This window comes from Dendropsophus ebraccatus, chromosome 1 (assembly GCF_027789765.1).
Source record: "Dendropsophus ebraccatus isolate aDenEbr1 chromosome 1, aDenEbr1.pat, whole genome shotgun sequence".
In the NCBI taxonomy this organism is placed as follows: domain Eukaryota; kingdom Metazoa; phylum Chordata; class Amphibia; order Anura; family Hylidae; genus Dendropsophus; species Dendropsophus ebraccatus.
Genome location: NC_091454.1, coordinates 155,561,239 through 155,688,176, shown reverse-complemented (window position 1 = coordinate 155,688,176; position 126,938 = coordinate 155,561,239). Strand labels below are relative to the sequence as shown.

General features: G+C 41.2%; 2 protein-coding genes across 4 annotated transcripts; both read left to right on the top strand.

Moving 5' to 3' along the window:
- The first annotated feature begins 6,673 nt into the window (after positions 1–6,673).
- Positions 6,674–70,586, top strand: MYZAP (myocardial zonula adherens protein). Of its 3 annotated transcripts, none has more exons than XM_069982310.1 (16): positions 6,674–6,799; positions 22,698–22,787; positions 44,086–44,169; positions 49,977–50,138; positions 50,456–50,548; positions 51,044–51,157; positions 52,389–52,541; positions 54,534–54,659; positions 58,860–58,988; positions 59,672–59,766; positions 59,946–60,051; positions 60,522–60,605; positions 65,172–65,272; positions 66,729–66,810; positions 67,723–67,761; positions 69,881–69,971. In XM_069982310.1, exons 1-15 carry the CDS (start codon positions 6,737–6,739, stop codon positions 67,747–67,749), a joined length of 1,509 nt encoding a protein of 502 aa, XP_069838411.1. In that variant the 5' UTR covers positions 6,674–6,736; the 3' UTR covers positions 67,750–67,761; positions 69,881–69,971. The 3 variants fall into 3 exon arrangements, with proteins under 3 accessions (XP_069838411.1, XP_069838402.1, XP_069838394.1); XM_069982293.1 differs by having other exon boundaries at positions 6,676–6,799; positions 66,729–66,818; positions 69,881–70,586; XM_069982301.1 differs by lacking the exon at positions 66,729–66,810 and having other exon boundaries at positions 6,675–6,799; positions 69,881–70,586.
- Positions 70,587–90,158: 19,572 nt separating this feature from the next.
- POLR2M (RNA polymerase II subunit M) lies at positions 90,159–96,471 on the top strand. Its single transcript, XM_069982322.1, has 4 exons — positions 90,159–90,349; positions 92,535–93,071; positions 94,766–94,976; positions 96,160–96,471. The coding sequence occupies exons 1-4, from the start codon at positions 90,237–90,239 to the stop codon at positions 96,295–96,297; spliced, it is 999 nt and encodes a 332-aa protein (XP_069838423.1). The 5' UTR covers positions 90,159–90,236; the 3' UTR covers positions 96,298–96,471.
- Positions 96,472–126,938: the final 30,467 nt, after the last annotated feature.

Below are 126,938 nucleotides of genomic sequence, written 5' to 3'. Positions count from 1 at the left end.
GATACTTAACTGGTACACAAGCTGTCCAGACCACCATTAGGTCTTCTGTACATGGATATACTGGTTTTGTGGTCAGAGCAGAGAAGGACGTGGAGACCTAAAGACTGCAAATCCAGACTGTGTAATATATTTTCCGCAGATGCACAAACCATGGAATCCTCGGTCATGTACCTTTGCTCATAGGACAGTTAGGACATATATCAGTCATGTGCAAGGGGTCACTGTGCATTGTAAGTTTTGTAGCCCTTCTAAAACCATCCTGACATTGGGATAACTGTGTAGCGAAGAGGTAGATCCATCCTCTACTGCAGCACATAGAATTACACAGGCAGACCCATGTCCAAATGGTGCAGCCAAAAGGCCCCCTGCCATATTACAATTCCTCTTGTCCAAAGTGGCAGCCAGTGCCTGCAACCACCGTCCAGCCTCTTTCTTCCCTTATCTAACAAGATGTAGAGTCTGAGAGGTGGAGAAACCAGTGCACAGTGCTGAAACCAGCTGTATTTTCTAATGACTTTTTCGCATATGCCTATGCATTTTTCTCTAAGTCCCTAAGCAATTTACAATGTGACTCAACTGCAATGTGTGAACACAGCTACACCAACCTAGTAGGGTCTACAGGGTCAAAGAGGTGTTGCCAGGGGACCAAAGTGCCCTGGTGTGCAACGCCTTTCCTCTGCTGCCTTTTCCACCCCTACACAGTTACTAACAAGGAATAATGGAGGAATCCTGAACTCTAGCACTCTCACCGACAGCACATGCTGGAGCTGGCAAGCTTACCGGGCAGACATTACCAGTGAGAGTGCTAGAGCTCGGGCTTCCTCCACTTTTCACTGTACACTTTTGGCATGTAAGACTGTTGTGAACCATACTGGAGTCACTATTGTTAGAACTGGTGGATGGGAAAGATACCAATAATTAATCTGGGTGTAAAAAGTTCTTTAAAGTTTGTAAAATATTAACAGGAAGAGATCGGGGATGTTACCATTCCCCGGTTGAGTGGACCTTTACAAACAGTAGTTGAGTACTCTTGCTCTAGATAAATAGCTTCATTGCTCCATAACACAACCTGCCACCTAAACATTTAGGGGAGTATATATCATGGGAGTGTTTTTCTGTGTCATTGGTATGTGACGTGTTACTTGGCAGGTACGCTGGCCTTCTGTGTCTAAATATTTTGGGAGTTCAGAGGTAGTGTAGCCTTTGTGAATCAGAAAAAAAAGGAGAAGTGCTGCGTGTGGCGTTACTCCATAGAGGAAACAGAAAAACAAGGCCCCCCCCCCCCCCAGGTGGATCATGATACTGTCATGACTCCAATTAGCATGTGTATGAGATGATGGAGCAGCTTATCACATTGTTTTGACCTAGCATCTCAATTCTTTGAGCGGAGAGCAGCTGCAGCGGAGGCACACAAGCTCTCCCATAGACAGGCATGCAAGATTCCACCCGATTTACTCAGTGGGAAAAAGATTAAAGTGACTTTGTACCCACAATCTGACCCCCACAAACCACTTGTACCTTCAGATAGCTGCTTTTAATTCAAGATCTGTCCTGGGGTCTGTTTGGCAGGTGATGCAGTTATTGTCCTAAAAACAACTTTTAAACTTAGATTGTGTATGCATTAGGCTGGCACAACCTCTCTGTCCCTCCTTCCCACCCTCTTCATCATTAGGAATGCTCCAGGCAGATTGTCTCCTATTCCCCATCTGTGTCACATTGGCTGAATCGTTAATCACCTGTGCAATGTTAAGACAGGAGAAAATGTTGTAGGGACATTCCTAATGATGAAGAGGGTGGGGAGAAGGGACGGAGGGGTGGTGCAAAGTTAGGGCACAGATATTGTAGGCCACAGCCGTTCGACACAGGGCTGCCAGTTTAAAAGTTGTTTTTTAGGACAATAACTGCATCACCTGCCAAATGGACCCCAGGACAGATCTTGGATTAAAAGCAGCTATCTGACGGTACAAGTGGTTTTGGGGGGTCAGTTTGTGGGTACAGAGTCGCTTTAATTTTGTGATGGTGACTCAAAAATTTAGTCTCTAAACTAGATATAAACAAAGCCTTAGAAAAGAGGATATAGGTCATAATATCACTCAAAGGTGGAGAAGTAATGTCAACAGCAAGCCAGCCTTGTGCAGGTACTCTGGCCTGTGGACATAGATCTTTTATTTCAAGAGTTTTAAGTTCCAGAAATCAGCTTAACTAGAATTCATTTCTAAAGCTTTAAAATGTTGAACATTTTAGCTTCCTCCAGTTATTCAATACATTTTGCTTTCTTCCGTAAAAGAACCATACGTCCACAGCTCTGATACTATAGCCCAGTGCCATTTCATTAGAGCTGAACTGCAATACCAGAAACAACCCATGGACAGATATGGTGCTGTATCTATCTATGTTTTACAAGGCTTTACAACCCCTTTAACACATTGTTTTAACAACATTAGCATAAAGTGTACAGGGACCTTAAGACAATGATAAGATGAACATTTCTCTCCTTTTTGAGTCAGTAACACTCATTATCATTTTAAAAATACCAGCTTTGTTAAAGGAGACCAGGTTACATTTATATTCATCTTAACTAGTGCTAATTTCAAAAACATATTTAGCCCAGTGTGTTATCCATTGATCTGTTATACAGTATAAAAATAATTACGTTTTTTTTCTTTTGATACCTTTTGGCAGCAGTTTTAACAACGCTATATAAATCAGTAGTATGTGTGAGAACTTGTCACCATTGTGATAAATTCTATTAGAGTAGATTATCAGACTGTACTTCCCCTTTCCCTGCCTACAGGTTGTTCAAAAATGTTCAGAAATTTCCAGTCTATAAAAAGTATGTCATAATTTACACAGGAACAGAAAACAGAGGAGAGGAAGAGGAATTAGAGGAAAGGATGATGATGATTATGATGATGCAGCCGTCACTGTGTCTGAGCCGGAGTAGGAGAAAACATACACAGTGGCCTAGACTTATCATTCTGAAAGCTGAACCTGGTTTCTAATGTCTCAGATTTCTGTCTCAGATTGGTAAATCTGGGCCCATGTCTACAGATATTGTCATCTTTAAACATATACTTCTATCTAAGCAATCTTTCTAGAGTTGTAGTTGTATATATCAAAAGTGGGAATGAATTTAAACAAGTGGAAAAAAAGAGCTCATAATATCTCTTCTCCTAAGAAAACCTTTCATAATACATCGGCACCACAACTTGACTCACACCAGTGATTTTTAATTCAAACTGAATGGCTTTGAGAACTTTTAGGATTTGGCCATGTTTGAGGAAGCTTTAAATATAGAATAGGTTCTTACACTTCATGGGCCAGGTGTTCTGTACCAGGCCCAGGGAGTGTGGGGATGAATCCAAATTGACATTGGTTCAGAAATAAATCTGATGGGCTAATAGAAGCAAAACCTTGTGAAACAAACCTAGGGAGGTTTGCTTATCATTGGTTCTGTATGTCAAAGTATATCACATGCTTTGGACTAGCCTTATCGAAGTGTGTAAAATACTGGGCTGAAAACTGGCTGCGATTGCTTGCTGAGAGCCGATTACACCAATTTCTAGTTTATACAGTTTAATAAATCTAGGCCTTTGATTTTATGTAGCACTGTTTAAAATACTTATTGAAAAGTTTCTGCTTTGTACGGGGCCTCAGAAGGGATCCAGATGAGGAGCACTGGTATTAGGAAAAAAAAATGTTACATCATTATTCAAAACAATATTGTGTAAAGGTTATTAGGTCAGAGAGAAAATTCTTAGCTCTCATGACTTTGCCATAACTAATAACTTTATTACAAGCCATGTCTCTCAACAGTAATCATAACTGAAAAGATGCAAATGACCAATAAACCAGTGATATTGGGTTAATTTCCTCAATTACACACAAAGCTTTGAAATTTAACTTTTAACATTTTTCAATTGGCTAAACGTTACTCTAACATGGAAAACAGATAAGGGAAGACTTGTGATTGGGGATCAAATGATTGTAAGTCAGCTGCTTGGATCATCTGCTGTGTACTTTGTGTAGACCCAATGTCTTGGGAGGACAGAGGCTCAGTCAATATCCTAATAAGTATTCCAATTGTCTACAACTTTCCTTCTATCTGAAGTAATGTGATGTCTGTCACAAGTTACAATAATCAGCATGTTTTTCATGTATCTCTAAATGTAAAATTTAGGCCAGTATGCTATGATTAGGACAAAAAATTTAGATGTAGTACTCATTCCAAACAAGCAAAAGCATGTCTGCCCGTCTATTATTTCCTTTATTGATATTATCTTAAGACGCCACTCTATGCCACTACATTTAATGGATCCCAACCTCCCACAGCCACAATTGTGTTCTTTAAAGTGTCACTGTCGTTATAACTTTCAAAATCTAAATCAACAGTAGATGTGATATAGAGCAAGTTTGTAATTTACATTCAATATTTTTTTTAGCTGTTATAATGCTGTAAAACAAAGCTGAACTTACCAGAAATCCAGGTCCAGTCTCCTGAAGGAAGATTTTCAGACTTTTGCTGGTTGAAAAACACAGACTAAACACAGGAAGTCTGACCAGTCCAGAGAGTCACAGCTCAATGTGCCAATCAATTACATGACTGCCTTCTCTCTGTGAGCACTCAGATGGCCTGAAAAGCACAGGACTTCCTGTTTTCTGACTGTTTCCCGTCAGAAAACAGGAAGTGCCGTATTTTCCCAGGATAACAAAAAAAAAATAAATAGAAAAATAATAATGAATATAAATTGAAAACTTGCTTTATATCACATCTACTGTTGATTTAGATTTTGAAAGTTATAACGCAACCTGGTTCCTAACACTTAGGAGGTAATTCAAGAAGTAATTCAAGAAGTTGTCCCAGTGCCGTACCAGTCCACTCACTCTGGAGGTCCTTACAGGAAAATAGATCTTACAGCCATTCCCCAAGACAGAAGTGCTCACTGTCTGCTGCTTCATAGTTCAGGAGTGTGTCTTGCCTTACAATGTATGTTGCAGTGGCTGGATGAGGCCTGCTGCTACTTAAGCACTCTCAAAAGACTCTCTGTGCAGTCACAGCCACACTGTGCATCCTTCTAGTTACCCCCTATATTTATTATCTTCTCACTTTTCGGTGGAGTGCAATGGGCTTTTCCCTGAGATTACACAGACACCAAGCCCTTCTTCCTCCCAGATGGAAGCCAGGAAACACTGTTTCTGGCAACCAGTTGCATTATATGTGTTTGGCATATGTCCAACCGAAAACAGAACATGGGGGGGGGGAGAAACACAAGAGTAAACACTGCACAAAAACTGTAGTTTTATTTAGTTTTTTTTTTTTATATGTGTTACACTAAACATTACAGTACATTAAGACCCAACAGGTCATGTAACTTTCCTGCCGTAGCCGCACTTTGCCTTGTCTGCACTGTCAACTTTGTGCGGCCACTATTCAATGTATAGTGGCCGCACAAAACTGACATGTCTGTTTTGAGTGCGGCCACATGGAAACCCGGCCAGAGTGTATACTGTGTGTATACACTCCGGCCGAGATTCCATAAAATTCAATGTCATTAGACATTTTCAATAAATAGCGGCAACAACTGACATTATTTATTGAAAAAATATGTTGTGTGAACGTGGCCTTATATAGTATATAGAAGAGAGGGTTTTAAACCTTGCATACCTTCATAGAACAAGGACCAAGTGACCAAATTCCAGATTGGCAACATTCTTGCTGTTGCTGTGACTCTTGTGTTTTCTGTTTGTTTATGTACAGGAAATCCTTGTGCCCACTTCCCTTATATACCGTCAGGATTAAAGCGTTTGTTGTTCAGTAAGATGAAGAGAAGCTGTCTAACTATGATAAATTGGTTTATTCTTAGTAGAATATTTATCAGTAAGCTGTAAGCTACATCTGTATTATGTTGCTTAAAGAAGCACTATGGCAAATTCATTTTGGACATATAATGCTAACTCACTAGTAATATTCCTGTGGTGTAATTGTTCCAGCTCAGTTGAATCCATATGTTTTAAGTGTTTTCATTATGTCCGCTGTGTCATGTGACATTTTTACCACCAGTCCAAAGCATGCTCTCCTCTGCAGACCCCATTGTTTTTGTAGTCTATCTACTGTATGGGACTTCCTGTGAACCATAGGATTATATCAGCATCTATAGAATCTCTCCTGATTTCAACCCCCCCCCCCCCCCCCCAAGCTCTGTCCTGCTTGATATTCTGTATGTCTCCTCTGTGTATAGAGGGGTAAATATGCAGCTACATATCTATTTAGCATTATTCAGGACAGGAAAGCAGTGATATAGTAGATTACTGTAGTGATTAATTGTAGTGTTAGAAAACCTCTGACTTACACTGTCCCTTTCTGGGATCTGCTGACAGTTCTGTGTATTCTATCTCGGTGTATGAGATGCAACTTCGGTCTGCCTCCTGTTAGCTCTTATAAGCCATAGAGGGTAGAGTAGACTTCCATCTCCTAGAAAAGTACTGGACGTTCAGCACACAGCATACAGCTGAGAGTTGGGGGAATCAGAAGAGTCACGAGAGTCATGAGAATTTCATAACTAAAGGACCCTGCTCTGTCACTTTGTTATCATTTTATGACCTTTAGATAGAATTTATTGAAGAGCAAGGGCAGTGTGATGAGACCCACCCCCTATGCCTCTGAAAAGCCTGAGGCATAATGGGAAATACTGTATAGACAGCAGGGCTGAACTTGAGATCACATTATGGGAACCATATGAAAAGAAAAGAAGGATCCAAGCTGGTGGACAGTCCATATATGGCACAGCAACAAAAACAGGTATGCACAAAGTGTATACAAAAGCCTAATAATAGCCTATGTCACAGTCGTAGCAAAAAAAAAAAAAGGCTTCCTCAACATCATGACCTAGCTGAGGCAGGTTCATGCTACGACCAGTTATTGGCTGACTGGGTACTGTCAGATGAGGAAGGGGATCGGGCCAGGTAACAGGAATTTTGTGGAGCCTGATGACCTCTTTACAAATTTAGTAGATGGTTTTAAGTTAACAGAGTGCTTAAACTGTTAAAAATGTAATTTACATTCTGTGAAAACCTGAGCTGGGTTTTTGTGGTATGTGGTCTATTGTACTTTATATGTTCACATACACTCATAAATCTGCAGGTCCATAGAAATTAAAATAAAAATGAAAATATAGGAAACCCAGCCATCAAATTCAAAGATATACACTTCAATCTTTCATCAATTTTCATGTTCTCATTTTGCCAATATGTTTTTATTCAACACAACAGTTTACCTTTTCCAATCCTGTAACTACGTAGCTAACTAACTATGAGAGTCTGTTTTCTAAAGGTAAAATTCTAGTGAGTATAGAACTACAGTATGTGTCGTTCCTTAGAGATTTGCAAGTCAAAGTGCTAGGTTATAACATAACAAATATAAATACAGAAACAGCATTCTGCCAAACAAGGCTTAATGTGACAGTGAAAAGTATATGTAAGGGTGCGTTCACACGTACAGGATCCGCAGCAGATCTGCAGCAGATTTGATGCTGTGTTCAGTTATTTAGATGAAATCTGCTGCAGATCAGCAGAAAATCCGCTGTGGACTGGTAACCTTTTACATTAAGAAGTCTTGTTTTCTTTTTAGTATCAGATGTTGATAGAAGTTACTAATATGCAACTCTAAAATGGCTGCCTTGGAATAAACTGTCCTGGTTATATTATAAAATAATTGCAAACTTTAGCAATAATGCTATAGATTTTTAAAATAATCTTTATTATTTTTATAGTTTCCGTATTTAAGGGTAGCTTCACACATACCGTATTGCAGTGAATTTGATGGTGCAGATCCGCAGCAGATTTCATCTAAATAACTGAACACAGCATCAAATCTGCACCTTCAAATCTGCTGCGGATTCTATACGTGTGAATGCACCCTAACATACTATATACTCTGGAATTCTTTGCATTGTATCCTCTGTATAGCTTCTGTATTCTGTATTCTCCCCATCATGGAGGAACCCCATGGCAACAGGCTAGAGATATCTGGCTATCCCGTGTTTTGAGACTCGCAACCAAGGCTCCAGGGACTCTTGTTTTGCATATTTAAATTTTTGGGGGCATCAGTGGAGACTCTTGAGTGAGCACTTCATTGGAATTTTTTCACTGATCTCCTTCAGTGATTACTGAGTTCAGTGATTACTGTGTTTTGTTGGTCGATTTGTCATTGTCCCAACTAGCCAGAATCCTGCTCCACACTGACGAGGGGCAAATACCCCGAAACAGCTGTCTGTGGATGGATGCCTGCCTTGGCAAGCCCACGTCATGATCGCAATACTCACACCTTGAGTTAGACATTGACAAAAAGGGGCTACCCTGTTGTTTCCCTATTTATGTTCCAACACTTGCAACCGAGTGGAACTTAAGGGGCTATCTTTCAGGGTGGTGTGGTGCACTCCCCATCATGGAGGCACCCGTGGCAACAGGCTAGAGATATCTGGCTATCCCATGTTTTGGGACTCGCAACTGAGGCTCCACGGACTCGTCTTGCATGTTTACATTTTTGGGGGCATCAGTGGAGACTCTTGAGTGAGAACTTCATCGGAATTTTTTCACTGATCTCCTTGAGTTCAGTGATTACTGTGTTTTGTTGGTCGATGGTTTGAGTCTGGCAACCGAGGCTCCACGGACTTTTGTTTTGCATATTTAGCTTCTGTATTGGGCACAGGTAGACTGTGTTGGTCAATTGGCACAGATGTGGCTCTAAAGGTTCATGGAAACATAGAAGATTGTAGGCAGAAAGAGACCACCTGATTTATCTAGTCTGCCCTTTTAGTATTTCCTTTATTATCTTAGAATAGATGTATGGTTATCCCAGGCAGGTTTAAATCATGTTTTTGTAGATTTACCTGCCACATGTACTGAAAGTTTGTTCCGAGCATGTAATTCTCTTTCTGTAAAGTAATATTTTCTTATGTTATTTCTTATCTTTCTCCCAACTAACCTCAGATTGTGTCCCCTTGTTCTTGTTTTCAGTTTTTTTTTATTAAAAACACTTCTCTCTTGAACCTTATTTAGTCCTTTAAAATATTTAAAGGTTTTGATCATGCCTCCCCTTTCCCTTCTTTCCTCCAGACTATACAGATTAAGTCTATGCTGTTGCCATGTTCCATGCTTCTGACCGTCCACCATCTTTTTAGTCTATCTTTGGACCCGCTCTATGTTATCAATATCTTTTTGTAGGTGAGGTCTCCAGAACTGGGCACAGTATTCCACATGTGGTCTTCCTCTTCCTGCTGGTTATACCTCTACCTATACAGCCCAGCATACGATTAGCTTTCCCTACCACCTAGTTGTACTGGTGACTCCGTTTAAGGTTGTCAGAAATCACTACCCCTAAATCCTTCTCTTCTGAAGTCTTTGCTAAAACAGAACTGCCAATAAGATACATGAGTAAGCAAATGCTGATCTGCTAGATCAGCGCTTGCTTACTGAACCTATACACGTCTTGATACAGCTTGTGCTTTTTACGTGAAAAATAATAATGTTTACCTATTAGCGCTGTTGAATCTGGTGCTATATAAATAAGTACATTATTATTATTATTATTATTATTATTATTATTATTATTATTATTATTAGTTACCTATTCTCCCCCATTGTCCTACAGCCTTTCGCCCGTGCTGGACGACCGCTTTATCTCCATCAATAAACCTTTTCTTCCCATTACATATCTTATTAATGCTGCAGTTTTTCTTCTTTTTCCTCTCACTTATATATCTAAAGAAGGTTTTATTCCCCTCCTTAACAGATTTTGACATTTCTTCCTCTTTTGAGTCTTTAGTCTTTTGTAATCTGCTTTGTCTCCTTCTGTATAATTTTATACGTATCTCTGTCAGCTACATTTTCAGTCTCTTCATACTTCCTATAGGCTGTCAATTTTTTCATTTTAATATAGCCATTACATCTCTAGTAAACCATTATGATTTCTCCTTCCTTTTACCTTTGCTAATTTCTCATTCATGTACTCTATTTGCTGTTAATATGGCATTTTTACTACTTTATTAGTACTGCCCACTGAGCGCTGGCTCCAAAAGTTTTATCCCACCCTTTTAATTCAATACCTAAATACTCCCCAATTTCCTTAAAATGTGATTTTCTAAAATCCAATACTCTTCTTGTAGAATAGGATTGCACGGAGTTTGTATGTCAAATCCTAAACACTGATGATCACTAGAACCTAAATTTTCTTGCACTCTAACTTCAGACATCTGATCCCTATTAGTAAATACTAAATCTACAATGTTCTTTCAGTTTAAGAAATTTTCCCTGTAAGAGTATATGCACACTTAGTAAAATGTCGCGGATAACTCAGCGCGGAATCAGCCGCTTGTCCGCCCATCCCATAGACTCCATTCTATGGTCAGGTGGATTCCGCTGTCCGCCCAAAAAATTGAAACTAGATTTGCATTTCCAGGAAAATACATAGTGCTTGAAAAGAGCGCCCCTTTACCAGTGACTTCCAGAGCGCCCCTTTACCAGTGACTTCCAGAGCACCCCTTTAGCAGTGACTTCCAGAGCGCCCCTTTACCAGTGACTTCCAGAGCGCCCCTTTACCAATGACTTCCAGAGCGCCCCTTTACCAGTGACTTTCTTTTAAGATAAACTTTAATCCTGGGTGCCGTCCCTTTAAGAGCAACTTGGCTCCCGTCCCTTTAAGAGCGACAGGAATCCCTTTAAGAGCGACCTTAAAGAGACCCATTTCGCTCTTAAAGGAACCCATTTCACTCTTAAAGGGACATATTTAATTCTTGAAGGGACCCATTTCGCTCTTAAAGGGACCCATTTCGCTCTTAAAGGGACCCAGGTCGCTCTTAAAGGGACCCAGGTCGCTCTTAAAGAGACCAAGGTCGCTCTTAAAGGAACCCAGGTGGCTCTTAAAGGAACCCAGGTTGCTCTTAAAGGGACCCATTTCGCTCATATTTTCGCTCTTAAAGGGACCCAGATCACTTTTAAAGGGACCCAGGTCGCTCTTAAAGGGACCCATTTCGCTCTTAAAGGGACCCATTTCACTCTTAAAGGGACCCAGGTCGCTCTTAAAGGCACCGATTTCACTCTTAAAGGGACAAATTTCATGCTTAAAGGGTCCCATTTCGCTCTTAAAGGGACCCAGGTCGCTCTTAAAAGGACCTATTTTGCTCTTAAACGGACATATTTCTCTTAAAGGGACCCATTTCTCTCTTAAAGGGACCCAGAACGCTCTTAAAAGGACCCATTTTGCTCTTAAAGGGATCAATTTCACGCTAAATGGGACCCAGGTCGCTCTTAAAGGGACCAATTTCACTCTTAAAGGGACCCATTTCTCTCTTAAAGGGACCCAGGTCGCTCTTAAAGGGACCCATTTTGCTCTTAAAGGGACATATTTTGCTCTTAAAGGGACCCAGGTCGCTCTTAAAGGGACCCAGGTCACTCTTAAAAGGACCCATTTCACTCTTAAAGGGACCCAGGTTGATCTTAAAGGGACCCAGATCGCACTTAAAGGGACCCAGTTCGCTCTTAAAGGGATGCAGGTTGCTCTAAAAGGGACCCATTACGCTCTTAAAGGGACCCATTTCACTCTTAAAGGCACCCAGGTTGATCTTAAAGGGACCCAGATCGCACTTAAAGGGACCCAGTTCGCTCTTTAAGGGACCCAGTTCGCTCTTATAGGGACCCAGGTTGCTCTTAACCCTTAGGGGACACAGCCAGTTTTCATTTTTACGTTTTCGTTTTTCCCTCCTTGTGTATATAAGGCCATAGCGCCTGCATTTTTCCACCTAGAGACCCAAATGAGCCCTTATTTTTTGCGCAACTAATTGTACTTTGCTATGGCAGATGTAATTTTTGCCTAAAATGTGCCGGGAAACCAGAAAAAAATTATATGTGTGGTGAAATTGAAAAAAAAATGTTTTTTTTTTATTTGGGGGGGGGGGGGGGGGGGTTGTTTTTACTCCGTTCGCCCTGGGTTAAAACTGACTCGTTATATATGTTCCTTAAGTTGTTACGATTACAACGATATGTAACATGTATAACTTTTATTTGATTTGATGGCTTGTAAAAAACTAAAACCTTTTAAAGAAAATATATGTTCCTTAAAATCGCTCCATTCCCAGGCTTATAGCGCTTTTATCCTTTGGTCTATGGGTCTGTGTGAGGTGTCATTTTTTGCGCCATGATGACTTTTTGATCGCTTTTTATTACAATTATTCTGGATTTGATGCGACCAAAAATGCGCAATTTTGCACTTTGGGATTTTTTTGCGCTGACGCCGTTTACCGTGTGAGATCAGGAATGTGATTAATTAATAGTTCGGGCGATTACGCATTCAGCGATAGCAAACATGTTTATTTATGTGTTTATTTATTTTTATTTATAAAATGGGGAAAGGGGGGTGATTCAGACTTTTATTAGGGGAGGGGATTTTGTGTTATTAAAAATATATTTTTCTTTTACTTTACACATATACTAGAAGCCCCCCTGGGGGACTTCTAGTATATGCACTCTGATCTCTCATAGAGATCCATGCAGTATAGTTATACTGCATGAATCCATGAGATCGGTGTTCTATTGCTTTTGGCTGCTGCAGCCAAAAGCAATAGAATGCCGAGCCGGGATCAGCGCCATTACAGCGCAGACCCCGGCCCGGGATGGATGCGGGGATCGCCTTCCCGCAATCGCGCCGCAGGGGGGCGATCCCCCCACTAGACCACCAGGGATGGATATGAGCAAGTATTTAGAAGCAGCTGTCAACTTTGACAGCTGCTTCTAAGTACTTAATTAGTACTTAATAGCCGCGATCCCGGGCTACATGCGGCACCCGGGATCGCGGCAGTTCAGAGGGGGGTCGCCGCGTGACCCCCCTCTGAACTCCCATTGCGGTACGAGGACGTTCAGTAACGTCCTGGTGCAGCTATGGGTTAAAGGGACCCAGTTCGCTCTTAAAGGGACCCAGTTCGCTCTTATAGGGACCCAGGTTGCTCTAAAAGGGACCAATTTCACTCTTAAAGGGACCTATTTCTCTCTTAAAGGGACCAAGGTCGCTCTTAAAAGGACCCATTTTGCTCTTAAACGGACATATTTCGCTCTTAAAGGGACCCAGGTCGCTCTTAAAGGGACCTAGGTCGCTCTTAAAGGGACCTATTTCACTCTTAAAGAAACCCAGGTCGCTCTTAAAGGGACATATTTCGCTCTTAAAAGGACCCAGGTCGCTCTTAAAGGGACCTAGGTCGCTCATAAAGGGCATGGGTCCCATACCTTTTGGAGTTACTTGGTTCCCTTTAAGAGCAACATGCGTCCCGTCCGTTTAAGAGAAACTAGCGTCCCGTCCCTTTAAGAGCGACTTGGATCCCTTTAAAAGCTACATGGGACCCTTTTTGAGTGACTTGGGTCCCGTCCCTTTAAGAGCGACTTGGGTCCCTTTAAGAACGACTTGGGTCCCTTTAAGAGCGACATGGCTCCCGTCCCTTTAAGAGCGACTTGGGTCCCTTTTAAGAGCAACTTGCGTTCCTTTATGGGTGACCTGGGTCCCTTTAAGAGCGATCTGGGTACTTATAATGGTAAAGATCATTGCTCGGTTACCATGACAATCTTACTCATGTCAGTGAGACAAAATCGTTAAGGACCTTCCATTAATTACATCTTCTATTGGCCAATAGTGGACATGTGACTGTGGATGTTGTGATACATGCCTGACAAGACCTTAGAGTTCCTGTTGGCTGCTATATCTCAGCTATTTGCATATGTGCTGTGATTGGCTGTTAGCGGTTAGAGTGTGGCCATTATTTGCAATGGGCCATTATTTTCTATGGGAAATTTGGGGTCTTTAAACGTAAATTTCTTAAAAACGACAAATCTGATTGAAACGAAAAATAGATAGCACACCACACACCGCCGAGGGCTTCGAAACGCACTTTGAACGGAGTCTTTGCGTAAAGCGGTTTGGGCTGTATTACGCGCAGAAAAATGGCTGGAAGAAGAAGAACAAGAAGAAGAATACGGATTACAATATAGTGCTTTTCAAGCACTATAATGACAATTCTATGGGGGGATGGGGGAATCTGCCTGCACATAGAATGGAGTCTATGGGACCGTCAGAAGCGGGAGCGTAGGCAGGCAGAATCCACGGCAAGTTATCTACGTGATTTCCGTAGTGTGCATATACCCTAAGGAAGGGCCTTTATTACATTCTTGCTTTTGCATGTAAGTGCACAAGGGATATTCCATTCAAAATTCAGCTTGTTGTTTAGAACAGTATGGGATTTTCGGCTAATTTGTAGGGTCTTAAAATTCCTGGGGCAAGGACTGCCCTTAATTAAGTTGTGAACCGTTTCGGTTGTGCAGGTCACTCTCTAAAAAATGGGTTGTCAATAGCAGATGTCAGAGAAGAATGGCCAATTTAGTTCAAGCTAACAGCAGTCCGACAGCAACACAAATAATCAAACAACTGTTATACTCAGATGGACATTATTGTTTAAATAGAATATTAGATGTCATACTTTGATCACCCAGGACACCAACTATACAAATGAATGGTAAGGGTGGCATAGGATAACACCAACTTTACTTATGTTACCTAGGGGAGATTTGGGAAAAACAACCTTTTATATGACATAGTTCATGGTTGAATAATAATGCGAAGAACCTATTTTCAGATCACTTGAGGCTTCTAAATACTAACTGAGGATATTGTCACATTGTTGTTCACATGTGCATTCCTTTATGGACTCTGTCTTCCCATCTGCTGACAGCTGCTATCAGTGGGATAACACAGTGGCCCAGAATTATCAGGCTGCCTGAAACCCACACTGTCTGGTTTTATCTACAGCAACTAATCACTGCGCAGGTTTTAAATCATAAAGGGGCACACCTACTTTCTTGCAAAATCAACACTGAACCTGTCTCTTGGTTGTGTGTTTTTACAATTCAGCTCCATTCACTTCAAATAAATTGAGCTGCAAAACCCCAATCAAACTGGAGACAAAAGTGATGCTGTTTCTAGAAGAAAGCAGACGTGTATTTCTAAAGGCCCTATTACACCAAAAGATGTCTGACAGATATTTTACAGATTTTTTCAGCCAAAACCAGGAATGGATTTGAAAAGAGGAGAGGTCTCAGTCTCATCTTTACGACCTGTTCTCTGCTTATAGTGCGTTCCTGACTTTGGCTGAAAAAATCTGTCAAATAAACTGTCAGACATCTTTTGGTGTGATAGGGCCCTAAGTCTGTATAACCACTTTAATACACTCTGGTAAAATTAAACCTGAGCTATGTTTGATGAATCTGGGCCAGTAGACTATATTAAAGGGGTTGGTTACTTTACCACCAAACAACCCTTCAGCTGTCAGTTATTTCTTCTGTCCGGTCCCTGTCTTTCCTAACATAGGAATGTTCAGGATGGCATTCCTGTGTTCTCTATTGGAAAGAGAGTCTTAAGATCTCTGGCTGTGACTTAACTCTACTAGAAAAAAGGTTTCAGGCTGTGATTTTCCATCACATCTGACCCCTTGCTTTATCAAAATCATCCATTGGCGGTTGATTGGGAGAGCCCCATATACCCTATACCGATGTCTGACCCCACTGCGACTGTGGGTACGTCTGACAAAACATTAGGGTGTGGGGGGACCTAGTGTAATCACAGCACTTACTGACAGGAGCTCCCTCTGTACCCCATAAAGCTAAAATCAGATGCCCATCCTCTAGGCTGTGTGCTGAACAGTGATCCTGTCCATAAGATGGCTAAACATGGAGGAGCATGTGACCGTGCCCCTCCCTCTGTGTTCTCCATAGGCATATACAGACTCAGTGGAGGACACTGAGGGAGAGTCATGGTCATATGCTTATCTATCTTATGGACAATCACGATTCGGCATACAGACCAGGACAGAACAGCCTGGAGGAGAGGTACCTTATATCAGCACTGCGAGGCACACAGGGAGCTACAGTCAGTAAGTCTACTGCATAGATTTACTAATACTGTACATTGAACAATTTTACTATAAAAAGTGGCCCACCCCTTAAAGCGACTCTCTACCGACAATCTGACCCCCCCCCCCCCCCCAAATCACTTGTACCATCAGATAGCTGCTTTTAATCCAAGATCTCTCCTGGGGTCCGTTCGGCAGGTGATGCTGTTATTGTCTTAAAAAAACAACTTTTAAACTTACAGCCCTGTGCCCTACGGCTGTGGCTTAAAAGATCTGTGCCCTAACTTTGCACCACCTCCTCCGTCCCTCCTCCCCATCCTCTTCATCATTAGGAATGCCACTGGAACATTTTCTCCATGCTGAACATTTGCACAGGTGCCATGCTAACACAGGTGATGAATAGGAGACAATCTGCCTGGATCATTCCTAATGATGAGGAGGGTGGGGAGGAGGGACAGAGAGGTTTTGCCAGCCTAATGCATACACAATCTAGGCCACTCCCGTAGGGCACTGGGCTGCCAGTTTAAAAGTTGTTTTTTTAGGACAATAACTGCACCACCTGCCAAACCGTCCGCAGGACAGATCTTGGATTAAAAGCAGCTATCTGAAGGTACAAGCGATTTAATGGGGGCAGATTGTGGGTACAGAATCACTTTAAATGTATATATTGTCAAAGAACTTATGGGGTGAAGAGCGCATATCTACTACAGCCAGACAAAACTAGAAAACAGGGTATATTGACCATTTTTTTTGTTTTTTGTTCAGTGTTTTAATTTTTCTTATGGGTTCTCTAAAGACTATATTACAAATATTTTTTACCTATATTTGTTTAATATTTTCTTAAAACAACATTAGTATCTCCTGTTGTATCAATGTCATCATTTGATTAGAAAACATTCCTACTGTATACATACTGTATATAGTTTCTGGCTTAAACCATTTTTCTATTATCATCTATTAGAGGACAGTAAATTATGTATTGTTTTGTGCCTGCAGGAATATACAGTTGTTTCCTGTAACATCATGGGTTGCAATATCAAAGGCTTCATAGTTTTGTTGAACCTATGCCGTAATAGTAAACTAAGGCAATACTTCACCTTGCTGTGATGGTCATACAGCATGTCTATTTGTTCCTGAGCACTGGAAATCTGCGGAATACAGTTAAAGGAATGAAAAACTAAGCAGCTTTTTTCCTGTATGAATATGCCCTGTGTGTGATCAGGCCAAGCTTGTGGTCTAGTAATGTCACCTTTCTGCTTGAAGACAAAGTACACTGTTATATTAAAACCCTGATGTGAGATCTGAATAAGAGGAGTAGCCCGCCATGACTCAACTCACTAGTAAAGTACAACATCTCCAGTCAACCAAATACAACCCACTTCTTTTTATATTGAATTTATTTCAGAGTTGGGCTTATTTAAAGAGGCCAGTGTTTCACTGTAGAATAAGTGAATTAGTAGAAACAGCTTCCACTGTACGGACATCATGGTGACTATTGGAGCATATTCCTGCAAGCATGAGAAGAGGCTTTCTGTGTTAAAATTTTCAACCAGCAGGGTTGCCTTATATTAGTTCAGTTGTTAACTAGGGTGAGGAATAACCTGTCAACTAATTGTTGTGTTTTTGGTAGAATTATCATAGTACTACCGGATACTGTAGGCCTAACTGAAGCACTCATTAAAATGTACATAACGCGCACCTAGCTAGGACACACCTAGCTTATTAAACTCTTGCCAAAGTTATAAATGTACTAAAGGTCATTGGAGCATACCTACCTGTATGCAATACTTACTTTTGTACAGGGTACCACGTCCATGTGAATGCAATTTATAAACAGCAGCCTTTTATGCTGCTGTAGCTGCAAGTGCAATGAGCAACTGTGCACATTCAGGTTTTAACAGAATAGACTGTAAATGCTTTACTGAAATAGACATTCCTATACATATACATTTTGTGAAGTAGGTGGTATGGAGTTCATATGAAGGTACAGGGTAGCATGTTGGAAGAAGAACTTTAGCAAGTTGGGTCACAAATTAAAGCAATGTTCACACACAGTATTTTGGAAACTTTTATGAGTCGTAAACGTAAACAACAAAATTAACCAAATTCTAGAACAGTTGTACAAACAGCCATTTTACGGTTTGCTCAGTCTTTTTTTTTCTAGACAGGAGTGTTTGAAATAGTGTTATGAGTATCTGCTCCATATTTCACTTTTACTAGTTTTGATTAATTTTACCCATGCATGGCTATAATATGGTCATTCATCTAGTATGGATTTCTAATATGTCCATATTAAATGGGGTACTCTAGGTGGAAGGGCTTTTCTTTTATTATGGCTGGGGAGAGGGTGTATGATAAAAACGCTCATTTTCCTCCCCTGTTCATGTGCTGGGCCTGCACTGCGCTATTCTGGTCTCCAGTCCCCGGCTGCTTCCTGGTCTATGACGCAGCTTGAGATGCGGCATTCCAAGGCCACTCAGCCATGCTGCGGCAGAGACTGGACCCTGCTACAGCTGCTGAATGGCTGAGCGGGCTTGAAAAGTCATGTCTCAAGCCGTGTCATAGGCCAGGAAGCGGCCGGGGACTGGCGAAGGGAGCAGCATGATGGGGGATCCAGCACTGGAACCAGGGAGGTAAGTGGACGTTGTTGCTTTCATCCACCCCTTCCCTGGCCATAGTGAAAAAAGCCATCCCGTCCGGAGTACCCTTTAAACTTCTGATATAAAATGACATGTCAGCAATGAATGTGCCACTGTCATTTGAAAAAAACTTTTAACATGTCATAGAGGCATGTCAAAACTTTTGATCGGTCAGGATCTGGCTGCTGAGACCCCACTGATCGCTAGAAGGAACAGGGAGGAGTGCTTAGCGAAGTGCTTTCTCTCTCAACCATCTCCTTGTTGCAGGAGATGTGCTCATAGACTTTATATAAAGCCCATATCCTTCACTGAGGATATGGGAAGAAAAGAAGTCTCATCAACAGAGTTTAGCTGCCTTGACAAACTGTTCGGATTCGGCAATGTTCTCCCAACCCAACGCTTGGCATTTGACTACTGGCATCTGGAGAAGTTAGATGTCCAGCCGCCCTAGGGTGGCTCCAACTTCTCCAGAAACCTGGAGTCAAATGCCGTGCGTACAGTTTCGGAGAACATTGCTTAACCTGAACAGTTTGGCCATTTCGCTCAACACTATTCATCATCAAGACAAAAATTTTGACATTTCTATGACATGTCAAAAGTTTTTTTGTTTTTTTTTTTAATGATAATAACAGTTTAAATCAAGAAGCTCTGCTCTAGGTTACAAGATGAGAATGTTAGTAAATTATGGTAGCAGGTTTACAACAGTAATGAACGGTGCGAGACTGCAGCTCTGTAGTTAGCAGAATCGTAAATGTAGCTCTGAACTTTAACACAAACTGAGATTCAGAATGGCTACAAAATAGGTAAACCAAAGAAACCTCACTTACAGTGAAGACCAAATAGATGGTAACATGGCTACAATAGGTTGTTTAATATGATATAAAAAGAACAAACCCATGAGGAATTCTATCATTTATTTCTAATATTAATGAATTTAAACAGTAAATATACCAGCCTGTTGTAGGACTGATAATATCACATTCCACTATGCATATTTTCTATTAAACATACCTTGCCCAACCTGTTGTATGCTATATTAATCATCTTTGGCATGTGGCTCTTGGACCTCGGCGCACACCCTGGAATGTCCCTGTTATATAATTGTACTTGTGGCAGACTTTACCTTCCTCCTTTTAATAAATCTCAGCCTTATAACAGCTTTGGTTTTTTATAACTATATGCCATTGACACAGGGTTCAGTGTAGGTCACCCACAGTAAGCCGGACAAGAGGATTATATTCTTTGAAACGATGTTTGTTTTAGGAGTTGTAATACGCTGTGCCTTGTCTCAAGCTCCAGTGATTTGTTAGTAAACAGCTATAATCACTGTACACTGTGTAAATGATTTTTCCCCCTACATATACAGTAGGTAAGACTCTATTATTCTGCTATCTCTATATACAAACATAAAACATGCCAATGAAAACCTCATCAAAGTATAATCTCTCCATGCCACAGATGATCAGTTGCTGAGTTATATCCACTCATTCACTGTTGTATGTCATTTCCGCTATGCTGGTCATTGTTGAATTTGGTTACTGTAATAATATGACTCAAAGTAATGCAGGAATTGCATTACAGATTCTAGCAGTCAAAATAAAATAATAATAATAATTATTATTTATTTTTAAAGCATCCTTAATTCCAAAGCATTATACAAACAGGAGGTGACAAACAGAACACTACAAAATCAAAACACATTACAGGAATAAGGTAAATGGCAGACTGGTACATGGGGATAGGGGGCCCTCCCTGCAAAGGCTTACAGTCTACAAGGTAAGGGAAGGGAGACAGTTGGCAAGGGGGCAGCTAGTCAAAGTGTTGTGCTGAATTATTGCAGGTTGTAGCCTAATTTATAGAGATGGGTTTTCAGGTTGCTTTTGAAGGACTTTATGGTGGATGAGAGCCGGATGTGTTGGGGAAGTGAGTTCCAGAGTATAAGGGAAGCCTTGGCAAAATTTTGGCGGTGATTGTGTGAGGTACAAACAAGAGCGGAGCTCAAAAGGAGGTTACTGGAGGATCGGAGGTTATGTAAGGGATGGTAGCAGGATATTATTGGATGGGTTGTGGATGGCTTTGTATGTTATGGTCAACAATTAAAAATAAACTCGTTGGGCAATGCGGAGCTAGTAAAGGAATTGGCAGAGGGGAGAGGCAGAGTGAGGGGAGAGATGGATTCAGAGTTAAGGATAGACTGGAGGGGAGCAAGAGCAATGAATTCATGTACTGGCAGTTTTGTTGAGTCAGAATTGAGAAAAGAGCGGATTTGGGTAATGTCTTTGAGGTGAAAGTGACAAGAGGTGGTCAGGGTCTGAATATGTGGTTTAGGTTAGGATCAAAGGTGATCTTAGCGGACTTAGGGTGTGGGGGACAAAGTGTGGCTGTTGACTGGGATTGACAGATTAGATGAAGAAGTGGAGTGAGATGGGGGAAAGAGGATTAGTTCTGTTTTATCCATGTTGAGTTTTGGAAAGAGGGAGGAAAAGAAGGATTGTATAGCTGATATACACTCTGGGATCCTGGATCCCAGAGGTAACATCACCATTAACTGCCAACAGTCCTAAATATTCTGCCAATGTCCCTAATTTTCATGTGTAATTTGACAAAAAAAAATTGTCCCAGGCAATACTTGATAAAGCCTGCCCCTGTTTATGATGGACTGTCACCTGACCTTTCTCCTCTTCAAATGACAAACCATGTCTCTCTCACCATAGATATTCATATCTGGCAGACGGGAGATAGCTCCACCAAAAGCCACTCATGTTGTGGAAGTTCTGTTCAGTGCATCTGACACATATGACTGGCTTACTGGAGGAACAGAGAAAGCTTTAGGATGCTTTCACATACTGTAGTTTTGAATACTGACAGTGCAGTTTTTGAGCCAGAGCTAGTATCTGTTAATGGATTCCTGCCTTGGTAAACCCTAGTCATATCGCAATACTCACAACAGAGTTAGACTTTGACACAAAGGGGCCACCCTGGTGTTTCCCTATTTATGTTCCAATACTCCAACCGAGTGGGACTTATGTGGTAGTGGGGCTACGTATCAGGGTGGTGTGGTGCTCTCCCCATCATGGAGGCTCCCTGTGGCAACAGGCTAGGGATATCTGGCTATTCTTGAGACACGCAACTGGGGCTCCACAGACCCTTATTTTAGCATATTTAAATTTATAGGGGGCAATGTATCAATGGAGACTCTTGAGTGAGTACTTCATTGATTTTATTCGCTGATCCCCCTGAGCTCAGTGATTGCTGTGTTTTGTTGTGTGAACATAGCCAAACCTGCCTCAATGTCTTTGCAGAACCAAAGGTTCAGTAGACAAGCTATTAAATGGCGGCAACTATGCTTGTTATAAGGCAGAACTCTATACATAGACACGACAGTATAGAGAATACAGTACGTGAAAACACTTGTCAGTAGCAAGTCTATAGGAATTCCTACTTGATTTTACAGTATGTGGAGATTCCATCTGGCTATAGAAATGCAGAAAGTGCTGACCTATTTTCCACCATCATAAACATCCTAGATAATTGAGATGGTGAGAACAGTAAGACATGTGTCACAACCTTATGGGAGAGCATAGCCTACTAGCACACTTATTTGGACTTGACCAGAAGCACAAGCAAACTCCATGCTGATGTTGCCGTCTTGATGCAATGACAGGGAGGAATATATGGGTAATGTAGCATCTAATGCAGTATGTCTTGAATTTATTTCTTGCAAACACCATGAGAAGAAAACTTCTAAATGACTCCTATATGAAATTGAAGGCACACAGGGGTACAGTACGGGGCTATAAGCAGTTACAAAAAACTGAGAATATTCTTAAACAATATCCTATTAACAAATACAACAAATATAAATATATAAATGTATAGTTTTGATTCTAGGATTAAAGGACTACAGAGAATAGACAACCAGTAAGTAACCAATGTATTAGGCATTTAGTGGTCTTCGTGTGTTACTGCACTGTTTTATAGCTTTATATGCCAATATTTTTCATTATATACATATAAAAGGGAAATATACATATAAAAGAGAAATACGTTGACAAATATTATTTTAAGAGCAGTATGTGCTGCAATGTAATGTATGTTATCATTCTGTGCTCTATAGGGGAACATCTGTCGGCTACGTCTCAAATTACCCGTCGATGGCGCATCAAAAACAGAACAGAAAGATTTGAACAAAGAAAATCAATCCCATGTAAGTAAATAGGTAGTAACTTGTTAATTATTAACTGCTATTATCACTGACAGAGACGTGCGGCAGACCATAGCTTATGAGTAAATTAATTTCAAACTTTACATATACATATCTGTTTCTAGAATTCATAACAATTTAAAGGGAACCTTTCAGTAAAACAACCACCACAGACCCATGTCAGCATCTCGGGAAGTGTCTTGGGGAGACGGGGAGAGTGGTGATTGTTTTACTGGCTCTCGGCATTTATGGGTATAGGGGGGTAGTTTAGTTAGTCTTACGTTCTCCATTTGGGGAGGCCTGTAAACCCTCCGGTATAGAGTGCTATATCACTAAACTATTCATCAGCAGTGTAGTGGGCTATTGTAGCCTAAGTTATATACCTCACCATGTCAGTAATATCTAGAAAGTCATAAAACATAATGCTATTTATTATTTAATATTGTATATGTACAGGAAAGGCTTTGAAAAATTGAGTGACATCACTCACTGTAAAACCCTTAGTTACCTGAACATCTTTTCACTCTGTATCAATCTGTTTAATGCTGGGTTTACAAGTAGCGATAATTCGCCCGATCGTACAATGAATGATTTCGAAGTAACAATTTTTTTTAATAACGATCAGCGTTTAGACAGAACGATATATCGTACGGAAAAATCGTTTTGCGATCTCTTAAGCCTATCTCGTACATAGGTTAAATCGGTGAACGACTGTTTACACGCAACGATCTGCAAATTTTTTGCGAACGACGATTTAAGAACTTGTAAGATCAAAATGAACGATTTCTCGCTCGTCGTTTGATCGTTCGCTGCGTTTACACGTACGATTATCGTTCAAATTTGATCGTTATCGTGCAAATTCGAACGATAATCGTTCCGTGTACACGCAGCATAACTCCTCCTGCTTTATACATTTGATGCCGAAGAGATTTAAAAGCAACCTAGTGATAGGTTACCTAGATTGCAGCTTTCAATTTCCAAAAAATCTTTGTTAGAAGAGAGCTGAGTTCTGATCCATTGTAGTGTTTATTAATCAGTTTCAGGCTACATTTACACAATTAACTTTTCTATTAATCACAGCCGTTGTTGCCGATTTACAACAACGACCATGATTAATAGAAAGATATGATGCACCGCAGTCAGAGGGAATCCCGGCCAGAGTTTATACACATAGGGGGCAGTTTGCACCAGTCTAAATTTTACACCCTTTGATAAATCTCCCCCATAGTGTATATGTCAGTTTTCTGCAGCCGCTATTCATTTTATAGCGGCCGCAAACCACAGACTGTTCACACAATGGAGAGTGTGGCTCTGGCTGCACTCTCCATTGTCAGCTATGGTTAATTTGGATGCGGGCCCACACAGATGCGCCGCATCCCGGTTTAGCAGAAATTAAGTTATTAAAGCCAGTACTGAAGTCACAGAACGGCCAGTGTGAACCCGGCATCATAGTTTATTATATTTGAGAATTAAAAAGACATAGAAAAAACTTCAGAAAAACATAAATGTATGATAAAATGAGAATATAGCTCCCATTTTTACTGAATTGTTAATACTCAACTGTTTAGTACTCAACTGTTTAGTTCAGTGCCTGAGGGTGGTTCTTTGGATGTAGTGTACACAATGAAGACAGAATATGGAGGCCTCATCCAAAGAAAACCATCTTTTGTTTTTCAAGTTTCTAGATAAGATTCTGAACAGAGGCTTAATGTCAAGGAATTTTATTTTTATAAATGTTCAGATAAGACTAAAAACATCAGGGGCATCACAAAGTATGCACTATGAACCAAAATGGCACAATGGAATTTCCCCCACGCCAGCATTGTTAATTGATAGGTAAAAACATTTAAAACAAAGAATTGGTTTGAAGCACTGACACATCATGCTGACTAGGTCAGCGTCAGTTATGTATGTCAGCTAAGCAAATAAAATGTTTACAAGATTTAGAACACATTCCTCGGCTGTGTTACCTACTCTTCAAGTGTGATGGCCACTCAGAGTTGTTTGATGAATCATACATAATAATTGTTAAAACAGGTAAACCACGACACTCATACGTAGAATGTTCATCTTTCTTGCTGCTCATACTTGCAAATAGTGGCAATAAGAAATAAAATAAAATAAATACATACAATAAAAAAAAATTACTACAATTCAAAAGTTTAATAAGGTTTCAATATAAATGAAAAGATTTAAAGGGGTCATCCAGGATTAGAAAAGCAAAACTACTTTATTGCAAAAGCATCACCCCTGTCCTCAGGTTGTGTGTGGTATTGCAATTCAGCTCCATTCACTTTAATGGAACTGAGCTGCAAACTGAGGACGGGAGGATAACTTTGTAAACCTAATAAATATTTAGGAAACAGGAAATAATTATCTTTGCAAAAACTTACCATCCTGTCATAATAAGCACCACTTGTTTGTAGTAACCAGAATACATACAGTGGCCACATTCAAAAGTGCAGCTGTACACCTGCTATTTAAAGCCTGTTTGATTGCTTGTATTCTGTGGGAAAACCTGGTAGTAAGTGTTCAATTTTCCTGCAGCAACACCACAGGGAAAATTCAGCTTGTAAATGTTCTCCAGTACAGCGGCTATCCACTTAATGAAATGACTGAATCAGTCAATCACATTGGTGCATAAGATATGCGTACATCATTTGTTCATGTTCAAACAACACCGAAAGAGAAAGAAATGTGATCTGTGTGACCAGGCCCAAGGAATGATTGTTTTGCAAGACAGGTGGCTTTGAATATTTGAAAGCTGCTGATCTCCTTAGATTTTCATGCCTGATAGTCTGTAGTGTTTACGCTGATGCATGTAACTCATAAAACATGAATCCTGGCTGGGCTATATGATGCCAATGGCATGTTGGCAATGTAATGGTGTGCAAAATGTTTGACTGGAACTTTTCAGGGCCTTCATGGGGTTGTCTTATGAGCAGTATTCATTCACATAACACAGCAATGTCTATATGGTATCAGTAAACGACATAGTAAGGCCCATTAAATTTGTGCAAGGCCTTGTTCAGATGTAAACCATATGGCCGCTTCACTATAAGGCACTTTAAATGCAGCCATCTGACACAATGACATAATTGCCCTGTCCATCAGCTGTGATGCTGCCTGCGTTCTCTCTCACATAGCTGCAGGAATGTAATGTGACAAGGGCCATTTCAGGGTCATTTTTCTGAAAACAATAAATATCTATAGTACAAGCGATTTTAAGACACTTTGTAATAGGTTTTATTTACCAAAAGAGTTTACTTCTGGACTGAAAAAGCTGTTTTCCTAGCTCCCCCCTCACTTCAGAAGAAGCAGGATTTCTGTCTCCATTATGTGGCTATGGAGAGGGGAGGGGCTGAGAGGAGTGAGTGAGCACGGAGTAGTCCTGCACAGCACAACACCCTGCAATCTTCTCTCAGGAAGTTCATAGATAAGCACTGACCTTTCTGACCCCTGAATCCAGCGTTTCAGGTGACCAGACAGTCTACAAACAGCTGAACTTCATGCCCACTCATCTCCCTCGGCTCCTCCCCTCCCTCCATAGGGATATAATCGAGGCAGCAGAACCCGTCTTCACTGGCTTCTCTGTAATGAAGACGGATTTGCCTGATAATGAACAAATAAAAAGTGTGGGGGGGTATGCTTTAAAATTTGAAAAGTGTTATATTACTTGACTAATACACTAATAAGGCTATGCTCACAATGACGGCCATTTTTAGTGGATGGCTGTCATTTAACAGCAAATAACGGCTGTTTCAAAAACAACGGCTGTTATCTGATGATAAATGATGGCCATCCACCAAAACCGGACATCATTATGACAATGTGTGAACATGTATATAGTTAATGTTGATTAGCAGGTCACTTAGCACTGACTAATGGGCAATGCTAACAGTGTTTCATTCATTCGTATTACTTCTTTTCACTGTATTACAGCATGTGTATAAATTTTAGAAAACAATAATATGTGGTATGTGGTATCAGAATTGTGTAACCTAGACCTTTGTTATGGAAAATAAGATACATACAAGTAACTCTTTGTTTAACTATTGGCAACTTGCTACTATTTGCTTTTCCGCACAGTTTTCTTCCTGTATAATATTTAAGTGTCCTTGCCATTCTGTTTGTTATTTTTGGCATTTATTATATGCAACACATTACTACAAAGACAATAGGATAAACAAATTGTGCTAAATAAGAAGAATTTATACAGTACAACTGTAACTCCTGTTATGTATTGTACTGTAACTTGGCATTGAACCTATGTTCTAAATAGCTGTGTAATATTTAGGAAGTATATGTTACCTCTCAAGATTCCTAACACAGTTATGTACTATGTTAAAAATGTTTTCTCCAAAAACCCTGAGGAGGATCACAATACAGTATTCTAGAGATGTTAGACATTAGTTATATCTTATGAATACAGTTGCTGCATGTCATCTTCAAAGGATTAGTGATTTACTCACAAAAATACTTAAAATAATTTAGTCTTCAATCACAGATATACATTCATACATACTAAAAATGACACAGAAATCAGAAATCTTATATGACAGCCGACATAATAGTTAGCAAGAGTAAAAGAGAACAAAGACATTGCTTCATGTGCAGGACCGGATGCAATGGGATGTATAGAATTTCAGTACCGGAGTGAAACCGTTTCCCCTCTCACCTGGCTAAGTTGTGCAACATCGAGGGACAACTCTCCATGCGTATCCTCAAGAGGGGAACCAGTGTGCAGCCTTCCTGCAAACCCACACCAGGGCCATAACAAGATGCAGACCTCCTCTCCAAGTTCCAGCAGGTATAACAGGCGCAGCTACTCCCAACAGATGAAGTATAAAACTACTTTATTAAAATAATAAAAACATGTATAAAAGGCTCAGCATTACGCGTTTCTAGACCGGACTGGTCTCTTCATCAGATGCTTGGGTAATACAATGAGAAGTAGCCAATTTAAATCCAACAAGAGGAAGTGACATCACAAGTAGGAGGATACAAAGTATATATAAAACATAATAAATCACCAGACAACAAGATATTAACCCATAAGTATGCACATATATACAGACGTACACACACGTGTGTGTGTATATATATAAACAGACAAGAAAACCCGTTGTTGGAAGATAAAATAAAACATGAAATAGCAATATATGGTAAATACCATCAAAAAGGAGACCTGATCTAAATGAAGGGAAGGATCTTGGGATAAATAATAAACAATAGAATCCAAACCCAAATTAATATCTATATTAGAATAGAGAGCACTAACATCTAAAGTGACAAAAGAAAAAGGACGAGAAAAAGATAGGGATTGTAGATCAGAAATTAATTGGGTGGAGTCTTTCAGGAAAGATGGGAGTGACCAAACGTATTTTTGGAGAAATAAATCAATGTAATGTGATAAATGGGATGTAAGGGACCCAATACCAGAAATAATAGGACGACCAGGGGGGTTGGTCTCACATTTATGTATCTTTGGCAAAAAAAAAAAATAGCCAAATTCGTATTAGACACAAGTAGAAAATCCTTTTCTTTTTTATTTAACAATTGCTTGTGAATAGCATTATCAATCAATGCTTTATGGTCCTTTTACACAAGACGATTGAGCATTCGTTTTTGCACGATAATGGTCAAATTCGAACGATAATCGTACGTGTAAACGCAGCAAACGATCAAACGACGAGCAAAAAATCGTTCATTTTGATCTTTCAACATGTTCTCAAATCATCGTTGATCGTTCGCAAAAAATTTGCAGATCGTTCAGTGTAAACATTCTTTCAGCGATTTCATCTATGTGTGAGATAGGCTAAAACGATCGCATAGCGAATTTTCCGTACGATGTATCGTTCCGTCTAAACGCTGATCGTTATAAAAAAAAAAATCGTTCATTCAAAATCGTTAATCGTGTGATCGGGCGAATTATCGCACCGTGTAAAAGTACCATTATATGCTGCCCTGTACTCCTCATCTGATGAGTTGTTTACGAGACCACCGTCTAATTTGGTTGGTGTTATAATCCTCTTTGTCTCTCCTAAATTTGGAGGCTTTGGTATTTCTAATTTCTAATTCTAATTTGTTAAGTCTGTCTAGTGTTGTTTTATCAAGTTTCCTGTATTCAGAAAAGTGGTTGAATTTGGCTAGTTCACCACTAATCACCTGTGCCTCCAGGCGTGCTGTGTTAGCTACCAGGGAGCATTTTTTGATTAAACATTCCATCATCCTTACAGAACAACTTTCCATCAGACTTTCCCATTTAGTTGTAAACATTTTATCATTAATAAATGGTGATTCAAATGGCATTCTTATACTTCTCATTGACAAAAAAAAAATACACCCAGATAGAAAAGTCGGATTGCTGCAAAACTGGGCATGAACTTATGGCTCAGGCAGATATATGTAAATGATTACAGGTCTGGTCTAATTAGATGTAAAGTGATGCCCACACTCCCCTATAAAAAGGCTCTCGTAGGCTACGTTTGGGTTGTGTTCCTCTTGGTGAGAGATCATTGACTGCTTGACAAGTTTCTGAGCTGAGCTTAAAGGGGTTATCCAGCGCTACAAAAACATGGCAACTTTTCCCCCTACTGTTGTCTCCAGTTCAGGTGCGGTGGGCAATTAAGCTCCATTTACTTCAATGGAACTGAGTTTCAAAACCCCACCCAAACTGGAGACAATAGAAGGGGGAAAGTGGCCATGTTTTTGTAGCGCTGGATAACCCCTTTAAGGAGATTTTTCCAAGTTGACTGTGACTGTGACGCGGCGTTTTACTGGACTGCTAGATGCAGGATAGTCATTTAAACAATTCGCTCTAGGGTGTTCTGAGCAAGCCCCAATGGTTACATGAGGGCACAAACACATGGCAACAGGATCCAGATGGCCCTGACAGACCATCAGTAGAGAAGATTGTTTAATCCGCCAACAAAATTGAGCAGTTCTCACAGCTTCCTTGTCTACCATTCAGACACACATGGCACCTTCATTACACACCCTTGTATCTGCTTTGACCATTCTAATGTAGTAGAAGCACTCTGTAGGTCCGGTGGTGCTCATGGTAAGACTCGTTCCAGAACAGTAGAAAGATAAATTTCGGCACACACCTAGTAGAGTAATGCTTACGTTATTGGCGCAACATAAACAGGAGGACGCATTTCGGCTAGGTGGCCTTCATCAGCTGATGAAGGCCACCTGCCCAAAAAGCGTCCTCCTGTTTATGTTGCACCAGTAACGTAAGCATTACTCTACTTGGTGTGTGCTGGGATTTATCTTTCTATGGCATCATGACCTGTCCTGTTATTGAAAGCCAGTCATTTATTGGACATTCTGCAGCTACAATATTTCAGCAGGAATATCTCCACCAGATTTATTGCCAATCAAGCATTTAAGGCACCAGCTGGGATGCCAGTTTTGCCTACTTACGAGTGTAGTTGTGTTGCAGGATGGCAAATGGAATCTATATGCCCCCATGAAATACAACCTGAAATGACAGTTACACCTACACTTTTAGGCTAAGTGCCACTATGTATAATTTCATTAACCAATGGCCGCAGTTTCAGTTTTGCAACCAGGGTCATTATTTAATGATATTACCGATCACAAGCGGCTGCACAAAAAACTGACATGTCAGTTTTGTATGGCTGCTATTCATTGAAGACTGACAGAGCACACAATGTAAAGTCCGGCTCCAGCTGCACATTGTGCGGGCACACCAGAACGGGCCCGCATTCCAAATCTAAAGAAATGAGGTTCATCCGGCCAGTACTGCAGTACCAGCTGGGATGAACTTCACTGACACCGCCATTCTGTTACACCCCTGTGTCACAGAATGATCGATGTCTTATGTACTGTGAACCCGGCCCACTGCTGTGTACATACACATTAGACCAATGTTGGTAGACATTATTGGTAATCATTTATTTAGACTGATGTATGAGTATGCCAGTCTTAAATAAAGCCCCATCCCCAGTTTCCCAATCAGATTTGCTAAGAGGGGCACGTCTCTTAGTAAATCCGTCCAGTCCTGCACCTGGCGCAGGCATTGCGCAACAATACACATGGTTTACGCCACAAAAAAGGGCAAATCTGCCCCTTTTCTGTGGCATACTTCAGGGGCGCATGTTGATAAATGTCCCCCAATATGTATAGGGGCCTGCTAATGTTGGGTGAAACCAGAGTCAGCCATGTTAAAGGGCAATCAGTCCATCTGAATTAGAATAATGTACAAACTGCTGTCATTGCACATTGACGGGTGGCCAAACAGCAAAATGATGGACGTAATTTTTAACTCAAAATGATGGCTGTCATTTAAAAAAATTATAAACAGACAAGAAAACCCGTTGTTGGAAGATAAAATAAAACATGAAATAGGAAAGTATGGTAAATACCAGGATGCAGAAATTCCAGCGAGGATCTGTTTCCAATAAGAATGAGTGCCAGTATTTATACAAGTAACCATTTTATAGTGCTTTGTCTTTGACATAGTACCTTAATACTAATACTGGTAACTAGCATTTTGTTGATTATTTTGTCTTTATCCATAAATCAGAGTTCATGTTCCCAGGGAAGTGCTCAAAACGCGTCACCAGTAAGGTCTTATCAGCATAGCTGCCTGTTACTGCTAAATGAAGGCTAAGTACTCCATATGGATAATTTATCAAGTGTTTATCACAAAGTTACAGTTAAATCTTTCCAGTGTGGGAATGTAATTCAGGCCTTGAGTTGGTGTGAACGGAAAATATATACACTGCTAACCGTATTACTTTTGCAGATGCAACTTCCTTAGCCTATAGTTAACATTACATCTGTATACACAAGTAGTACTATTCCTGGAAATGTTTCAGATTATTTTTGTATACAATGTGTATGTGCAATGCATCGCTACAATATGTAAGATACTCTGTGAACAGATCAGAACTGTGCATATTGCTGGGCATACTGTACATATATGTATGTTTGTACTGCATCTATAATTATGTTATCTATTAAATACTGGCAGTTTCATACACGCATGTTCTTGGCAGATCACTGTATAGTGTGTGTGTATATATATATATATATATATATATATATATATATATATATTATAATATAATGTTATTGCTAATTGGAAAGGTATAACATTTTCTGCACCTTTAGAAAATTTTACTTAAAAAAGGAAAAATCAAGCAGTTCCTGTGGAAAGACAAGTACTATGAAGGTTCTCATCACCAACTGAGAAAAGACTATAGAGCCAACCAGATCTGACTTACTTCCTTGGAGCCCCATGAAATATACATATATTACCTCTATGGAGCACATGTTTATTGCTTTATCTGTGCAATATACTTCTTTCTCTGCATTTCATCTAATGAATTAATCCAGAGGTTTAATACGTCATTTATTCAGGCACATTTCTGCCAATTCTGCCATCATGAGCCCACTCTAATGCTAAGTTTACCTGAGGCGATTATTGGCCCGATCGTACAATTAACGATTTCGAAGTAACGATTTTTTTTTTATAACGATCAGTGTTTAGACGGTACGATATATCGTACAGAAAATTCGTTTTACGATCGTTTTGCGATCGGTTAAGCCTATCTCACACATAGGTAAAATCAGTGAACGACTGTTTACACGGAACGATCAGCGATTTTTTTGCGATCGACGAACGACGATTTATGAACATGTTAAAAGATCAAAATGAACGATTTTTCGATCGTTCGTTGCGTTTACACGTACGATTATTGTTCGAATTCGATCGTTATCGCGAAAATTCGCCCAATAATTGTTCCGTGTAAATGTAGCATAAGGGTCCATTTACACAGACAGAGTATCTGACAAAGATTATCCGCCAAAGATTTGAAGCCGAAGCCAGAAGCAGGCTACAAACAGAGATCAGGTCATAAAGGAAAGCCTGAGATTTCTCCTCTTTTCAAATCCATTCCTGGTTTTGGCTTCAAATCTTTGGCAGATAATCTGTCAGATAATCTTTCTGTGTAAATGGACCCTAATGCAATCTAATAAGTGTCTGACATTTATCTCTGTGTTCATGCTTATACAGGGAAAGCTGTCAATCTCAAGTATGGCCATCAACTGCACTCCTAAGCATACAAAGAGAAAGTAGTTTGATCAATAGGTTATAGTAAATCTTTTACCATAAAACTCTATATTACTCTGCTTATCGTCTCCTGCTTTATAACAAGATGCTGGTAGAGTAAATGCATTTTTATGTGTTCATTATAAAATTTCCCAGTGTGGCAGTATAACATATAAACCCTTTACTCTCTGCTGCCGATCCCCTGCTGATGCTGTTCGATTGGTGCAGTCCCCACTGTCACCACATCCTCTTCTCCATCCTGACAAGAAGAAAAATCACCCTTACTGGTGACGTGACTTGGTGACTGACTAAGCATTTCCTGCATCTCAGGACAGATAAGAAGGAGGCCCCTAGGACTGCACTGCTGGCACAGCCTTGGCAGGTGATGGGCAGCAGGTGTGGGGGTGAGGCTTCATGCATTAAACTTTTCCTGGTCATAATCAGAGTTCATGCTTTTTACACCAATTTTTGGTGTAATGATTTTGGCGCAGGATTGACTGAATCCAACAGCATGAAAGCTTTGCAATTTTGAATAACAAAGATAAAAAGCGGCGCACCTGTGCCACTTTTACTGAGCTGTGTGCCCTAAACAATAAAGATAGAAAGTGGTGGACCTGAGCTCCTTTTACTGAGCTGTGTGGCAAAATAAAAAGAGGTAATAACCGCTTTCCATGAATTTACTTACAGCGAATGGCTATGTTCCCAAAGTAAGGAAAGGCGGCCATCTTGTTATATTTACAGCCATGAATAATGATCATAATGAGACGCAGCCTTTCCTCGCTATGTTCCTGAAGTGAGAACATATCCCAATACATGGGTTTTACATGCAGAGATTTTCACTGAATATATGTAATCTATGAGCAGGTAAACTCATTTCACATTTGACCTTTTTTGTTTGTTCACCCCATTGTCTGCAGTGGTTATTTCTATTGGAGGCTATTTAACTGTCTACAGGAAACAAAAACTCTTAGGGAGTTTTGGATGCTGTGAAACTTTACGGAAAAAGTTTTCATTTTGGAACGAATAGGATATTACATAGCATTGATGCTATAAAGAGAAGTATACCCATAATGCATATTGTTATAAGAGCAGAAAAGAGCAGTTTTAGTAGTGTGAAGTAGTGGCTCAACTACTAGCCCTATTTTGTATCAGAACACTAACGGCATGTGTAGATTCTCATAGGACTGAATAGCAAAAAGAGCCGCTTTAACTAATTACATAGTAACAACATATTTTCCTTGCAGTAGGATGACAATGTTTAACTGGCTTCTAGTTAAGTAGGTTACAAGTTAAACATGAGTGGAATGTTAAGTGATGCTGAGGTCCAGGAGAGGAAACTTTTGTAGAAGTGGCTATCATATGGTCTTATGCGAGATTTATTCTAAGAACTGAATCACAGCTGGCTCTATAGTGATGAGAGAAGGACAGTTAAATCTGCAGTAAGCATATATCACTTAAAGGGATTTTCCCACAGTATGGCTATGTTTATACAACGTCAAAAATAAAGAAAAGCCGCCCGATTTTTGATGTTTAATAATAAACGTCTGTTTTTGCCACGATTTAACTGACTGCAATGGCAATGCATTGAAGTCAATGGGAAGACGGATGTCCAATGCACACAATAAATGGAATTATAGACGTTTTTACTGCGGACGTCAAAATAATGATCATGATCATTATTTTCGGTTGTCTTTTTGCAAACAGCGGACTTTTTTTATTAGTTAAGCACACAGTTTTTCTTTTCTTTTCGTTCTATTGTCGTTTTTACTATTAAATTCAATGGACTTTTTAATTAAGTCACACCCAAAGTCCAATTAGTAACCAAACTAGGATAATGTACCAACACCAGTCATTGCACTAAGGGAAGGCTAGACAGCCAAATGTCGTACGTTATTTTAGACTCAAAATGACGGACATCATTTTAAACGGAGCTGAAGAACGTTGTGTGAACATAGCCTATAGGTGATAAGTATCTGAGTGGTGCACCCCTGTCTATGATCCCATATGTCCTAATAGAAAATATAAACAGGCATTATCATAATGTCACCAATGGGATCTCAGCATCCAGATCTCCGCCAATCAAAAGTAGCTAAATACAAGACAAAACGCATAATATAACTCATATTAAAGTACAAGCCTGGTAAGATATTGCCACAATACATGTGTAAGCACAGCATATTTGTGTTTTCTTCATGGTTTAGAGAAAAACAGTAGAACTACAACTACTATGTCTAGCCCTCAGGCCATTACATACATTTATTTATGGAGGTGACTCCTAGTCTAGGAAGTGCCATCATAACTATACAAGACAAAATACGACCTGTCTGAAAATAGCTTTAAGGGTTTTTGTAATATTTTCTAAAGAAGAAAAAAAACATTTTAACACAAAGAAAATCTTTAATCTTAACAATTGGCTGCTGGACATACAGTAGGTACAATAGAAAATCAATTACACCAGTTTGTATTACACACAGTGAAGCTCAGACTGAATGGCAGTGTATCGACCCATGACATACTGTACATAAATTTCTTCCGTACAGTGTTATTTAAAGGGCATTGTTTAAAAGTCACACACTATATATCTTATTTACTAATCTAAAGGTGGCCCATTTTTGGCAAGGCCAGATGACTTTGTAAAGTGTATGGTAGAGTTCTAACCATAGAAGAATCAGGCTTTCTGGCAATGACCAAGTGTGCATGTATTAAGGGAAAGCAGTGTAGTATATGGGCAACTGGCTTCCTGCTCAGGTGTTTACCAGTACTAGTACATTTGTCCCCCACACTATATTTGCTAAGAGTAACAGATTTTGTTGGAAACTAAACTTCTTGTTTGACCATATCCTTTAGGACATAGTAAAAGTGGGCAGGCCATCTCCTTTACACACAATAAAATGGGCTGGTGTTGGGCCGTGGAAACCAAGATGCCTGAGACATTCTGCTTATATCAGCTTCATATGGGTGTTATGTGCCTGCTATATGCAGTAGATACTTTTAAGATGTACCAGCCATAAACCATAATTGAGTCATTGCTGCCTTTCACCAATGTAATATTCTGTTTACCGATGGCTGGTATGCCATTACATATCTTATCAAAGTGCAAACAAAAATTCCCTGTTATATGATACTGCAGCAAGGGAAGAGAGACTGCCTACATATTGGTTATGTTTCAGGTTAGTGTCGTTTTACAGTTCAATTAAAGGACAACTCCGGCCAAAACTATTTTTTAATATGTTATTACTTACGGAAAGTTAGACAAATTTCTAATGTACATTTATTATGGGAAATGCACATATAGGGCTATTTCCCTTAATTTAGTAGATCAGGGAGACCTCAGATTCTCTAAAAAGAGATGACGTCACGAATCGGGGGTGTAATTACAATGAAGTGTCCAGCAGGGGCGCACTATATATAGAAGTCAATGAGTATCATTGACTTCTATATATAGTGCGCCCCTGCTGGACACTCCATTGTAATTACAATGGATGTGTATGTAAATGTAATACAGTATAGAGTGTTTTTGATTGAATACATTTATGGAATACTTTGGGGAGCAAGTGTCCCTGCTCCCCAAAGTATTCCATAAATGTAATCAATCAGTACATAACAGTATCCCGCCATCGCTACTGAAAGCCCGCCGCTGCCGAACGCCCGCCGCTCTGGACTAATGGTGATGGGAGAGTAGTAGTTGGGTTATATCGCCGCCGCCGCTGATGCTGCTGCTGATGGGCGCAGGGGGAGCCGCTCATCACTGTGCAGCTATCATCCCCCTCCGCTCCCCCCTCCTCCTCCGGCCAAACTTTACACTATGTGGTGGCTGACTCCCTGCCTGGCGCCACTCTCCGATCACATATGCCGGCTCCCGGTGCTTCCTGGTGTCCTTGGCCGGCATGTGTGATCGGAGAGCGGCGCTGGGCGGCAATATAACCCAGCTACTACTCTCCTATCACCATGAGAGTAGTAGTTGAGTCTAGTCCAGAGCGGCGGGCGTTCGGCAGCGGCGGGCGTTCGGTGGTGGCGGTTTACTGTTATGTACTGATTAATTACATTTATGGAATACTTTGGGGAGCAAGGACACTTGCTCCCCAAAGTATTCCATAAATGTATTCAATCAAAAACACTGTATACTGTATTACATTTACATACACATCCATTGTAATTACAATGGAGTGTCCAGCAGGGGCGCACTATATATAGAAGTCAATGGTACTCATTGACTTCTATATATAGTGCGCCCCTGCTGGCGATCCATTGTAATTACACCCCTGATTTGTGACGTCATCTTTTTTTAGAGAATCTGAAGTCTCTCTGATCTACTAAAATAAGGGAAATAGCCCTATATGTGCATTTCCCATAATTAATGTACATTAGAAATTTGCCTAACTTTCCGTAAGTAATAACATATTAAAAAATTGTTTTGGCCGGACTTCTTTAACTACTAAGGGAATTTAAAAATTGTAAAAAAAAAAAAATATATATATATATATATATATATATTTTGCAGAAACCTTCATCAGCTGCATCTGTACACAGAAATACGGGAGCCTGGAATCATGACAGATATACTGTAAAGGTCCATTCACACTGGGCAATTGTCTGGAGTGATTGATTGTTCATATCCTACAATTGTCCAGCTATTTATTTTCATTATTGTCATCAGTAGATACTCTGTTCACATAGAGAGATATGTTTTCTACAACATATAAAATGTCATCAGCCAACACACAAGTTTTTGCCAATTTGTTGGCTGATTGCAGGGCCTTTTACATGAGATAAGGAATGAATGCGCTTATGAACATTTGTTTGGCTTCTACATGACTTTCTTCTAAGACCTCATTTACATGTTCAGTAATTTTTCTAGACCGCAAAACCTCCCATTATTTTTATTACGTAGTCCGTATAAATTAATTCATATTTGCATCCGTTTCCATATCAGTTTCTGTAAAATGTGAATAGTACTAGTGTGCATAGATTTGATCCGTGTTTTTTGCAGATGTCACGAATGTTGCATCCGGGACGCACATAAAAAATACGGATCCTATAGACTTCTATTGGCAATCCCTACTGCAATCACAATCCGCACTAGAACATGTCCTTTTTTTTTTACGGAACGGATTACGGATCAACATTAACACAGACTGTGTGAATAGCCCAATATAAATCAATGTGCTTTAAGTTGAACCATGATTACGGATCGGCAATTACGGCCAACTTTACTGAATGTGTGAATAAGGCCTAACTGTTGGCACTTTATCACTGCATGAAAGATGAATGGAGACATGTACCAAAGAAAAAAGTTGTAAAGAAGATGTAGGCCACTGGCCATGCTTAGATTGGTTGCATTATGATTTCATCTAGACAAGCCCAGGTCAGAGAGCAAGGGAGAGATTGACTGAGTTGTCTGCAATCGGCTTATCGGTTTAACCTGTGGAAACCTATGGCAGACCACACTGTTTATAAAGCAGCAGTCTAATATCTCTTGCAAATGTCCAGTGCACTTGCAGTCCAGTCGAGTACTGTTCCTCCAAATGAGATACAATGTTGGGTGTGTCATAATCCTGACCGCTGTCTGAAACTCTGAATAATGAGGGATACAACTGTACAACAAAGGTGGAGGGATTATATAAGGATAACACTCTGATCTAGTATTTTTCTTCCCTTCCTAAGTATAGCAATGTAAATGAGGGCACACGTTCAGCTTGTTTTAGGTTTCATTGCATTGAGTGGGATAGCTGGAATTCTGCTTATAAATAGAGCATGGATGACTGTCATTTTATATTACATAATATTTTACATTAGAGTAGGGTAATTTTGTGTGGGATGGACAATGCCTACTACATAGAGTTGGTGGTATTTATATATGATGAGTCAAGAGCATAATGATGTATGTTGCAGAGAGCAAGTGTGATACTGCAATTATCATTGTCATTTGTACTGTACAATGACTATTATTATACGATGCCTGCGTTTAGTACACCTTGAGGAATTCCTTTTGTATTACACATTGTACCTGACTGTCAGTTCAGATCCCTTCAGAACATTATCCCCATTATCATATTTAGGAGAGAATCTGCTCAGTGTACTGTAATGAATGCAGGGTAGTGTGGAATTACAACAAAGTGTGCTTTGTTAGATAGTAAAGAACTGCTAGGGTTCACTGGGAAATGTAAAGAGCATGCCTAGAAGGCAATAGATCTACAAGCAGGAGCATATCAAAAGAACACCTCACAAAATCAGTCTGCAATGTGCCACACTTCCCGACATCAGGGTAGGTATGAGACATTGTCTGCTTATCAATGGCTGAGGTGGGACAATGCTGTGACCCCTGATTGACTTAGCATGCGATAGAGCAGACATTAAAGAAACAGCAGCAATACAGCAAGTAAAGAGCAGCGAGCTTCTACTGTTGTTGCTGTTGATAAAGAAGGCAAGCAAAAAGGAGGGTGGTTCCATTCCAGCACTATGGAGGTACAGCAGTAGGTATATAGGTATATGCACAAGCGACAGCTGCACTGAGCTTTATAGGAGTTAGATATAAGTGGAAGCCTTAATTTACCTTTGAGGAACACTGTTGTTCTGAAGGTTCTTTACTCAAAGTAAAAGTATGTTTATAAGCCTATGTATCTGTGCTTGTATACATATATTTCTTCCAGCAGATGAGGTTGGTAAATCTAGAATAAGTGAATGTAAACCTGCCTGGGTAAACATGTAAGAGGCGGACTAGAAGGACCAGGTAGTCTTTTTCTGCTGACAATCTTTTATGGTTCTGCATCACAGTTGGTGTCTACCTTATTTGGCATTATTTATATCACTATGCAGATCAAATGTTGCTGGTCCACAATACTAGACAAGCTACAGTGTTTTACCTTTTGTATCATGGCCACCATTCCTCTAAAGATGGCTGCATTTACAATTAGTGTTGGCGTAGGAACACCAGTTATTGCTATGATGGTATCCCATTAAATTGGCTAGAATTGGAATGTCACATCAGATACTGTATGTCTGAGTTTCCAATCAGCGTTTGATGCCTGCTCCCCTAATATTCAGGGGCCAGGGGCAAACTGGAGCACTGAGAGAAGTAGCCCTGCTCCCAAACCACCCTATTAGCATAGTGATTTAATTTCAAACTCCACGGAAACAGCGCTGAGGATGAAAGTAGGGAGATATCAGCAGGTAGGTTTGTCTAACTTGCTGATAGTTTCCCTTTAAATTAAGGATGAGATCTCTAAATGATCCAGGCCATGAGTACCAGAGAGTTTGGACTGCAGGACAGCAATCTCTATCTCTAAGTATTGTGTTGGATCCTGGGTATGGGCTACTGATTTCTGCCTGTTGAGCTAAGAAGATGGAAGAAGTGTGGGACTAAAGTAGTTATTTCTAGAGATGATCTAACAGCGCCAATGTTCAGGTTTGTACAAACTCGAACCATCGGTATTTGACTCCCACAGTCTTCCTGTTCCGTGGGAAGGGTGGAGACAGCCCGAGTCCCGCCTGGAAAACAGGAATACAGCCTATGGCCCAGGCTGTGGGAGTCAAATACCGATGGTTCGAGTTCATACGAACCTGAACATCAGTGCTGTTTGATCACCTCAAGTTATTTCCATTAGTCGAGGTCTAAGTTCTGTATGGCTTTAAAGGTCAGCAAGCAAATGGCAGTCTCCATTTTATGGGCAGCTAGTGCAGTCAGTAAGGAGAGACCCAGTTCTATGCTGTCTGATCAGGTTGCTGAGACAATGGTGCAATATCCAAGTTCTGTGCGCAAGTCCATTTCTATTTAATAAGACTTGTGTCCAGAACTCATTGGGGATCATACGGCTTCCTTAGCTACTTGACTGACAAGTACAGATAATATCTCCACACCTGACCCGAAGAAGGCCCAGAAGATCAGCTTCAAAGATAGACTTTAAAGCAAGACTTAAAGCGACTCTGTACCCACAATCTGCCCCCCCCCCCAAACCGCTTGTACCGTCAGATAGTTGCTTTTAATCCAAGATCTGTCTCCTGGGGTCTGTTTGGCAGGTGATGCAGTTATTGTCTTAAAAACAACTTTTAAACTTGCAGCCCCGTGTCAAACTGGTGTGGCCTAGATGAGTGTCCGTGCACAAGGCTGGCACAACTTCTCTGTCCCTCCTCCCCCCTCCCCCTCATCATTAGGAATGCCCCAGGCAGATTGTCTCCTATTCATCAGCTGTGTGAATACTGAGCATGGGCTGGATTGTTAAGCACCTGTGCAATGTTCACTGCAGAGAAATAGGAAAAATGCTGCCAGTGGCATTCCTAATGATAAAGAGGGTGGGGAAGAGGGACGGAGGGGTGGTGCAAGGTTTGGACACAGATACTCTAGGCCACGGCCGTTGGGCACAGGGCTGCAAGTTTAAAAGTTGTTTTTTAGGACAATAACTGCATCACCTGCCGAAAGGACCCCAGGACAAATCTTGGATTAAAAGCAGCTTTCTGAAGGTACAAGCGGTTTGGGGTAAGCATATTGTGGGTACAGAGTCACTGTAAAGGTAATGTAGCAACTAGATTTTTTGCTTGATTTTGTTAATATTTAACATCTGTCATGTGTTTTGATAGATTCTGATAAAGATTAATTTAAAGGTGAATTGTGCACAGTGTTTTCCCATACAACAAGGCTTCTGTAATAATAAAAAAAGCCACTGCATTATGTCTTTGTCTATTATACAATTCACTGTTTAGCAAATGGTAAAGATAAATAGGTGGCACTCCCTTACTTTCATTTCAATGTTTTGTACGTTTTACGTGGCATCAGGCCTATCCTTTATATTACTATAGCTCTTTGTTCTCTGTTCAGCTTTATTTTATGTCAACTCAGTAAAGAATGGATTGGGCAAGGGGATTGTTAGATTCTCTAGCTGAATGATGATTATACAAACTATGCATATGTCAGCATGTATGTCATTATATATAGTCACAAAAAGTTAGGGATAATTGGCTTGTGGGTAAAATGGAAAACGTAAAAAGTTTACACATGACATATCATATTATTATAACTCATCTCAAACGATTTATTGAAACAAGAGCCAACAACCGTGATAGGTATACACCAATAGAGATGAGCAAACCTTCCACCACCAAAGGGAGCATCCATTTGTCCCTTGTCCAGTGCAGACTCTCCCTTTGATGGGGGTGGTGTTATAGTGAGGGCAGGTGTGACTAGTTAATACAGAACTGCCCTACACTTTGTGAAGGGTACAGTGACAAGCCTATACTATTGTGCCTTTGCTTGAACCACACACAGATGACAATGCTCCAGCTCATCGAGGTTGCATCCTCAGGAAACAGCTGTCGCAGCAACACAGTAAAGTGCATTACATGGGTTTCCCAATATAAAAAAATGAATAAAATGATTGTGTTCTGAATTTTACTGTCCCATCATTATGATATTTATCAAAATGAAAGCAAATGAGTTGTAAAGGAGTTGCCCATAGCTGCTTTTTCACTTTACAAGCACCTTAAGAAAATATTAGAGCTGGAATCTGATTGTTGCCTTTGAACTGCCTTACATTTATGCACATCTCTTTGTTTGTTTCAAGGAGTTATTCAGGATAATCAAAATGCAGCTACTTTTTTGCACAAACAGCACCACCCCCTGTATTCAGGTTGTGTGTGGTATTACAATTAGCCAATTTTAATAGCCAATGTTTCCTGAGGATGTCGCATCATGCAACAAAACATGGCACTAAATGAAGCATTTTAAGCAGTGTTTATATTTGTGACTGTTTAGACCAGGAGCTGCAGCCTTAGTAAATATACTAATAGTTTAGGATATTTGGAAATCGGACATTAATTCTCTCCTGCAAGCAGTGTAATAGACTATTAGAAGCCTCCTGGTAATGGAAAAAGACATTTAAGCTGATCCTAAATTTAGATTAAACTTCGACAATCCTATAATTCAGATTACTTATGCGTCACATATAACTGTTTTTAATCTTTTTCTACGCTGCCTTTTAAGTTATTAAATAAAAGTTATATTTTAGGGTGATATTTACAATAAAGGGGGTCCTTACACCCCAGGCTTTTGTGCCTGTGAGTTTGTTTGAATATATTGTGAAGTGGGTAACCCTGGCCCACCTTTTTGAGAGTAGTGTGAAGAGGTATTACAGTTTAGCAACTGCAAAACCACACCCAAACTGAGAACAGGAGTGGTGCTGTAACAAAGCAGCCATGTTTTTCTAAGCCTGGATAACCCCTTTAAAGAAGTTTTACATGACTAAAGATAGGCCATATCAGATCCATGGGGGTTTGATCTGTGGCCCCTTCAATCAGCTAATTGGTAGGGGTGCTGGGAATTGGATCCTACTGATCGGATACTGATGTCCTATACTGAAAGAAAATCATTAAAGTGTTACTGCCGTTATAACTTTCAGTAGATGTGATATAAAGTAAGTTTGCAATATACATTTATTTTTTTAGTTATCATGGAAAACATAGCACTTCCTGTTTTCTGACTCTTTTTTTTCTCAAAAAATGGGAAACAGTCAGAAAACAGGAAGTCCCATGTTTCCCAGGCCATCAGAGCGCTCACAGAGAGAAGACAGTCATTTGATTGACAGATATATTGAGCAGTGGCTCTCTGTACTGGCCGAAATTCCTGTGTTTAGTCTGTTTTTTTTAATTAGACAAGCTGCCTTCCGGAGACTGGACCTGGATTTCTGGTAAGTTCAGCTTTGTTTTACAGCATGATAAAGACAAAAAAATAATGAATGTATATTGCAAACTTGCTTTATATAACATCTACTGTTGATTTAGATGTTGAAAGTAATAACGACAGTGACACTTTAAGGCAGTGCTTCTCAAACTGTGAGGTGGGCCTCACCAGTGAGGCGCCTCCTAGTTGTTGGTGAGGCGCAGCTTAGGAGGCAGTTCTCACAAAAGGGACCATAAGCTGTACAATCCTTTCCCTGATTCCCAACAATTTCGTCTTTAGGAACATTATTGACTAATTTTGTACTTACTTTATGTTATACAGAGATTAAGAGACAAATAGAGGGTAGACTGCGCTACAGTTTTTATGTTTGCATGGACTTCTAACATAGATGGTGAGGCCCCAGCATCCTCTTGGTCCGTCTGGTGAGGCCCAGGCATCATTTTGTCTGTTAGGTGAGGCTCCAGAAGAAAAAGTTTGAGAAGCAATGCTTTAAGGTAATCACTAGCCGTGATGTTAACAAGAACTCTCTTTTTTTTTTCTCTGTTAAGGTCGACTCCAGACAAACACAGGTAAAAGGAAGAAGACGAAATGGCTTCATTTCAGAGAAGAACGCATCAGAGCCTCCAACTCTAGTGAGACATTCTAATTTCTATATTGTCTAACACTGCAACATATGTAAAGTTCTGGCGTCAATTGTTTTAAAGAATAACATCCAAAGATTTAGTATATAGGCTTCTTTAATGTTGTTGAACATGTGAAAACAATGTAAATCACCCTTTTACGTGGTTATCAGTGGTTGATAAATAATTACAAAAGAAGCATAAACATCATTATGATATCACCATGATGACAGTGAAGTGCCTGAGGACAAGGGATGGAAAACATGTCAAGTGCAGACACAGGAGGCCTGTAACCACAAGAATAAAATAGAAATTACATTCTATCGCGTATGGCAGTGTTCTCATCACATTATGTAAACACAATTGGCAGTGTCACACATCAAAAGGATACCATGAGAAAACTACAGATGAATTTATATATATACACAGTATATATATATATATATATATATACACACACATATATATTCTATCAGATATATATATTACATATATCTCTCTTAGTGTATATTATGTTATGTAGATTAAAGTGCTGTTATTGCAGTGATTCAAATCTGACGTCTTCTCTGATTATAGTTGCTCACTTTTCCTTTTCTTCTCCATCCGTCCAGACCATCTTAATGATTTCTTCCAGCCACAACTCATCCCTGCAGAGTCTGCTGGACAAATATCGTGGGCTCTCCTTTCCCCCCATCTATAAAGACCCAAACAGTAATAATTCCACTGTTTGGTGTCACGCTTAGTAAAGTAGTTAGGTAAGTGGGTTGGTCAGGAGTAGATAGGATCATTGGATAGATAGGATGACACAGTAATTTGTTTTTCCCATTAGGTAGTTGCTTGCCCCTCTTTATGCAGCTTTGCTTAGTAAGCTGGCACCTCCAGTAGGTAGTCCCCCCCCCAATATACTGCTGGCACATTTAGAATAATTAGTTAGTTGCCACTTGTAGTACCTCCCCGTAGGTACTTTTACCACAAGAGATGTGGCTCACCTGGTGATTTCTCATGTATTGTATTGTGTCATAGCATCCACTGATTGGGGTCCACTGATGTAAGTCATTCAGTAACCTGTATAAATGCACTCCACTTTATACAATCACAAAGCTTTTTGATGATGTCTAATATTCTTATAGTTTATACTGGTGGTACATTATCATATTGGGGGTGGGGGGGAATTTATCAATACCAAAGTACTCATACGCCTGTCTTAACCCCTTCAGAACCAGGCTAATTTTCGTTTTCTTCCTTCTTGTGCTTAAAAGGCCATAGCAGTTGCATTTTTACACCTACAGACTCAAATGAGCCCTTATTTTTTGCGTCACTAATTGTACTTTGCAATGACAGGCTGAATTTTTGCATAAAATATGCTGCGAAACCAGAAAAAAATTATATGCGCGGTGAAATTGAAAAAAAAAACACAATTCTTTTTCTTTGCGGAGGCTTCGTTTTTGCGCCGTGTGTCCTATGGAAAAACTGACATTTTACATATGTTCCTCAAGTCATTACGATTACAACGATATATAACATGTATAACTATTATTGTATCTGATGGCTTGTAAAAAATTCAAACCATTGTTAACAAATACATGTTCCTTAAAATCGCTCCATTCCCAGGCTAAGGCTATGTTCACACTACGTATATGTCCGGCCGCATATTTTTCGCGGCCGGACATATACGTGTAAAACTCCGGCCGGAATTTAGGCAAGTTGCGGCCGGCTACGTACGGTCCGCGAACTTATGCCCGCAAGCTACGTACGCTTCCCGAGCGGCGTACATAGCAATCTGACATCGGTATTTTACTGGGATATCTACGGCTAGCCCCGGACACCCCACAGAACCTTTTGGATCGGCAAAACAAAGTGGAAAAAAGAAGAAATCACAACTCTGTACGGGACCGCATGTTTCGCTACGGGCGGAAGTTACAGCATTTCCGTCCCGAAACAATGGTCTGGTTCATTTTTTACGGCGTCGCATACGATCCGGGCGTAAGTTCTTACGTAGTGTGAACTGTGCAGCCAGAGATCGTATACTTTCCATTGTACGCAAACTACGTAAATCTCCGGAGCGCGCTACGGCCGGAGACTTACGTAGTGTGAACATAGCCTTATAGTGCGTTTATCCTTTGGTCTATGGGGCTGTGTGAGGTGTAATTTTTTGCGCCATGATGTGTTCTTTCTATCGGTACCTTGATTGCGCATATACGACTTTTTGATCGCTTTTTATTACAATCTTTCTGGATTTGATGCGACCAAAAATGCGCAATTTTGCACTTTTGGATTTTTTTGCGCTTACACCGTTTACAGTGTTCTCTTGCTTCTCAATGCTCAACACAGTGTCTAAATCTATACTACTTAGCAGCGCTTCAGTGTCTCCTGTCAGCTAACTGTGGTCACATGACCAGATGGTCTGCAGTTTACTGTGCAGTGCAGTGTAAAGACCTGTACAATAACCTATAGCTATTCTCCCCAACTGTGCGGTCTCATGATTCTGGAGTTGGGGGGCCTGTCATTCACCTGACACAACCAATGATGGCAACACAGAGCACTTAGTTTGGCAGATAAAGGCTAAAGAACTTCCGTTGGTCCATTCAACCAGGGCTGTATTTACCACTAGGCACCCGTGGTCCGGTGCCTAGAGTTATCCAGTCACAGTATGGCGGTATTGTTCAGGTCTGGTATAGAGGTGTTAAATGTTACGCCTGGAGCTAAAACCATAAAAAACGTGATTCAAACAATGTAGAGAAATGCTTGTTGCCGAAACCACGCTCCCCAAGATGAGGCGTCTTCAGGTTAAGTGCCTAGGGCAGCAGCAGCTGTTAATATGGTCCTGCATACAGCTGTGTTTAAAATATATTCTCCCCTTTAAGACCTATTTAAATGTATTTTAAATGTATTTAACTAGCAGTAAGGTAACACAGTGAGGTAACACAGAGATATTGGATGCATAGAGTTACAGGAGAAGGCTGTCACACACTATAGTCAGGGCTGTATTAACAGCTGCTGCTGCCCTAGGCACTAACCTGAAGACGCCCAATCTTGGGGAGCGTGGTTTTGGTCACATGCATTTCTCTACATGGAGAAACATTGTCTGAATAGCGTTTTTTATGGTTTTTAAAACATAAATTTCTACATTGAATCAATGATTAGAGCAGTCTGCATATTGTCTGAAGGAATTCTCACCACATGATTGGTAGATTGGTAGGTAATAGCTCCAGGCGTCACAGCCATACCAAAGCGGAACAACACCGCCACACCAGACCTGACCATACCTCCCCCCCCTACCCCCCTCAAAACGACACCAGATTTACTGGCAAGTCTGAACAGGAGGTGGGAGACTAAGAAAATAAAAACAACAAAAAAAGTTGTTTTCTTCCCCCTGCTCCCTGGTGCTGGCTCCCTGAAAGCTGCTGCCCTAGGCACCGGACCATGGGTGCCTAGTGGTAAATACGGCCCTGACTATAGTATGACAAATCATTATAATAACTAAGAATTATAGTTTAATTAACTTAAACAGTCAAGGTTTTACTTAACATTACAATGTACACCAGAAGGTATCAGAAGTCTAGGATACCAGCTGCCAAGAGAAAGCGGATCTATGAGAAATCTTATATGTTATTGATTTACTTAGTGGATTGGTGTGTTTGTGTATGTGGATTAGTGTGTGACAGCTTTGCCGCTTATGTTTGCTTGGTCAGGATCTTCAGTTCTTTGAATAGCTTAATACCTGCTGAGGCTGATATACTATATACATGCTATGAGTAAAGTTGCACAGGTGCATTGTAATTCTGAGGCCCACTGTCACATGGAAAGCAGACTTGTAAGTATAATTAATACTAAGTTCATGAAGAGAAGATTAGATGGTAAAGTCCCTATATACAGGTTTTTGCACAGTTGCACTCTACTCTATGTGGCCTTTTTTTGTGTAATCAAAGTAAAAAATGGAAAAGGTGAAAATAATAAAAATTTTTCCGAAATTTCAAAGATTAGGTTTTAAATTCTAAAACATACCAGCCCACATGCTGCCTTCTCTTTGGCAGGGGTTCTGCTGGTTTAACATCAAGACTTGCTCCATGGACCATATTGTACCAAAGGCCCCCTAGACAGATTTTAGACTTAAAACGTTTGTCTGGGAAAAATTATATTTTACTATACTGCTGGAACTGCAGAGGGAAAATGTCAGGGACATAGACTTACCTGTCCCTCTCCGACGCCATTGTCGGGTCCCAAGCCGCCCACTCTCCGCTGTCGATTTCAAACATCCGGTGACACGCTGTTCCCACCAGAAATGGAAGCTCAGTATAGAGCCTACACTGAGCTTTCATTTCCAGCAGGATTGTTCCACCCAATGTTTTGAAATCACTGGCGACAGCAGAGAGTGGGCGGCTTGGGACCCGACAATGGCGTCGAATAGGGACAGGTAAGTATATGTCCCTGACTTCTCCCCCCCTGCAGCATAGTAAAATATAATAATCCTTCTTTGCATTTAAACGCTGGTCATTATTTTATACAAGAACAGTGAGGAAGATCTGAAGGCATCAAGCAGTCATAGAACCTCTCGATTTTAAACTTACTTTCGGAGAAGAATGCAAGATCATCTCTCAGGGAAACAGCCAGGATTGTACAATTCTATATAAAAACCTCATACCCTAATAAACAGAAACTTGTCTAGAAAAACTGGTTTTATAATAAATAATTAAGTAATGAATACACTTATATAGTTCAGCACTCCTCTGTTGGGGCTTTTCCACCCATTATATGATGAGACATTCTCCAGCTCTATATTGCTCATAAGAAATATATTTACTCATCAGTTCAAGAGGGCTACATGTTGTAATAGCAATACTTTTAGGCTGGGTTCACACACTGTATATTTGAGGCTGTATTTGGTCCTCATGTCAGGTCCTCATAGCATCCAAAACCAGGAGTGGATTGAAAACACAGAAAGGCTCTGTCCACACAATGTTGAAATTGAGTGGATGGCCGCCATATAACGGTAAATAACTTCCATTATTTAAATACAACGGCCGTTGTTTTAAAATAACAGCACATATTTGCCATTAAATGGCGGCCATCCACTCAATTACAACATTATGTGAACAGATCCTTTCTGTGTTTTAAATCCACTCCTTGTTTTGGTTGCTATACAGCCTCAAACATACAGCCTCAAATATACGTAGTGTGAACATAGCCACAATGCGTGACCCAAAATGTTGTCAATTGAGTTGAAGATATGCTTGTGCTGTGTGTATTGCTTAGTTATTTTTATATTGCATTACAGATTAAGGCCATATTCCCACTTGGTAAGACACCGGCCGCTCTGTCACCCAGCCAGGTCACAGAACGGCCGGTGTCAGAGAAGATCATCATCCGGATGATCTTCATTCCTAATGAATTCAGATGCGGGCGCGTCCGTGTGCAACCGCATCCCAATTCACCGCTGCACACAATGGAGCAAGCGGCTGGAGCTGTACGCTCCATTGTGTGCACTGACAAGTTTTCTATGCCCACTATTCAGTTGATAGCGGCCGCAGAAAACTGACATGTGAGTTTTTTACAGCGCTGCTAGGGATCCCGGCTGGATTGTATACTATGTGTATACACTCCAACCGGGATTCCATAGACAGTAGCACTACGTAAATTCAGTGGTAATCACGGCCGCTGTTGCAAATCAGCAACAACGGCCGTGATTATAACAAAACTTATGTAGTGTGAACATAGCCTAACTATAGAGAGATTTTACTGAATTTAAGGTCAATATAACAAATCATGTATAATGCTCATACTTGGTTGGATGTTCTAATTTTCTATAATTGCTTTCACAGCACCTCTATTCTGTACCAAAAGGCAATCCACCATCTGGAACGGCCTCTCATGGGGTAGTTTATGGTGTTGTACAAAGGACTGAAAACAACCATCAAAATGAGGTTGTCGTCTATGAATGGTCCTCCCATCAACTGAAAGAAGAAATGAATTACATCAAAGATGTAAGTATACTATATGTGTCCATGTCCATATGATGTGTTCTGTTAATGTCAACATACAGTATTTTGGAAATGACACAGCAGCCATAAAATTGTCCGGCAGCTGTTAATGCATGCTGTGAGTTGTAGTTTCACAACATCTGAAGAGCTACAGTTAAGAAAAAAAGTGGTTTAGTGCAAAAAATCCTAATCTGGGAATTATGGGATGAGTTTGTGATACCAAGCAGTCTTTGTGAATTAGTTTAACTAAGTCTTGGAAAGGCATAAAACTGATCTGCTTTTCTCGCCCTCATACAAAAAAAATTCTTATTGTACTGCAGGTAAGAGTGACCTTGGAAAAGATAAGGGAGAGAATGTTTGGAGAATATGATGACATGAAAGAGAAAATTAATCGTCTTACTCAGGAAATGAAGGTAAAGGCTAAAATTCACATTTAACTATTAAAGTTTTTAATGTTCTTTAATTTATTCTGTCACTAAATGACTTGATGACTCTTCTATCTTTACTGACTTTGCATTGTGATTTCTGGGCTTATTCATCCAAGTAAAAAATAATATATTTACATTTACCTTCTAGACCCAAAATAAATGTACGTTATTATTCTAAAGGAGCTATATAATCCTTATTCTTAGGAACCTAATTTACATATACACATTTTTACACCATCGACAATTTATAAATATTTTCGTTTTTTTAAAACTGTTTAACGTATCTGATGGAGTTTTTGTATGAATGTCTTAGACAAATAAAATATATTGCAACTGTGTGTTAAGTCGCTTGTACTATTGATATTTATTGATTTCTAAAAAATGACATTTAAATGACATTTACACTTTAAGGACCATCACAATTGAAATTTAGAAAGGTCTAGATAAAATCTCTATTTTTATTGCATTTGTCTGCTTTAGGTTTCATCAATACAACAAGAACTTTTGGAGAACCACACCCAGGCACAAGCGTCTGCCATTGATGACCTTGGAGAAATCAACAGTTCTCTAAACTCTTCGTCAATAGAAATACAGGTATTTTAACTTACAACTTGAAATAAATATATTAAATGTCATGTTTGATGAAGGACATTGTGAATTCATTTTGCCAAATTAAATGTCTCCCACATGTATACAGTATGTTCAGTGTATATTAAAACTATTAAATGGAAAATTGAGCTTATAGGGAGTAGCATAAAGTAACCAAGAATTTCTTCATATCCTAAAATATGCATGACCATACAGTCACAATCATGATGAGTAGATACAGCATATACAGTAAGAGGCTATATTCACACAACGTCAAAAATGGAGAGAAAACATCCGATTTTGCTATTCAAAAAAAACGTCAGTTTTTGCTGACTTCAATGCAATTGCATTGAAGTCAATGGGAAGACGGACATCCTATGCACACAATGCATTGAAAAACGGACGTTTTTGCCGCGGACGTCAAAATAATGAACATGAACATTATTTTCGGACGTTTTTTGCAAATAGCGGACGTTTTGTATTAGTTGTTCACACACAGTTCTTCTATTCTCACCGTTCTTTCTCCGTTTTTACTCTTAAATTCAATGGATTTTTAAATTAAGCCACAACCAAAGGGCAATTAGTAACCCCAAACTAAGATAATGTGCAAACACCCGTCATTGCACTAAGAGGATGCCAGGCTTCGAAAAACGTCCGTTATTTTAGACTCAAAATAACGGACGACATTTTACACGAAGCTGAAAAAACCGTTGTGTGAACATAGCCAGAGACATATTTGGGAAAAAAAACATATTTTGTATAAAAACTGCAGATAATGTTCAATGCTGATGAGCTGCATGCGATACAATTTGGAGGATAAATTCATTTTATTTATACTCTAAAAGGATTGCTATTGTGTGAGTCTACAAAGGAGGAAGATTTGGGTGTCATTATTGCAGATTAATTTGTTTATATTTAGCCAAAACCAGGAGTGGGTCCAAAACCCAGAAAAGTATGCAAATCATTACAGTATAGTTTTCCTCTGTATCTGTTGGATTTGGCTAAACTCCTGTATTTGGCTAAAATACTGAATAAACACTGATCCATATACTATGCATGAACCCAGCCTAATAGGTTTATTCAAGGCTTGTCTAATTATTATAATACTTTTAATGTTAATGTGTCAGGAAATCATCACTGGGTGTATCATATAATTCAAGAGGCTGAGAGTGCATTGGTGATTGTTCCTTTAAATGACGCTTCTAGGTGCACTATTGCATATTCCTCTTTGTTTCAGAAAACACTGGTGGATATGACTCTGGAAAACTGCACCATTAAGGATGAAGTGAAGAATCTGAAACATTCCTACAATGATTCCTTAGATAAATTGAAAGAAAAACAGCGTTTGCTGGAAGCGGCACAGGCTGAAAACCAGTTGTTAAAAGTGAAGGTAAATACATTGCATAACCACTGTCACACTGGGCATAGCTGCTGAGTTTGATTGAGGGTTTTGGAGTGCTAAACATAACATGGTCTGAAACCCCTGGCATATTGTCCAATATATTTATTGATTGATATGCAGTTTTAATCTAGATATAGATGACATGATACATTCTAGTGATTTACTGGCCTAGGGGTAGACAGTCCAGTCCTCCTGTGCCCTAATCTAATGAAAGAGACAGTTACATGAAACAGCAGATCGGCGCTCATTTACATGATTGATCAGGCCACCATCGGCCCGTCTAATAGAACCCTTTCGCTTTAAACTTGGCTGAACTTCATGACTTTGGCAGGATCAGCCATCAATCTAATGTGTATGCGCATCTCCTGACTGTTCTCCAGTGTAAGGGGGAAAAAAAGTATTAAGTTTGTTAGATTTCAATATTCCTGAAACCTTTTTCTTATTGGAACACTCCTTATTAAACAAAACAAACAATCAAAAAATAAACCATGAATTCTATGCCAAGCTTAGCGTGCATAGTTATAGTGATGGTAAGAAACTGCTGTTTAACTGGCTGCTATGAGTAAAATGCAAACTTATACATAAGGTATTGTTGTGGAAATGACATGAACAACAGTAAAAGCAGCAGAGAAACCTAATCTTTTGTAAGAAAAAACGTGCCTCTGTATTAGGCCCCCTTCACACGTCCGGAAAAACCACCCGGATTTCCTATCAGGAAATCCGGACGGATTTCCGGACGCATAGACTTTCATTGGACACCATTCCGGAATTTTCCAGAAGGGTGTCCGTTCCGGAAAATAGGACCGGATTTTTTAGAACCGGTCCTATTTTCGTCCGGAAATCCGGTCCGGACGCCCCCATAGAAGTCTATGGGAGCGTCCGGAGTTCCACTCACCCGGACCACCTTCCGCCGCTGCCCCCGGTCTGCCCCGGCCTCCTGCTGCCTCTTCGTCCGCCGCCTCTTCTGCAGGCCACTCGCGGCACCCCCCGCGACAGGCCATGATGGGAGTTGTACTTTTGCAGCCTGTGGCCATCCAGGTTGCAGAAGTACAACTCCCACCATGCCCTGCTGACAAGTCATGACGGGAGTTGTACTTCTGCAGCCTGTGGCCATCCAGGTTGCAGAAGTACAACTCCCACCATGCCCTGCTGACAGGCCATGATGGGAGTTGTACTTCTGCAGCCATCCAGGTTGTAGAAGTACAACTCCCACCATGCCCATGCTGACAGGTCATGATGGGAGTTGTACTTCTGCAGCCTGTGGCCATCCAGGTTGCAGAAGTACAACTCCCACCATGTCCTGCAACCTGGGTGACCACAGACTGCAGAAGTACAACTTCCATCATGACCTGTCAGCCGGGCATGATGGGAGTTGTACTTCTGCAAGCTGTGACCATCCAGTTTGCAGAAATACATCTCTGATCATGTCCTATTTTTCTTCTCATCAGGAAATCCTGAAGGTTTTTCCTTATGGTTTCCTGAAGGTAAAAACTGATTACTGTCAGGAAATCCTGATACTTTCCTGATGACATTTAAGGCCTCCTGATCAGGATTTCCTGACAGTAAAAACTGACACGGACGTGTGAATGGGGCCTTACTGTAATACAGATTACGGTAATAAAATCATTTATGTCTGGCATGAGCTTCCACCCTCATATTTTGCACTGGTTTTGCAAAGTAGTAACCGTACACTCCTCTGCCTGTTCGGTGTGAACCTAGCCTTAGTGTCATCTGTGTCTTGGATTCCTTCCACTACTTTTGTTTCACACTCCTAGTAACTTCTTTAAGATTACTTTTAGATTGTACAATATAAAGAAAAAATACTAGAATTCAAACTGGCCATTCACATGTAGATGTTTAGTTAAATAAGCATGCTGGAATTTCACACATATCACCTCAATGGTGCTATACCTTATTGTGAATATTTACTCGGGTGATTCACGTATGGTGTTTTAACCACTTTCTTTCTTTTTAAAACAGATAGAATCCTCTCAGGAAGCTAATGCTAATGTTATCAGAGAGATGACACGAAAGCTGTACAGTCAGTATGAGCAAAAACTACAGGAGGATGAGACAAAATACGCCACTGAAAAAGAAGCCATGATTGTATGTGTTTAAATAATGATATTCATGTAGCTATTCCTTTCTAAATATTTTCTATGTAATATTAATATGGAATGTGTTTGCAGGTTATATTGAGACTTGATATTCTAGTTTTATCCAGTTGATATCCCAGTTTATCATTTTTACAGGATTAGAAAATTTGAAAAATGGCTGCTTTCTTTTAAAATGTGGCTGTCCATGACCCATGACTGGGGCTTAACTGCAATACTACACTCCACTTGTGGACATGTGGTGATATTTAGCCTGTACACAGGTCTGAGCTAAATTTCTGACCCCATGCCGGATTTACTGAGGGGTGCAGTAAATCCAGTAGATCTGATGCTGCTTGGAGGCAGTCTCAGAAATCTACACCAGATCTGACCCCCCACCCCTTGCTGTGCCTAACTGCCCGCCCATGAGGTGTGCTGGGCATACGCCTAAAAAAAGGCACTGATTGGTTCTCAAACCATGTTGTTTGTGCAAAAATCTGCTCCTTTTTGTGGCTGTATGCTGGGCGCACTTTTGATCCTCTCCCTCTATTTGTTATTAGCAGTCCTTTATCTCTTATGCTGGGATCAATTGTAGGTTTAGAGAACTTACACCTAAAAGAAGACAGCGAGTGGACAATTAAGAGTCACTGTGCCTGCCCACCTACCAAAGATTGATAGATTTCTCTCTTTTATTGATTAGGGAGAAACTTGTCAGTAATCGGCAGGTGTGATAGCGCAGCTGCATTGGTGTCTCTTTCCTGGTTGTGTACTGCCTGCTTTCTGAGCTGAGCTGAAAAACTGACAGCTTTAACCAATGCTTGTGCAGTTATAGACATAAATGGTATTGTTCTTTTATGGTGCGTTCACACCTACAGGATCTGCAGCTGATTTTCTGCAGCAGATTTCATTTAAATAACTGAACACAGCATCAAATCTGCTGCAGATCTGCTGCAGATCCTGTAGGTGTGAACGCACCCTTAATGATTTTTATATACTGCACAGATACATATAGTGGACTTCCTTCAATAAAGTAATCAGGCTACTGTGTGGCATTCAAGGGCTCTTCCAAGATGACAACTCATCGGCTTTCCAAAGGATATGTGATAAATGTCTGGTCAGTGGGGGCCCAACCACTAGGACCACTGATCAAGGGAACAGTCACTAAGACTTCAGTGCACATACTCAAGCATTGTTTCATTGAAACAAGTGCACTCTCTGTTCTCATGTTACTGTGGATAATTGATGCGTTTTCATCTTTGGAAAACCCCTTTAAACAGCTGGAAACCATAAGAAAAAGATTTCGCATAAATAGTCCCCAAGGAGCATATCCTCACTGTAGCCTTCCTTGCTTTGTTGTGTATTAATCCAAGCCAGGGAGGAAGGCTACATACTGTAGGTAAACTATTTGAGACATCCATTGAAGGGTGGGGCAGGAAAGACCAAAAGAAGGCAGAGGGGTGTGTTAGTGCAAACGTCTATGAATCTTCTGTAAACATGGATAAAACAGCTCTATGTCATCCAAAATAACTAGCTATTGATGGTAGGAATAGCAGGTCTGGGCCTAAAATTACTAATCTACACATCCACAAAAAATGTACATTTTAGGATTTGGCTCAGTATAAAAACAGTACATACGCACTATTTTTATGGGACTGCACATCAACAAGGGCATTTATTTACCACTTTATAGTAAAATTGTTTTGTGTGTAGTATAAGTAAGAGTACTCACTGCACTTACTGACAGTACCTTTATAGAGCTAAAATCAGACTCCCCTCCTTCAGGCTGTGCTGCCCTGCTCTGTGGTAGGTCTTTCCGTAAGATGACCATTGTGGAGGAGCATGTGACTATTCCCCGCCTAGCACAGCCTAGAGGAGGGGAGTCTGATATTAGCTCTATGAGGTACACAGGGAGCTGAAGTCACTATATATACACGAGTACACTTACTAATATTGTACATTGAGCGGTTTTACTATAAAGTGGCCAACCCCTTTAAATACATTGATACAGGATGTAGAGTTCTGTACACAAGCATGTACTATATCCACAGAACCATGGTCTGTAGTATAGTTTTCCCAATGCAGTAAGTAAACAATGAATGTGTCACTAGTTCTTTATCTGTAAAACATGTCAGTAATACTGATAAATTGTATACTGAATGATCACTGCATTAGGAACACCATCTCAACAACAGGCTGGTCCCCCTTTTGGTTGATAACAGCTTGCAGATGTTAGGATACAGACTTTACGAGGCGGCAAACATCTTCCATTCTCAACTTGACCCATGTCAGTTGGTACATATTTTTCAGAGAAGTGGGAGCAGATCGCGCAGTTCTTTTCAACATATGCCAAACTTTTTTAATTGGGTTACAGATGGGTGGGTTGGGGGTCAAAGCAGTGAGTAAAATTCATTTGTCATGTTCCTTCAACCACTCCCTAGTGATATGAGCATTATGACATGGAGCATTTGCCTGCTGAAAGATGGCACTGTGGTCAAGGAAGACCACCTGAAGATGTGTGTGCAGATCCCGCCATTTAAGGATTGTAGTATGATGACCAACAGTCCTATAAGTTGGCAGGAAAAGGCTTCCCAGACCATAACACTGCCATTACAAGACTGCTGAATCCCAAACAGTGCACCCACAGGCTTCATGCTGTTTATGCCAGATACCGATTTTGCTATTTTATGGTTCAGAAGGTAGAGTGGCTCATCACTCCAGAGGACTTTTTCCCATGTCTCAAAAGTCCATTGATGTTTTTACTTGACCCATGCAGGCCTTTGTAATGTTTCAGGGTTGTCGGGGGCATCCTTGTTAGTCTTAAGCTAAATTTGTCCTACTTGTCTGCTACTATACTGCTGGGTCAGTTGGGCCACTGTGGTACCTCATTGCTGAGATACCAAACGAGTAACCTGGCACTTGTCTGCCATCAATGACATGTGGCCTGTTTGTCGTTGTTGTCTGTCCATATTCATTCAGTCTTTTTATGCTCTTGATACCATAGTTCAGGAATATCCAGCAAGTGTGGCTGTTCCAACAATACTAGCACCACACCACCAATCTTCCCATAGTCAAAAACAAGCAAGTCAACGCCTGGCATATGTTGTCTTCTGCTGCGCAGAGGAGGCGATCATGACACGTCTAGCATATGGTATCGTGTTATTGGTCACAAGATGTCACAGCTGTTACTAATGCAGTGATAATTCAGAGTATAAGACATCAACTTTGAAGTGCAGATACAAAGCACACAACATATGGATAATATATAGATGCATCCATATTTTGAATACTCTCCATAGACACTGATTGTTTTTCTTCTGCAAAATGGATGAAAGTATTACCTGCAGCTATTGTAAAATCTGTGCATATTCTTCATACCCATGTGTAAAGATTACCTTTGTAAATGTAATAAAAAAAATATGGTTGTGTGAAAGGGACCTTATATGTTAACAAACACTATATAGTAACTTAAAAATAAAGAACAGGAATAATTATAGAACAATTGAGAATTAAGGCATAACCTATATTATGTCAACTTTTTTTAGTATTTGGACAGTGCAAAGACTAAGGGCCCTATTCCACTGGACGATTATCGTTCAGATTATCGTTAAATGGTTCGAATCTAAACGATAATCGTTCGGTTGAAATGCAGTAACGATTAACGACCGAATGAGAAATCGTTGATCGCTTTATAAGACCTGGACCTATTTTTATCGTTGCTCGTTCGCAAAACGTTCGCAAATCGTTCGCATTGAATAAGACATCGTTCGGTCGTTCGCAATAGATACGAACGCAATAGCGAATAAATACGGAAGAAGAAACGATCGCAATTACGATCATAAGTAACGATTATCGTTCCATGGAAATGGGTGAACGTTTTCAGGTCTTTCGCAATAGCGGTCGTTTGAGATCGTTAATCGTTAACGATTATGCTAACGATAATCGTCCGGTGGAATAGGGCCCTTAGTGTAGGTTAGCATTTGCTTTATTCTTTCCATTGTTGATCTGATGGACCTGCCCCTAATGGACCCTTATGACTTTACTGGGGTCTGTTGGGTTTTTGTGCCCAACAATTTACCGGACAAAAAAGTATTGCAGATATTTAGCAGAATTTATTACAGAGGCTCCAAAAGTAACCTCTGAGGCAGACGTGAACCTAGTCCTGCTGAGCTAGTTTGTCTACTAAAATAGTGTTCATATAGTATTTGTTTTTCAGCACCAAGCTAAACAGTACCTCAAAGCCATTGAAGATGCCAGCGAGAAAGTTAGGATTGCAGAAGCAAAAATAGAAGAACGAGATGCAAAGATTGTGGAACTCGATAAACTAGTTCATAGAATGCATCAGGTACTTGCATTGATACTCTTAATCCTATTGTCTCAAATATGTATTGTTTGCTGTTGTGACATGTTGTTGTTCTTTACAATATCATGCCACTAGAGTTGAGCAAACTTTGAGCATGCTAGAGTTCTTCTGGACCTGATCGTGCTGTATTTGATTAGTGGTGGCTGTTAAAGTTAGATAAAGCCCTAAGGCTGCCTGGAAAACATGGATACAGCCTATGGCTATGTTCACATAACGTACATTTTCGTAAAATCACGGCCATTGTACAGCGTGATTATTATGAAAATATACGTTACCTTTCCTTCTATGGGATCCCGGCTGGAGCGTATACACATAGTATACACCCCGTCCGGGATCTCTCGCGGCGCCGCAAACAACTAACGTGTCAGTTTTCTGCGGCTGCTATTCATTGAAAAGCGGCCGTAGAAAACCTTGTTAGTGCACACCGTGGAGTGAGCCGCTCCAGCCGAGTCACGGAACTGCCGGTCTCTTACAGTGTGTGACCATAGCCTATGGATATATCCATGTTTTCTAGGACTTCCTCAGGCTGCATCCAACTTCAACAGCCAACGCTAATAAAATGATGCACGCTCTCATCAGGACGAACTCGACCATGCTAAGTTTGCTAACTCTACATGCCAATGATACCTGTCTGTAGGTATATAAACAAAATTTATTTCTTGTAGGAACGAGAACAACTTCAGATACAACTAACAGGGCACGAGGAACGAATTCAGAGACTTGATGAAAAGATGGAGATAACAGTGTCAGAACGTGCAAGGTAAAAACTTGTCATAGTAGCTTAGTTTGCTTTGGTATTAAACTGTAACCATATCTAATTACAGAAAATGGCTCATTACAAACTGTACTGTATAAACAGGTGAATGTGGAAATATTCAGATCAGACAAATATGCTTTTTTTTTATAATTCTACCATTTCTTTAACAATTGTGTCTTCAGGACCCAAAGTTTAGAAGAAGCTGCAACCAGTTTACGGGAGCGCATTAAGCACCTAGATGACATGGTTCACTGCCAGCAGAAGAAAGTAAAGCATATGATTGAAGAGGTGAGGGACACTGGGCTATCAATAATATACAGTTTCCATGTTATGGCTGGGTTCACACTATGTATATTTGAGGCTGTATTTGTGAGGCTGTATAGCAACCAAAACCAGGAGTGGATTGAAAACACAGAAAGGCTCTGTTCACATAATGTTGTAATTGAGTGGATGGCCATCATTTAATGGCAAATATTTGCTGTTATTTTAAAACAACGGCTGTGGTATTGAAATAATGGCCGTTATTTACTGTTATATGGTGGCCATCCACTCAATTTCAACATTGTGTGAACAGATCCTTTCTGTGTTTTCAATCCACTCCTGGTTTTGGTTGCTATGAGGACCTGACATGAGGACCAAATACAGCCTCAAATATACATAGTGTGAACCCAGCCCCCAGGTTAAAACAATGATTTTTCGACCCAATCATTTTTTATCAATAATATTGATGTTCATAAAATCTATTTTTTTTTTTTTAGATTGAGCTTTTACGAAAAAAGGTCCACTATAAGGATTTACTTATTCAGCAGCTTCTAGAAAGAATAGCCATTTTGGAGGGAGAGGTAAGAAAGGGCCTGTTATTTCTACATTATATGAATCCAAATTAACAGGCTGTCAAACCATAAAGATGTTTCAGAATAGACCACAGATTCAAAAATACATGTTATGCTTCCTCATGCTTTTTCCTGTATTCGCTGCCTCCACCTGCTCAGTAATTCACATAGTATGACCTGCCAAGTGTGGTGAGGTGAAAGGAAATAACTATAGCCATGAGCACATGCCTGGCTCAGACAGGAGATTATCATATTTTTCAAGCTTATTCAGCTATTAGCATTAGAAACTAAATACGTATGTTCACTCTCCTGGTGCTGACTACTGTAATGTATCCTGTTTATACAGATATGGATAATGTCACGTTCATAAGGGAACAGTAAGCCCTGTACTGAAACCAGCCCACTGTCCCTGCCTACTTGGAAAATCTGCTCTAACGGGAGCCTCTGATTGGTTGACAGTCCCTTCTCTTACTAGTTGCATGGGCAGTCAGGGAGGGAAAGCAAGGTCAATGGTCAAATCGGGAAGGAATGTCAAGGGCCAAATCAGAAAACCATAGCGAAACCAAAAACAAGCCAAGGGTCATACCTTCTTAAGCCAGAACAGAGCCATAGAAATACGGGGTCAGACTTGGTTATACCAATAGGCATAACGATAGAATCACATGTTGGACCATCCTCTTAGGATCCTTTTAGACAAAGTGATTTTTCAACTTCTCAGATTAACAATAAATGTTTGCAAACAAATGCTTTTGTGAAGGACCTAAAATCATTCATCATAATGCATGGAACAATAGTTGTCATAATAGAGAACAAACAATGTGTAAATACACAGAAAGATTTGCAAAAGATTAGCAAATGATTAACAATGATGTTATGGTCATCTCAAAAGATGTGATCAACGACTTATGAACGCATTTTTTATGACAATTGCCCGAATACACACAGAAAGATTTTCACTTAAGTTTGAACAATATAATGGTTTTTCGCACTATAATGTATCAGTGTAACACCACTGTTAGTTAGAACTATGTTGCTGGATAAAGTCCAACCAGCTGGATTTCCGTACATCGCTCTGTTGACTAAGTGGAGCAGTTCCTGAATGTGTTTTCCAATATGACGTAATATAAACAGCATGGCCTTGTGCTAGCATAAGGTGCGGTGTGGTCTATTTACTAATAAGGGGAACTTCATAGGGTTTTCTGATTCCGACCCCCTCAAGGTCATTGCTTAGTGGGTATTCGCATGTAAAAATATTCTAAATTATAACATGGGTGAAAAATAAAATAATGAACAAATTATCTGCATTAGCGACCTACAAATATGCTCTGGGAATTGTAGTTATTCAAGGCTGGCAGGTACAAGTAACTTTATTATCAAGAAAATGGATTGTATTGTGGTTACAAGGCACTAATCCTCTAATAGTTTTTGATATTTTAAATCTTTTTGTTTCTGATGCATAAGACTAGATTTGCAAATTCCTTACATAAGAGAACCTGCTGATATGCTGCAGTAGCTGTGTATCTCAGTAGTAGATAGCCATTAGTTTAACCCCTCTCCTCTTCAGCATTGTTTGTAAAATCGCTAAATGCTCTTATGCAAATTACTAGCATAGGAACATTTAGGGCGTTGCTCGGGGCCAGAGAGCATCGCCGCGCCGCGCCCAGCCTGCCCCCTGCCATCCTGCCCACTATGCATATTCATAACTGCATAGTGGGCTCTATACATGGCGGCTGCGCAGGGAAGCAGTCGTAAGGGAAGCAGCAGACGTAAGTATAAAGTTCATCTTATACTTACATCCTGAGGGACCTCCGGGAAGATCAGTGGCGGCCTGGGGGGTTCACGCGTGCAGCCGCCATGTATAGAGTCCACTATGCAGTTATGAATATGCATAGTGGGCAGGAGGTGAGGGGCTGGACGGGACACAGCGATGCTCTATGGCGCCGAGCAACGCTCTAAATGCTCTTATTTAAGTAATTTGCATAAGAGAATTTAGCGATTTTACAAACAATGCAGGGCGTAGAGGGGTTAAACTAATGGCTATGTATTACCATGGTCCTCTGCTACTGCGGCATATCAGCAGGTTCTCTGCGCTTAAAATACTTGGCTGTTCCTCTTTTATTAGTTCAGATAACAGAGGGTTACACCCATGCAAAGATCTAGAAGGCCATTAAGTTATAAGTAATAATAAATATATATATATTTTTATATATATTAAAAAAAGTCCTCCGTGAATATGTTTCCGAAATTGTGGCAAAAACATTTAGTTAAGTGATTACTGAAATTACTACAAATTTGTGAATGAATTGCATGAAAAATTCAGCCCCTCAGTGGACATTTAGGTTGGGTGGAGATTTTAAATCTTTGTTCTGGGAGATATAAGCCGCAGCCAGAGCTCACCCCTTCTTTCCCCATAGAGAACACAGGATTTCTCAACTGTACCAAACTCCCCTGTCTATAGGGAGGGCGGGGGTCGGACGGGAGAGAAAATTTATGCCTGAATGATTGGTAAGCCATCAGATATTGAAGGTGTATGGGGATCTTAAGGGAGTTAAGAAAATCTGTTCCAATAAAGCCCATTATAGACAAATCTTGGGCGTAAGGGATAATCGAAAAATAGAATTTTTTTTTTAAATGTATGCATCTCAAAGTGTACTAAAAATAGCCTATAATATTATTCTTTGGGTCAGTGCAATTACAGCAATAACACATTTACAGTGGTACCTCAGTTTTCAATCTACTCGTCTCTCAAACTGCCTTCCGGAACCAATTAATTTCGAGAACCAAGATACTACTGTATATTGTTTTTACAATACAAACACGTTTCATTAACAAATACTGTGTCACCACATTCCAAAACCCTTCCGTAATTACTTTTTATTTTAGGTATTATTTTTGACAGCTGTGTGGGGGCTCAGGCTTATCTATGGGAAAAGTATATGACTTTTTGATCGCTTTCTTTTTCATTTTTTGGGAGATTGGCAGATTTCTAAAATACTGCAGTTCTCACATTTGTTTTTATTTATCGTGTTACGGTCACTGTTGGGAGAAATGAGGATATAAAGGCTGCAGAGTAGCCCCCCAAAAAGAGAAGGTTGGTTACTAAGGGGTTATTTTACAAGCACAATTTTTTTTAACAAATGTTGCACAGATCCACGCTTCTATTCAACTGTGTTCTGTCTGCTAACTGTTTAGCCGATTTACCTACTTAATGTAGATGTTCCTGTGTTGTAAACAAGCATATGCTGCAAGAATTCAATTTTTAGTGAAACTTTTTGAGAATGCATTTACCTTGATTAGCGCAGCAGGATATTCAATGACTGAAGAGTTATGTATTATTCAATACCTTGTTTCAGTCCTGTTCTCCAGTTAGAATTAGATGCTTGGAAAGATTTCATTGGGGTTTCTGCATGTTTTCATAGGGCATTATTACAGTTTTAAGTAATGTTCTTAAATTATAGAAAAATCATCTCATAGATTCTGAAATGAAGTGTACGCTGCAGGCATTTGGTTGCCTAAAATGTTGCTGCAACAAAAGGAGAATTCTAAGGCCTGAGCTCTATCGCAACAAAACGGGTGTGATGATGGCACTAATGCAAACACATACATTATCAGCATGATAAATTTGAATATTACATATGATTTCATGCCACTGTTATTTTTTATGCTATAATAACTATAAATTGCATGCAATTCTCTCCCCGTATTGTTTTATAAACTCACATGCAACATTTTACACCATATTGATATTCAGATACGTTTTTTTTTTTATCTTTCAGAAGTTTCAACCCCTAAGCCACAGAAAATGTGCTTGTAAATTACATGTGAACCTGTTTCGGATGTAATTTTGTAGTACAGACTCGCAATTAAAAGTATTGCATGAGATAAAGAGAGCCCCAGCTTAAGTTGCTCTTGACATAACTGTTGGTTAGGGATAGTGCTAAATATATTACCTTTTCAATGATTGCATGTTGTATAGAACTAGAATATAGGCTACAATGCCAAACAATTACATTTGGCAGGTTAGGCAAATCAGTCATTCTAACACTGTCAGAAAGCTATGTCTGTAATTATATTGTGGGAAGGAAATAGCAGCGAGGCATAGCAGGGGAGGGGGATGGCCAGGTCAGCTCAATCCTGGGAAGGCCGTTTCATGCAAGCTACCCTTCTTCTGGCCAGGAAGAAGGGCAGCTTGCCCGAAACAGCTGTCCTTTTGTTGTATTTCATGTCAGCTGCCTTGCCTTCTTACTGAGCACTGCCACTACGGATCACAGCCTGTTGACCTCTGGCACATTTGATCTTCCATTGCAGTTCAGTGGCAGCACACTCTTTCTCACTGACTTCTATACAGAGGGAATACTTTTTAAATGACTATGGCTCATCATGAGTTGCCATCTTGCGATAGAACAAAAGAGGGTTATAAACATAATTGTTTAAAAAAAAACATCCGTAGATCTGTTTATGGATCATGTTTTTCTTATGCTACTTTTGTGTTTTGAACCCCTATGGTTTTAATAAAAATGATTGACAAGAAGTAATATTAGAGTATCATCCTAAATAATTTGCATTCTATTTTAGAATAATGAATTGCAAGACAAGATGGAATACCTGATGGCACACCAACCAAAGGAAGCACCTGAAACCAAAGATGCTTCAACTTCCTGTGAACCTCCACAGATGTAAGTAACATACACCTGGAAATAGGAAACCTGTCAAAACATAAGACAATGCTTAACCCTGAGCTGTGTTCATCAGGAGTTTTCACACTGATCTGCAAGAACTAGCTATTCAAACCCATCCAGATCATGCCTGAGTGCTTGTGCAGAACAGTTCCTGATTTGGCTCTATCGACCCACTGTTCCTCTAATTCTGCCTTAATCCACCTAGTTCCTTGTTTCTAGGCTCCAGGACTCTTCCTGGCCTTGCTTCTGGTTCCTTTTTATGCCTTGTTGGGATACTCTGGCTGGTACATTTAGTACTACTCTTAGTCCTGGCTCCTTGTAATTTGTGGCTACACTCCTGTTTTGTCCTTGGGATACCACACATGGCACACATTTTAGTACTACTCCTAGTCCTTACTAATGGCTCTGACCCTATTCACACTTTTGAGCTTAGTGCATCCGATTTAATCTCCTTGTGCTCATGTTCCTGGTATTGTTACTGTCCAGTCATCAGTAATTGTCATCAGTTGACGATTCTAGGGACTGCAACCTGACAATGCCATACCTCCTTCTGAATCCCTTTTACTATACAAAGTCAATACAAAGTCTCACAATCTGAAAGACATAATCGATGTGGCATTTTACTAACAAGTTAGAATCAGAGCTATAAGGCACTTTAAAACATTGCTAGTTTTTCCATAAATAAGGCGCATGAATTGTTCTCACTGTAGAACAGTAGGGCCTGATTATTTCTAATTGTCTTTCCAAAACAATAAGGAACTTCTGGGAAGTGACATTTATTTGTAGCAAAAGTCATTAACAGTTGGCTTTCCAGCAATTGTGAGACTACGGCATCCAGCATTCCCTAAGAGCTGAACAGCTATTGATTGACAATACTCATAGGTCTCTAGAACTCGACAAATCCCAAAACCTTTAGGGATGCTGTTTTAGTTTTTTTTGTTTTTATGTAGATTACACTCTTGCTCATAACATGATATGCAACATAAACAGAAGAATGAAAACGGCAAAAACATCATAAACCGGACATACTGCATTTCATAGAGCTGTAAAATATTCTTTTTATTGCATTCCTTTCCTTAAACTTGTGCCCTGCTTATTACAAGCAATATTATGCTAGTAAACATCTAAATGCCACTCCTTGTTTCAGAATATATTTATTTTATCGCAGCTTGTTGAACAGAACCAAATTAGAAAAGTATGCATAACAATGTTCTTGGTTTAAGGGCTACATTTGCACAAACAAAATGCCTGACTTAAACTAACCCGTATCATAGACAATGACTGAAACAGTACTGCTTGGTAATAAATAACACTTCTAACATTCTTTCTAACGAATCTAAATATATATATATATTTCTCTGGTATTCCTCTTTTACCTATCCCTGCAGCTGTATATTATAGATGTTGTAACCTAAATGCTATTGATCTGACCCTCTTTCACCTTGTTACTCAGGGAAACAGTGCAGCCCCAACAACCCCGGATAGTACTGGCAATTACTCAGTCCAGTAAGAAACTGTATAACTACGATCCAGAGGTAGGCAGGTAAGGACTGCTAACCTAAGATTGTGGGTACAGAGTTGCTTTAAATTATCATCAGATTTATATATCATTACAGGTATGTATATATTGTAATGTATTAAAGGGAACCTGTCACCCCCCGTGCCGGGGTGACAGGCTCCCGACCCCCCGTTAGAGCCCCCTATACTTACCTAATCCCGCCGGGTCCCGCTTCTGGAGGTGGTCGGGTGATGAAGATCTCAGCCGCTGCAGCCCGGTGCGCACGCTGAGAGATGAGTCCAACGCTCATAGAGAATGACGGAGCGCTGGACTCTCCTGTCATTCTCTATGGGTGTTGGACTCATCTCTCAGCGCGCGCCGGGCTGCAGCGGCTGAGATCTTCATCACCCGACCACCTCCAGAAACGGGACCCGGCGGGATTAGGTGAGTATAGGGGGCTCTAACGGGGGTCGGGAGCCTGTCACCCCGACACAGGGGGTGACAGGTTCCCTTTAACTACAGACCTGTTCAGTATTAGCACAGACATAAAGTCTCAAAGGGCAATAGTGATGTGTAACCATTTGTGTTCTTTATTACCGTGCACCCAGGTTTTCCTGTAATAAGCAGTACTGTATTAGTTATAGTCAGATGCCATAATATACTTCTAAGTTCCCATAAAACTGGTATTTTCTGGGATTATGTTTAAACCATATATTTGGTAACCTTTTGTTCTATGGACCCCTGGGTACTGTGTAGTAACAACAACATCCTGTTCTCTTCCCTGTAGTAAGCAACATTATCAAAGCTTAATGTGGTCCCACCCAAAACTGCTTTACATGTGTTTCTTTGCTCAGATTGTCTGCGCCCGTTGTTCTCATATGTGGTAATGGAAAAACAGGTAACATGTGGAAACATATTCATTTTATGATTGTGTGTTCTCTCTTCATAGTTATCAAACGGATTCACCTGCAAGTAACAACACTACTGAGTAAGTTTTAATGTATAAAGAATAATAAACCTTATGTACTAAAAGACTAGGGACTGAAATACAATATTGTGAACACTATTTTGCATTAAGATTACTCCAGGGGGTTCATTCTACTATTGAGGCTTCTAATTCTAATGTGTGCAGAATCTGTGTATCTTCCCTTGTCTATGACTGGTGTGGTTACGATGTACCCATCTAAGTATTATTTTTCTAGCACTATAGTTTCCACACTGTTGGGGAAATGCTGTAGCTAGCACTTTTATGTAATTACAAATATGTTTTGCTATGACTGAGACTTCTAAATTGTGGCTAGCCATTATTGTGCCTCCAAAACTCCAATAGATAACCAGCCACCAAGGTTGACACCAATAACAAGAATTAAAATAATTTTCTTGCTAAGACAACTGATTTTACAGTTAAAGACTTGATCAGCTGATTGGGGCTAATGTGGTGTCAATCCATATAATGCATGAAAATGCACACCCACCAGATTGAAAGCCATTCCTTGTTAATCTTTCGCCACTCTGGCTTGAACAACAGGCTTGTCTTGAGCTTTTTTCTCCATGGTGTCTATATGCCCTAATAGGGCATATGAAAATGGAACAGCTTTGACTTCCATGGCTGAAAGGGGTCATCCAGCGTTAGAAAAACATGGCCACTTTTTTCCAGAGACAGCACCACTCTTATCTCCAGTTTGGGTGTAGGTTTTCCAACTCAGTTCTATTGAAGTGAATGGAGCTTAATTGCAAATTTCACCTGAACTGGAGACAAGAGTAGTGTTGTCTTTAGAAGAAAGTGGCCATGTTTTTTTTTACATTGGATAACCCATTTAATTTCTCCCGAGTTAAAACTCTGATTAGTACAATGATTATGAAGAATAGTATTTGAAATGAGTATGAGGCAAATGATTCCTGTCAGGATTGTGCAGTAACCTGGTGTGAACTGGGCCTGTTGTTGCTTTTGTGTGACACGCCCGCTTGCTTCTCAGCTTCCTGGCAATGCAGGAGTTAATCAGAGCTCTGCAAGGACCTGATTACTGCAGCTGAGCGGACCTTTTTGACTGACTTGTTCCTCTGCCTGTCTGGAGCCTGGGAGATTAGAGTGCCAGTTCAATGAGGATCCGGACCGAGCTCTTGGTCAGCATAAAAGAAAGCTGAAGCCAGTCTTCCGCTGCTGGCTATTTAGGTTAAAGGGGTAGTGCGGCGGTAAAAAATTATTCACAGAATAACACACATTACAAAGTTATACAACTTTGTAATGTATGTTATGTCAGTGAATGCCCCCCTTCCCCGTGTCCCACCACCCCCACCCGTGTACCCGGAAGTGTAATGCATTATACATTACCTGATCCGTGCCACGTCATCAGCCGCTGAGCCGCGATTGGCCGAGCACAGTTATGCTCAGCCAATCGCGGCTGAGCAGCTGATGACGCGGCAGAGGGCGCCCGGCACTCGGGAAGATCGGAGGTGTTCGGGCCGAAGATGACGTTTGGCACAAGATGGCGGACGTGTGTCGACACGGATCAGGTATGTATAATGCACTACACTTCCGGGTACACGGGTGGGGGTGGTGGGACACGGGGAAGGGGGCCATTCACAGACATAACATACATTACAAAGTTGTAGAACTTTGTAATGTGTGTTATTCTGTGAATAATTTTTTACCGCCGCACTACCCCTTTAATACCCTGGTCCCAGCTTCCCCTGTCTGTTCCTGCGATCCCCGTGCTAACTCCCGCTGCTTGCTCGATTGTGTTGCCTGACCTTGACAATCGACTATCCGACTGTTACTTGTTTTTGTACTGCGCTGTCCGTTCGGTTTTGACCCTGCCTGTTTGACTATGCCATATTGTGTTTGTTTGTCTGTCTTGTTCTGTGTGCACATATCCAGCGCAGGGAGCGTCATTGTGGTTGTCCATGGTCGCCTAGGGTCGATTGAAGCAAGTAGGTAGGGACAGTTGATGGGTTCAGCGTCAGGGCTCACTGTCTGGTCCCTACTTGCCCGGTCCTGACAATTCCTCTTTAATACAGATCATAATGTGACAATAGGAGCAGAGTAAAAAACTAAAGTGTAGTTATTATGCGTTTAAAATATTGAAACCCTTTTTCCGTTTTTACAGAACTGATAACGGTCAAGCACATGGCACCCAACCTGATACCAAAGGACGCCCTCAAAGATCCTATACCCCTTACATGAGAGTCCTAGAGTTAGGTACAAAAAATTAAGTGTCATAAATTGAAGATCACTTCAGAGAAGAAACATTCCACAGAAAATCCTTTTACTTCTACATACAAACTCAAGTGTTGCTTTAAAAGAAATAATGCAGCGGTATGGCATATGAAGATATTGACAGCAAGCCAGATTTACATTATCGAAGGCTTCAGGTGCTGAAATAAGCTGAAACACAACAAAATAGGATATGAAAGCTGTCTGGCATTTCAGGTCCTTACTTATGAGTTGCCAATCCCGGTATGGATCAGTAACAAGAAACCGCTTTTTGTGCACTCCACTTTGAGTTTAAAAGATACCCTGGTGTCTATACTGATATTATATGTAAATAAACTGCGTTTCACTACGAGATGACATTTACTATCTATTGCTGCACTGTATACACTTATACTGGACTTATATATGTTACTCAAGCTTTATAATGTATGATTAAGAGTGGCTGACCACAGCTGAATCCTTTAAGCAACACTGAGCTCTCAGTCTTGCTTTCCATGTAAAGTCAGGAGTAGAGATGCATCAGGAGGCATGGCTGGAGCTCAATGATTTAAGAAGGTACAAATGTGATTAAAGGGGTTGTCCGGCGATAAAAAATTATTCACAGAATAACACACATTACAAAGTTATACAACTTTGTAATGTATGTTATGTCTGTGAATGGCCCCCTTCCCCGTGTCCCACCACCCCCACCCGTGTACCCGGAAGTGTGGTGCGCTATACATTACCTGTCACGTGCCGACCACGGTCTCCGATCCTCAGCAGTGACGTCTTCTTCGGGAGGCCGGCGGATCTTCCCGAGTGCCGGCCGCCCTCTGCAGCGTCATCCGAAGCTCAGCCGCGATTGGCTGAGCATAACTGTAATATATAAGCATATAATGTGCATATATGTAATAATGTGCATATATTAAGCATATATGTAAGCATATAATGCACCACACTTCCGGGTCTAGCGTGGGTGGGGGGAAACACGGGGAAGGGGGCCATTCACAGACATGACATACATTACAAAGTTGTATAACTTTGTAATGTGTGTTATTCTGTGAATAATTTTTTATCGCCGGACAACCCCTTTAAAGGTGTTGTGTGAATGTGACCACTGTAAAAAGAGGAGCTGGACGAGAAAACGCTTACTGCTGTGGGTCCACTACGTATCACTGGGGGCAAGTACGACCATTAAATCTAGCATTACATGGCCTCATTAAAATTCCAGGTCTCGCAACTTGGGGTGACAATCCCCATATACACCTATATTCCCTATCAGTAAAACTTAACTTTTAATATTTAACAATTCACTCATAAAAATAGATAACACACAAATAGAAAGAAAACTCAGTATGACTAGTGATTAAAAGGCTGCACGCTGTTGGCAGAAAGTGCTTGATTATTGCACTGTGCCCAGACAACATCCATACAATAGAAGAGATGACTAGTCAGGTTAGTGCCAACGTCGGAGCTACCGTTAAATCAATTTACTGACAGTCAGGAATAAAGCGACGAAATGTCAGGCGTAGGGCAATTTTAATACTGCACGCTGTTTATATATAGGGATCTACCTATGGGCATACAGGGGACTAGATAGTGAGCGTACGCGAAAACCGCTCCGGGGTCTGAGATAGGCCAATAACCCCTAGTATCTTTGTCAACATCCATTATATAGAGAGTATGAAGACAGCCGGGATGTCTTGAGCTTTATTCCCGACTGTCAGTAAATTGATTTAACGGTAGCTCCGACGTTGGCACTAACCTGACTAGTCATCTCTTCTATTGTATGGATGTTGTCTGGGCACAGTGCAATAATCAAGCACTTTCTGCCAACAGCGTGCAGCCTTTTAATCACTAGTCATACTGAGTTTTCTTTCTATTTGTGTGTTATCTATTTTTATGAGTGAATTATTAAATATTAAAAGTTAAGTTTTACTGATAGGGAATATAGGTGTATATAGGGATTGTCACCCCAAATTGCGACTCCATTTAGGGGCACCTCCTATTGGACTTGGGATCCAGTGGTCCATAAAATTCCAGGTCCAGCACTGATTCTTAGTGGCTGTCTGTCCTTGCTTGTGGAACTGTACAACCCCTATAAGCCAAGAAAAATCTGACTATTATCTGAACATATGTGAACACTGTATTTTCAGGGAACGGATGTGCCTTATCAGCTCTGTATTTTAGTTGTATAACATGACAATGTGTAAGAATATACAACTAGACTAGAGTGATTCTTTAAACTTCCATTCAACAGCTTCACCTATACAAGTCATATAAATTCTTTATGAACTACTGCCTGAAATCAAATAAACCAGCAAAACAAAGCTATATAGCGTCAAGAGGTTCAGTACAGATATGCCTTAAACAAAAAAATAATAGACTCTATTACCTCATATCACATAACATCATTCTCCATTACCAATATTTTAATGTCAGGATAAGGCTATGCTCACACAACGTTTTTTCAGCTCCGTTTAAAATAAGGTCTGTTATTTTGAGTGTAAAATAAGGGATGTTATTTAGCAGCCTGGCCTTTCCTTAGTGCAATGACTGGTGTTTGCACATTATTTTAGTTTGGGGTTACTAATTTCCCTTTGGCTGTGGCTTAATTAAAAAGTTCATTGATTTTAATAGTAAAAACGAAGAAAGAACAGTGACAAAAGGAAAACTGTGTGTGAACTACTAATAAAAAACATCCGCTGTTTGCAAAAGACGACCGAAAATAATGATCATGTTCATTATTTTGAAGTCTGTGGAAAAAACGTGTGCATTGGCATCAGTCTTCCCGTTGACTTCAATTCATTGCCATTGCAGTCAGATAGATCGCGGCAAAAACTGAATTTTTATAAATATAAAAATCCTCCGCTTTTTCAATATTTTTGATGTTGTGTGAACATAGCCTAATGCAGAATGGCGGTGTTCTATTATGTTCTATATCTACTATGTATGAGGGTTTGGATGTTGTTTGTATGTCCTTATTATGTTTGTGTGTTAGATTGTGAGCTTGTCTATGGGCAAGGACAGATGGCAGTGTATTCTCTGAGTAAGTAGAATTGTATGTTGTACACTGTTACCCCATATACTGTATATTGTTTTTTTTCTATTGATTATCTACTCTACAATAAGTGAATCTCAGCCAAATAAAGCTGCCATCTCTTATTCTCTGTGTTTTCTACATGTCTCTGTCAAAAAGACTGCCATATACATATGGATTATGTTATTATCCTAACTGATATCCAAGCTTACCAGCCACTAAATTAGACTTCTGGCATGTCCTAATGACATGTTAAAAGTTTTTATCAGTTGGATTAGTAGAATGAGCACTCCTACCCTCGCTGTGTCTATGAGACCTGGATGGACTTCAAGTATTGTATTAGGCGTCCACTTTAGACTCCTTAGTAAATGTCCCCCAATGTGCTAAGTATGGACTTCTCCTCCTAACTCGTTTGCAGGAATCATCAGGGTCTGAACACAAACCCAAACCGATAATATTTTTTTAAAGGTATGCTTGATTAAGTATTCTGAATTTTTTCAGGATTAGTTACTGTATTTGCAACCCCAAACAGATATAGAGAACAAAGCTACAACCTAGAGATTGCTGGGAAGTATAGCAAATAGAAAACATATAGTTAAATGTTCATTGCACTCCAGATAGTTGACAATGATCCTTAATAATATTAGATCACAGGTATCCTTAAATACAATGTAAAATAGAGATGTAAAAGAGTGAGCTGGGAGCAGGCTCAATACACTAACTCTATCGGTGGCACTGGAAAAGTTAACAGGAGAAGTACAAGCTATTAAAACCAATTGAAGTGAAGCTATTATACCTATATTTTTAGGCCTAGCATCTGACATACAATGGGAGATGAACTTGTACCAGCTGCATTCAGCATTGTTGTAATAGCTGAAGCTAATTTATAAATAATGTCGCCCATAAGCAAATATTTATTTTGTGACCTGCATTGGACCAATGAACATGTTTAATTTGCTCAAGGCATATGACAAATAAACATGATCACTAAGGTAGATAGGGTTTGCCCATATGCTGCCTAAAATTATGTGAGATTGTATAACAGCTTTCATTAACGTTAGACAATATGCTAATAGTTCATATGAAAGGAGGTAAAGAAGAACATTAAGGCCTCATTCAGATGTGGCGGATTTTCTGTACACTGAAAATTCCAATTTAACAATGTGGTTTGAAATTAGCTTTAAGGCCTATTTACACTAAATTTGTGTAAATTTACCATGAAGTGAATGTCCACTGTACATAAGCAAACTGAGTACTATGGAGCCAGATGCACTTTGTATGGTGTCACATGGTCCTTTGTATTATGCTGTATTTCAGTTTTTCTACCCTATTAGTGTAGTGTAAATACAAGGGAGGACTCTTATGGCTCTTTCTTCATGATGTGCATGGACCCATAATATGGCCGTGCGCTTGAGGCTTTATGTGATTTTTGTTATTCTAATTGACTGTGAAAAATTCCTGACCTGTCTGTTTCAGTAGATATTTATATTGTTTTAGAAATTCTGCATTCTGCAGCATCTTTTCTTAGAACTCTTCATTGTGCTGTCCTGCTGTTTTTCCTAGAAATCTGTGAAAATACTTACAACTGGGCCTCATTGGTGTGGGTGTGTGGACATTATGATGTTGGTGTGGACACCTCCCTTTGACATGGTGAAAAGTAACTTTCAGTTGTCAACTTATTTATAATTATTCAGAACGAATTGCACAACACAATGCTCTAAGAAAAGATGCCCCGGAATTGTTGCTTTATGGAGAAAAGTATTTACAAAAACAGCTAAGTCAGTGCTGACAGTTCCTCTTAAAGTGTACCTGTCACAAAGTCCACTGACCCAATAGGTGATGAATTCCTCTCTGCGGACAGAATTTTGGCTATTCATGGATACGAACATGCTGAAATCCTAATATGCACAACCCCTATGGGATCAGAATGGGGGTCACGTGCATTACGGCATCGGCGTGCTCGTATCCATGCATAAGCAAGCTTCAGGCCACAGAGAAGAATTCACCGCAGATTGGGTCAGCGGACTCTGTGACAGGTACACTTTCAGGAAAGCCTATTGTGCAGATGATAAACATAATGTTGAATATATTGGATTTTGTCAAGGTACACTTTGTATAAGTATATAGAGTTCTACATATGTATATATTACTATATATCTTCAACAGGCATTAACAGATCTTTTATTTTCTTCAACTTACATACAGGGTATTTGGATGTAATGGATCTATACTTGTTAATCCTGCCTCCAGTGTATAACATTTATTTATAACCATTATTAAAAAGAGTATATCTGTTTTACCTGTTAAAAGGATGACATAAATGTAAATACTGCCTTATGTGCCTTAACTGCAACTTTCTTGATATTTTCTTGTATTTATGGAAGTGTTGATATTTTGTGTTATATTACATTATACAGATTCTCTGCCATATATCTATGCTCAGTTGGAACAATTATGTTGGAAAATGCATGCTTATTTTAATTTGAAATACAAGAAATGTTCTAAAAACTTGTATAGTTAAATGGGGATTTTGTAATAAACGATTGTACATCCAATATAATACATGTATAATGGTGGAGTGTATACTTTATGGGAATAAAAGGGCTAGATGCAGGAGAAATCCAATGTAAATGTTTCAAAATTTAAAGGGGGCAATATATATAAAAAGAGAGTATTTAAAGTGATAGTCCAGTATTGTAAAAGGCCGTATTACATGATCCAATTTGCCGAATAAGTGAGGGCACTCACTTACAGAGCCTATGACACGGCTTGATTATTGTGCGGCAAGGGCTGCATGGACATCAATAACAATGTCTGTGCAACCCTTGCTTTATACAAATAGTAATGATATATATATACTTATACTTACCTGCCCACGCCACGGCCAGTGATTGGCTAAGTGGCCTGTCACTTCAGAGACCGGTGTAGAAACTTTAGAGGCAGCTCAGGTCAGCTGGAAAGAGGCAAGAGGACACCGGGGAGCACGGGCAGGTAAGTATATATGTTTATAATTTACTATATACTTTCAAGGAGTGCCGACTGCGCACCTCCACGGAGTGATGCGCAGTCGGTGGACAATGATTTTTCAACATGTTGAAAGACAATGATCAGTCGATGTTCAGCTCCTTGGCTGATTGTTGTCTTTATTACACGGGCGATATCTGCCTAAATAGGCCTGAATGTGCAGATAATTGCCCCATATAATAGGGCCTTAAAATGCTATATAATGTAATACTGATGCTCCTGTAATTGGGTAGCTTTATTTCCACAATATGATGCTGGTCCAGACTCCCAGATGACCAGAAATCAAATTTGCTATTCATCTCTATCAAGTGCCCATAGAAATATGGAATGTGACCTCTGGTCCACACAGCAGTAGCTGTGAGATAAAATAACAAAGGTGGGCATGTGGGACCAAAGCAACATCTTACTGTGGGAATAAGGCTGCCAAATAAGAGGCACACTATCTCACTATAGTCTATGGGACTGCCACAGCTTGGCTCTCGACAGTCCCACAGAGTTTAGACTAAATGGGAGAACTGATACGGAAAAGAATAGGAACTGTATTTGATGGTAAACGTAGCTGTAACAACCAGTATTAGGGAAAGAAAATATGGTCATGGTGTGCATCAGATGAGGCATAACTGCACATAAAGAGGACATTGTGCTACCTCTTCACAAATGACTAGTCCAAAAGCATACATAATACTGTGTACAGCTCTAGGCACCAGTGTGCAAGAAAAGGCATAGTACCGCTTGAGAAGTAATAAATGGACTGGTTGGACTCCAAACAGAGATTACCGTAGAAAAGCAGAACAATTATCAAAATGAGGATAAGTCTTCATTTAATTTCACATCCATTAAAAGTCTGAACGTGAAAACCCTTACAGTTACTTTAGAAAAGAGAAGCAAATGGGTTATATCAAAGGTCAATACAGAGAGCTCTCCCAAGATCTGTGTGTACCCAGGACTGTAACTATAACAATGATGTATCCTGTATGTCCAGAGGAAAAAGGGTTTCTACACAAACAAAGGAGGGACTTGCTTACGGTAAGTGCAGGGAGACTATGGAAAGCCCTGCCAGAGGAAGTTGTCATGGTGAGGTCACTAAAAGAGTTCACAAGGGGTCTGCATGCTATCTTAAAGTCAATCTGTCAGCTGCAATTCATGATTTCTCAAGCTCATGATCTGCTGCCAGCTGTAACACCTCCTTGCTTGCTGTCCAACCCTGACTTTGCTTAGAGCTTTGCTTGCAGCTGACTGTAAATAAAGCAGGGTCAAGGATGGGAGGGGGAGCAAGGAGGCCAACCAGCTTTCAGCAGATCAGGAGCTTGGGAAAGCCTATTGTTGACACTCTTCATGGAAGTTTAAGTGTGCCTTTAAACACACTGGTTCCGCAGCAGATCCAGTGCTATTCATCCCTAGGAGAGCACATACTCGCAGTGGGATTGACATCCCGCTGTATGTGAGTTAACCCCCCGCCGAGAGCATACATTACCTGCTCGGTGCCATGGCTGCATGTGAGGCTCCCATCAGTCCTGCTCAGCCAATCAGTGCTGCCATACACTGATTGGCTGAGCGGGATCGGAGTCGGGAGCCTCACATGCAGCTGCAGCGCCGAGCAGGTAATGTATGCTCTCGGCTCACATCGGCGGGATGTCAATCCCACTGCAAGTATGTGCTCTCCTAGGGATGAATGGCACTGGATCTGCAGCAGATTTCGCAGCGTAAAATCCGCTGCAGATCCGGTACATGTGAAGGCACCCAAAAAAGTGTTTTCTACATTCTGGATATGAACATATAAAAGGTACCATGGGCAAGGCCATATTAACAGCTGATGCTGCCCTAGGCACTAAACTTGAAGACGCCCCGCCACAGGATTGGTAGATTGGTAGGTAAGGCGTCATATTTAACACTGCCACACCATACCTGAGCAATACCGCCATACTGTGATTGGATAACAGCGCCACACCATACCTGACCAATACCGACATACTGTGACTGGATAACACCACCATACTGTGACTGGATAACAACGCCATACCAGACCTGACCAATACTGCCATACTGTGACTGGATAACAACCAGGGCTATGAAGTCGGTAAGCCACAGCTCCAGCTTCAACTCCTGAATTTTATCAAGACTGACTCCAACTCCGACTCCTGAATTTTATCAGGACCGACTCCGACTCCTGCTCCTTCATAAATGGCCAGTCATATACCAGGGGAGTTATTTATCACACTGGATCAGCAGCTTCCCCCTAATGTCCTACATGATCCTGGGGCAACGTCTGAGTGAATAAAGGAATACTTTATATAAAGCAGCTTCTCCTGTGTGCAGTGGATACAGCCAGTCTCCAGCCTCCATGTCCTGAACTGCTCACAACTAGACTAAAAGGAGCAGGTGGTCTTTTCCTGCTGACAATCTTCTATGTTTCTAACTAAATATTCACCATACTTAAAGAAACACTGCTAACAATGCCAGATTCCTGTCATATAGAGGTCAGCCATAGTGATATACAGGGGGTCACACATAGTGATATAGAGGTCACACAGTGATATAGAAGGTCACTGTGGGGGCACGCAATACCACGTGCACACACACAGCCTGCTGCAGCCATAGCATACACACACACCCACACAGCCTGCTGCAGCTATAGCACACACACAGCCTGCTGCAGCCATAGCATACACACACAGCCTGCTGCAGCTATAGCACACACACACACACAAACTCTGCTTGCTGCGGCCATAGCACACATACCCGCAGCCTGCTGCAGCCATAGCACAAACACACACAGCCTGCTGCAGCCATAGCACACACACACACACACACAGCCTGCTGCAGCCATAGCACACACACACAGCCTACTGCAGCCATAACACACACACACAGCCTACTGCAGCCATAGCACGCACACACACACCTGCAGCCATAGAACACTGAAGAAAAACACACAATCTTCTCCCAGAGAGAAAACCCCACACTGAGGACAGAGGTTACTGATACACTACTTATGTCTTCTCCTCCTCCTCTATATTACACAGGATATCTTCATATTACACTGCTGCTCATATACAGTCATCCAGCATCCAGGAAGATTCAGGAATCCCCCCCCCCCCCCCCCCCCCCAAGACACCAGATTTACTGGCAAGTCAGAAAGGAGGGAGGCTACAAAAAAAAAAAAAAAAGTTGTTTTCTTTCCCCCTGCTTCCTGGTGCTGCCCCCTGCAAGGTGCCGCCCGAGGCACGGGACCACAGATGCCTAGTGGTAAACACGGCCCTAACCATGTGTCTCTTTGACCTAATAGCTATCTAACAGTAGTTTGGAATGTAATTTGCAGCTGACAGATTTAAGTATAATCATATTACAAATTATGGCTTCTAGATTTCTAGAAATGGATACTAGGGTTAAGTCTCCATATTTAGAGAAACCTTCCCTAAAATGTTAAAAAAAAAAGCTTTTCCCTTCAGGAAATAGGCTACACTTTATAGACTTGTGTTTTTTGAAGCCTTCAGCATTTTTTCCTATGCATTTTTGCCCAAAAAACAGATGGAAAAAATGGATGGAAAAACATATGCGTTTGTGTGCATTCCTTTTGATCCGTTTTTCCATTGACTTCCAATATAAAAAAAAATGGATCAAAACCGATTCTTTTTTTTTTTACTGAGGTCGGCTACATGTTTGTGTACGTTCAAAAAACGGATCCTTTTTTTTTTATAATGGAAGTCAATGGAAAAACGGATCAAAATGGATGCACAGAAATGCATATGTTTTTCCATCCATTTATTTTCATCAGTTTTTTTTTCCAAAAACGGTTGAAAAAACGGATAAGGAACAACGTAGTGTGAATTCAGACTTACAAACTCTTGCTATGAGAACTTATTAGAAGTGAGGAATATTTGGGCAAAATGTAATATAAATGTATATGGTTTGTTATGTACTTTTGTATTAAGGTCCTTTTGTGTATTAGTACCTTTCGGATCTTCTTTCTGATCCACCATGTAAAGCTATATGATGTGTACAGCAATCTGGCCTGGGAATGAATAGTTTGTCTCCTAACTTGACTTGCAAGCCTAGCCATGAGAAAAATGCTGAAAGATGTGGTGTCCTGTATGTCACTGGTGTATGCTGGCTAGATGAATTTAAACCAGAAGAGAGAATAGTCCTTGGAAACAAATACTTTCAGTAAGCCAAATCGAGTTTTGTTTGCTTTCCATATATAATGTTTGTAAGGTAAAAACATAAAATAATTGAAAAAAAAAAAATGACAGAAATTCTGCTTTCAAAAGAACAGAAAAAGAGAGTTAGAATGTGGGTAACATCCATACGCTATGAAGGTACAAATCTAGATATTAAAAGCAGTACATCTCTGTGCAACAATCTGTCCCTAAGGCTTAGTTACTGACAAAGTGTGTTGTGCCACTAGGGAGACAGACATCTTAAAGGGCCCATTGACTATTCTATGAAGCTTGTCTACCATGCAAGAGGCCCTCAGGGGCTTTCTTACTGGTGGTGTTCACAGCATTCCCCAAGACGGAGAATTAAGTTTTATTGTGTCTATCAAAATAGGAAACTGCTTCACAGCACTTGAAACTGAGGCCAGATTAAGTGACTCCCCAAGTGCCAATGCTTTGTATACTACAGTGACCTAGCATTAGCTGCCATTCACTTGAATGAGTACTAACAATGTATAACTAGCTTATACTTCTGTCAGCAACTAAAGAATGAGCTGTATAGCATTAGCTTCATGTTTGCATAGAATATTGTTCATGTAAGTGTGCACTAAGCATGTTCTTAGGGAGAATAAAGGTTACAAAACTTGCAAGTGCACCTTAAAGGGGTTGTCCGGCGATAAAAAATTATTCACAGAATAACACACATTACAAAGTTATACAACTTTGTAATGTATGTTATGTCTGTGAATGGCCCCCTTCCCCGTGTCCCACCACCCCCACCCGTGTACCCGGAAGTGTGGTGCGCTATACATTACCTGTCACGTGCCGACCACGGTCTCCGATCCTCAGCAATGACGTCTTCTTCGGGAGCCCGGCGGATCTTCCCGAGTGCCAGCCGCCCTCTGCAGCGTCATCCGAAGCTCAGCCGCGATTGGCTGAGCATAACTGTGCTCAGCCAATCGCGGCTGAGCTGCTGATGACGTGGCCGCGTCATCAGCAGCTCAGCCGCGATTGGCTGAGCACAGTTATGCTCAGCCAATCGCGGCTGAGCTTCGGATGACGCTGCAGAGGGCGGCTGGCACTCGGGAAGATCCGCCGGCCTCCCAAAGAAGACGTCACTGCTGACGATCGGAGACCGTGGACGACACGAGATGCGGTGAGTATAATGCACCACACTTCCGGGTCTAGCGTGGGTGGGGGGAAACACGGGGAAGGGGGCCATTCACAGACATAACATACATTACAAAATTGTATAACTTTGTAATGTGTGTTATTCTGTGAATAATTTTTTATCGCCGGACAACCCCTTTAATATGACAACAGCACAACAATGCTTGCAGGCTTTGTATGTGTGCATATTGTATATTATATATGACACTAGCCTAGTGTGTATAAGCCACCGTATAGGGGTTACAGAGCAGAAATACTGCATAAGGGTATGTTCACGCGTGACTAGTTTGCAGCTGATTTCACGCTGCACGTATTGCAGGAAATCTGTTGCGATACTCGTTATTAGTGATGAGCAAATAGTATTCGATCAAATACTACGCTAAGCGAATGTGTTCGAATATTTGAATGGTAACGTAGTAAAAACTCCCACCCCCTGCCACTTTTTTCCCCAGCCAATAAACATGCAGGGGGGAGGGACAGGCACTAGGAATAGGCAGGACTTTGAAAAAAAAACCTCTAACTGTGATTGGCTGGCTAAACTATGTCACCTCCTGAATATAAGAATAGTGATTTCAAGTCACTTTGTGTCACTTGCTGGTTGGAGCTGGAGAGGGTCAGGCTGTTCACCAGGGAGAGAAAGCTTTTAGGTGAAGTTAGGTAGGGCGGGACCCCCAAAAGCCCTTGTTGGGTCTTAAAGTATAAAAAAACGTATATTTAGAAGCTGTTGTGAGACAGGCAGTGTCTTCAGACATCTGTGTATATGGCTGTATACTGTGAGTGTGGGATAATACCTGTTATTTTGCTACTACTGATTTGCGCAGTCTGCGTCCTGTAAAGGAGTTACCAGGCCTTTAATTTTATTGTTGTAAAACCAATTATATATCCGGTATACGACTGTGTACTCTGAGTGTGGGATAGTACCTGCTATCTTGCTACTACTGATTTGCGCAGTCTGCGTCCTGTAAAGGAGTTGAACGGCTTTCATTTTATTGTTATTGTTAAAAACAATTATATATCCGGTATACGGCTGTATACTGTGAGTTTGGAATAATACCTATTATCTTGCTGCTACTGATTTGTAGTTATCGTTAATTTTTGTTATTACGTATTTTACAATGCACCTGACCTGATACTTACACAAGTGCGTACTGCTAGACCGAAACGTACGCTTCTACTTCTACTCTTCTACGCTTCTACTCTTCACTCATCGCTCCTCACTAGTGTTAGATGCACCCAGGCATGCTTCCCTTGGTGTCCTATATGCATTCCAGAGGTGTTGGCATAATTTCCTGAGGTGTCATTGTGCACTTGGTGACCTCCTAGAGGTCGAATATTGATTTCCAGGTATCAAGTATTTTTCTCCCAAAGACTATAATGGGATTTGATATTCGTTCGAATATACCAATATCAGGAGCTATTCGAATCGAATTTCGAATGATCGAATATTTCACTATTCGCTCATTTCTACTCGTTACGGTTAGAGTCTATAGCCCTGCATTCTTGTATCTAATTTTAATTCTGTTGCGAGAATGTAGTGGCAGCTTTCTCTAACTACTTCTATGCTTCCCTGTTCAGTCAGTCCGCTCAGCCAATCACTGGCTGCGGCAGGAAAGCACAGTGATTGGTTAAGCGGCTGTGCTAGTTGGGACCAAAGAAGCAGACAGGAATGGGAGGGGGTAAATATGGTGTCTTTATTTTTTTTACCAGTACAACATGGAAGTAGTTAGAGAAAGCTGCCACTACATTCTTGCAGTGGAATTAAATTTCACTTGGAGAATGCAGGGTTATAGACTCAATACATGTGAATATACCCTTAGGTTACAAACCCACTTGGCGGGTCTGAAGCGAGTCTCCATGCTGCGTTTTTGCAGCGAGACTCGCTGCAGATCCCGGCCCTATGCTTTTAATGGCAGACAAACACGCAGCAGGGATGTACATCCCTGCTGCGAGTTTGTCTGCAGCCCTCCCCATTAACCCCCCGGCCGCCGGAGCTGATACTTCACCTGATCCCGGCTCCGGCGGTTCCCGATGTCTTCAGCAAGCCGGAGCGGGGACCAGGTGAAGTATATGCTTCAGCTAGCCGCCCGCAGCCCCGGCCGCCCGATCCCCCCCCCGCAGCCCCGGCCGCCCCCCCCCCGCAGCACCGATCGCACGCCCCCCCAGCCGCCCGATCGCCCCCCCGCAGCCCCGGCCGCCCGATCGCCCCCCCCGCAGCCCCGGCCGCCCGATCGCCCCCCCGCAGCACCGATCGCACGCCCCCCTGCAGCCCCGGCCGCTCGATTGGGTGGGTGTGCGATCGGTGCTGGGGGGGGGGGGGCGATCGGGCGGCCGGGGCTGCGGGGGGGCGATCGGGCGGCCGGGGCTGCGGGGGGGCGATCGGGCGGCCGGGGCTGCGGGGGGGCGTGCGATCGGTGCTGCGGGGGGGGGGGCGATCGGGCGGCCGGGGCCCTATGCTTTTAATGGCAGACAAACACGCAGCAGGGATGTACATCCCTGCTGCGAGTTTTTCTGCAGCCCTCCCCATTAACCCCCCGGCCGCCGGAGCTGATACTTCACCTGATCCCGGCTCCGGCGGTTCCGGATGTCTTCAGCAAGCCGGAGCGGGGACCAGGTGAAGTATATGCTTCAGCCAGCCGCCCGCAGCCCCGGCCGCGCGATCGCCCCCCCGCAGCCCCGGCCGCCCGATCGCCCCCCCGCAGCACCGATCGCACGCCCCCCCGCAGCACCGATCGCTTACACGCCCCCCTGCAGCCCCGGCCGCTCGATCGGGCGGCCGGGGCTGCGGGGGGGCGGCCGGGGCTGCGGGGGGCGATCGGGCGGCCGGGGCTGCGGGGGGGCGGCCGGGGCTGCGGGGGGGCGATCGGGCGGCCGGGGCTGCGGGGGGGCGTGCGATCGGTGCTGCGGGGGGGGGGGGCGATCGGGCGGCCGGGGGGGCAGCCGGGGCTGCGGGGGGGCGATCGGGCGGCCGGGGCTGCGGGCGGCTGGCTGAAGCATATACTTCACCTGGTCCCCGCTCCGGCTTGCTGAAGACATCGGCGGCCGGGGGGTTAATGGGGAGGGCTGCAGACAAACTCGCAGCAGGGATGTACATCCCTGCTGCGTGTTTGTCTGCCATTAAAAGCATAGGGCCGGGATCTGCAGCGAGTCTCGCTGCAAAAACGCAGCATGGAGACTCGCTGCAGACCCGCCAAGTGGGTTTGTAACCTTAGGGTGCGTTCACACCTACAGGATCTGCAGCACATTTGATGCCGTGTTCAGTTATTTAAATGAAATCTGCTGCAGAAAATCAGCTGCAGATCCTGTAGGTGTGAACGCACCATTAGGCTGGGTTCACACTATGTATATTTGAGGCTGTATTTGTGAGGCTGTATAGCAACCAAAACCAGGAGTGGATTGAAAACACAGAAAGGCTATGTTCACATAATGTTGTAATTGAGTGGATGGCCGTCATTTAATGGCAAATTTTTGCTGTTATTTTAAAACAACGGCTGTTATATTGAAATAATGGCAGTTATTTACCGTTATATGACGGCCATCCACTCAATTTCAACATTGTGTGAACAGATCCTTTCTGTGTTTTCAATCCACTCCTGGTTTTGGTTGCTATGAGGACCTGACTTGCGGACCAAATACTGCCTGAAATATACTGTGTGTGAACCCAGCCTTAAAGTGAACACTATGGGGGAGATTTATGAAACTGGTGTAAAGTGGAAATATCTTAGTTGCCCCCAGCAACTAATCAGATTCCCCCTTTCATTTTCAAAAGTGTCTGTGAGGAATGAAAGGTGGAATCTGATAGGTTGCTAGGGGCAACTAAGCCAGTTTTACTTAATTCTAAGTCTAAGTCATTCTACAAAGATCTCAGATGAATCAATTAGACAGGTAAATGCTAACATTACTAAACCATATAAAGCATTCACCAAATTCAATCTTGTCATAAAACTCCATCTTTCAAGCCTTTCAGTACTTATCAGCTGCTGTATACCTTGCAGGAAGTGAAGTAATATTTGCAGTCTGACACAGTGCTCCCTGTTGCCACCTCTGCTGGACAGTGCAGTAGAAAATCCCCATATCAAACCTCTGCTGCTCCTGATGCTGGTTTCACACATGGCAATATTAGAGAAAATCGGCACTGGAGTACCCCTTTAGGGTGCCTTCACACCTATCGGATCCATAGCGGATCTCACTTCTGCGGATTCGAAGCGAGAACCGCTGCGGATCCGGTACCATTGACACCCTATGATAGCACATACTCGCAGCGGGATTGACATCCAGCTGTCAGTATGTGCTTTAACCCCCCGCTGCCCGCAGCCCTGCCGCCCGAATCTACCATCCCCGGCCGCATCAGTCTATCCCCGGCGCATCCCCCCATCCCTGGCCACATCCTTCAGCCTGCCGCCGCCCGCATCTCCGATCCCCGGCGCATCCCCCCATCCCCGGCCACATCCTTCAGCCCGCCGCCGCCCGCATCTCCGATCCCCAGCGCATCCCCCCACACCCGGCCAATTCCCGCCGCCGAGAGCATACAGTACCTACTCGGCGGTGCAGCTGCAGTGAGGCTGCCAGCTCCAGTCCCGCTCAGATCAGATTTTTGGTGGAAAACGTCCGTATATTTTTACTGCTTTGTCTGTTGCTTGATTTCAGAGTTTTTGACCAACAAATCGACTCCTTCCACAGAAAATAAACTTACATATAATACAAGAGGACAGTCTTCAGATAAAAAAGAGTTTTTCATTATCACAATATCAATTGGTTATTCTTAGATTAGGTCATTATTATCGGATCATGGAGGGTGGGGGGTGATTATTTACATTGCTCCCTATGGTCCCCATACACCTTGAACTTTAGTCAGATGAACCGACCGTTTGTGGTGGATTCGGCCGTTAATGTAAGGTGTATGGGCATGTCAATAAGTTGTTTGCACAGGAGAAGAAACTTTCTCCAAAAGCATCTTGCAGTAAAATGCTTCTGCAGGAGGAGATAAGAAATGCCAGTAAGTTCCACACGTCTTTGCATCATTGTAAAGTCCTGACATCAGAATGTGAGGTCTATAGAAATATTATGTATTGTTCTGTCCATTAAAAAGTTTAATTGACATGTATGATATAGTAATTATATAAATGCACACATACCAAGAATACATACTTGGACAGTACAGACAGTTTGTACTTATTCGTGAAATAACAGCACCCCCTAGTGATGTTTCTAGTTAAGACATAGGGCCACATGTATCATCCTGCGAACGGATGATTTTTGGCGGAAAGTGGCGATTTGCGTATTTTTTTATACGCAAATGGCCGATCTGCGAATAAAATATTCGCAAATCGGCACTTTCCGCCGAGTACGCCAGGGGGGCGTAAAGGGGGCGTGTAGTGGGCGGAACGGAGGGCGCGGACTCAGAGTCCGCGCGATTTACCATCCGTTCCGCCCAAACATACGCCGAAAACCTACTTCAGTCCTCAGCTGGCGTAGGTTTTTGGCGGTGCGCACCGGATTTATGTAGAGGAAGTCCGCCTCTACATAAATCTCCGTAGCTGCGGGGGCATTTTTAAGTCCGGCGTAAAAAACGCCGGACTTAATAAATGCCCCCCATACTGTCTATTCAAGTCTATACTGTTCTACAGCAGCTTATTAACTTTTCCCATTTAAAACAAATATGTTTATGTCAGCCTAGCCAAGTGAGCATGTATATGGGGCAGCGTGGGGAAATTGCTGTTAGCTGAACCAGGTGCAGAACAGCTATCTAGTGTATGTAGCAGGCCTTAAGCATACATAACTCACAGAGAACTGTGTGGCTATTTAATCACAACAGCACAGTTCTCTGAGGACTCCAATCTGACATCTAGGGGACAATATACAAATGTCCACGTCTAGCAACAACCAGAGCCTGACGCCCTATAAGCAGAATTTTTTATTGCTTTGAAATGCTGCTATATGGAGGCTATAATGCTCTGCCAGGACAGTATGATCGTTGGCAGTGTAAAGGCGGAGAAAGAAAACATGGACACAGTTCTCTGTATCTATGTCATGGGTCTCCAAACTGCAGCCCTCCAGCTGTTGTGAAACTACAACTCCCATCATGCCTGGACAGTTAAAGCTTTGGATTTGGCTGTCCAGGCATGATGGGAAATGTAGTTTTGCAACAGCTGGAGGGCCGCAGTTTGGAGACCCATGATGTTATCAGCGCTGAGATAATAAAAGACAATACATTAATACAGTTCCTTGTATCTTCTATGTAATCACTGCTTAGATAAAGAGAAAAGCATCAATCCCATCTCCCTCTGCCCTGAGACACAATGAAGAACACATGGAAGCTGTTGTATTATTAGGTAATTTCAAATCCCAGAAGGGCCAGGGAATGTAAACCTATGGCAATCTTATACACTCTGAAACCCGGAAGGAATTATCTGAAGGTTTTATGGCACACTATAACCTAAGAGACATGGCGCAGAGATAATAGGGGCATCTGTGAACTTGTGAAGGATTTACACACTTCAGATACTTTTTATATGATGCTTGAGGAAGAGACCTGCCTTGTCTCATAAGGTCACTATTTAACATCATTTGTTAGCCATAAAAAAGTATTATATCTGCAAAATTGCTGTTCTTTCTTTCTTCGAGAGCAACAATCTACTAACAATAGAGCTGAGAGCGGGAGAAGCTAAACGAGGACACAGATCTGACATCTAGTGGAGAAGATATAAACTGCAATAAATAAGAAATTGCTCTTAAAGGGGTTAACCAATGCTACAAAAACATGGCCACTTTTCCCCCTCTCTTGTCTCCAGTTCAGGTGTGGTTTGCAATTAAGCTCCATTTACTTCAATGGAACTGAGTTCTAAACCCCACCCAATCTGGGGACAAGAGAGGGGAAAAAGTGGCCATGTTTTTGTAGCACTGGATAACCCCTTTAAATGCGTTTTGTGAAACCTCCTAAGACCACCACCCATCTAGACCACTTTCTGCTGTGAACGTTTTTCTCCCTCTCTAGAAGCAGACCACCCCCTTAACTGACCAAAACACTTTTTAGGGTGCGTTCACACCTACAGGATCTGCAGCAGATTTGATGCTGTGTTCAGTTATTTAAATGAAATCTGCTGCAGAAAATCAGCTGCAGATCCTGTAGGTGTGAACGCACCATTAAGCAGATTTTTTTTTAGCTGGAACCCCTCTGAAAGGGCCAAACATTGGAGTTATATGCACTATGTATGAATTACATAGCAGCAGGTCTGCACTGTGCTGCATCACTAAGCTAGCGCAAGAAGGGGAAGACCTGCAAGGGCCATCAGGATCAGGAAGGGGATTAATGCAGGTGGCTCAAAAAGATATCAAGAGCCATGTCACGGTCTAGGAAAGAGATAAGAAATATGCTTAGGAACAGTACTAAGCTGTAGTGCTATCAGTAGCGGATTATAATAGGTCCGTTTTGGATGGTAGCCTGGGGCCCCGAGCTCCTGGGGGGCCCATGGCCACCCAAACAGACTTTTACTTTCAGTGGTGTATTGTCTCCTGGCTATATTTCTGCCAAATCGCTGCTTTTTTACCGTAATTTTGCACCAATCAAAGCATCATGACATTATCTATCCTGTACTAGGAACACCACGCTAGTGCTGCTATAGTTACAGTGGGGTAGGGGCGCCTATGGTAAAGTTAATCCAAGTGCTATGCTAAGAATAGGGCTAAGAATAGGAATGAGAATAGGAAGCTACGCTAGGGACCAGGACTGAGATGGGGAGCCAATCTGGGGACACAGAATAAGATGGGAAGCCGTGCTTAGAACAAGGAGTAAAATAGGGAGCCTTGCTGGTAGCCAAAAGAGGAGCCCGTGGAGCCTCATTGAAGAGTCTCAAAACACAGGACTAGCCAGATATCCCTCCGGGGGCAATGCACCTAGGACTTCACTGCATTGAGCGCTTTCACTACCAGCTGGCAGTGTTGTCGTTTGGCTGGTCTCCCGGCGTTCAGCAATCTGTTTCTCTTGCTGGTAGCCAGGCTGGGGATAAGGAATATGATTGGTAGCCTTGCTAGAGACTATGGGGGAGATTTATCAAAGGGTGTGATTGGTTGCTGTGGCCAGTTTGCACCAGTCTAAATTTTACACCCTTTGATAAATCTCCCCCATTGTGCCTAATGTGAGTGAAGGTGCCAACAAGGAATCAGAGGACACTTTGGGGGACATTTATTAAGTCCGGCGTTTTCTGCGCAGCTCTGCCGGTACGGAGATTGCTGTAGCGGCGGACTGCCTCTACATAAATCCAGCTGAGGGCTGGAGTAGGTTTCCTGCATATTTTTTTAGCGAAACTAATGCTGAATAGAACGGACTCTGAGTCCGTGCCCCCCATTCCGCCCCTTCCCCGCCCTCCCGGCGTACCCCTCGGAAAGATTTCAATTTGCGAATATTTTATTCGCAAAATGCCCATTTGCGAATAAAATTATTCGCAAATCTGCACTTTCCGCCAAAAAAACTGATTTTGCCGCTTGATACATGTCCCCTTTGTGTTCATCCTTGTGCTGTATATGCTCGCTGGCTTTATTAGACAGTTACACCTGCATTCTATATACTTTTGTCTTTGAGAGCATTACTTTTTGTGCAAATTTAGGTGGTTAATTAGGAAGCGGTGGGTACCTTTTACTTTATTCCTGTGTAACCTAGTTGTGGCTGGAGCCGCTCGGGCGGCAGAGGCAGAGGCAGTCTCCACACATGTGGCGCCCTTTTTCTTCAGCGCTCCTGCATCTATGAATATCTAGGAAGTCTGGAAAACCGCAGGTCACGTGACACACAGAAGTCAGAATCATGTGACCGTGACGTCATCGCGGTCCTACTACAGGATGGGAGGTATCTACCGGCAGTGATACACAGAGCCGCGGTCCCGGAGGGCGGCATGTCTACCCCGGTGAATGGAGAGAAGCCGGGCAGCGCGGGGGAGCTGCGGGGGAAGAGTCTAGAGGAGCTCACCGAGATCCTGCAGCGACAGGACAAGCTGCTGAGTAATAAGTATGGGCACCCACATGTACACGGCGGGCACCGGCTCTCTCACCGTGCCAGTATATCACGTGGTGAGGGGGCACACTGCAGGGGGAATGCGGCCCATATACTAATACTGTAAGTGGTGCCGGACACTGAGCTGCCCACCTGTTATCTGTGGTGGCACACAGGGACTGCCAGGTATAGGTAACCAGCCATACCTATCATCTGTGGTGGCTGCCAGTCCCTGTGTGCCACCACAGATGATAGGTATGGCTGGTTACCTATACTGCCAGTCCCTGTGTGCCACCACAGATGATAGGTATGGCTGGTTACATATACTGCTAGTCCCTGTGTGCCACCACAGATGATAAGTATGGCTGGTTACCTATACTGCCAGTCCCTGTGTGCCACCACAGATAACAGGTGGGCAGCTCAGTATGACTGGCAGTATATGTAACCAGCCATACCTATCATCTGTGGTGGCACACAGGGACTGGCAGTATAGGTAACCAGCCATAACTATCATCTGTGGTGGCACACAGGGACTGGCAGTATAGGTAACCAGCCATACCTATCATCTGTGGTGGCACACAGGGACTGGCAGTATAGGTAACCAGCCATAACTATCATCTGTGGTGGCACACAGGGACTGGCAGTATAGGTAACCAGCCATACCTATCATCTGTGGTGGCACACAGGGACTAGCAGTATAGGTAACCAGCCATACCTATTATCTGTGGTGGCACACAGGGACTGGCAGTATAGGTAACCAGCCATACCTATCATCTGTGGTGGCACACAGGGACTAGCAGTATATGTAACCAGCCATACCTATTATCTGTGGTGGCACACAGGGACTGCCAGGTATAGGTAACCAGCCATACCTATCATCTGTGGTGGCACACAGGGACTGGCAGTATAGATAACCAGCCATAACTATCATCTGTGGTGGCACACAGGGACTGCCAGGTATAGGTAACCAGCCATACCTATCATCTATGGTGGCACACAGGGACTGGCAGTATAGGTAACCAGCCATACCTATCATCTGTGGTGGCACACAGGGACTGGCAGTATAGGTAACCAGCCATACTTATCATCTGATTCTGTAATGGCACACAGGGACTGGCAGTATAGGTAACCAGCCATACTTATCATCTGATTCTGTAATGGCACACAGGGCAGTGACTGGCAGTATAGATGACCAGCCATACTAACCATCTCTAGTTGGCACACAGGGACTGGCAGGTGTAGGTGGATAACCCGCAGCCATTCTTATCAGGTTACATTCTGTGTCAATATCCCCATCTCTCTATTTCTACAACAATGTGCCCCCAGATCTCTGCTCCGCCTTCTGGACACTTACCAGCGCTGTTCATTAGGGCTGATTCAGGATCTGTGTCCCGGATGTGTTTCCTGCACCAGAATAAAGGGTTAATACGTGACATATTTTTTGCAATGTGGATTTCAAATCTGTGAATAAAAAACATGTATAATATATAAAAACACTAAAAATATATGTACTGTACATCATTAAGCTGTGATGCATATTTCCATTGAATACAGTTATGAGTTTAACATGTGGTTTTCACCTGTAAATCACAGCGGAATATGCATGTAATATATGTCATGTGATTATAGTCCGATACCTTATCATTTCTTACTTTATTCTAATGAGGGCATGCTGGTCATATATAGTGATTCTCATAAGGAATCTATGATCAGTATAATCAGCCTGATAGAGGCTGCAGAAGAATCTAAACACCAGATATCACCATTGGACCACTAGATTTGAAAATGGGATCTAAGGGGTTAATTCATGGCGGTGCATTGATCGGGCAGTGCTGGCATAGAGCTGCGGCTCCCTACTACATGTAGTAACAGAGGGCCGCCCGGTATAATGTGAGGTCGGCTCCTGATCTCATGTTATTCCAACAGTGTTGTATGGAGAAGTACAGTAATGTCTCTGAGCGGCAAAGGGTTAAAGGGCACACAGAACTACACCAACGTTCTATCCAAAATATTATCCTGATCAGTTTTAATCCTAATGATAAATGATCACTTCATTAATTTTTATTTTTATGGCCCAAATGGTATAAAATTAGCTTAAAAAGGCTATTATTTTCTTTTTATGCTTTAAGTGGAATTGTTTATTGTGTTTACTGGAAATAGTCACTCTTGTAACATTTGTTTTTTTTTGTTTTTTTCATAGGAAATTTATTGCCAAACTTCCAGACCGGGGTAAAAAGATTTTGGATTACTCTGAAAAAGTACGAGCAGCTATTGCTGAAAGTAATAGACGGAAAACAACAAATCTTGTTCAATTTCAAGAACAGCAACGTAATATAAGGGAGAATGCTGAAACCCCAGCACAATGTGAAGCGCCCCCTACTGTGACACAGGGTAAAGAGAATTCATCCCATTCTGCTGATGCCATTGACGCAAAGATTGCAGATGACCTGGATACAAGTCACTCTCCAGCCTCTTTGAAAACCAGTGCAGAGACCTGGAATAATGACTCTCATACTGATGAGAGTTTAGCTGATGATCTGACAAATAGCCTAAAGATGATAAGTATTAAAGAAAGTGGGGACGACACAAACAAAGGCTCCTCGGAGACTCATGCTGTACCTGAAAAGACCAATGGGTGGTCTGCTACTAGTGGAGCAAAGACATCTCATTGTATTGAAGTTATAGAGAGAAGGTCACTGAGCCCAGTGCAAAGGAAAGAAAAATTCAAGACTAACAGGTATATTGGGGCAGGTTAGCATTCCCACATAATCACAGTTTGGCTTTGCCATCACTTTTTGACTCAACTTTGGGATCATTGGTGGTCTTGGCAGTCAGACCCCCACCAAACAGAAAGCAATGCCATGTCCAGTTGATGGGGAGAACCTTAAAAAGGGGAATTGCTTCTGTATTGTTTAAGTTTACAATCTATTTTATAAATGAAATATTACAACTAAAACATCAAGAGGGAGATTTATGAAACCTCTGCCAATGGCGTACGCCATGGAGAATGTGCAGATACTTACCTTCTCCATGGCATACGCTTGCCATAACCTTCATGCCGGGGGGGTTGCGCTGTAAGGTCCCACGCCAGATTTACCATGATTTAAGCCTGTCATAGAGACACGTCAAAAGTTATGATTGGTCCATTGGACCTACTGTATACCGATTGGGACAACAAGTTGGGAGAAGACACGCTGCAGCACATACACTCCTCGTTCTGTGTTAAAAAAGAGTTGGGCTCATAATGTAAGGTTTTGATGCATGTCTCTTCTTTTTTTTTTTTTTTTCTTACACAGAGCGGGGGCGCTGCTGTGCAGTCCCCTCCCTTCTCATTCCCCCAATCGCTACGGGTCTGAACACTCAGACCTGGACCGATTTAAACTTTTGACACGTCTCTATGGCGTCATAAAGTTTTGCAAAATGACAGTGACACTTTAACCCCTTAACGACGAATGACGGGTATACCCGTCATGCGGCCGTTAAGGGTAAACAGAGAGGGCTCCCGGCCCCCTCCCCTAATAAAAGTCCAAATCACCCCCCTTTTCCCATGTTTTAAATAAAAATAAATAAATAAACATGTTTGGTATTGCCGCGTGCGTAATTGCCCGAAATATTAATTTATTTAATTCATGATCCCTCACGGTAAACGGCGTAAGCGCAAAAAAAATGCAAAATTGCGCATTTTTAGTCGCATCAAATTCAGTAAAACCACCAGGGTTATGCTGGTTTGTGATGACAACTACTATACAGTATATAATAAATAAGTCTTATTTTTCAGGGAAAAACAGTAGCTGAGCTTTCTGAACTTCTGAACGTTACGTCAACAGCATAGTTTGTAGCACTTTTTTATTTATGTAACTTCCATTATAGTCAATGAGAGTTACGCAGATTGCATAAAGTACCTGGTTCGGGTATTTTTAGTTTTGTAGCAACATCTTGACAGCCACCAGCAGGTCATGAAGCCCTCTCGTTGATATGGGAATACACCTTGAGGGCCAATTCACACAGAGTAAAATCAATGGAAATTCGGAGTAAAATCAGCGGTCCACTCAAAGAATTGACATGGCAATTCTTTGAGCGGACAACTGTGAAGAGCTGAGGCACGCGAGCCCTCCCGTAGAGAAACATTGTCACACTGAAACAGGCGGGATACTGTGGCTTATAGTGCCGCCACGGAATTCCACCAGTTTTACTCCGTGTGAAATGGCCCTTACAAGGTGGAAACTTCTGCCTCAAATACAGTGTCCTGCAGGCAGTGAAATGCATTACCCATTTAATCAAAAGGTGATGGAAATATTATGTTGAAGTGAGCAGATTTATAGGTGGGAATCGGCGCACACCCTGCAAACAAACCTGTGCAGATCTTAGGTGTATAGGCCCTAAGGAATATTAGTAACCAATGCCATATTTCTTTATCTGTTTATTTTTAAGATTGCCGTTAGATTCAAACAGCTCGACTCCAAATCAGTCACCTGGAGATAAAACTCTTAGAATGTCTGCGAAACAGAGAAAATTACATGACCGGAAACATCTGGATGACATCACTGCTGCTAGACTTCCACCACTTCATCACTCTCCAGCCCAGTTACTACCTCTGGAGGAATCTCTAGACCTTCAGATAGTGCAGAAAAAAAATTATGAGGTAATTTTCTTTCCTTTTTCATTATGATCATAAGTAGAGGGGGTGAACATTGTATCTGGTTGACAAATTCCAGTTTTAGAAATCGCTGCAGCAGCCCGACCGCTATCGTCAAATCCCTTAATTGTAGGGCTAATAATTGAGCTGGTTAGAATAGTCTTTGTATAGGGGTGTTTATCTTTGTGGCAAAATATTACTTGCACTGCACTAAGGAATTTATAGTTAAAGATTAACTGTAATGTGGACTTTTAACAGCTTTTTGTTAATTTAAGTAAATGCAGTGTATGATGGGGAATGTACAATATGGGTTCCTACCCTAAATAAGGATATATAATTCTTATTTAAACTGTTGCCCCAGCACTGTGATTTAAGATTTTCAGCAGTTTCTACAAATTAGGCCATAAAGCCCATGGGGTGCTTTATCTATATCATGCCCGGAGCTGGGAAACTGTTTGAATCTACGCTGCCCTGTAATGACAGAGCTGTGCGGCTGTGTCACTGCAGTGCTGCAGGGATGCAAACAGTTTCCCGGCTCCGGGTATGATATTGATACAGGGCCTTCTTGTCCATAGCGTAAAATACGGGATGTGGGATTAAGCCCTTTGGGATTTTTTTTTTTTTTTTTTGTAAAACAGCCTAAAGAGATTCCTTTTCCATCCCCAAAAACTGGACTTTTTTCTTATTTTTTAGAATTACTGAATGTAGAGTATTCCTTAGTTCCTACACATATTAAAAGAGAACTCTGACAAAAATCATAATTTTCCAGTAGGCAGGGGGAACATAATAAACAAGAGCTGCTTACCTCTCCATGCCTCTGCAGAACTCCCTTAGCCTTATGACCCTTGAATTTAGTGTTGGGTACCAGAAAACACTTTTAGGGCTATAACTTTTGCTATAGCCAATAAAAACATCCAAAAAAACCCCCCCAAAAAATGGCCATATTTTACAGCCGAACCACCCCCCCCCCCCCCCCCCACACACACACACCATTACTTTCTCATGTCCATATGAAAGTTTAAGCCCACATTTATTTTTCCTTGAAATCAATAGATAAAGGTACAGGTTTTCTATACTTCTCGAGTTTTCAGGATAGCAGTTCTTTTTTGTTAAGTGTTGCTACTTGTTATTAATAATGCAATTTGTTTGCAGCATTTTCTACTAATGCTTTTTCTTATTATTTCTATAGGAAAAACAAGCTAAGCTTGCAGCGCAAAAACTTTTTGAGAAGTTGAACATAAAAATGGGGCCTTTTAATCCTGAAGGCGATTCATACATGAAATACAGAGATCACAGAGATGATGATGCGTTTGGAGCTGGAGAATAATCTGCAGGTAGATTTGTGGTGTAGTAACCAAAAGGAACGTTTGGACTTTGTCTCTATAAACACATCACCCTGGCCTTATATACATGAAAAATGACACATTGTTGCTGTATCAAATGTGTGTACTGAATGAGGTATGACTAGGCATATGAAAGTTTGTTGTGCATTTAATGCTTACACGTGTTTCCTTAGGGTGTAGGTTTAGTAGCTAGTTCCTTATTCCTAAATAAATGGGGACACCAGTCTTCTATAAGCAGTTTACTGATGTGTGGCTGTTTTGGCTAGAGTAATAACTTTTTAAAGGCATTGGAGCATGTCTGCCATTTCCAGGATTAATTTGTAACTGCTGACATTGCTTCTTAAATGTTTTAAAAACCTAACAAAAAATTCAGGTTGTTTGTTCTCAATCCCAGACATTTTACAGTCGTGGCGTACAGGACGCGGAGATATATAGGGAGCTGTGCTAAAAAGATGTCATCTTCACTTGTCTACAAACAAAAAACAGCAGCTGTACAGGAGTTGGGCTAGGTTCACATCTACATCAGGGCTTCTGTGTCAGTAGTGGTATCATAAAGGGGACACGTACCAGTTTGTGCTACCTTATTGCCAGATGTTTCATTTGAATTTCATAAAACCTTTACAAAAACCTGACTGTGAGCCCTTTTTAAATTTATTTAGCTTTGATCCTATCACAAAAATGTGTATTGGAGGTGTGAACCTAGTGTTATCAATGTGTTTGTTGCTTAGCCCAAGGCTCTCCCCATGTCAGACAGGGGTAAGTAAAGCAAACCTATAGCACGAGGATCCCACCACACTGCTTATTGCTTTCTCAATCTTTGTGAATGTCAAGGTTGGCATTACTGTAGTTACACCTGACTTTCTCGGTTTTCAGTGGGGTGAGGCTTTACTTATGTTTTCCATTTAATTATTTACATTTTATTTAATAACTTATACAGTGTGTTCTGCTGGACTGTTATTCTAGAGAAATAATTTTGAAAAAAATAAGTATATAAATACATTATGGGAGCACTACAATTTTTGGCTTTATTCTAAAAGATTACCTTAGGTAGAAGTCATTTAGGATACTACCTCTTGTATGGACTGGCTGGTTCACACTGACCACTAGAACAATGGGGGATTCTATAAGTCAACTATGGAAAAAGCTATGGAAAGAAAAGTGCCCAGCGGTGAGATATAAGCTAGAAGCGAAACACTTTGGGGGAAATTCATCAACAGTCTTTTTTTTGCATCAGAAAGTTGTACATTTATGAGGCCTAAGCAGAGCTGTACATATACCACAGATGATGACTTCCCACCTTTGTCTCTGATACTTGGGCAAGATAGTCTTCCTCAAAGTCCTCTGCTTGGTATCAAATGCAGTTTTTTTTTTTTTTTGTTTTTTTTTTTGTGCAACCAGAGTGAATGATTAAAGAATTACTTGTGTGTATTTCTCAAAGCTGCAAACTATTAGGGGGCATTTACATGTTCTGTGAATGGAACATGTGATATGATCCGGATTCACTGATCTCCTGGCATCATGTATCATTATGATGCTGGGAGCTCCGAAACAGTTTAAATGTTTACGCTACTGTACTGATACTGACTGTATTCACGGAACATGTGACTGCCTTACTGAGCCACATTTGTCCACAATGGAGTGTAATATATAGATCTGTCTCTCAGCATTTAGGCCTCCATTATCTTATATGTGGTAAATATGGCTCTCTGATAGTTTTCCCCAATGGTAAAATACAGACAAGCTGAATTTTCATTGTTTTGCTTATTATCTAAAACTTCATCAAATGTACTGTATGTACTTTGTCCATGGTCATAAAGGAACATTTCAGTAATACATTTACTGAATCTATAACTTATGTGTAACATAGCCCATATAACATGCCATTTCTCATTTTGGAGTAAGCTATCTGTATTTGCCTTAGAAATCAATACTCTAATCATTTGGTGAAAGATCGCTCTATGTAGTGTCAGAAATAGTAGTGCCACAAGGACTGGCCTGTTCTAGTTGTATGTGCATTTTTCATGTCACTTATTTATAAAGTAGCAGATGTCAAAAACTCAAAAGATGTCTATTATTCATGGATTTTCTTATTTTAACTATGGCTTATGTGACATATCTAAAGATAATTTTTACAGGCTGTATATTTCAATAAAAATATTTTCCTATAAAATGTGTAAAGTGTTTTTCTGCTATAAAAGTTATCCTCAATGGCTGCAGGTTGTAGAGTGCTGAATTGGATGGTATAGTGGAAAGCAGAGTTCTGTCACCTTTTCTCCAGTCAATGTTACTTATAAACAGTAGATTGCAAAAGCTTGTTTTGACAACCAGAACATGTATGGCATAGAATGTGGGCATTTATACACACCACTAGAGGGGGCTTAGATCACAATTATACAACTGATAAATACGAGGGTGCCCCTAGTCTTCACGCTATGTACATATATACAAAACAAAATTTTCCAACTACAGTGAAGACCCTACAAAACTAGTATAAAACGTAACCTTTATTTGGAAAAATTTATGAAAAATGTGCGATAAATTGAAATTAAAAATGAGGGTATATAGGGATGTTGCGATATCTGTGTTGCAGCGTATTACTACCAAAGAGGGTATATTATTTGTACGTGTTTATATCTCGCGACTTATCACAGCGTGTCTTCTGTATTACAAGCACTAGTGGTTATTGAAACTTAATAGGACAGCTGTGATGGTGTAAACATTAAACAGAACGACATCAGAAGTATCAACCATTAACAACTGCAAAGTGGGTGACCACACCACAGTCTTTGTGCAGTCTTGGTTGCGCCGATGTCCTTCTGTTATATATACCACTAGTGTAATGGATAACAGCACCCGGGAGTGTGCTTAGTAGATAGCGCTAGTGTTTGTTATAAGTGTGGAGTACTCTAACCAAAGCTGTAAGGAGGGTAGCTTCCCCCAGCGATGCCTGTACGTAGCTCTGGCGACCCCAGGGACACTGTTCATTTAACTCTACATCATCCGCTGTGTATCGAAGTTATCGTGTTCAAGCTGTGTCCGGCTGAGCCGGTGCACGATATTAATATGGTCTATTGCTGCTTTTACTTTTATAATTCTCCACTATACTACCCACATATTCTTAAAATCACACCAACATACACCCACCACCAACCCCAATGTTTCGCCCCTTAATCATGGCTTTATCAAGAGGATTTGACTGCATAGTGACCTGGCCGCATGCTGCTGTATTATTTAAAGATAGTGCTTGTTACGTATTGTTGCAACTTTTCCCTCCCACTTGTTCTATTTTGTCCAATTGCACTCACTTAAAGTGATTAATGTCCGGAATTACCTATAATGTACTGTTTGATGTATTTAAGCCATCCACTAAGAATCCCTCTCAGTGTGGACTACGTCAATTGTTGATAACGTCATTGTATCGCAAGAACACTAAATCTCGAGCCAGCGCGGTTTGCTTAAGATCACAATTATACAATACAGGTAATGTAAGTAAGCCCACCAGATTACTCCAGGGAATTGTTTTAATATCGGTTACAAACATATCGCCGTATGGTGGTAATATTTATGGACAGTATGGTAGTAGTAGTTTTAGTGTTTTAATGCAGCAACAGTACTGCAGTATTATTCAGATACTGTGATGTTTAGTTGCAGAATGGTTGAATTCTCAAGTCATGGCAGGAATATTTAATCATTGCATTAGTATTTCAGGGTACTGCTAACCTATGTACACAGAATATGGTGCAACATAGTGTGTCCCTATATTGGAAGATGAGTGTTGGGGAACACATTCCACTTCACTGAATACAGGGATCTAGACAAGTGGCATGTACATATATCAACCGCAACCATGGACCAGACCTAATCTACAGGACAATAAACCATTCACACTCCTTATCTATGACCTGCCCCAACTATTTATGGCCCCAGCTGTTTACCTTCCTCTTAATAGTTGCTTCTGCTTTACATCACTTGTTTTATTCACCTCACTTTTCCAATGTCCTTTTATGAATAAACATGTGGCACTTCAGATATTAAACTATGTCTAATGAAAGGTAGTTTTATCTGGAAGCTTTTATATCTACTGGTATATCCCTTCGGGGTGGTATGGGGTGGACAAAGAGTGCTTACTGACATAGGCGAGGAGTGGTCTTACAGACAGTGTATTAGACCCTGCATGGCTAACTGGCATGTCAGGTTTGATGGCTTTTGTTAGGTTCCCCACCCTCATGGCAAATATTAGCACCCTACAATCTTGTTACTGCCTTATGCACTATCTATACCACGATAGTGGTGTCGGTCTTCAGTATGCATCAGGAAATTTCCAGTTTTTTTTTTTAACATGGGAGTTCATGTATGACTGATGCTATAAAGTGGCATTCATCATAGATATATAGAGGATGTACACATTGGAGAGGGTCCTGACATATTCCTCTGTGAAAACAGCCTTTAAGCGGTACTTTGGCAAAGAGTGTTTTCTTTCAAATCAACTGCTTTCAAAAAGTTATATAGATTTGTAATTTACTTCTATTTAAAAAATCTCAAGTCTTCCAGTACCTATCAGCTGCTGTGTCCTGCAGGAAGTGATGTTTTCTTTCCAGTCTGAGACAGTGCTCTCTGCTGCCACCTCTGACTGTGACAGGAACTTTCCAGAGCCAGTAGTAAATAATTTCCTGCTTTAAACAGTTCCTGTCACAGACAGAGATGGCAGCAGAGAGCACTTTGTCATACTGTAAAGCAGTGCTTCTCAAACTTTTTCTACTGAAGCCTCACCCAACAGACCAAGGCAATGCCTGGGCCTCACCACACTGACCAAGAGGGTGCCTGGGCCTCACTATCTGTGGTGGAAGTCCATAGATAATGCTAGGGCTAGCTTTCACCTGTCTCCGAAGCTCTATATACTAATAAATTAAGTACAAAATAAATTAATAATGTTGTTAAAATGGAGATTTCTGCAAACAGCAAAAGGACTGTACAGATCAGTTACTTCGTAAAAACTGGCTCCTCAGCTGGGCCTCACCAACAACTAGGGGGCGCCTCACTGGTGAGGCCCACCTCACAGTTTGAGAAGCACCGCTGTAAAGAATACACCACATCCTGTAGGGTATGCAGCAGCTGATAAGTACTGGACGATTTTTAAGTAGAAGTAAATTACAAATCTATTTATCTTTCTGGAACCAGATGTTTTGAAAGAAAAATAATTTTGCCAGAGTACTCCTTTAACTGAACGACCCTTCTCTCTGTACCATCTTCTTAGCCTCCCCATTAAATGGGGTAAACTACACTGTCACTTCTATTGTGCCAGTACCTGTAAGATTGTGTCAAGTGATTGTCTCCCCCAATATTCCTTTGTTAGATTATAAGGCACTGAGCTGTAACCTTGTGTGTAATATAAAAGATTCTTAAACATACTTGGTTAATTTATATTGTTTAGCTGTCAATCTATAGATTTCCTTTATAACAATATTTTAATGAGAAAATACCTTTCAGATTGCAGTGTCACTTGTAAAAGCCCAAAGCTACAGCAGGAATTCCTTTAGTGTCCCTCGAGATACCTTTTCAGTTGTTTAGTTGACATATAAAAATAAAGTTGCCGTCAGTTGCTTAACTACAACAACGTGTCTGCTATCAAATGCTGGATCCAATGGAGATAAGAGACTTCAATCTTTTAGGTTTCTCTAAAAAAAAGTAATTCTAAACTCTTCTACCTGGACATTGAATGATTTTGCGAGATTACTTATCCCATAAAGTGTTCTTAAACATTTTAAAGTAGTTAACGTATTTTAAAAAATTGACTTGTCAAATTACCGTAATGACGTTCTTTGTAATATCAGAACACGGATTGTCTGGCAGTGCAGGTAATCCATTATATCTGGGGTGCACAGACAAGCATTGCGTACCATACTGATCAGAGGTTTGCAGTGTCTAAGATGTCGTGGCTTATTTAACCTAACGGGACAGTTTTCAGTTAAAGGGGTTATTCAGGCTTAGACAAACATGGCCGTTCCAGAAACAGCGTCATCCTTGTTCTCCTTTGGGTGTAGTTTTGCAGCTTAGTTCTATTAAAGTAAATGGAGCTAAATTGTAATACCCAACACAACCTGAGGACAAGGAGGGCGCTGTTTCTGGAGTGGCCAAGTTATTATAACAGCCAAATATGTATAATGTGTATATGTCCTGCGGCGTGGGGGGGGGGGGGGGTCAGAGAGGGGCTGCACCGTGAGGTAAGGAGGTAAGTATTTGTTCTTTTATTGATTTAACGCATAGGGAGGCGGTAAGGGGAGTCTTAACCTGGAAGCAGAAGAAATTGTGCTCTTAAATCTGTACGTGCCATGACATGATGTAGTATATTGCTTACAGTTGAGAGGACAACAATACAGTGCCACATAAGCTTTTATATTACTTTGTCCCATGATAAACCAGAAGTTTACCTTCATCTGTCTTTCAGCTGCTGTGGTAACTTGTCTGATTGGATCTATGACTATGGGGTAACATTAAACAAATAAATACTAATGTAGTCAATTATGACATCAGGCAAAAATGAGGTTTATAGTATCCTTCTTTTGTATCAATAGGAATTAATTGGGAATTTATATAATGTAACCTCTTTAGGTAAGCTGGGCTGTGTATTTGTGGATATATCGTACGATCATGCAAAGTAGTAAACTATTACTGTCAGTTCACAGTAACATGTCAAAAGTCTGGGTCTTTTTGCTGAGACCCCCATAAGCATTAGAATGAGAAGGGAGAAGTGCAAGGTTACATGCCTTATTGTGTGTTTACACAGAGAGATTTTTCTGACAGATTTTTGAAGCCAAGCCAGGAACAGACTATAAGCAGAGACAGGTCATAAAGGAAAGACTAAGACTTCTCTTCTTCTCAAATTCATTCCTGACTTTGTCTTCAAAAATCTGTCAGATAAATTGCTCTGTGTAACACACCAATAATCCCTGGATTGCTGTAATCTGGTCAGTTGCACTAGATGGGCTGCATAGACTTAAAGGGGTACTCCGGCGCTGATAAAAAACAAACAAACAATCAATTATAGACATAGTTTTTACATTTACCATCCCTCCGGAGTCTTTCTCTGTTTGATTCTCCCTCTGTTTGCAAGTCCCTGAAGCTCCAGTTGGTTCAATTTTTCTTTGCTTCCTGGTTTGGGGTTTCCCATGATGCACTTTGTCTCCTGTGATGTCCAACTTACTCTGTAGAACTGTAAGATTGCTTACCAATCAGCCAATCAGAGCTGAGCAACCTGAAAAAGGGAGGCTGGCCTAACAGGGCTTAGTGGTGGTGGTGGGGGGGGGGTGAGGGGGGTAAAGATAGGGAAGGGGGGCAGATAGGTGATTGAAGCAGGTTACAAAGCTATATAACTTTCTAATGTGTTCCAATTATTGGGAAAAAGTTTTTCGCTGGAGTACCCCTTTAAGCCCCTATTACAAGGGGCGATCAGCAGGAGCAAGCAAGTGCCAACCTGTGAGGTCAGCGCTCGCTTGCTCCTCATACCCTGCTCGCTGCCAGCGCTATAACACGTGCTGACAGTGAATGGGAAAATGCGGGTGGGGGGTGTACAGGGGCTCCTATCACCCGAAGCGTCGCCAGCAGATTGTTGCTATCGTTGTCGTCTGTCAACATGTTTATCTACAGTCTATAATCTATTATCTACGGACGGTGTTCGCTTTGTGTAATAGGGCCTTTATAATGGAGCCCTTCTAGTAAAACTAGACAAATTCACTTTAGTGGAACTGAGCTGCAAAACCGCCCCCAAACTTATGACAAGAGTGGTGCTGTTTCTGAAAGAAAGCGGACATGTTTTCATGTCTTGGATAACCCCTTTAAATTGCCATAAAATACATTACTAATGTAACTAAATAAAACAATCCATAAAAAACACCTGAAAGATATGGTATAAAGAAGACAAAATATATGGTGTTTTTTACAAACTGCAAACAAAAGGTGTTATTTTACCTTGGCAGTTCATCTTCATCCTCATTGGGAATAAATGCGATTAGCTAAGATAAGCACTCTTCATTAGTGTTTTCACAACACATTTGTATCGCTTAAAGACTAATATCTTGTGACTTTTAGCCTCACAATTTAATGGGAAACATCTTCAAAGTTTCAGAGGTAATCAGAATATTATCCGAGGATGATACACCGTGATGCTCCCTGATAACCTCTGTTAATTGACGTTGGAACTATGTGGGGGCAATTTAAACAAACATCTGGACACTGAGTTTAGACATTCTCATTGAGAAACACCAGACAAATCTGCAGGACTTGCAATAATAAATATTTCAGCACAATCTAAATGAACTGATCTCAAATCCTGTTTTCAATTACTTGAGTTTTTAAGAATACAGCATGGTTAATCACTCTCGCCAAGAATTCCTTTTGAAGATATTTTGAGTTTTGCTGCTTATCCCTGCTTTAAATGACTTCATTTTCTATGTGTAATAAGGGAATCCTTTTGGCTGTGAGAGGTGATGGAATAAAAGGTATTTTTAAGCAGAATTTGTTTTGATTTATTTCTCCGCATGATCATAACATTTTTCTAAAACTGATTATTCCTTGATAAAGTAAGTTATAATGTGACATGGGACGTTTTTGTGCCAATGTGTACATGAGGCAACAAAATTCCATATGTTTATTTGATCAGGTTTTGATTACTGTGGGATCAGAATATACTTTGCTTTACTATATATTGGTCAAAAGTGAGCCATGCTTTCATAGATATAGATTTTAGACTATTCACCCTGCTGTTAATAAAACACAATTATAAAATGGATTTTAGGTCCTTTTTTTTAATAGAAAGAATAAATGTGAAAGTCCAAACCAGGGCTGCCTTAATTTTTTTTTTAATTAAGATTCAGGGTCCTGAAAAATAGAAAAAAGATCATATACTTACCCTCCTGGTTCCTGCACTGTTGGCCCCTGCTGCATTGCACTTCTTTGGGTTGGCACTAGGCCCTGTGGCAGTATGGGAACAAAGCAGTTACCCATATGTTTTTGTTTCTCATTTCAATTTTACTTGAGCCTAAATATTTACATTTTTTTAATGCCCCCTCAAGTTGACCATACACATAAAGGTGGATAATAGCTGGAAACACAAAAGATAGGCGCTCCCTGGGTGAATCAGTAGCGGGGATGTAGGGTATACAAGGGTGATGGGTGTGCTCACCTGGTCGGGTTGTACTGAGAGCACAACACCTATATGCGCATAATGTATAATGGAGATCTCGATGCTGCCGCTCCGGGGAACCAGGACGGGATGCCTCACGTCGAAGGTATCAGGATATGTAGAATCGTGCAGATTAGGTAGTATACCACAGTAGGTGTACACTTTCCCAAAAGAAGCGGAGTCTTCGTGGCGCAGGGAGATCTCAGGACACGTAAGTATTAAGATCGGTATTTATTTCATAACGGCAACGCGTTTCTAGGCTACAAAGCCTCTTTTTCAAGCCAAAATGATATGCATCATTTCCGTTATGAAATAAATACCGATCTTAATACTTACGTGTCCTAAGATCTCCCTGCGCCACAAAGACTCCGCTTCTTTTGGGAAAGTGTACACCTACTGTGGTATACTACCTGATCTGCACGATTCTAAATACACATTAAAGGGGAACTCCGGATAAGAAAAACTTGTTTTCTATTAAAAGTACATTAAAAGTTATATAGATGTGTCTATACAATGTATTACCGTACCTGTACGGTTCTGCAACAGTGGTAGCTGATAGAAATCCAGGAAGTGAAAAAAATGGCCCCTATGCAAATCTACATTGTCTCCTGCTCCTCCTGCTCTCCCCCCTTAGGAGACAAATCTTCCATGCCTCTGTCTCACATTGTGTGTGTTTTGCTGAGATCAGGCTGATGATGCAGACAGAGGGCAGAGCGTGATGTCACAGGAGGTGTGGCTGGATCCCCCAATCCCCTGAGTGAACCACCATCTCTGAATGGCCGGAAGCAGGTGCAGCACTAATTTTACTGATTGTGATGGGTGGGGGACTGTGATGCTCAGCTGAGGGAAAGCATTGCATTCTGGGAACTGCTCAACCAGGGAGGACAGAAACACTATACAGAACAACCCCCTCCCCCCCCCAAAGAAATGGGATAGACAGGTAGGTATCTTCTGCAGAAGTTTCATTTTTTTTTTAACCTCTACCTGGAGTTCGCCAAATCCATTGATTTTTGGTGGCAATGGGCATCCATTTAAAGTATGTATGGGGATTTCTCAATCCAGGATATCCAAAGAAATTAGGATCAGGCAGCTAGATTTTTTTTATTTTTCCCCTTAAAGGGGTTGTCCGGCGATAAAAAATTATTCACAGAATAACACACATTACAAAGTTATACAACTTTGTAATGTATGTTATGTCTGTGAATGGCCCCCTTCCCCGTGTCCCACCACCCCCACCCGTGTACCCGGAAGTGTGGTGCGCTATACATTACCTGTCGCGTGCCGACCACGGTCTCCGATCGTCAGCAGTGACGTCTTCTTCGGGAGCTTGGCGGATCTTCCCGAGTGCCGGCCGCCCTCTGCAGCGTCATCCGAAGCTCAGCCGCGATTGGCTGAGCATAACTGTGCTCAGCCAATCGCGGCTGAGCAGCTGATGACGTGGCCGCGTCATCAGCCGCGATTGGCTGAGCACAGTTATGCTCAGCCAATCGCGGCTGAGCTTCGGATGACGCTGCAGAGGGCGGCCGGCACTCGGGAAGATCCGCCAAGCTCCCGAAGAAGACGTCACTGCTGACGATCGGAGACCGTGGACGACACGACATGCGGTGAGTATAATGCACCACACTTCCGGGTCTAGCGTGGGTGGGGGGAAACACGGGGAAAGGGGCCATTCACAGACATAACATACATTACAAAGTTGTATAACTTTGTAATGTGTGTTATTCTGTGAATAATTTTTTATCGCCGGACAACCCCTTTAATCTTTTAAACAATGTAATGTAAATGCAATATGTCAAATAAGGGTGCATACAAGCAAATTATTCATCCTCTGAATGTCTTATATTATAAGGTAGGAGAGATATGTGTATTACATAGAAACCCTTAAAGGGGTGCTCCAGCGTGGGGGCACTTTTTTGGGGGGACCGGGGAGGAGGTGGCTGAAATAAAAGACGTCCACTTACCTCCCCGGTTCCAGCGGCGGGTCCCACATCACGGCTCTCCGGTTCCCGGCCGCTTCCGGGTGTCTGACGCCGCCCGAGACGCTACGTGAAGGAGGCGGGATCCGAGTGGACTTCAAACGGATCCCGTCTCCTTCACTGAGTGGCTGAGCGGACCTGAGACGTCACGTCTCGCGCCCGCGTCAGACACCCGGAAGCGGCCGGGGACCGGAGCGCCGTGATGCGGGACCCGCCGCTGGAACCGGGGAGGTAAGTGGACGTCTTTTATTTCAGCCACCTCCTCCCCGGTCCCCCCCAAAAAGTGCCCCCACGCTGGAGCACCCCTTTAAAGATCCTATTACACCAAGCGATTATCAGCCGTTACGTGTTGAATATTAATGGTAAACCAACATAGGTTGGACGGCCTAAGCGTAGAGTCTTCAAGTCTGAAATAACGTTTCTAGCTTGTGGGTGCACGTCCCGAGGTAGTTGAACTCCTGGCCCCACTGTATAACCGATGATAGGCGGCACTCCAGATTCAAAGTGAAGAAGGTGTTTAGTTTATTCACCTATCAGCGTGGGATGTTTTAAAATGTTGCACTCTGATAAGTGCATGTACTAAGCACCTTCTTCACTTTGAATTTGGAGTGCCGCCTATTCTTTATAGTTGGTTATTGATGGTCAACTATACTCCAAAATGATTGCCATTAGACTGCAGTCTATTCTTTCCTCCCTGATACATATTGACCAAGTTGGTATTCTGTCAGGTAGGGAAGCAAGAGATAATGCAGGATTTCCTGCAAAAAAAAAGAGATGGTGTGTCTGATTTATTCTTCACAGTTTCTAGTGCTTTGACCATTTACTGAAATTAACATTGAAGCCTCCACCATTCCAGTATTGAAGCATACAGTGTAATGGGCATGTAATTTCATGTGCTTGGTAATCTTTCTTCTTGGCACTTTTATTTAGCTGTACACCATTATCTTATAGACATAATATGTAAATGTAAATTTGTATTGATTATTTGTATCTATAGTACATTGCATGGTGCACTTTATTATAGATATTTTCAGTCAGTATATCTCTTTTGCTTTAGTTTTAAAGTCAAATGATCTGTTCAATAAAGCTTTAATTTGCCAGCAGTAAGTAGTATTTATTATTGAGTGCCAGCTATGTTTTACAACATGTCACTGAATGATATACACCATTACTTTTGTGAATTTTTCTGTGGTTACTTGTATAAAGTAGATGTATTTTTCTGTTAACTGAAACTGGAACCTTTAAGTCACTTACAAACTGACAGAACCCTATGGTTTGCCCCTTGTCTTCAAATGCAAATCCACTTAACTTTCCAGAGATTAAGTCCAATTTTCAATTATTTACCTATCGGCTTATTCTGTGGGACTACAGTATATTGAAGACTTTTGGTGCAGTTCAGATCCACAACACTTTTTTCAGTGGAAAGTTATAACGACAGTGACACTTTAAATATTAACCCCTACCAGCGCCACTGGGTACAGATACATCATGGTGCAGTTACCGGGGTATAGAGGCAGCTTGGGAGTCAGCCCCTCTCTATACCCAGCGGCTCCTGGCTGCCACTAGCAGTTCTGCTTGTATAAATTCTGTATAAATTCTCTATGTGCTAAAATCAAGGGCATGTTCAAAATAATAATAAAATAACCCTAGCCTGGCAGCAGATTTTGGGGGAAATGAAGCATTTACCTTATTGGATTTTCACATGCTTGATCCTAATGCTTTATTGTGAAAGCATCTTATTCACCATGTTATGAAGCCAGCATAACCTGCAATTTACTGCTATTGTCAGTGATAGGCTATGTACCCACAATGTCTTTTTTTTTTTTTTTTTTTTTGTTTAAATCCAAATAACGGGCATTATTTCATAATAATGGAATGGCTGTTGTATAAATGACGTCCATCATTATGGAATAACGGCTGCTATTTGCACTCAAATTTACATAATCATGTCTTTTTTGGGTCCTGAACAGTATATTTTAGCATAATTTAAAGAAAAAATGGAAGTGCACACTGTATATCTAGGGAGTGCACATCTATCTCAGATATACACCAGCGTTTCCCAACCGGGGTGCCGCGGCACACTGGTGTGCCGTGAGAACCCGCCAGCTGTGCCGCGGGATCCCGGTCGGAAATTAGAAACTGTCCCTTTAATATCCCTAGAAGCTGCGGCCGCGCAGCTTCTAGGGATATGCCGATGGATTGATGTTCCGCCCGCTCACACAGTGAGCGGGCGAAACATTCAATCGCGCACAATGTCAGAGCAGGACCTGTCAGCGTCCTGCTCTGACATTGACTCCCATAGGCCGCGGCACTTCATGCCAGCAGCCTATGGGAGGCCGGGACGTGACCTCTCCTGCAGGCGTGATGATGTGACGTCATCACGCCTGCCGGAGGTTCAGTCGCCGCGACTCACAGGACGGAGCCTGAAGAGGAGGGAGAACACACAGCGCCGATTAGGTGAGTATGATGGTTTGTTTTTTTTTTGTTTTTTTTTAAACTATTGGTGCATATTGGCATACTGCAGGGGGCATTATATGGGGGCATACTGCAGGGGGCATTATATGGGGGGCATACTGCAGGGGGCATTAATATATGGGGGCATACTGCAGGGGGCATTATATGGGGGCATACTGCAGGGGGCATTATATGGGGGCATTAATATATGGGGGCATACTGCAGGGGGCATTATATGGGGGCATACTGCAGGGGGCATTATTAATATATGGGGGCATACTGCAGAGGGCATTATTAATATATGGGGGCATACTGCAGGGGGCATTATTATTATATGGGGGCATACTGCAGGGGGCATTATTATTATATGGGGCATACTGCAGGGGGCATTATCATTATTATATGGGGGCATACTGCAGGGGGCATTATTATTATATGGGGCATACTGCAGGGGGCATTATTATTATTATATGGGGGCATACTGCAGGGGGCATTATTATTATATGGGGCATACTGCAGGGGGCATTATTACTGTATGAGGGCAAAGCAGGGGGCACTTGTACTCTGGCCTCATGGCCATAGTACGTCTCATTGTACCCCTTTATACTGCAGTTATATGAGCCACATAATTATCAGCACCATATACTGTGGCTATACAGTGCACATCACCACAGTATATGGTGCTGATAATTATGTGCTCATATACGTGGGACTGTATGTATGAGTTTACATGGGACTGTATATATATATATATATATATATATATATATATGGGAATACATGGGACTGTATGTATGAGGTTACATGGGATTGTATATATGAGGGGGTTATCCTTTTTTATTTCACTTTTTTAAAATGAATAATTTATTGAAAGGATCTCTGCCAGGCATATTTCACTCTTGAGGGCTTAAAAAGCAGCTCTTGTGGTGATAAGAAGCTGATTTAAAACCCCCAAGAGTGAACTCCGTGAACTATATGTATAATATGTACTGTTTTAGTGTCATTTTGTGCCATTTTGGTAGGTGGTGTGCCCCGGGATTTTTTAAGTATAAAAAGTGTGCCGCGGCTCAAAAAAGGTTGAAAATCACTGATATACACAATAATCACTCTGCAAAGAAAAAAACCCTGAGAGAGATGAATGTGCGCATTCTACTCTACCTAATACATAAAAATACTGTTTTATTTAATATACAAGGCTGAAACCAACGCTGTATACAGTGATACCCCTGAGAAAGTCAGCAGCCAGCTATTACTAGAGATGAGTGCTACTCAAGCACGCTCAAGTCCAATCGTCCAGCATTTGAATACCGGTGGCTGAAGGAGTTGGATGCAGCCCGAGGGTGTCCAGGAAAACATGGATACAGGCTATGGAGTTGATCTCATCTCTAACCATTACTGGGGTTCCTCCTCAGCACTATGGAAATTATTCATTATACACCTGATTGTCTCCAACTAGTTCACCTGTCCCCTGCTGGACGCAAACAGTACTTTTTACTGTTGGCTCTAGCCTCATACCCTCATAATAGGTACATGTTTCCATGGGATAAGTAAGAATGCTAATTAATAATACTAAAGGATAAAGATGTATTTGAGTAAATATAGACGAATAATCCTGTACAGTTTGTCTTGAATTGCCATCTCGAAAGAATAAAAGAAATAAACAGTGACAGCCATAAGCTCTAGGTATTGTATAGCTATTTTGTACATGTAGGATTACCATAATAGAGCTCATCACTCATGTTCTTTTAGTAATATTCATGACATCTTGACTATATTGCAGAGAGGTCAGAGGCTAGACAGAAGTCTGATAGAAACATTGATCAGACATCAGACATCTCCTCATCTATGGATATCCCTTTAGTCACTTCCTATGCATTTATATGGCATTTAAACTGTTCTCCATGTAAATCATTTGGGCATTTAGTTTGCTCCCACTGGTTTCTGTCTTATTTATTCTTATTTGTATGCGTTTCCATATGTCTGGTAATAATAATCCTGGCCATAGACACAGGGATCATTAATCATTTCTAATAAATGATTCATTACATTTTGCTGTATATACTAAAAAGGACATATAGCCGCCACATAAGGGTTTACAGTACAAAGGTGGGGGAATACACAAAAAGTACAAGAATAGTTTTGTCCATTAGATCTGCCACATTGAAGGAATATAAAGCTGTAAAAAAACAGTCACCCAGTCTGTATTTGTGCTTATGCAGATATAAGGTAATAGAGACAGAAGGCCGATTATCACTCTGTGTTATGCTGCGTTTACACGGAACGATTATCGGGCGAATTGCACGATAACGATCGAATTTGAATGATAATCGTACGTGTAAACGCAGCGAACGATCAAGCGACGAGCAAGAAATCGTTCATTTTGATCTTTGAACATGTTCTCAAATCGTCGTTGATCGTTCGCAAAAAATTTGTAGATCGTTCCGTGTAAACAGTCGTTCACCGATTTTACCTATGTGCGAAATAGACAAGCGATTGCAAACGATTTTTCCGTACGATATATCGTTCCGTCTAAATGCTGATCGTTATAAAAAAAAAAATCGTTACTTTGAAATCGTTAATCGTGCGATTGGGCCAATAATCGCTACGTGTAAACCCAGCATAATAGTAAACAATCATCGGCTGGATATTGCTTTAGGCCCTGACCTAAAATAATCGTGTGCCAACTGTGCATCCCTACGTGTAATGGGGATGCATGGCCCACGGCTGAGGATTCAATAAACAGTTACCAGTGATTGGCTGAAGCTGCAGTGCGTGGGACTGTGGAGGAAGCAGTGCAGAACACCGGGAACATGGACGGGTACTGTAAACTGTTTGGGCAAAGGCTGTACGGACATCGCTAACAATGTCCGTGAAGCGCTAAACGATTATCAGGCCGCGTAATAGGCCCAGTAAACCAGTGCCGATCTAGCAGATCAGCACCTGATTACAGTATTGATCGGGCCACTGTCAGCCTTAGGCCACAACATGGCCAATGATGTTCTATGGGATAGTTTTTACAAACAAGTATAAACTAAAGTGGATGATCACTGTCCATTTGAAAAAAAAACAAAAAAACAACAATAGTAAACTTAAAGTGTCATTTTAGAAAACGTTTGACATGTCATAGAGACACGTCAAAAGCTTTATTGAGGAAGGGGGGGGATGTCTTGGTCCCAAGACCCCCACTGATTGTAAGAGTCCATCTTCAGTTAAATTGAAGCAGCCACTCTGAGCCATGTCATAAGTTTTCTGGAATGACAGTCACACTTTAAATCTGTTCATGTAAGTAATATAATTGGAGGCCAAAAGTTCTATGTAAGATGTATGCAACACAAGACAACAAGTTTTGGGAGCGTGGCAGAAAAGATCACTGGATGAATGAAGAGCATGGGTGAGCAGGGGAGTGGGGAATTGAAGAAGAGTGCAGTACTGTAGATTAGTAACATTATGGCTTTATATTTTTAGAAGAGATTGGTAACCAGTATAATCACTGACAATAAACAGCAGTACTCTATGAACTGGGACGCCATGGGGATATTACCTTCAATTGCAGTGCATTATTAGGCTAAGTGTATCATGTGCTTATAGAATTATCCATTAGGAGCTTCTGCTCCTGCTAAATATAGCAATGGAAAGGATGGCAACTTTGTAATGTTTCTGTCATTTGCACCCAGACAACTCTTTTGTGACAGCTCTTTCTGAGCCTGAATTTTATCCTAGCATGTAGGACAAGCCTTGATATGTTTAGTGTCATGCAACATTTTTTGTGGAGCATGTTCACCATCTCTATAATGAATCTGCATGGACTGTTCCACACAAGCTCTTCACATAACAGATTTAAAGGGGAACTCGGGATAAGAAAAACTTGTTTTCTATTAAAAGTACATTAAAAGTTATATAGCTGCGTCTATTCAATGTATTACTGTATCTGTACAATTCTGCCACACTGGTAGCTGATAGAAATCCAGGAAGTGAAAAAAATGGGCCCTGTGCCAATCCACATTGTCTCCTGCTGCTATCCCCCCCTAGGAGACAAATCTTCCATGCCTCTGTCTCACATTGTGTGTGTTTGCTGATAATGCATATAGGGGGCAGAGTGTGATCTCACAGGAGGCTTGGCTGGATAACCCAATTCCCTGACTGATTCACCATCTCTGACCGAACAGAAGCAGCTGCTGCACTAATTTTATTGATTGTAATGGGTGGGGGCTGTGATGATCACATGAGGGAAAGCATTGCATTCTGGGAAATGCCAAACCAGGAAGGACAGAAACACAAAACAAAGCAACCCCCCCCCCCCCCCCCCCCCAAATAAATATATTTTTGGTAGTTTCAAAACTGGGATAGATAGGTAAGTAATGCGTTATGCTTCTGCAGAAGTTTCATTTTTTTTAACCTCTACCTGGAGTTTTCCTTTAATAAAAGTTCAGCCTCCTTGACTGTATTTCCATTATCTCTTACTTATTTAGCGTTATATAGCGATGAGGATTCCATTCCATTCCATCCATGCCGGCAGAGATGGTAATGGATCTAGCTGCCATGTGATGCTGTGATGAGTGTGAAATCTTAAAGTCAAGATGGCTGCTGGATGCAGCAGAGCTAGGATGAAACAGACGACACAGCAGAAATAGTGGTAGTAGGTGTGCATTATGTGGGTGGGCTTCTTTAAATGAGGACTTCAGAAAAACATGTTTCTTTCACTGGTGCCAGAGATTTGTAATTTACTTCTATTAAAAAATCTCAAGTCTTTCAGTACTTATCGGCTGCTGTATGTCCTTCAGGAAGTGCTATATTCTTTCCTGTTTTGAGAGCAGGAAAGGTTTTCTATGGGGATTTGCTACTGCTCTTGACAGTTCCTGTCACAGAGGTGGAAGCAGAGAGCACTGTGTCAGACTGCAAATAATACACAACTTCCTACAGGACATACAGCAGCTGATAAGTACTGGAAGACTAGAGATTTTTTAATAGAAGTAAATTACAAATCTCTGGCACTTTCTGACACCAGTTGGCATTGTTATCATAAAACAATTAACTAATATTGAGTAGTACAGTTCTTTTGCCTCCTCTCCTCCAAGCTCTTTCAGAACATGAAGTAACTTGTAAGCAAACCTAAGCTATGGTAAACTGCACTTCCAGACAGCTTCTCTGTTGTTCAAAGAATACCGCTGTCCTAAAAAACAGAATGTGAATAGGCCTGTTACATAAAGCATCACCAATAAGCAAGTCGATTCTGTCCAGTTTGTCTTCTCAGCTTTTAAAGGGGTTATCCAGCACTACAAAAACATGGCCACTTTCTTTCAGAGACAACAAAACTCTTGTCTCCAGTTCAGGCACGGTTTGCAATTAAGCTCCATTTACTTCAATGGAACTGAGCAGCAAAACCCCGTCCAAGCTGGAGACAAGAGTGGGGCTGTCTCTAGCTCCTGATGAAGTGAGCGAAACGTGCGTTGGGCTTGTGGGCCAGACGGGGGTAAGATCTCAGTGTGTGTGCGGTGCCTAGACGCTGGTGTGTGGTCAAAAATGAACTGCAATTGTATATGGCGTTTTACTTTTGGCGCTCCTCTGTTAGTTGGTGGCCAGCTGAGGAATTACGTACCTGTTTTCCTCTATAGATTATATAGTACTGGTTTAGCTGTCCACTTCTATGTTAGGGTGTTCTAGTTCAACATCACTGCCTGTACTTTACTATTAGTGACCACTAGATGGCAGCGTTGTAATTGGCACATATTACGCTATAGCACTTCAGCATATATATATATATTTGGTTGGTTTACCGCACTGAGATCTTTCTCCCCCTCTGGCCTTAGTGTTATCTGTGTCATTCCCCATGGAAATTTTGAGTTTTTAATATTATGTATATGATGTATATGGAAATAAAAGATTTGTTATACTTCTAGATTATTTGTGCAATTTCTTTGGTTGTGTGTATAGGTTTGGTTGCACAGTAGATTTATTTAGGCAGGACTTTGTTTTGGGTTGTCTGTCTCTGGAAGAAAGTGGCCATGTTTTTGTAGCGCTGGATAACCCCTTTAAGAAAACATCTGAAAACCTACTTTTTGGACATGTTAACTAGATCTAAGCTGAATCTGGGCATCTGGTGGTAAGTCAGCCATCAGTCCCAAGAGCAGTGCAATACTGAACCTCAATGCAATGTTGCAGATACATTTATAACATGCCTGAATGACAACTTTGTAAGAGTCATTTTTCAAACACAATTACAGCAGTTATAAACCCCCAATGTCCGGTCAGCATACTGTCATGGTATAAATGGTAGTGGGCATGTTCACAGATAACGTGACACGCTTTACCCTAATTTAAAGAACGGACAGAACCTGTCTAGTATGAAATGTATTTATTATGTATTTGCATCTGTATGTTTATCTATGGTTTGGCTTGTGTAAAGTGACTTTATGGATTTCAACGTAGCTAGGAATCAAAAAATGTAAGGGGCCCTATGTATCCTGTATTGCTGTTAGAACTCTGGCTATGCATTCGGCTCCTGGCATCACCGATGCGTGCGGCCAAAGCATTCATAACAACCTCTCAGGACGGTTGCTGGGGGCTCGACGACGGCGTCCATAGCAGCCGGACTGCTTCTCATGTTTTTCCACCTACCCTGCTCTGCTATTCCATGTTGTAGAAGAGGCCAGGGTTTCACTCCCCTGGCTGATCAACTTAGGTGTTGTGTGTGTGCTCACTGATTGTTGACGGACAGCTGACTCACCAGTAAGCTGTCAGTATCTGTGCAGGACCTAGAGCCTCAGCTCCAATCAAGCCTGGGGCTGGGACTACAGGTTCCATAAGTACCAGCATTTGTATCATGTTCCTGCCTGCGATAGTATCTAGCTCCTAGTTTACTTGACCTAGCGCTTTCCTGCATTTATTATCTGGTTACCTGACTTTGACTATTAATCCTTTGACTACCCCTTTGGACACGATTTTGTACTTTGCTGCTCGGTTAGTTTTGACTTGGACTCCTCACTTTCCCTTTATTGTGTTTTGTATTGTCTTGTTTTGTTCTGTGTTCCACTCAGTGAGATCAGGGACTGCCTTCCAGTTGTCCGTTGCTATTAGAGCTTCTGAGGCAAGAAGGTAGGGACATCGGGGCAGGTGCCAGGTTCAGGGCTCACCTGTCCTTGTGTTTCCCTGTCCCTATCCTAACAATTGCTTAGCGCAGTCCCCTTGCTTTTCATTGGTCTCGCAGCTCCCCATGGATTGAGTGATGTCACCCATGTGCTGGAGAGATGAGAGAACGAACGCCAGGGGGACTGTGTTGGGCCAGGGGCATATGTGTATGAGGAGACCTACTGTGGCCACAAGAGATACTGGCAGGTCAGAAAGCCAATGGCTTTTTGTTCTGTCAGTCAGAGCACTGCAGCATTTATCACGAATCGGGGGCATAACTACCACCAGAGCAACCAATAGCGACTGCCCAGTGGCACACTCCTGCAATACACTGTGCCTTCTGAGCCGTCAACATTTGCAGCACTCCTAACAAGCACTTGCGGTTAAGGGTATGTTCACACTGAGCCAAAGTGACGGAATTTCCAGTGGAATCCCTGCCGCGGACTCCGCTTTGAATCCCGCCTACCTCGGTGTGTCAATGTGATGCCTCACGTGACTCCACCCTCCTCTTAAAGAATTGACGTATACATTCTTTGAGCAGAGAGCGGCAGAGAGCAGAGGCGCGTGAGGCATTGCATTGACATACCGAGGCAGGAGGGATCCCGCTCAGAATTCTGCCACTTTTGCTCAGTGTGAATGGGCCCTGACTACACTTGATGTGTTTGTGGTCAGTTGGGGGTGGGGACCCAATCAAAAGTTTGCTATGGGGGCCAGACATTTCTAGTTACGCCCCTGTCGCAAATGCTTACAGTAAAAGGGCCATTCACACACATAAAGTTTTATTCATATCCAACAACTCCTCCTTGGTGTGTTATTTGTTTTAGCCAATGAGTGTATTTTTAGATAAATTGGCCTTCAAAAGTACAAAAATGTGCTTGAATAGGACATGTGAACAAGTGACTAAAGAGTTAAACTGGCTATAAATTAGGCTATTTCAGAATTACAGGTTTACTAGGAGACATCTCTTTCCATTTGCATCCCTTCATTCTATTTCTAAAGCTTTTGATAAATGCAGGATGCAATATTTAAATCTACCACGTCAATCTAGAAAGTAGGCCCCATGATATAATGATGTTTTTTCCTCTCTCATCTCTTCACCTCATAAATTATCTGTAGGCAGAACAATTTATCATTTTAACGAAGCACGGCTGTGTCCTTCTTCAAATAATTTATTTGCTAGTTATAAACGTATAATTATTAACATATTTCTTTCTCCGTGTTTTTCTGTGCAGAAATTCACTTTATCATCTCTTAATGGTTGGCCACTCCTGTTACAGAGGAATTTGCTACAATGAAACCAAATCTCTTGCTGTTGCCAATTAGGACTGTACACAGAAAGATCAGATTTGAATGATTAACATCTTTATAGCAGTGTTCTAATTATAGTACAGTTTACAGCACAATCCATGACTAGTTAATATTTTCAATATGCCAACGTGTGGAAGGTGGAATGGAGCAATCAGCGATGGACGTTAGCGAAATAATTGGATTTCAGGAGGGTGACGTAAAAACATGTTGTGTACAGGTTTGATAAATAGGTGCATGTATGTGGAATGACAAATTTTTATGCAACTTTTATAACCAGGTTTATAACTTAGTGCACATTGTTGTATACAGGGTGCCTCAAAAGTACGGAGATAGTAAAGTAAGAGAACACCTATATAAAATGAAGTTTGGCGGACAATAGAGATAAGCAAACCTCCAGCAGCCATAGGCTGTATCCATATTTTCCAAGACCCCCTAGGGCTGCATTTAACTTCTTCAGACACCGGTTTTCAAATGCCGCACCCTCAGGTTCGCTGATCTCTAGTGGACAGTGATCCAATTTTAGACACAAGTTTTTTGGGGCAGGGGAGAACCTGTTAGGCCATATCATCAACATGTCCTCATCTTGGATTCACTTTCCTTTTGGATGTCTCCTTGCTTTTGAGATATTATGTATTATAGAATAAATATTCCACAAGCAGTGGCATTGAAAGGCAATTGAAGAGAAGTGAAGAGACTCCCATTGATTAGTAGTATGAAAGGACTGCAGGGCTGTACCCCTTCGCTAAAATCTTTAAACTGTTCATATTAAAGAGACATATTCAACAGGAGCCAAAAGAGAACTGCTCTCAGCAGAGCACTGTAACCCCTTTGTTTTAGTGTGGTCTAAATGGTGACCGCCACCAATCGTTAGATAGAGTGCCTCACTCCCTGACTTGCTGCCTTTTCTATCTCACTACAAGAGGCAGGCCTCAGTGTAAGTCTATTGAGCCTACCTCTTGCAGGAGAGTGCACAGTTCTGCATATTTGAACACCCAGACCCCAACTGATCAAAACTTTTGACATTTTTTTTTTTTTTTTTGAGTTGCAGAGACTTTAAATACAGGGCTTCAGGGAGTGAGCAGACAAAACTCCAGGCACTACAAGAGCACTGCTAAATAGAAGAGAGCCTAAAATTGTGCACCATATTACACAGAACGAGTGTCATTAGTTACGATTGTTACTATGATCGTTTACACCATCTGATCACAGCAAATGAAGGAACGATGTAGAATTAGGGTCCATTTACACAGAAAGATTATCTGACAGATTATCTGCCAAAGATTTGAAGCCAAATCCAGAAACAGACTATAAACAGAGATCGGGTCATAAAGGAAAGCCGGAGATTTTTCCTCTTTTTAAATCCATTTCTGACTTTGGCTTCAAATCTTTGGCAGATAATCTGTCAGATAATGTGTAAATGGACCCTCACACTGAATAATAGTGAACATATACAGAATTACAGCGAATGAATGTGAAATTACAGCAAATGGTTAACAATGATTTTGGTGTCAACACTAGAGATGAGCGAACCTTGAGCATGCTCGAGTCCATCCAACCCGAACTTTCGGCATTTGATTAGTGGGGGCTGCTGAAGTTGGATAAAGCCCTAAAGCTATGTGGAAAACATGGATCTAGCTATATCATTGGCTATATACATATTTCCCAGACAACCTTACAGCTTTATCCAAGTTCAGCAGCCGCCACTAATTAAATGCCGATCGTTCGGGTTCGGATGGACTCGAACCCGAACCCGGTTCGCTCATCTCTAGTCAGCACCAAACAACTGATTTCTCATTGGTTATTTGATCATTGCCTGCATTTATACAATACGATTATCGTTTAAATGCTAATCATATAACAATAATTCACACAATAATCGTCCTGTGTAATAGGGCCCAAAGCTAATGGCGCCCCCAATCACTGGTCTGCCCTCTCCACTGCTAGTATGGATCAGCAATTTGGGGGGGGGGGGGTGGTAAAAAAACAACAACATTTGAACTATTAATTAGTTAGTATGCCGAAGCTGTTGATAATGCTGTAAGTGCTGGGGTCCAAACAATGTCTTCATTCAGGGTATTGGTGTCAGAAAAAAAGCAGAATTAGACTTATTGGGGGAGATTTATAAAACTGGTGTAAAGTAGAATTGTCTTAGTTGCCCCTGGCAACCAATCAGATTCCACCTTTCATTTTTCAAAGAGTCTGTGAGGAATGAAAGGTGGAATCTGATTGGTTGCTAGGGGCAACTGAGCCAGTTTCACTTTACACCATGTGTGATAAATCTCCCCCATTGTATATGTTATAGTGTCTCTATAAATAATCAATGCCTTTCTGTAGCAAGAGTGGGTATTAGGGATCAGTGGACAAGTCATAGAGAACCCTCCTTTTATGATCGATTAAATCACTAGTCAGACTGAATATTATAATATTATATACCTATGTATATTGGATAAAATTGGGCAATTCCTGGTATGTTATTGGCCTGGAAATTCAAAGGTGCAGCATGATAATTGTTCATTCAAACACTTTCCTAGACCCTCCTTTGATCTTAAAGGGTTTGTCCAAAGATAAGTTAAGTGTCTTATCAGTAGAGGTCTTGTCACTGCGCCCCCACACACACACTGATCATGAGAATGGGGGTCCCATATAAATTGAGTGACGGTCAGGAATGTGTGCTGCTTTAGCTTTCTCTATCAGTCCTATAGAGAATGAATAGAGTGCCATCATGCATGCTTGACATGACTTCATTCAAACAGAGGACACTGCCCCCCTGATCTTGTGATCTATTAGAGGGCACCCAGCAGTGGGATCAGAAAACAATGAGAAATATTTCACCTACCCTGTGTGTTGTTCCCCCCTTTTGGGATAACTCCTTTGAAACTGAATGACATAAGCCTTAGTATATAGCTTTCCTTTCTTTTAATATTTTGATTTGCCTGATGATATGCATGGTACACGTGCTGAAGCTATATACAATACGTAAGATACCATCAAATGTATGTCCTCTAAAGTATCATTCCACTTCAGTTATTATGGTTGGCAAGGGTTTTTCTACTAGTTGAATCAGACCTATCCAGTCCTTAATTGGATACAAGTACTGCACTCAGACACCCGTACAGTCCCAGCCAAGTTGGCTGTTATATAAGGCAATAAAATTGGATTTCTGTCAAGAGGTGAATTTCTAGTAGTTTTATTAAATACATTAAAATTGATTGGTATTGATTGCTGGCTGAGAAGGCCATTAAATCACTTTGAATGAGCTTCGGGATTAATGTTTTATTTAAAGAAAATGAATAGGAGACAACCTTCATTCTGTGTAATGAGAGGCTTCTTGTGAAAATCATTTGTGTAATTTTATGCCTATTTTTTTCATTTTCTTCCATGTAAAATTATATATTATATATATTAGGCACACTACTACTAACTCTCAGTACAAAGTCAGTGTACAGTATAGAGTGATGTAAGAAATGGAAGGAAAATATAACTGTAAAATGTAGTCTGTTTCTTAATTCTTTAGCTATTGAGTATTTTATAAAATACTAAGTACAGTGGTGCCTTGGATTACGAGCATAATTTGTTCCGGTACCGTGCTTGTAATCCAAATCCACTCTTAAACCAAAGTAAGTTTTTTTTAAACCAAAGCAAATTATTTATTTGTCTAAATGCTGATCGTCATAAAAACCAAATTGTTGCTTCAAAATTGTTAAACTAATGGTTGGGCGAATTTTGGGCAAATTTTATGACGTTAAAAAATAATAAAAAGACCATGCTTACCTGTCCAGACTCCCTCCTGCTTGCTTCTCAAAGACAACCTACTCTGCCAATCACTGGCTACAGCAGCGCAGTGATTGACTCCAGGAACCTGGAGAAGCAAGCAGGAGGGAGCCAGGGAGCGTGGATAGATGAGCATGGTCTCCTATTATTTTTTAACATCATAGCAGCTAAATATCTAAGTTTTACTACACTATGGCACAATTTTCTCGCAGTAGAATGAAAATGGAGTGCCATAGACTTTAAAGGGGTAGTGCGGTGCTACACATTTATTTACTAAATAACAAATATTACAAAGTTATACAACTTTGTAATGTGTGTTATTTAAGTGAATGACCCCCTTCTCCGTGTTCCCCCTACCCCCGGAAGTGTGAGGCATTATACTTACATAATCACTGTCGACCCCGGTCGCCATCTCAGATCGAACACGTCATCTTCAGGAGGCCGGCCCGCTCCAGCCCTCCCTCATGCGCTAGAGGGTGAAATCCGCTGCAATACAGAACATGTGAATGGACCCTTATTTTAAGTCATAATACAGCTCCCTTAAAGCAGGGCCACATTTACAGGCTAAATTATGTGCTCACTAGCCACTGCATGGAACTGTGCCATCTTCATGCAGTGGCAGCGACAAGTAGTCACTTACTGTATGTGCCCAGGTTCAGCTGCTACTGTAGAAAAAAAAATCTAACTTTCAGCCACCTGGTGGCGATGTTTCCTTTCTTTTATTATTAACTTACTGCATCAGGCTGTGTAAATATCTCGAATAGAGATCTAGTATAAATTAATAGCTTTTCTTATTGCTGTTATCTCTGTAAAATCATTTAAGGCATATATATATATGAGCAATAATTCTACACCAGTTTAGTTATTAAAATCAAATGGATCTCTGACATTTATTTACACAACTCCATTGAGCAAGTAACACAAATATCATGATAGATGTTACAATATTGCAGACTATGCTGGTACATCAATTCTGTTACTGGATTTATTAGTAATATTGTTTTATTAAGTGGTGGTATAATGTTAGAAAGTGCACAGTTAGGGCTTATTCCCACGTTCTGTGACACACGTAACCTACATAGGTATCAGTATGATGTCGGAGCAAGAAAAGTGTTTAATTCTTTGCAGCACAGTAATGAAGCAACTGCTTGGCTGTGTCATTACAGTGCCGCGAAGATTCAAACACTTTCCTTGCTCCCGGCATCATATTGATACATGATGCTGGGCAGGGATAGAGTCCACTACATTGTTTATCTGTCCGTAAGTTCTGTGTTTCACAGAACGTGGAAATAAGCCATACGTTCTTGTGATGTATTGGAAGCAGAAAAAGGCAAGTGTAAGAATCTGAGCACCCTGAAAATTGTGATAGCTAGATCACTGGGTCACAGCTTTAAAACAGTGAGTCCTGTGGCTTGTCACCTGTATACCATGGCTCATGGGTGGCCAAGGCTTATTGAGGTTAGCCATCTGGTCTGATCCCATGGAAAAGCTACCCAGAGAGGACAAATTGATGAATAAATTAAAGGCATTATCCATGGTTATAAAAATATATCACTCATCCTCAGTTTGTGTGGTATCATAGAGCAATTCCTTTGAAGTGTATGGAGCTTGTTGTATTATAACACACAATCTGTGGACAGGTGTGGTACTATTTTTGGGGAAAGAAGTAGCTATGTTTTTATAATCTTGGATAACCCTTTAATACAGGCTATGATCAGACATTGTAAGCCCTCATAGATTGTAAGCCCTCGCGGGCAGGGTCCTCTCTCCTCATGCACCAGTCTGCCATTTATCTTACTCATGTAATCTATTTCAAATCTTGTAATGTTCCCAATTGTTAACCCTGTCACTTGTATAGCGCTCTGCAATCAAGGGTGCTTTAAAAAAAAAAAAATTATGAAAGAGAGGAATCAGAAGAGCCATGAAGTCACCGCAAGATTTTTATGGTGCCGTAGGACCGGAATAAAGCTGTTTATCATTGGTAACTATTAGAGATGAGTGAACCTCGAGCATGCTCAAGTCCATCCGGACCCGAACTTTCGGCATTTGATTAGCGGTGGTTGCTGAAGTTGGATAAAGCCCTAAGGCTATGTGGAAAACATGGATATAGTTATTGGCTGTATCCATTTTTTCCAGACAACCTTAGAGCTTTTTCCAAGTTCAGCAGCCACTGCTAATCAAATGCCGATCGTTCGGGTTCTGATGGACTCGAACCCGAACCCGGGTAACCAAGACAATGCTATTTAATCTATACAGCAGGAAGAACGGAGCAGATTGATATACAATTGGTGGAGTTCATTAAAGGCCCTATTACACAAAGCGATTTTTGGCTGTATTTGGTCAATACCAACTGTTACAGCCGATAATCGTTTCAATCCCAGTTGATCGTTGTCCTTCAACAGGCAGAAATGCTAACGATCAGCCTCTTAGCGATCTTCTGCCGTCGCCTCGTGCAATAGGAGCGGCGGCAGCAGACCACCGCTGTCCCCTATGGGCTGCCTGGATGATCTAGCGATCACCCCCTCCCCCTGCCAAAAATGCGAACCTGATGGTACTAAAGTGTTCTGAAGCCAACTTATGGCTTTGCCATCGGCATATTCTCATTCAAAGCATGTTAATGGAGACTTGTCTGTAAATATTATGGAATTGAAGGATTAAAAAGATTGATTCAAATACTGTATTAGGGAATAAATATGTAATTGTAAGATGGAGTCTCCCATTCGGGACCCCCTCTTTAAGACGCAGGAAGAGCCTAAAACATGCTGAGCATTCAGTCCAGTAATACATGGAAGACATTTCTACTGAATCTCCAATTTAAAAGAAATGCCTGGCAGTGAATGTCTCTCCCCAGTAGAAGTCAATGTTCTTCTGCGGTTTTGGGATCAGATGATCATCGCAGCAGCTCCCATATTAATGGGGAAGATGGCGATGACTCCAACATTGTGATACCCAATGCTTTTAGAATAAATATGCTTGTGTGAACAGATCCTAACAAATGCTTCTGGCCTTAAATAAATGGTAGCTATATAAACATTGTTGTAATTGATTATAATAAATGACTCATGAAGTTTTCGCAAAATGTGTAAAAAAAAAAAGTATACATTGCTATAACAGAAAAGTTTTAGTTCAGCAGGCAACGCTGCAGGAAAACATACCACATTGCTGTTATGTCTCTATGAATTACAGTGATCACCAGATAGTCTGCATATTTCATAAATATTTCATATCACATCTTATTCTGTTAATAACAATATCTATAGTATTATATGATATAATGTAGTTGTGAAGTTAAAAAGCACATCTCGCAGGAATGTTAAATGGCATTACTTGGCAATGCAAGCACAATCTCTATTATAAACACTGAGATTGTATCTTTAAGCCGAAATCAATCAAATCAATAGAAGCCGTCCAGTGGGAGCATTGTTCGCAGTCCAGGGACAGGCCTTGCCCACCACGTCTGGTCTGAGTAAAGGCATGTCTTTATATCTCACACATCTGTTCTTAATATTGCATCTTCCTCCCCCATACACTTTAGATAGACAATATATTTCTGGAAGTGTTTTCTTATAAATATTGCTTCACATTGGTATTTGCCTAACGCACTTTTCCAATAAACTATGTTCTTCCGGGAACAGCCAACCCAGAGCTAGTCACTAGGATCAGGTATAACTGGCTACACAGAGATGCCCATAGTGCATTAATATATTTTCCTGGTCAGTAACATAAATAAGGGTCATGGTGCTGTTTGTGTACAAAGTGTGTTGACTGAATTTGTTCCAAGGGTGCCAAGAAGGCCAAGCCATCCTTGTTTTTTGTTTACAGGAAGACCGCTAGTAGTCCAATATACCATGCCAGTTACACGCTGTTTATGTCATTTGTCTAAACACCTAACAGCCAGATGGAGATAAGACTGTATGACTGTAACAGCACACAGTTGTGTCCGTTATCCCTTACCTGCTGCAGGTCACTCTGTCCTGTGGTCATTTGCTTCCGACAGCTTCTCCTGGTCTGAGCAGGCCTCCTAAATAATTGGGCTCCTATGTTTTCCTAATCTTGAATAACCCCTTTAATGTGTTAAAAGCAGAAAATAATGGTGCACCAGGTTACTCTGAAGATGGATGCCAGGAGGCTTTAACTACATTTTGTTTCTCAACTGAGAATATGTTTTATGGATAAATATTTAGATTGACACACTGGCATATACTGTAGCTATTTGCTTTGCCAGTTGCTTCAGCTAGTGTTGGAGTGATGTTGTGCCTGGGTATATTACCAGTAGAGTTGAGCTCTGTTTCATCCAAACGTGAGCGTGCAGCATTTGATTAGTAATGGGGTGATGCTTTGCCTAGGAATAATAACCAGAACATGCTTGACGTTCACTCAACTCTACTACTAATATACCCATCAACCCATCACTAATCAAATGCTGCATGTTCTGGTTGGGACAAACCCAAGCATGCTCGAGGTTGGCCCAACTCTAACTAGTGGAACTTTAGAGTTAAGGGATCATAAATGTATAAGTGCCTTAGGCTTCTGCTATGTCTCATACCTATGTAAGTATGGAACTTACAGAAAGATGTAAAAACAGAACACATACATTGGACATGGGATAATATGGACAATATGCTGGAGAAGTGCTTGATGGCTTCTGCTGTTGAGACTTACAATGTGCAAGGAATAATCAAACAACTACTTGGTGAAGAAAGGAGCATGGAGGTCTTGTGGGAGAGATTTCCCAGTAATAGCAAGCAATATGCTTTCTGATACTGAGGAAAGGTGACCCAATAGAAAGTGTTTACAGGGTTGAGGGCTGCGA

Coding starts and splice junctions, on each gene's coding strand:
- MYZAP (XM_069982293.1), top strand. CDS start 6,737: ATGAAAAGAAAAGAAGGATCCAAGCTGGTGGACAGTCCATATATGGCA. Junction 50,549..51,043: donor GTCTTACTCAGGAAATGAAG/GTAAAGGCTAAA, acceptor TGTCTGCTTTAG/GTTTCATCAATACAACAAGA. Junction 66,819..67,722: donor TACGATCCAGAGGTAGGCAG/GTAAGGACTGCT, acceptor CTCTCTTCATAG/TTATCAAACGGATTCACCTG.
- POLR2M (XM_069982322.1), top strand. CDS start 90,237: ATGTCTACCCCGGTGAATGGAGAGAAGCCGGGCAGCGCGGGGGAGCTG. Junction 90,350..92,534: donor GACAAGCTGCTGAGTAATAA/GTATGGGCACCC, acceptor TTTTTTTCATAG/GAAATTTATTGCCAAACTTC. Junction 94,977..96,159: donor TGCAGAAAAAAAATTATGAG/GTAATTTTCTTT, acceptor TTATTTCTATAG/GAAAAACAAGCTAAGCTTGC.